Below are 144,179 nucleotides of genomic sequence, written 5' to 3'. Positions count from 1 at the left end.
CCTGCTTTCTTGTGCATTTGCACCATGTCTTTTAGAGTTGGGAAATCTTAGGAATTCAAAATAGTTCCAGCACAATGACGAAAATATATTAAGTGGAGTCAGCAAAAGTTCAACAGAACCCATTTAATTATAGACTTAAACCAATTATTTTCACCTTATCCTGCTTTCAATTATTCAGATAGACAGGGAGAGTGTATCAAGATGCCTGCTTGATTTAGATGCTCCTTCCCCTCCCCCCAAATAGCATCTTTTTTTGCATTCCCAGTTGAAGGGATAGTCCGAGGAAACTGGCATTGTGCTGGCCACTGTGCTGTCTTCACAGTCCAGTGAAGGACAGTGAGTAGGAGCTCAAGGCCTAGGGGCATGTGACACCGAATGCCAAGCCATATGCGTCATAGCAGCTGCCTTTCTACGCTCAAGTTCATTAAGCTTTCTGGAACACAGGTGTGTCATTTGTGAGAGAAAGATAAGAGTAAGTATTACCCATCGGGCTTTCGTGAGGAGGACTTAGCGCAAGTGAATATTAAGATATGTTGAAGACGGCGCGAGATGATGACACAAGCCTCTTGTTCAGGAAAGGCGGTAACTCACAGTAGTACTACAGCAATAGTAATAGTTGTGGTGAAAAGGTAATTTTCAAGAAACAAGTGTTCAGACCCGCCTCTCATGACTAGATATAAAAAGATGCGTGTATGACTTGCTCATGACGTGACTACATTAGGGAGCAAAATAGTTGCACTGCTGACTCAAAGACAACATCAGAGCCACATTCACCGGCTTGCGACACTAAAAGAGAAATGTGAAAATATAGAGGCAAGGTTCTCTTCCATCACAGAAGAAGAACCATCCCTGGGAGAGACTTCTGTGCCCTATCGACAAGGCATGGCTATAACTGTACTGCTATTGGTTATCTATGACTTGGAGAGTTGTGACATAGCTTCCATAGAATCAATATTTAAAAATGGGTGCAGAGAGTGCTACAGGCATTGTGCCTTTTCCCACTGATGTGCAATTTCCATATATATATATATATATATATATATATATATATATATATGCATGCATACACACACACATATAGTGGTGCTAGATTATTTCTGGGACACAAAAAATGTGTGACATTAACATCCTAACAAGACCTTAAATTGTAAGACACTTGATCAAGAACACAGTGTGTATATAACTCGATGGGTGCAACTGGAAATACATTGTCCAACCTGGATTCCAGCTCCACTGTTTATCAGAGGGCTGACCTTGCAGAGGCACGAAGCCTCTCTCTCTATTTTGTCATCCTTATCTATTCAACTAGGCCCTGGATAAACGCCTCCCCAAAGTTAGTTCCTCTCAGTCCCATCTGGAGATGGGCCCCGACAACTGTCAATATGAATTTTAATGTAATGTCTCCCATGGATAATCTACCCCTGGATAATTGAGGTGGGGTTACAAATGAGCGGTGTGATTTGAGTTACTGCCTTAACCAATCTCGGCAAATGACGAGTCATTAGGGCCTCGGAAGCGTCACGGCTTTCCTGTGTGTGCCTAATGAAATGCTAATGTAATTTCACTAAACATGCAGCGCTCGTCATTACGTGTGATGGATGGGAGACATGAGTTTTCAGTGGTGGTAACCTGTCAGAGAAATAGTGATTAAGCATGACAATTACGGGAACACCTACCTTTTATATCAGAGGAGTTCGGGCACGCTCAGGGTAGTATGGCCGTAGATTACCTTTGCTATTAAACAGTTAAAATGGAAGCAGGCTGGAAATGCAAGCCAAAGGGTTATGTGTTGACAGCTTGGCTTAAGAACATTTGTGTTGTAGGAAGTTTTTCCCTAGGGAGATGTAAACACACATCTAGTGTTTTATAAGGGCCAACATCAAACCAAAATATGATTGCACCAAAATCTATTCAGGGAACTAGTGATCTTATTGGGCTGACTTACGCATTGTGGGTCAAAGGGTTACTTATAGCAGCTTGGATGACGCCAGAATGACTGTATCACCAGAAAGTCTAGCAGCGGTCCGGGTGACAGCTTCCCATAGTTGATATACTGAAGAGCGTCCGGGGACCATGAGAAGTCATGTGCAACGAGGGCAATGTCACAGGCAGATGACATCTATGGGAGAATGTCCATAGTCAACAAGTCTGATCTCAGGGACCCTTTGCTCTGACGGAAAATAGAATATGGCTATTGCACAGATTTCTTCTATTCTGGGTCCTAACTGTGATACCTGAATGTAAGTGGTTTCCCTCTGTGTAATAATTACATTTTTATTACATTTATTTACTTATTCGCTGTGTGTGGTTGGGTGGGTATGCGTATGTGCGCATGTGCCATGGTACATGTGTGATGGCCAGAGGACAGCTGATGGGCATCAGTTCTCTCCCATCACATGGCTCTTGAGGGTGGAAGCGAGGTCCTAAGAACCGTTACCTTCTGAGCTATCCTGCTGGTCCATAAAATAAGCACATTAGTATAAAATCGAAAAAATGGCTATCGAATAGGTAAAGCGCGGTGCTTAACAGTCTGTTATAATAACCTGTCATTCAGATGAAACCACAAATTTTCCATGGTTTTCAAGAAGTCCCGCGGGTGTTCTGTTCAGCCATCTTTTCCTTAAAGAAGCCACTGCCCTGAGTTTGCTCCCCATTTACTCAGTTCGCCACAAGCTTACAGACTTATCACAAGCTGTGCAACTCTACACAGTACAAATTTAGTTTGGACGGCTGGTTTTTAAAGATTCGTTTTATTTTCAATTACTTGCACCTCTCTCTCTCTCTCTCTCTCTCTCTCTCTCTCTCTTTCTCTCTCTCGTGTGTGTGTATGTGCTATTTATTTTATTTTCAATTACTTGTGCATGTGTTTCTCTGTGTGTGTGTTGCGTGTGTGTATCTGCATGTGTGAATACAGGCATCCACAGAGGCTAGAAGAAAGCATTGGAGTCCTTGGAGCTGGAGTTACACATGCTGAGGTACCTGATGTAGGTGCTGCGAATTCCGATCCTCTGCAAGCCCAGCCTATGCTCTTAACTGCTGGACCATCTCTCCAGCCTCTAGACTGCTCCTTAGAGCATCTAAATATTCCTCCTCGTTTCCACTCTCTTTGATAGCAGTTTGTGCTGTTAAATTTATTCCTAGAATAATGTGTCATTGAGTTGCAGAGGAATTTAATAACCTAAACCGTCCCTCTCTTGGCACTTGATTAGCTCAATTGCTCTCCGTGGAGGGTGGGATTAAAATGAGTGCTGATGTGCTCCCCAACAGGAAACGGAGACTGCCTTATTACCTCCATTTTGTTATATGTATTTATTTATTTATTTATTTATTTATTTATTTATTTATTTGAGGTGCTGGCCAGCAGTGATGCCACTAAGATTCATTAGTCTCTTGGAGTTGTTTAGGGCTCAATATTGTAGGGAAAGGCAATGAAAATGCATATATAAATCACTAATCTGTTGGAATCATGTGCCATTATCGTTATATTATCGATGGTTGGGAATATTTGTTATTTTTCCAACATTAACTGATTTAGTTTAACATTATAAATGTCACTTCACCTAATAATTCTGTAGTGACTCTATTACCTGGGTAAGATGGAGAGTGCTCAATTCAAAGCTGCTGAAAATGTCTCTGGGTGTGGTAATATACTCTATCTGATACAGAAGACTGAGGCAGGAGGATCACAAATTACAGGGTGGTCTTGGCTACATAGCTCTTCACCAGCCTGGGCTATAACTATAATGATGTGATATGAAAAACAAAACCAAACAAAATGATCTCCTGTGTTTGAGATGGTTGTGAACATTCACAGTCATCAAAACAAAATCCTTCCAATGTATCAAATGATGGAAATTAATTTTGGACCAAATTCTGTAATAGAAACTTAAAATCAAATCTTTTATAATAGTGTATATTATTTACTTTTGAGCACTTAATTTGTATAAGTAGAAGAACAGCACCAACTATGCTAATATCCTTGAGAATCTTCCCAGTGCCGTCATTCTATAGTATAAAATGTAAATCTTAGAAAAACATGCTCACATTGAGCCTTTTCAACAGGCTTTTGTTGACTCTGATCTAATTCAGTGGCAGATCGTATTTAAGCCAAATTCACTGAGAAAAACGTGAATTGCTTCTGTCATGTTCACATCTGAAGGCGCATGCTGTGTGGAACTGTGGTTCTTTTAGACTCTGAGATAGCATGGCTTTAAGACAGAGGATGTCTCAGTTTTGGCATTGCTGGTCACTCAAGCCGAACGACTTTGTTCTGAGGGTGTCTCACGTACTAGAGAGCATTAGCTTCATTCTTTGCTTCTACTCCTAGATGACGGTTGTTCCTTCCCCTTATGTTAAAATGTATCACTAAATGTTGCCAAATATTCCCCAGGGGTAGAAAGTCCATGCTTATAGCACAGGCAAGCTTAGAGCAAAGAAAGAATGTGCTTACAGTTTGAACACAAAATTCCCAATACTTCTTTAAAATTCAGCGTGGTTTCCTTCTATAAGATGGCAGGAGAAAATGGACTTAGCTATGTGTACATTGCTATATCTTTATAGATACTTAATGCTAATAAATTCTTGTAAAATTTAATTTTCAATACTTGGTTTATTGCTTATACCAAATGTATTTGTTATATACAATGGAACTTAAGTGAGCTAAAATTATCTGTATTTCTGACCTATGAACTTATCTTAATTTAAAATGATGTACATTCTGAGATTTTTAATCTTTGTGTATTTTTAGTGGTGTTAACTGTAGAGCCATTACATAAACATTCAGACAGTATCAAAAATGCCTGGGGTTGTTTCGAACATTGTGCAATGCTTGTGGCTATAGTTCTTGAGTTTTTTTCCCCTAACTACCTCTTCTTCCTTCTTAAACCATATTTTTTCCTTGATTTTTTAAAATTCAAATTAAATTAAAAATTTCACAGCATGGTGAGGGGTGCTTCTAAAGCCAGAACTCTTGGTTTGTAAGCCATGATGATTGTTCCAATTTCACGACCAGCCTGGGATATATAGCTGACTCAGAGCAGCTTGGGTACATAGAGACCCTGTCTCAGAAAACAAGAGCCAAAAATCTCCATACTAAATTGATTTTTTTATCTGATACATAATATATTAGTCAGGGTTAACAGTCCTTAGACAGAACTTATTAATAGAAGTTATAGAATTAATCTCTCTCTAGATGTATAGAAAGGTTTTTTTTTATCATCAGAAAAGGGATTTATTACAGGGTATGGTCCTGCTAAGACAACAATGGCTGGCTATCAATGGAAAGTTCAAGAATCTATCTTCAGTATACACTAGAATCCCAAAGAAGTAGGCTCTGATACCAGTGAAGGAATAAACTTGCTAGAGAAGTGAGATCAGGCAGGCAAAGAGAGAACACGTCCTTCTTCCATGTCCTTATATAAGTTTTCCCCCAGAAGGCATGGGTCAAATTTGAGGTGGATTTTCCCAACTGAGAAGATGTGGATTTAAGATGTGTCTTCCTATCTCAAAGACCAGATAAGAAATAGATCTTCCCACTTCAAGTTAAGTAAAATTCCCTCGTAGGTGTGTTCCTTTATTTTTGATTTCTGTTAATTCCATATGAAATCATGTTGACTACCAAGAATAGCTATCACATATAACATTAAACTGAAGCTTACTATGGTGAGAAATGCATATAGTCAAAAGTGCTGAAGAAGCTATGTAAAGATGATACCTTGAGCCCAATAATTTGAAGATATCCAATCAAAATAGAAAGACCTTGTCTTAAAAATAAATAAAATTATATACATATAAATGGGGCCACTATTCTATCTATCTATCTATCTATCTTTCTTTCTTTCTATCTATCTATCATCTACATATATATATATATGTGTGTGTGTGTGTGTGTGTGTGTCCATATATATGGCTATATATGTGTGTATGTATATGTAAGGTTTAAAACAGGTTAAACATGTTTATCTCATCAAATATTTCTCATTTATGATGAAAGCATTCAAAGTCTCTCCTTCTATACTTTTGAGGCACATAGAGTATTATTATATATATTATAAGTAAAACCCAAAATTGCCATGAATTTACTCATAAATTGTTTCCACATAGTTATAAAATCAGACTATAATAATTATCCATAATATTTTTATCTCATATAATGATTAATAACTTTCTTACAATGATCAGATATAAAATTGCTGTTGAAGGCAAATTACAATTTAGATTTGGTTGATGAATGAAAACATTTCAAATCTCAGGTTTTGGAGTGCCTCTGTTTTACCCACAAAGGGAAGTCATCAGCTATAGAAATTTCATTCAAAGATTCTGGTTTCTGGTAGGGCAGCATCTTTCACAGTCTAAAACTCCCACACTTACTTTCTGAACAAAATAAGGTAGAATACTTTTTCATGTGTTTGTTCTGGGCTTTTCGATTCTCTGGGAAGCCCCCTGGTGGCCAGATGAACTTTGCATGCTTTCCTGGGTTACTTGTGAAAAGTGTGTGTGTGTGTGTGTGTGTGTGTGTGTGTGTGTGTGTGTGTGTATGTGTGCATTAAGGAGAGAGAGGAGACAGGAGACTCCTAGACCTTGTGTGTGTGTGTGTGTGTGTGTGCGTGTGTGTGTGCACTAAGGAGAGAGAGGAGACAGGAGACTCCTAGACCGTGTGTGTGTGTGTGTGTGTGTGTGTGTGTGTGTACGCACACTAAGGAGATAAAGGAGACAGGAGATTTATAGACCATCGACTGTGTGTGTGTGTGTGTGTGTGTGTGTGTGTGTGTGCACTAAGAAGACAGGAGAGACCTTGAGGGTGTTGGAAGTGAATGGTAATGTTTTCCTTTCCCCAAAGATAGAAGAATTGCTTGGTCCACTTAAAGTTGTTAGATTTAGTGATAGTCTCCAGTATAATGAAGGCAGAGAAGTTGACTACATGAAAGCCAGTACATATGACCATGGCTTGAAAGTTGTAGGAGTCTGGCTTACCTCACTCAGGATAGTGTTTTCTATTTCCGTCCATTTGCATGCAAAATTCAAGATGTCATTGTTCTTTACTGCTGAGTACTTTCTTCATCCATTGAAGGGCATCTAGGTTGTTTCCAGGTTCTGGCTATTACAAACAATGCTGCTATGAACATAGTTGAGCATATACTTTTGTTGTATGATAGGGCATCTCTTGGGTATATTCCCAAGAGTGGTATTGCCGGGTCCAGGGGTAGGTTGATCCCAAATTTCCTGAGAAACCGCCACACTGCTTTCCAAAGTGGTTGCACAAATTTGCATTCACACCAGCAATGACCCAAAAAGAGGAACATGGGATGTACTCACTCATATTTGGTTTCTAGCAATAAATAAAGGACATTGAGCCTATAATTCGTGATTCTAGAGAAGCTAAATAAGAAGGTAAACCCAAAGAAAAACATATAGGCATCCTCCTGAATATTAACCTGCATCAGGCGAGGAAAGGAGACAGAGACAGAGACCCACATTGGAGCACCGGACAGAAATCTCAAGGTCCAAATCAAAAGCAGAAAGAGAGAGAGCACGAGCAAGGAACTCAGGACCGTGAGGGGTACACCCACACACTGAGACAATGGGGATGTTCTATGGGGAACTCACCAAGGCCAGCTGGCCTGGGTCTGAAAAAGCCTGGGATAAAACCAGACTAGCTGAACATAGCAGACAATGAGGACTACTGAGAACTCAAGAACAATGGCAATGGGTTTTTGATCCTACTGCACATACTGGCTTTGTGGGAGCCTAGGCAGTTTGGATGCTCACCTTACTAGACCTGGATGGAGGTGGGTGGTCCTTGGACTTCCCACAGGGCAGGGAACCCTGATTGCTCTTTGGGCTGACGAGGGAGGGGGACTTGATTGGGGGAGGGGGGGAATGGGAGGCGGTGGCGGGGAGGAGGCAGAAATCATAAATAAATAAATAAATAAATAAATAAATAAATAGAAAGAAAGTTGTAGGAGTCTACTCCCAGATCATCTTAGGTTTCTGTCTTCTAGATTTTGAAGTAAGAAATCATAATAAAGGAACTGTTCATCCCTTATAATCCTTCTGATTGTTACTGTTCTGCAAATGGAAGTATTCCTACCACTTGCTCCCCAAAGCAAATTCTACACAGTTATTCCAGTTAAGGAAGTCTGAACTTGGAATTCTTGAAGAGAAATGTAAGCATTATGTTGTCTTTTGAAGAAATACCTGTGGCATATTAAAAGTTTCTATAGGTATTTACTCAAATGTATTTACAGAGGGCCTTCCATAGACAGCCTATTCTTTTGAAGTTAGGATGAAGAGAAAATGGAAAAGTAGGTAATTTCTCTTGAGAAAGTCCTTACTGTAAGGATGGCAGGATTAGCAAAGTATGAGCAACTTTGACAAAAGTTTGAATAAAAAAAAAACTTAACAAATCACAAGGAAGGTATTAAGATATTACAGGAATGACCTCTACACAATAAATCAATCACATATGCTTTCCCCACAGTTACTTGTAGTCTGCATCTTCATCTCATGTGAGGATGAACTATAGTAAATGAGATGGATGCTTAGCTATACTGCCTCGTTCACACAGGTGATGCTGGGAGAGAATTGCCATTAACATCTTCACCTGGTATCTGGAGAAATGAAGGTAACAGAAGTCTGGGTGACGTGCTGAAAGGAAAACAGTGAATTCTCCATCTGGAATTCAAAGGACTGCATGCTTTAAGACATGCTATTCAGTCAGATGCAATGTTTACCCAGTAAGAAAATATTGATAATTTATCTCTATTGTGAACTGCTTTTAAATTTTGCGTTGAGTACTTGAAATTTTTTTTGAAGGAATGGCGATATTTTTAGTGCTCTGCTATTGTAATACCCTAGAACTTAAAGGATGAAAAATATTGAGGCAGCTAGGAGTGAATGCTAATGTTTGTCTTTCCCCAAAGACAAAAGTAATTAATGTTTGGTTTATTTAAAGTTGTTAGATTAGTAGTGAAAGTCTCAACTATAGCGAAGGCAGAGATGCTGACTGATTGCAGCCCAGTACTTTTTAGGGCATCGTAGAAGTAGAATCATGACATGCTTGCATGATGTTCTGAAGCTCCAGCCATTCTAAATATTGCAAAAGTTTCCTCTTTAAGGATGAAGCGACATGTGCTGGTACCTTCAGGTGTGTGTGCACCATATGGGTTTATCTCTTCATCCGTGGTGAATGTTTAGGTTTCCTCCGCCTATTGGCCTGTGTGAATACTCTTTGCTGGACAGGAGGCTACAAGTATCAGTCGGAGATCTTGTTTTCAGCTTAGATGGGTAATACCCGGAAGCAGAATTTCTAGATCACGTGTCAGTTCTGTTTGCCATATCAGAGGATGGCTCCCTACCACTGTGCATGACTACTCTACCCCATCCCGTTCCCACTGTCAGAATCCTTCTCTCCCTTCAGCAACACTTTTTGTTGCCTTTAAAAAAAAAATGATTGCCCCCCCCTATCATGCAAGACACGATAAGGTTTTATATTACTGTGGTTTTTTTACTTGTATTTTTCTGATCTCGAGCTAATTTGCATATAGCTGCTGGTCATTTGCATACCCTTTTGGGGAAAAAAGGATTATTTTGTCCTTTGAATGAAATTTCACTGTTCTCCATAGGGGGAAAATGATGAAATTTCATTCGTTGCCATGATCACATCTGGAGCTTTCATTGTGAAGACACAACTGGCCGGCAGGATGTCCATTTCCCATTCCTGAAAACCAGTTTGCACTAACAAAGGAAAGTCCATGATGTATACGTAAAGCCCGCAATATGAATGTATGGCAATCATGAAACCTGTCACAACAAGGAGGCAGTGGGAAAGGAAATACTGTTTGTCAATCAAAGAAGAATCTGATTGAAAGAGGACTATGAGAGGAGAAACTTGAGACCCGGAGAAGGGTGGCTCTCAAGAGCAGTGTCAGGCTGATCAACATTTGCAATGGATGGAGGGGGGGAAAAATCCATCATCTTTCTGACTCGAACATTTATACCCTCTGCTTGGGGAATTGAGAAAAGCTTAGCGAAACTAGACTTTGGAGCCGCACTTTAAGAGTGGATTAGTGTTAGGGAGAAAATAGTCTCTCCATCTCTCATTGATTTGTCTGCTGCCTGGGCTGTGCTTTAAGAGTAAAGTGATACAACTCATGATACGGGGGGATACAAAGGGGGAAAAGGAGGGGGAGGGGAAGTCCCTGAATGAGATGAAGAGCTAAGGGCTCCATTCATCCCAGGGGCAGTCACAGAAGCCTACTCCTGTTAGAGGCACGTATCCAATTAATCAGTTAGGCATGATTCTTTCTCTGATTGCTCTGACCTGTTCCCATTTTCCAGGTTCCTTAGATCCCTACTTTCACCTAGAATAACTGGCCTGAAGTGAGCCTCTTGTAACCACTAATTTTTTTCCCCTACATGTCTTTGTCTTGTGCTTGCTACAGTTTCCTAATTCTCTAAAGCAAACAAGAGTACATTGGTTCTGAGAGTCGCTCCAGGCTGCAGAAATACTAGATAAATAAGGAATATGAATCATTTATAGACAAGGAGCTTAACCTCACCAAGGAAGCAAGAGATAAGGCATACAATAGGACTGGAGAGTTCTGGGGACATGGCTCTTGCCTGAAGGTCATGTGTTAGGGACAGGTTCTGTGGCAGCTGAGTGCTCACTTCTACCTGGAGTTGCTAAGAGATAGGCATGTCTCATTAACTAACCATGGAACTTTGTAGTTTTATAATATCCCCATTCAATAATTCTTAGCAAACATTGAATACTTAGCAGAGCATTATAGGCATTAGCATGAGGTTGCAGCTTCTCCAGTTCCGTTCACAAGGGCCAGGAGCCCAGGGATATGCTGGGACCATAATGGTACCTTAATTTGCGGGGTCTTCTATCTTCCAGAGAAGTCTCACCAAGGACCAGCTCTTCAACTGGGGGGGGGGGGGGGGGCGGGGAGCCAAATCAATGGCTTTGTTAAAACAGAAACTTCACAGAAATTAAATTCAGCAGAGTTTATTTGAGCCAAACCCAATATATGTTTTGAACAGCACTCAAAAGTTTAGAGCTGTCCAGCCAGCGGTGTGAGCTGGTCAAGTCATCATTTATAGACAGAGAAGCAGGTTAAAGAAGTCACCTGATTGGCTTTTACCTAAATAGTTGCCTTATTTGGGCATGGTATGTCATATTGATTGCCTGTGATTGACAGAAAGCCAGCTCAGTGTGACTGGTTAAAACTTCTTTCTGTCTGAGGAATGCATCCTCCCAAGTTAGGTTGCAGCTTTTACACAGGAACTCACGCTAGCCATAAGCCTGATGAGTCTGAGTCTTTTCTTTAGAACTGCAAATATCTTAACACATGGGCTTTGTAAGTAGTAGGTGAAACTTGGTGAATATCATTATTACTTAGCCTTTCATCTTTTGGAGTTTTTGTTTTTTAATTTTATTGATTTTTTTTTTTATTGAGCTCTACATTTTTCTCTGCTCCCCTCCCTGCCTCTCCCTTCCCCTTCAACCCTCTCCCCAGGTCTCCATGCTCCGAATTTACTCAGGAGATCTTGTCTTTTTCTACTTCCCATGTAGATTAGATCTATGTATGTCTCTCTTAGGGTCCTCATTGTTGGCTAGATTCTCTTGGATTATGATTTGTAGGCTGGTTTTCTTTGCTTTATGCTTAAAAACCACTTATGTGTGAGTACCTGTGATAATTGTCTTTCTGGGTCTGGGTTAGCATTTTGTGGTTTTAGTGACCGGCATTTCTCTTTTCCATAAGGGATGAGAGCAATGACAATTTTCTTTAGTTTAGGTCTTTAGTGACATATCTATGGAAGAATAGCGATAAGTCAATGCAATTAGGCAATATTTCAATACACATGGTAAAACTGGGATTAATAGTAATAATAATGTGTAATAGTCTACACAGCTGTGAAGAAAATATATGAGAAGAAAATGTTAATGTGTTCGAGAAAATGTTCTTGAAAATCTTACTGTGACTAAATAGCTGAACTGAATTTGAGATTAGATGGTTGAGATGATTAAATGCAAGACAAATCAAAGAGGAGGATGCTACCAAAACAGGATTTGGTTGTGGGTGGGGGGCAATCTCAGGGAAGAGTTATGGTAAGCTGGCAATGGCAAAATGGACTTCACTTCAGGAAGAAATGATTTCTAGAAAATGGCACTTCCAAAGAGCCAGTTAAAAGAAAAAAAAAAAAACAAAAAACAAAAAACAAGAGGAAATCAGGGAAAGGATCCCATGAGGTGATTCTGTGGTCACAGGAACCTGCCACCAATCACAAAGGCCTCAGCTTCATATTCTCAGACTCGCAAGACAGAGAGACCCCACTTTGACAAGGCCTCTTGACCTCTGTGTATGCTCTAGGGCACACCTGCGCACACCCAGTTCCCACAGACACTAAGAAATAAATGGAAAATCAAAGGCAATTGAGGTAGAGTGTAGACAAAATGGAGAACCGAGCCTGTGATAGGGTTTCCCTGAAAGCTTCAATGGGAGGGGCGGCAGACAGCTGCCATAGACTGACTCTACTGGCTCCTGATGCCCAATGGTCCTGCAATGGGTTTGTCTCTCTGCTTTCTTACCCTGACATACAAAATAATTTTGGAATGAAAGAACTTTTTTTTTAAGGAAAATTTTAAAACAGACTTTTTAAAATCATGGAGCTTGTCTTGATTGCACTATTTTTTTTGGTATTTACATAAAAGCAAAAATCAAAACATCTTGTAAGATCTAATAAATGTCAGAATAAAGAATCTAGATTTTATTAGGCCTGGAGATGAGGATAGGTTTGAACCAAAGAATAACATAAGTAGGGTTATGTGGGTATTTGTGAGCCAAAAACGTTTGTGTTGGGTTAGAAAACATATTTTGCATAGGATGGCCCTAGATTGTGCCAGCTATCAAAGTATAATTCATAGTTTCTTATTTAATGATAGGTTTATAGAAGTTTAGATGAAAATTATTATTCATTGCTATACTTAGGGTCTTAAATGTATACAAGAGTTCAGAGTGACAATATTGGGAGTTGATGGTATCTTAAAGAGGTCTAGGTGGGACCTACTTAGGGTTTAGGTGGGACCTAGGTGGGGTCTATGTGGAGCCTAAGTGGGGTTTAGGTCGACATAGATGGGGTCTAGGTGAGTCATAGGTGGGGTCTAGACTGTGTTTAGGTGGGGCCTAGGTGAATTTAAGTGGAACCTAAGTGGGGTTTAAATAAGGTAGAGGTGGGGCCTAGGTGGGGTTTAGGTGGGGCCTATTTGGGGCCTATATGTGGCCTAGGTGGTTCTAGGTGGGGTTTAGGTGTAGTTTATTCAGGTCTAGGTTGCATCTTGGTGGTACCTAGTTTGGGCCTGGTTGGTGTTTTAGTGGGGCCTAGATTGGGTCTAGGTAGGGACGAGGTGTGGTCTCAGTGGGGTTTAGGTGGGGTCTACATTAGCTGTGCCTTAAATGCTGTCTAGATGGGTCTTGGTGAGGCCTGGGTGGGGGTCTAGATGGAGTCTAGTTGGGGTCTAGGTTGGTAGGTTGGGCCTTGTGAGTTCTAGGTGGGATTCAGGTGGTGTCTAGGTGGGCCCTAAGTGGGGTTTAAGTCAGCTTTTGTGACACCCAGGTGAGGTTTAGGCAGTGTCTATGCAGGTTTAGGCGGAGCCTAATTAGGGTCTAGGTGGGTTCTTTAGGTTATTGAAAGGCTGCCTTCACCTCACATAGTTTTGAATTTTTCTTTTCTGGCTATGGCATAAGTGATTTTTCATTTTCCTTTATCTATCTATCTATCTATCTATCTATCTATCATCTATTGCTTATAATAATATAGCTCAAATACTAGAAAAGTTACCATTTTCAACTGTGCCAGTCAATGCTTGTTAGGGTAAACTCTACAAGATTCAATTTAGAAATATCTACATCACCTCCCCAGAGAATCATTGTGCTACTTCTCAGTGACATGAGGGTGTTCTTCTGCCACAGGCTCCACCTACTTTCTCACCTCAGGCCCGCTGCTCATAGGACGGACAGGTCTTGGAGGTGGACCTCTAAAACCATGAGCCCAAATAAATTTTTATCTCTTGATAAGTTGATTTTTGCATGTATTTATTGTGACAGAAGAAAGCTGATTGCCTATCACCTTGTTCATATTAATAACTAAGGCAAATTTGGATCTGAATTTAAATGAGGATTATGGACAATAGGTTCCAGAGAACCAAGAATAAAGAAAAATGGCAGAAATGATGAAACTCTCGGTCTCAATTGTCCTTTTCACATAAAAAGAGTTCTTCGGGTGCTTAGGTGCTAGAAGTTAAACTTTCGGGATTTATTTGTTGCTTGAGAAATTTCTAAGACGATAAAGCAATTCTGAATTGAGTGTGCTCTTAGCGACATGTGGACTTTATTAACTACAAGACATTTGGAGGGGCATAAATACATATTTGAATAATACGGTAGTTTCCTGTCTGAAGTTCATGCATGCCCTCATTGCAGATTGTGAGAATCCCAGTCCTCCCTCATAACAAGGAATAAATAACCTGGGAAAGCAGAGCTATTGATTTATAGGTGCACCTCAAGCCTCTGGCTTGACAGTCAATATGTTCTAACCGTCTTCATGGAGGCTAAGAGGAAATCTGTATATTAGAGTTTGAAAAATTCATCCAAACATGGCTGATAACCTACTGTAATGATAAGTCATAGGGCGTATGATTGTTGAGGGTGAGGAACAGAGACACAAGGACAGCATGCGTGTGTGCATATGAAGAGATGCAGTATAGATCAAGTAGATGTGGCTTTTGGCTCCTATAGGATTTCGTTTCAAGAAAAGAAATATCTGCACTTATGTAGCTTCTGCAATGAGCATCCCTGTGATGCATGCATGCTATGACATAGTGTGGAATCCATGGATAGATATGACCGAAAGAAGACGACAGAGCTCCAGTTCAGAACTGTGACTTTACAGGGGACCAGTTGTAAGAATATTAGTGGTTCTTCTTCTTTTGGGCTTTCACTTCTTCGTGTACAAAACGGGACTACGGATGCTAATTTTCAGGGTCTCACAAGAGCTAGAGGCAGTGCAGTGTGTAAAATGGTCTAAAACTCAAACATAAGCATGGAGCAGAGTCGCTGAGGAGGTGGGCAACACAGGTGGGACCCAGTCGCCAGAGTTTTCCTCTCCAAGGAATTTGTAGCGCACTCCGGGAAGCTTTTGTTGTACTTCCTTCAGGGACTACCTGTTGAAAGCCAGTTCTTACAGCCAATGCCTTGGTGAAGTTAAAAAGGATAACTCCCCTCTGCCTATAAGATCATTTTTGTGTGAGGCTGAACATTTGAAAATCAAAGACATAGACAAATGAGAAATGAAGAAAATCAGGCAAGCGACTATTTTACTAGCAAAAGGAAGACTTGGCTATGAGAAGGATGTAATAAAGTTGCTATGAAGTCAGCCATTAGCTTCACACAAACTAAAGCCAAGAATTATATTTCAAGCTTAATTTCAACTATATAATGATTTTTTTAATTGCTGGATGAGGTCGGACGTGAAGACACAGCAGTGTGAAATTAGTACTGACAACGCAGGGCTGGCCTGGGCTCTGCAGATTAACCAGCATTTTACCCCATCAATAAAGGAACGAGGAAATAAAATTAAAAACTGATAGTGAATGGAATTACTTATTGGAAGCCAGTGATTATGTCAAGCTGTCACTCCCACCGATGGATTAAGCACAGAAAGACAACCAGATACATTACAAACCACGCTCCCAAGCCTCTATCCAACTAGTCCACACGCTTGGTAACAATGGAAATCTGAAATCGACTTGGTCATGGCAGATTTGGGCGGCATGTTTAGCATTTCATAGCCGGAGCATCTTGAAGAAGAGAAATCAAAAGGACCTTGAAGGTCATGTGAGATTAGATTTCACTTTCTGAGGCATTATGTTGAATTATTCAATCAGAAGAGGCTTTCTTCCCTCTTTCTAAATAAAAGTCATTACAGGCAATTGAGAGGAAAAGGTATGTTAAATAGTATACTTGACTCATATGGAAGATAAAAATTACCTTAGAGAATACAAGGTAGTTTGTGTGTGTGTGTGGTTTTCAATAGGCAGAGTTTAATTTACAGTTTTGTTTTCTTTTTGTTATTATTATTTATTTATTTATTTTTGTTTGTTTGGTTTTTCTTAACCTACTTTCCTTTCCTTCTTTACTCCTTGCCACTATTCTTTAGAATCTAGACTTGGAAGTTACCTAGAAATTTTCTTAAAGAACAAGGATGCTACAAGAAGTCTTGGTTGTAGGAAAAATAGTGTGAAAGCCTTCTCACACAGGAGTCAGGGAATCATGGACTATCAAAGTTCATCTGAACTTCTTTTTTCTTCCTATTTCAGAGATAGGCTCTTACAATGTAACCCAACCCAGATTTGAAGTCACCATCTTCCTGCCTCAGCTTCCTAAGTGCTGGAATTACTGACATATATGACTATACCCAGCTAAGCTCTCCTACTTCTTGACCAAATTGTGGCCGAGCCTAAGTCTCTTGTCATTCCTCCATTGTATTTTCATTACCAAAAAGACATGCCCTTTGAATTAACTCAGCATGGAGGCCAGCCATGTGGCAGCAGGTAGCTGCATGGTGAGGAAGGGAGCTTTGCAGAAAGAGTGACGCCCTAAGCACTAGGGAAAGCACGCTTAGAAAAAAAGAGGGAAATAAAAGAATAGCTGTGTGTTTCTGAAATATCCAGAAAGGTAGGCTGACTCAGGATGCTCATTGCACAGCTGACTCTGGAAGCGAATGAGCAAGAGAGAACAAGGATTCTGGGAAGGGTAAGTGTTGTTGTCTTGAGGGGAGCCCACCTACCTTCCTGAGGGGTGGTCCCTCAGCCTCTGGAGCCCTGGGCTTATCTAGGCACATGCCACCACGCCTGGCAGGAAAGAGTTACTGTATATGGAGACCTCTTCCTCCTTTACTCTTTCTTTGTGGGATATTTAACTCATTATTAGCTATGATGATTTTTAATAGTCTCAAAATTGTCTTAAAGAAGTAGTAAGCACCGTGTTGGGGAATGCAATGGAACCTAGGACAAAGAGCACTCAGATCAAACAAACCACATGGTAAATGTTTAGAAAACGTGAACAGCAATTTTCATTCAGATCCAAACGAATTCGGATGATAACAGTAGGCCCTTGAAGGTATTCCTTAAGATTCAATTAATAAATATTTACATGTTCAAGGGTGCATTATGTTTTTTTTTAAGTTAAACAATAATCACGGGGAGATGTAGGTAGTCCATTCTTATGTCTTCAAGGAAGAGCCCCAAATGAGAGAAAAATAAGAAGTGTATCAAGTGTGTGAATTAGCCCAATGGAGGAAATATTGTGTACAACATTAAGTTTGATACAATCTAGTCTGTCTTCAGGCTGTGCTTTGGGAAATATTCTACATTGTCTATCCATGAAAATCTCCAGGACCAAAACGTAAAACCCATCAAAAAGGAGTTATGAAACAAAACCTCTGAGACATGAAGATAAAGCAGTATTTAATGTGGAACCCAAACCCACACACACCAACATACGGAACGGAAGTGTACCCACACCTTAACTGTGGGTTTAGTTGACTTTGCCATCCCTCTAGTGAGGAGGCAGTAAACTCAGCCGATGCTCGTGTTCTTGGCTCATCATAGTTAATTAAGCACTCGTGAGGAGTTACAGATTGATAGCCACCGTCACCTCTCGGTGCAAACACCCTACCAGATGCATTAAAGATAGATTTTTATATTAAATATTTTCCAGAGGGAATGGGAAAAAATTGAGAGCCTGCATCATGAAAATTGAGAAGACATCTGTCACAGTGACCAAACCTCTAGTAGGCTGAATAATGATTATGAATCTATTACTGTTGATATATTACACAAAGCTGTGGGAATAGAGGGCTTTGCAAATTACACAGAGAGTAATCAACAGCCCGCAGCAATCGCCGCGGGCTCCCGCACCTGCTGCATGCCTCCCACGGGATGGCCCACGTCCCCAAGCCTAGTGTCGCTGACAAGACAGAAGGAATTTTCTTTCACCTTCAGTTTGGCTTCCAAATGATAAAATAACCCATTGATTTAGCCAATCTCACAATGAGGTGATGGAAATCGTAGACAAAGCCCTGTTGTTCCAGCCATTCCCCTGCCTGTTTTCCTTGCGTTTATAGCCAGATAGGAAATATTGGACACTTGTTATCTCTCTCTCTTCTTAGTCATCCTCTGCCATGCAAGCTATGCCCGCTAAACACTTTCTGAGAACACACAGGATATCCAATTCACTTCAAATAAAAGAAAGAGCAGAGAAAGAAAACGAGTGTAGCTACCTGAGAGTTATCTGTTTGGAGACCATGGATACACGGAGATGCTCCCACGTGACTGATTGTTGTGGTCGCCTGAAGTCAGAAGATAGGAAAGACGCGCGAATGCCCACTGTTGTGAGGTTCCCCCACTCTGTCCTCTAGAAATTTAAGATCTGAATGGGGGAGAATATTGTTTCTTCTTTGTGCTTGGACTAGCAAACCAGAATGAAGGCTGTGAATGATCACAGCCACCAGAAAGTAGGGGGAGATGAGGAGGAACTCACCTGTGATGCAGAAGCCATCCTTTGCAGCTCCCAAGTGACTCCTTCCTCTTCCTCCAGGCCTGGCTGTTACCCCATTCTTGGTTGTCTGTGATGTCCCGAAAGCCTGTTAGTGTTTTTGTTTGTCCTGACTCTTTGTGTAATTGGGCATCACAAGCCAGTGATTCTGAACTTTTACCAATGCACTTGAACTTTTGACTCATTTGCTCAATCAATCACCGTTTCCACGTTCAAGTAATTCCAAATTCAGATGTGCTCAGGCCCAACCCTCAGGATCTGGTCACTAAAAGGAACGACGACCTCGCTGAGAACCTTCATGAACGAAATGAGTTAATATAAATAAAACCCAAGAGACAGGACCTGACACACCAAGAAAACATCAAGCATACTTGCATATATTATAAATATTTATTTATATCAACTTCATTAATTGCCATCTTTATAGGAGAAAAATCATATTTGGAAAACTCTGTTTTAGATGCACACCTCTTTCTGAAATGGAATTTTAATCAGCATTTCCAAACATTACAGCCACATACTCATTTATTAATCAAAGTACTGATTTTTTTCAAGAAACAAGTTAGTGAACGTTCCCTCTGCTCTTGCCTATTTCAGTGTGTATAAAGATTTAGCTACTATCTAAAACCAATTTAATTTATGCAGCTCAATTTAGGATTTTAATTAATAAGATGCTTCCTCTTGATTTTAAGTTTTCTTCATTAACATCCAAAAAATAACATAGTCTTTGAAGATAGTTCCCTCCTGTGCAGATATATGTTAATGTTCATGTAAGAAGGAAAGAGGGTACGAAGGTGAGTACATTTTAGGTTTTATGTAATTTACATAATTTATATAATTACATGGGTGATTGGATTATTAAGAAGATGGACTGAATCCCACTTGGATAGTTACAAGTACTGTCATCTTTATCTTTCTCGAAAAGGAGGCTTTGAGGCCCTTGCATATTTGTTCCAACTAGACCCCTGAGTATTTGAAGCTTATTCAAAGGTCACTGTTTTTGGGCAAGACTTCACTCGTCTGGCCCAGATGGGCTAAAATACAAAGGCCTGTAAGTAAACACTTCCAAGCTATAGCTGTGAGAGCTGGGGTTTCCAGATTTCCTTTCTCAGGCTTTGTTTTAGCTTTGGAGAGTTCTGTTTGGAAATGTGAGTAGTCCTTCAGAGGGCCCGAAGAGGAAGTGAAGCCACCGCTCTCGGCAACACAAGGTAAACATGGCACAGGCGAGCATTAGTGGACAACTTTCTAAAGGGTCCTTTTCAGCACCTTTGAGGGTATCATGGAACTCATGACCTACCCTCTGGCTTTAGTAAGAGAGCTAATATGGCTAAGCTCTTTAACGGAAGATAGGCTTTAGAATATTATATCAGCCACTTTTACCCTTCCGCCATATTATCCCATGCTTGGACATATTCTACAGTGAGAGCTACCAATATTCACTCTTCTATTTTCTACCCAGTTAGTTATGTCTTTCCATTTCCCTCTGGGGGGGGGGGTTAGCAGGTGTGGTGATTTGGAAGAAAATGACCCCCAATGGGAATGGCAGTTTGCCATTTAGTTTCTGGGGTGGGGTCACAGTTCTTGGTACTCTGTGGGTAGATGAACATCTACATATTCCCAGCTTCTAGCAGAGTCAATTATTTCCAGAGTTGATCACTGGCTCTTTCACCCTTGAGTAACTGGCAATGATTTCAGTAGAAACGGGGATAATGGAAGATAAGGCATCTTTTCCAGGAAAGGCTCGTCTCTCTTGCAGGATTCTTGGAGGAGTTTTGACGTCTTGATGCATCTTTATATGTTATGGAGGTGTCTAAAGAGGGCATAACTTTTAAATGGAGGCACAGATGTCTGCTGACAGTTTGTGTCTAAGCAGTTAAGAATTAGGATCAAAACCAATGAAGACTTTAATGGCTGGTATAAGTCCATTTGAAAAAGTGTTTATACTCTGATTTATTTATGATTATGATAAATCTTCCATCGTAGAGTTTAGATGATTGATCCAATATCTACACAGATAGTTATTGCAATAACTCTATGTTTATTTCAAATTCCATTCTGTTTCTTGTCTTGTGACAACACCTAGGATTCCTTGGTACCTGGAATGTAAAAGGAACCCATCAATTGCACTGAGTCCTGTGGCTTCAGCCTCCTGTCAACAACATTATACAATGACTTTTGCTACTAAAATTCAATTTTAGTCAAAGTCAGCTGGAGTCTTAGAAGGCCTTGGAGAGTTAGCTGTATCTGTTAGTTAACAAGATAGACCAGCAGCAGACTACTTAGGGGGTGAGCATCAATAGCTGGGCCAGCATGAGTGGATCTCCAAGCCTTGGCTTTCTCTGAAGTGATACTTCAGAAGTATCCCCTTTGTAACTGTGAGACTCTTCACATGCAACGTGCTGAGATGGTGCCCCCCTGTAGGACAGAGATTCCCTTAGGAGCCTCCTGGGTCCCAGGAATGCCCATCAGTCAATGACGGCCATAAATGATGTAAACTCTCTAGATGGCAATGAAGCTGACGTGTGCCCCATTGCCTGGTGACTGTGCAGCCACCGTAATGCTGTAATGCAATGAATTACCCACATGCTCATGGTGAAGCTGCCGTACACAAGCTAACTGTGCTGCCAGGCATACGGATGCCTAGCTCCCACGCTTGCATATACGATGTCCTACTTGAAAGTTTTATAACAATCATTACTGGCTCGGGTATTTAATATTATATAAGCTTTATCTTATTTTAGAGTGTTCTCATTCTCTTCCCCATAAAAACATAAAACAAACAAACTCAGACCCAGCTGTGGCACAGTGCCATTTTCTGCCTGTCGAGGCCTCAGGTGTCTTGAGATTACTCTAGCTCCCGATTGCCTTAAGACCACACTGAATGAGCCGGCCATGTCATTTAATTTTGTTTAAATTCATTTTCGATGTCTGCACACTGATAAATCTAGCACCTCTAGGAAGTGTCCCTGTCATTAGAGTGGCACGTGACAGAGCTAATAGTATCAGTCAGTCTCCCCAGTTTTTATGTTGGGAGAGATGGGAGGGGGATCCTGGATCAAAAGAGGAAAGAGTCTGGGTGGAGATTGTTTCAGACAAGTTTGCCACCGTGCTGATTCCACTGCCCTAGGATTGTGCAGCCTGGACCTACTTCCAATTTTTAGTTAACTAAAGAACGGAAGTATAAAACCATTTTATTCTCTCAAAACCCTTTTGTAGTTTCTATAGAGATGTTTCCTACAACTTAAGTCTAAGGGGGGCTGTCTGAGCCTATGAGAAGCAGCACCGACTAAAAGCAGTTTAAAAAACCGTGCTGATCTTAGATTCCCATGAGGGAGACATAGCTCTCAGCCCCAAGATCGTATCACCCCCGACTTCCCAAGCCCTAGTCACATCTCATCTGCTGTCCCAATGAATGACTATTCTAACACTCAGCATGAACTGGGACAGCTCGAGCCACGTAGGGTAGACAACAAAATATGAGCAACTTCAGATTTGAACGTTGTGAAAGCGGAGAGTTCGAAAAGAACGCATGCGCACTTGAAGGTGCAAAATTTTATGGATATTATTTGAGGAAATTGGTTACTTGTTGGTGGTTACAGAGCTACGTGAAATCCATACATCAAAATAAGTAGCGAGAATAGCTTCCTTTTAAACTTCAACCAAATCGGTTTAATTTGCATGCTCCCAAAAAGTCCTGAGGACCTTGTTTCAGGCAGCAGTGGTTCTGACCAACATCAAAGATGCCAGAGATCAAAACGGGATTGAGCTCTGAAGCAGCAATTCTCTCACTGCCCTTCCTAACAGCCGTGTTTGTCTCCTCTCTTGGCGCTGGTCAGTTCAAGGTGATATCAAAGTCTGTGGGTGCCGTTGATGTTTGAATGGTTCCATCCTCACCTTGCAAGAGGGGAACATGTGGGGTGGAAAGACAGCAGAGGGAAGGCGAATGGACACTGGACACTCGAAGTAGTGTGTAGAACAGTGGACGTCCATCCTGCCTTATCTTCTCTCTACCAAGGACTGCCATTGCTGCCACAGGACTGGATTTATGTGGCCATACTTATACTTCCCTTTCAACTTGTTTTTTGGCAAGCGATTAGCATGAAAATCTCAAAATGTCCTTGTTGAAACTGCCTGAAAAAGAAGGGAAGGAGGGAGGGAAGGAGGGAGGGAGGGAGGGAGAGAAGGAGAGAGGGAGGAAGAGAAGGAGAGAGGGAGGGAGAGAAGGAGAGAGGGAGGGAGGAAGGGAGGAAGGAAGGAAGGAAGGAAAAAAGGGAGGAAGGGAGGAAGAAAAAAAGGAAGGAAGGGCCAGCCTTTTTTGGGTTCTTCCTTTGCTGGGTGAGCTGGTTTGAGCCTCCTTGCTTTGTTTTCACAGAGGAGAAACCAGAGGCAATCAAGCAGTAAGCTTCTGGCTAGTTTAAAACCAGGTCTGGGTGGCTTAAGGCGCACTAACACTTTCAAAGATCATTTTTGTGCGTGTGACAATGACTGAAAGCAGCATAGAAAATAGCACAACGGGATTCAATTCACGTGACAAAAGGAAATTGTACAAAGTTTAATCCATTCCCATTACATTCTCAAGATTGTAATCTCCTCAGATGCTGAAGCCCAGGAGTGATTCTTTTCTTCCCCTCCCGACAATATGCCATCAAGTTGCTTTCCAAGTGGTGCTGTGGGCTGGAGGGAGGCGGCTCGAGTTATATAACATGCAATTTAAGATAATGGCCTTTGAAAAGGAGAAATTAATATAAACAGAGGAGGCCCACAAAGCCTCAGTCATCTAGAAGATGGTTTCAGTCACCACCGACATTAAACAATATCCCCCCCACGGAGCCCACGCGATGTTTGTTATCATTTAATTTCTCACCCAAATCGAGGCTTTCTTATCATGGTGTCGCAGGGATTGCAAGCTCTGCTATGACTACAATCGGTAGAGAAAAAAAAAAAAGCATTCATCTGAGTGAGTAACAAGATTCAGAGACGGAGCTCTCTAGCCTAACCTTTCGAGGCTTTTAAACATTCAACCAGAAGCATTAGTAAAAAAACAGGAGCGATAGCATTTCCGTAATTATCCCAGCACCGTCTTTGTTCTTGTAATGATAGAATCCATACTTTCAATTTGCAGTTGCTTAATAATAGCAGCTGTCTTGTCTGCTCGACTGTGGGGGTTTTTAGGGCTCCTGTAATTATTCATTTTCCCTCACTTGACAGTGGGTGTTTCCCTGAAATATTTCAGGCCACATCACAAGAAGGAATTTCGAAATCCTTTCAAGGGTTCTGCTATCCATAACAAACAATATTGAATTATGCATTACTGACACACAGTTAATTGACTCAGACGTGCAGAAGTCCTAATTAACAGTCTCGCCCACTACAGAGACCACTGGACACACAGAGGCGAGTGTATGACTCTGTCATTAATGCATGAGGGTCGGTTGTCTCTTAGGCCCTAAAACTACACAGTTTTGTTCTTTATCTGTTCCTCACTCTTTCCTCACCAAACCTTTCCTCTTGCTTTTCATTTTCTTCCCTTTCTTCTTTTTTTTTAAACAACACGTGTTGGAATAATTTAAAAAGATTTGCATACACACTGCAGTAATTCTGTTTTCCTCCTCCTTCCCCCTCATATTTCTTAATAAAATTTATTAATGAATAGCTAAAAAAGTAGTGGGGACCAAAACCAGAAATCTATCCACAGACAATTATCAAGGGCTCTCCATCTTTTTGATATGCATGGCACTAATTGCAATAATAAATAAAATATGAAGGTGTGGAATAAACAGGGTAAATCACTTTCCATTATTATTTTTCCAAATGGAAGGGTTGATTCACAGCGAGAGAATACAACCCCCCCCCCCACACGCTCGTGTGTCACCGCTGACAGCGACGGGCTTTTTAGTTTATGTGGGCAAATTGCATTTTTCTGACTGTGTTTATATGTGCCAAGAGAGTGGTTCTCAAGACAAGGAAGGTAGTTTTATGGACAAGTCTGGAGAGATGCCGCAGAAGGTAATTGAAAGAGAGAGGTTTTTATTACATAATCAGGGACTGGTGCACATGTGTGTTTGTGTGTGTGTGGAAGTAGGGAAAAAGGTGGGTGGGTGGGTGCCGTCAGACAGCTATAGGGTATGCACAGGGAATTTCTGCTAGAATCTCAGGACTCTTGGTTCTTTTATTAAAGGATTTGTCTCAATAGTAGGCTAGAGGAAAGTTGTCACATGTGAAATATATTCTCCACTTATTATAAATAATTTATTCCGATTTTAAACAAAACAGATTGTCTATTTTCCACCATTATAAAGTTAGCACACATTTTAATTTAATTAATTTATAATTAAAAACTCTTTAAATATGTGTATGTTCTTGCTACTTTTAAGTGGGTTTTGTAAATTCACAGAAGCAAGAAGAGACTTATACATATCTCGTTTATTGACAGCCACTGAACAGTTAAGTTAGTTCAGTTTATTTTCAATTTATTCATTTCTTTCTAAAGACTGCTGTTTAATTCTGTTAAATTTTGGGGTTTTTTTTGACTAAGTAAATTTAATTTTTTTTCCATCTAGTTTTGAAATTGGGGCTTAAACTAGCCAACAGATAATAACCATTTATTTTCCAAGCACTATAAAAATGACCTAGAAAATGTTCCTCACTCTGCATGACGCTGGAGTAGTTTCTGGAATGTATCCGAGACCACTTGAAAGGTGAATGTGTTTGGCCCTCCAAGTATCGCGTAGTTCCGTTTCTTCAAAGGCCGAGTGTGTGATGTTCTGGCGTCCCACCTGGAGAACTCTGGCTTGCTTGCTCCGTACCACTTCTCTTCACCCATCGCTTTGAGTTCGAGCCGCATCATTCCCTCTTTCGCCATTTCCATGTCTGTCTGTCTAAGCGATGGGGAGGCAGGGAAGCACAGCTGCATGCAACCCCAGCTTCAGGAGCAACATATTCTCAGGACGACGGACTGAATCAATGAGTTTATCCACGAAATGGGTCAGTGCCAAATGTGCCCAGCAAAGTTCAAGTGTCATGACAAGAGGAGGCTGGTGGGAACAAACCTTTCCAGGAATAAAGGTTGGTCAGGACGTGAACTGTCACGCTTGGGTATTGAGGTAACAAAGGTTACCTTGTGCCAGATCACTAGGGAAACTAGGAATATTAATCATTTAATCATGCAAGACTGTCTCCTCAAAGTATCCTCAAAATATGAAAAACTATTTTTTTCCCCAGAAAGCTGGGAATAGATATTGTTAATGACCTGGTGACCTTTCCCTATCTGTAGAGTAAGACTTCACCCAAATCCCCCAGAAGGTTCATCCCAGATTCTGCCTCTTTAGACTTCATCTTTAGCTCCTTGCCAATAGAACCCATCTTTAGGGGAGATGCCACATGTATTTAATGGTCTGCTGACTTCAATGCTATCTCGGTCAGAGACCGCAGTAGATCTAGACTTTTAAACAGTAGAACCTATCTTCAATGTCATGTATATTTTATAAAGGAGTTCCTACGTAGCCACACCTTAAGTTTTATTGGAATGATTGTTGAATGGAAACTATTTCCCAAATTACACTACTCTTGCAGGATTTCTGAGAGCCTTTGCCACAGGCGTTTACACTGCAGGTCTTAGGTGTTCAGAGTTCTTGATTAAATCCCTGGCCCATTCTCTTCCAAACATCTTTGGAAAGTGGGGACTCTTGGGTATTCAGTTCTTTCTCTTGACCCTGGAGAAGTTATTACAGTAGGTGATGGACTCTGGTGTAGGTGCCGATACAGGGTCTCTTGATGTGTTACCACCAGACTGTCCATGTCGTGTGACACACCCACACTGACACACCCCAGACTTTACTTTTTAAGTGAGCTCTTGAGATTGTCACTCATCCCCCTTTTGAGCCTCTGAGCAGTAGGCGAGGAGGCATCGCTCTTATCCTTGCTTTTGTTTCTTGTTCCTAAAGGAGGCTTTCCGGTAGGCACACACTGTGAAGAAAGACTGGAAAGTCCACTGTTTCAGAAGCTCACTGTATTTGGTAGGTACCAGCTGCCCCAGTACAGAATAAATGAATAAGTAAGCCCATTTATGTAAATAAATAAAGCCATATGAGGGCAGACAGCCTGCTCCTAGAGCCCTGTAACTCTTGACAGAAAATCAGTATATAATGGGTCCGGAAACAGAGACCGCCAAGCTAAACATTTGTTTACCTTCCGGATAACTTCGTTTCTGCTGTCCTGGGGATGGTGAAAAGAAGTATTCTCACCTCATAAACCCCTCCATGGGTCAAGACATCTATCTGCCATATGTTCACTCAAATGCAAAATTCTTCCCTGATGCATTTGACAGACCGAAGACAGCTAAGTGACAGGAAACGGTACGAATAAATTCCATGTATGATAATTGTTTATCCATCTTCAAAATGCATTCTATTTAGACCCATGCTGGAACAATGGCAAGGATGTGTTGAAAACTGATAATGTACACAGGACAAGAAGGAAGGGAACATCCCCTCAGCATGTGTGAGGGTTGTACAAAGACTTCCCTTTGTTTAAAGTTTAATCTGTGGTTTAAATATTTGTGATTTCTAGTCTCCCACTTCAGATTCAAGAAACCCTCTTTTAAATATTTCTTACCATCTTGGCTACTGTACTAAATCCTGTTCTTTGGTGTTTAAAATTCACATATTTATAAATTAAGATTATATGTTATTGTCACCCAAAAATCAATTACTTAATTTTAAAAATTAACCCAAGTTCCATTACAGTGGGATCTTCTTGTTCCCTTCAATTGTTTTGCATATGGCGATTTCACTTGTATCAAGCAAAGTGGTTTCTGTATGGTTATTGGAATACACCGATCGGGGATATATTCTGGATGGCATAAATACCGTTAGGAGGTATTTTATAATTCTCCTAAGGTACTTAAAACCTATCACCTCTTACGTCTAGAAGACCATCAAATAATGTACCCGTCTACCATCAATCCAGTCTTGGTTATGTAGATCCAACTGAGGAGTATATGCTAGAATCCTCTGGTGTTGACATTCTCTCTTAACAGTCAAGTCTAGACTACAAGTAGTTCCCTTCACAGCTTCATTTAGTGTACCTTCCAGGGCTGGCAAAGCTTGGAGGCATTTCTGTTTTTGTACTCATGGCCTCAAACACAGGGTTTGGCACATACCAATAAAACTCATATTTAATCGAATTACTTAAGTTTTCTTAAGTTTCATTTTTATTTATGATTATTTGTATGTGTCTGCAGGGGTGGGGTGTATGTGCACATGAATGCAGGGGTTCCCAAAGACCAGAGCTGCTGGATCCCCCTGGAGCTGGAGTTTACAGGCAGTCATGAAGTGCTCAGGCAGATGTTAGGATGGGAACTCAACTCCTCTGGGAGAGCAACAAGCACTTTTGACTGTCTTTTCAGTTCCTGATTTATTTAGTTTGGAGACAGAGTTTCATGCTGTATCTTGGCTGATCTCTCAACTCATAACAATCCCCCTTCTTCAGCCTCCCAAGTACTGGGATTACAGATTGCAATCTATTCATGCTTAGATTTTAGCTAAATAATATCACACACACACACACACACACACACACACACACACACACACCGTATTTTCTTGATTCATTTTTCTGTCAATGAGCAGCATCTGTGATTCTTTATCTTAGGCCCTATTATTCAATGCAGCATAGTCTTCCATAAAACCAGTGGTATATTTTAAAACTATTTTCTTTGGGTGGATATTTGAATTATTCTTTTTTAAAAAAATTTTATTGTTTTTATATTATTATTATTAAAAATTTCTACCTCCTCCCCTCCTCCCATTTCTCTCCCCCATCCCCCTACTTCCCCTCCCCCTCCCTCTTCAGTCCAAAGAGCAGTCAGGTTTCCCTGCCCTGTGTGAAGTCCAAGGTCCTCCCCCCTCCATCCAGGTCTAGAGTTATTCTTTTATAAACAATACAGAAGCAATTATTCTTGTGGCTAAAATTTTAGCATAAATATATCGCATTTATGTATGATCCCTTGAAATGGAATATCTGTCTTAAAAATTAAGAGTGTTTTAAGTGTTGAAAGATACTAGTGAAATTGAAGTTGAGCTTCATCTTTTGTGAAAGAATTATAGAACTATATGAAAATCTCGATGATAGTTTGCGTGCTATACTCTCAATGAATCACACAAACATCCTGTAGAATTTACATGGCAAGCATGCTAAGAACTCCTGCCTTTGACATTAACAGCCGAGGTTGGTCTTACCATGAATGGTCTCAGCTTCTGGTGGCAGTGTGACCTGCCAGCTGGTCTTCAGAAGACAGATGCTTTCTAAAAGGAAATTGCAGGTCTTGAGATATTATCTCTAATTTGTCTCACACAAATCCTGAGCTCAGCTTACCCTGTTTCAAGGGCAAATGCTTCTGGCTCAGTGTTGCAGGCTCAACCATGGCTCATTACGTCAGCATGGTTTTTCTAATCACCTTTGCTGCTCCAGACAAAACATCCAGGCCATGGAAGTCCACCCAGGCCATGGGAGTCCATATTGTTGGCCTCTTATTTGAGCATGTCAGCTTGAGTTAACCAAGGTTCCTTGTGAGGGTTGCAGTGAATTCTGACAAAGTACCCAAGCGAAAGCAAGCAGAGATAGGGAAGTGAAGGCTTGGTCAGCAGACATGTGGTACCTGACCCCCAATGACCAAGAGGAACTTCCACTAGCCCACCATAGGGGCAGAGGATGAAAACAATTACGACTTCTCCAGCTTCTGTCAGAAGAAACTAATATAGGCCTAGATGCCGACACCAGCACCTGGATCTCATACAATCCTTTCTCGTGGCTCACATTCTTCAGTGGGACAAAGGGGAAATACAGTTGCTTCTTTGGCCCATTTCCCAAGGAAGCAGAGCCCGAGTTAGACTGACTAGTGGTTTTAGCTGTTTCCGGGAAGATGGGAGACATTGCTTAAGGGGCTGAAGCTGATTTACAAGAGAATCTAGAGATCTTGGTTCCACCAAGATCAGCTAGAAATGAACGAGGTCTTGTTATTTCACATCTGACATAGGAGCATCTGGAGGAGGCAGAGAAGTGACTTCAGAGAGCAGTAAGTTCTGCTCATTGCCTCCATCACCCCGTGCTTCCAATGCACAGGGATCTTAAAGAAGCCATTAAGGCCAACACACACAATTGCTGGTCTTTATCAAAACAAATATGCCATTTTCCATTTGACCTTTTCATCCAGTTTCATTACTGTTTCACATTGGAGGCTCATTAGAGACTAATGTCTCTACTCATCTTTAGAATGGTTCAGAAATGTAGTGTTTACTATATGGAAAATATGGCTGTGATGGCTATTCTCGGTTGTCAGCTTGATTGTATCTGGGATGAACTGTAATCCAGAAATGGAGGGCACGCCTGTGATTTGGACCTTGAAGCAAGAGGACAACAAGCTTGTGATCCGGACCTCAAGACTGGAAGAGACATGTTGAAATAAGGGCAGTGGGGCTGCGTCCCCGGCACTCGGCCGCCCGACGGCTAGCTTTACCCGAATTAACAACACACAAACTGTATTCATTTAATCACTGCTTGGCCCATTTCTATCTAGCCTCTTCTAGGTTAATTCTCACATATTAATTTAGCCCATTTCTAATCATCTGTGTAGTGCCCCGTAGTGAGCTTACCGGGAAGATTCTAGCCTATGTCCATCCTGGGTTGGAGCTTCATTGCGTGCGTCTGCCTGGGAGCTCGGAGCATGGCGTCTCTCTGAGGCGTCTGCTCCCGAGAGGAGAGCTGTGGAGTCTGAGCTCACTTCCTCTTCCTCCCAGCATTCTGTTCTGTTTACTCCTCGCATCTATCTTCTAACCAATGAGGGCCAAGCAGTTTCTTTTTATTTAACCAATGACCTTCCTCCATCAGAGACACGCCCTTAATTTAGACCTTGAGGTGGAAGGCACATCTTTAATCTGGGTCACACCTGCTGTTGGAAGGACAAGGGAGAAGGAAGGAGGTATGTTTGTCCTTCTCCTGCTAGCCCTCACCTTGTCAGCAGGTCCATTCTTTCATTGGCATTGGAGCCTCCTTCTTCCAGCATATGTCTATATGGAAGACCAGCTGAGACACCTAACCTCATGGGACTGAGCAACAACTGGATTCTTGAATTTTTCCATTCACAGCTAGCCACTGTTGGACTGCAGTGATTCCAATAAATTCCCATGTATAGGTACTTATGTAGATATATACACATACATACTCACATATACTAATACAACTATTGTAGGTAAACTTGAGGTCTATACAAAATATTACTAGTAAAATGATACCAGATTTATTTGTGTGTGTGTGTGTGTGTGTGTGTGTGTGTGTGTGTGTAATATAGATGACCTCTGTCATTTCTAACTGCTTAGAACCCAGGACTGAGACTGCATAGATGGCGTATCTATATAGACTATCCTTCCTGGCAGACGAGGGACAAAACTACTCACTTAGGGCTTGAAAAGACTCTTAGTGTTTTTTTTCCCATGACAAGCAGCCTGCAAACGGCAGTGAAAAAAGAGATTATCAGTCTGCACTGTGTGTCTCTAAATACAATAAGCTATTGCTGACAGAAAGCCAGTCATCGAGAAGACGTGCACAGTGCATGATAGAAAGCTTTTCATTTAAAGCCGTTGAGTTGAAAGCCTTGGCACTTGATCTGCTAAGTTTCATGAACCCTATCCGAGAATGTACTTTTATGTGGGATTCTCATTTCCTGACATCCCTGGGTAGATACGGCGTAGCTGTGATAATGTTCATCTCTGGGTATTTTAATGAAGCTGCCATGGCAACTCTAGAAGTCACTAAAAATGTGCAATTTTGAAAAGTTCATTTCTTGGAAAAAGATTAACGCGGCTGTAACACACATAATGATCTAATGAGACTTGAAAAGAACACCCAGATTAAAAGGAAATATAAAGAGACTGCCCAGACTTCACAGTTACACTGTCTTCCCGAGAATGACATGGTTCACCCATGACTTCCCTAATCAATGAAGCCAGGGGACATTAGGTCGGAAACTTAATTAAATTTTGATATGTGTAACTCAGCAGTAGAGCTCATTCAGCCACTGCTTAGCTCAGGATGCAGGCTAAGTAAATCACAGGAAGACTTGTGCAGAAGGTTTTATGTCCTTGTCATTTTCATAATTTAAGGAACGAGGTCTAAGAAGTGTTCCCAACCTTGGTTATTTAGCATGGCTTGATGGTACCTTGAAGGTACCCTGTCACAGAATTGCAGACAAGGAAGGACTTACAAAAGATAACGGGGCACTGGGTACATCTCAAAGTTGAGCTCTTGATCTTCAGTCCTCGGTACCGCAGTGATAATAAAAAGGGGTAAACCAATGCCCCCAGCATCTTTGGGCTCCTCGTGTTGTTATGGAAAATATTTATTCTTCTTTTTATAATGAAGATTATAACTTAAAATATTTTTGAGGCTGAAACGCAAGTGGACTGATAAAGAAAGGTATGGGATGTTCTGGAAGCTCCTGTTGCTCCCCAGATACCACAGGCAATAGAAGCAAACATCCCTTGGGGAGCAACAGACAATGGAGTCACATGTACCATTGCCATTGAAACCTAGGCTTGATGTCATGGCTACACATTCGGATGAGTCCAAGTTATTGAGTATATAGCAGAAGGCTCGTTGTGTCTGTATCCTAACACATGAAAATACAGCAGAAGGTTCTTTGTGTGTGTACACTAATAAGTAAATGTATAGAAGAAGGCTCTTGATGCCTGTATACTAATAAGTCATGGTCAGTTGACATGCAGAACCCTATCTGGCTCAGAAAACTGTGTACCACAAGTCTGCACAGCTCCTGACCTCACAGTTGCCTCCTAAGGAAGCTGAGCTGCCTGGCCAAGATGTCTCTGTCTCTGCTTCATTTACTTCAATCACTCAGCGGTAGTATGTTATCAGTTCCATGATGTGGTTGAAGGAAGAAATAAACTCACCACAACAACTCCCTGTTTTCCTATTCCTGCTTCGCTCTCCATCCCTGTCTCGTGCAGTTGAGATAGTAGCGTGGATATGATGAGATAGAACAAAGTAAAACTTTCAATCATAGTTTTTTTTGACTTCAGATGATGTCAGCCTCACCATCAGAACTATGAGGCCTTCTAATGATTTGTAGACTAACCGGTGGCAGTGGAACCAGATAGAGGTCCTCAGATTTCCTGAAAAGGTTTTCCTGGGATGATTAGAGAATTAAATTGGGCTGGTCACCCTTGTGAATGGAATAACAGGCCTATTTAGTTACCAAAATGCTGAGAAATGGGTGCTCCGTCTCCTGACTTGAGAACAGCGACAGAGTTCATTCTATCCCTATGCAGGTTTAACATGGATCTTTCTTAAGCATCTTTGGGTCACCCATGGCTTCCCTAATTTGCATATTGAGTGTTTTTTTTTTTTTTAGCAGTTTGGAGGCAGGAGTCTGAGAACTTGGAGTCAGCAGTTGCTGTATTCTGATCAGAACTAGCTTGTTCTAGATTGTTGTGATTTGCACTGAGACCTCAGGATGAAGAAGATAGAATTTCTGGGTTGAAGAAATCCACAGCCACTGAGGGCAGGGCACTGTAACAGGAAGGCCGCTTGTTTATCCTGTTTGAAATCCAGCTAGTCAACACGGTCTGAAAGCATTTGGTAATCAGTGAGTGTCATTTCAGAGTCAACTAATATTTTTGCCTGCTAAGAAGTTTGCTACATTGTTTCAGTCATAACACACAACCATGCAAATCAATACACATGAAAAGGCTGTAATGGCCATTTGTATGTTAATATGACTAGACCTTGATACCCAGATACTTGATCAAATGCTAGTCTAGATCAGTAGTTCTCAACCTGTGGGTCATAACCCCTTTTTGGCGGTCCAATGACCACTGGAAACCACGGTGAAATGACCTAAGACTATTGGAAAGCACAGTGAAATAGCAACAAAAATAATTTTGTGGTTGTCATTGTGTGGGGCTCACCACAAAATGAGGAAATGTGTTAAAGGTTTACAACATAAGGAAGCTTGAGAACCATTGGTGTAGATAGATCCATGAAGTATTTTTTTTCAAATATGATCAATGTTTAAATCATTAGGTTTGAGATTTATTCATTGTTTTATCACATTTATTGCTTTAACATCCTGAAAGCAGTTTCCCTCTCCCCTAACCTCCCATTCTTGCTCCTCTCTTCTGCCCCGACCGTCACCCCCATTCTCTTCTCCTCTGTTTCTATTCGGAAAGGGGCAGGCTTCCCATGGATGTCAACAAAGCATGGAATTGTTAGGTTTTGCAAAGGCCAGATTGGCTTCCATAAAGTAGGTGGGTCTCATCTGTTCAGTAAAAGACTAAAGTCTGAAAAAGATGTTGACCTTTCTGGAGGAAGAGAAGATTCTGCTAGTAGATCGCCTCCGAATGTGAGGCCAATTTAAGACTTGACAGTCGGCCTCTAAAGCTATTGAACCAGGCACTTAACTTAAACCTTTTAATAACAGATATATGCTATTCCATTTTTCCTGACTAACATAACAACCAATGTGTCTCTTCTTGCCCGAAATATTTCGTTGGTTCTTTGTTTACACAGTAGCTTCTAAAATATGAATGACACACAAAACAAGCTAAATAGAAAAAACTGTGGACCTGAATTTGGTTAGGTTTGTTTATAAAGATGTATTCATGGCCCTGCAGTCCTGGCATCTCCCTGAGCTAAGTTCAAATCCTGTCTCCAGCAATTAGGTATACTTGACCGAGTCATTCACTTTTTTTGTTTCGAAGGGGCCCATGCTCCAACGTGTCGCAATTAGCATTGTGAGGAGGAAGTCACTGCAGCCATTGTAAGTGTTGACAACAGCTGCTGGTGGGAAGCAAGAGTTCACCACGCCCTCGCTGTCCTCTTGTGTAGCTTCCTCCATTTGCTTAACTGCTTCAGCTCGCTCACTTCCCCTTGCCAATCAATCCACTACTGAGAAAAATATGGATCTTGCTTGATTATCTTCAGCTCTCGCAAGCCGAAAATTGATGAAAATAATGATGTATCATTACTAGGAAATTCAACTGTTAGAATTTTTCGGGTTGTTTCTGCTGCTTGGTGTAGTGATCCCATGTGTGCATTCCCAGGGTGACTCTTTGGTAGCTATCATTGCTTATTACGTAAATAAACTGTTCACTTGGATTCTTGTATCTAAGAAATGCAGAAAGTTCAGATGTAGGGCTAAAAAAATGAAAGATATTTTCATTTACTTAAGCTATAATCAAGACAGAAGGCATTAATTAAGTAATTACTTAAGGAAATACAGTGTTGTTTTTGAGTTTACTATTCTTGCTTGCCAAGGCATTGCTAGAACTGTCTTTAGTTGCGACATATGCACATATGTACATAATTAGAGAAAACTCCGGGCTTTCTTACCACGGAAAGAAGACAGTGGCTTAAGAATTAGATCTCAAAATAAATTTTGATAGTGCTAAGTCATAGGATTGGTGGATGGGGAGCACTTAGTGGACTATTTTGCTAGTGTATGTGGTGTTTCAGTTCTTAATTTAAAGTAACACAATTAATTTGTATTTCTTAACATACTCTCTTCATATTTTAAGGATTTCAGAATTGTGTTTAAATGGAAGTGTGTGTGTGTGTGTGTGTGTGTGTGTGTGTGTGTTAGTAAGGGTTCTCTAGAGTAACAGAAGCAATAGAGTAAATTTATATTAGAAAGTAGATTTATATAGGATGACCCTCTCAGTCTGCGTAGTCCAACCATGGCCATCAGCTCGCTAGAGAGACTGACAACCTGGTAGCGATTGTAGGACCCAGCCATGACAAGCTCAACAGAGGCCCTGGTCTCAATAGTTTACCCTGGATCCAAGAAAGATATCAAACTGAGAGCACCCAGGAACAGACCATTCAAAGGAAATTCCTAACTTTTCACCCTTTGTAGATAGGATCACCTTCCAGCACACACACATCACTTTTCACCAGGACACCCCTAGACAAATGTCAGTCAATCAGGGCTACTGAACCTTAGAAATCCCTCGCCCCTACATTTGCTATTATAAAAACTCAACCCCAACTGAGCTCGGGACTCTCTGATCACACACAGAGTCCGAGTTCATGAGCTTGTCTAAGACTAAAGGTTCTTTGCTTTTACATATAGGACTCAGTCTCGAAGTTGGTTTTGGAGGGACGCTATGGTCTAGTCATCACAGTGATGAATTCATGAGGCTGGATGACTTAGTGGTCCTAATCTAATATTGAAGATCTGGACCATTCGGGAGAGCTGCAGTTTTTAACAGTGGTGAAAACACAAGGAAGCAGGCTAGGATGCCAGGGAAACATGGCAGGAAGCACAAACAACAGGACAGATGTCCTTGTTCGGAAGAGGTGAAGGTAGGCAAGTGAGCAGCGCTGGTTTTTACCCTTAGAACATTTTACCTCTTTTCTGTCACCAGAGAGTGTTGTCAACTCTAATGGAGGGTCTTCCTTTTCAGTAAATCCCCCCCCCCCTGAAATACTCTCATAAGCATATCTGTAGGCATGTCTCTTGGCTGATTCCTGATCCAATGAAACCTACAATCAAGATTAATCCTCACAGTGTGTTATGAGAATCTTATAAGACATTGCTTTGAAATTAAATTATTTTTCTTCCTCTAGATAAAGGACCACATCCACAAAGCACCTATGAGTGTTGAAAGAAAACACTCAATATTATTAATGATGGAAACTCTGCCTATATATCCTCAGTACTTCTCTCTTTGATCATCAACTTTGTTATCAAAGATGCATTAATGATGTAGAGAAAATAATCTTCATTCTTATCAGGGGCTGATGAATCAGGAAACAGATACACAGTTCAGTGAAATATATTCGAAATTACCAAAGAGACATGTAAGTATAAATAATAAACTGAGCATAAAGCTCTATCAGCCAAAGGGATCCATTTGCCTGGAACCGTTTAAATCATCATTCATCTTCCAATCAAGCTTCATTAAATCAATTCGGATTGATGAGTGTTAATCTCTTTCTTGTACATTTGAGGAAGAAAGATGCCTCATTTAAGTGGTAATCATTACCTATGTATATACGTATATGCATATATATTGTGCGCTATTTAAGAATATTCAAATTAGGTTTGAACTTGATTTGCTCTCCTGTTGAGTGTTTCTTTCTTTTTGCACTTTTTTCTTCCAGAACATCTCAAAACAGTCCCATGAAACAAGTATTGTTATACCAATTTTACAACATAAGAAAGGAAGAAAAAAAATCAAGTCTTGCTAATGTTATACAGAAACTCAACAGAATATTCTTTTCTATGAGGGGGCACTAATTCAATTCTGGGGCCTTTTTTATTCATCTCATATTTATAAGTCTAAATAATTTCTTAAGATTTCCAATTGGCATAGTTTTTCAAATTTTATCTTTCCCACCAAGAATGAAGTCTTGAGTGTTTAATAAAATCTGATTATAATAATACTCTCTGAGGCCAATATGGTAAGGATAGTTTAAATTTGATCCCGTTTTGTTCCTATGTATATCTATATGTGCCGGCATGGTTTGAAATCTTGGATCTGGATGCTTCGTAGCCTTCTTGGCTAACATAGACATGTTGGGGACCTTCCCAATAGTTCAGGAAACAAACCCAAACCCAGGATATACAGAAGCTGAGTCTACTGCATCCCGAGGTTGTTGTGTATCTGTTGTCCACGCTAAAACCTGCTCAGCTGCTCTCCAGACCCTACAAAAATGAGAGACATTCCCAGAATGTTCTACCAAGCCCTTATTAAAAGATTCTCATTTCACCCTTAACCATAATTTCTTCCCACTAGTGTCCTTGCATTTTATCCCTACCCCACCACTGACCCAATTTTTGTCTCCTCTGACCTGATATGAACATGCCTAGGTGTCCAAAGTGACAGAATTTTGGCAAAGCCCCTTCTCTGGGACAGTTAATCAGAAACCTTTTTCTAACCTTTGCCTCTCATCAGGACTTCCACTCCTGGCTCTTCTGCTCTGGTTTTTCCTTCAGTGCTGAGGAGACTCTTCCCTAATATGACAGGTACTTGTCCCCAATGCCATCTTTGTCTGAAAGTGCTCTGATGTGGAGCCTAACACACACATTTCCATATACAAACACAGCCCTCATCTGTTGAGTTGACTGGAATCCGTGCCTCTGTGAAATAAAACACTTCAGCACCCAGGCTTGGGCTGCTCATGTGCTGAGACATTTGTGTCTCCTTTAAATACATCAGGATTTCCCAGGTTCACCTCCAACCACATTTTAACAGAGAGCCTGCTGCCAAAACCCAATCCCATGCTTTCCAAATCTTCTTGACAGCATTATTGATGACAGATGGTGAGTCTCTCCATTTCATCAACTGTAGGACAGTATTAGAACCAGAACTGATTACGCAGTAGGTCACAATGTGTATTTCCCGTTCTTTTCTTGACCCCAGTAAGAACATAAATATTTAGAAGCATTCCAAGGTATCCTAAGGGCTATAATTGCACACGGTTTTATGTGAACTGTTTACTTGCTGGTACCCAGAGTTGAAGGGGGAACTGTTTGCTTTTCTTTCCATAAGAATTGCAAGCATCATTTTGCTATATTTATGTCCATCCTCAGAGGTTACTAAAGAAAGGCATCTATTTTTCCATGAGTAAAATTGCTCTGAAAATAGATGTAGTCAGGGCCCCAAAATGTGATTTCTCAGACTTTGATATTGTTTCCAGTTAGCATTTAAAAAACAAAATTGACATTAAATGATTTTTTCCTAATTAGCACCTTATTCTTTTTGTCTGCCAATTCTTGGCATATACATTTCAAAAAAGTGTATTTAGTATTTACTGTATAAAGTGTGTTATTAATGTAGTCGCTTATGTAAAGAAAATTAAAGCCATGGCTCAATTCTAAATGTGAAAAGAGTTTCTTGGGCACCAAGTTGTCATTACAAATAGCTTACTACAAATGCTTGGAATGATTAGTTGGCTCTAAATTTCCAAGTCTATCCAAATATGTTTCTCTTAGATTATTAAACCCTTGCAGGCAGGGACTCCCTCTATTCTATTCATTTTTGAAAAGAAATAACAATAATAGCAAAACTGTTTCATTGACCCACGAATTCTCTACCCCGTTGTCACAACAGATGCCTGAGTCGATGGTCTGGCTCATAAGTAGGTAGATTAACAACCTAGAATGGAAGCTGCTTATGACTTTCATCTTTTTTTTTTAAAAAAAAGAATAATGTAGTAAGAGTTGATATATTACATGAGTAAAAGCAAGGATTTTATTTTTGGTTATTTATTAGTTTAGCAAAAGAAGACCTGTTATTATTTTTAACATGTGTGACTTAATATTTCCTCTTTTTAAAGATAACAATGATAATAATAAGAAAAAAGCAATTCTATAACATAAACAATATATGGACAGTATAATGATGGTACTGAGCACACTGACTTTCTGGTATTTGAATTTATGGTTTACCAGTTAAGCCTTGAGGCCTGGTCTAAAGATTTTGTGATAACTTTGAATCCCATAAACCACTTAAAATAGCACTTGGGGACTAGGAAGCACTCAAATGTCATTTGCTTTGACTATACAATGTTTCCTTTCTTGAACAAATGAGTTTTTTTTTTTCTGGTGGTTTCTTTTTCATTGGGACTGGTTTCAAAGATAAAAATCGGTACCTGTAACTGCAGAGCAGCGTAGTATGAATTCTATGGTCAGACAACACGTATGTGATAAAGGGGCTCTTGGAGTATGAGAGATAATAGGAAAGTACCCCAGGGTATAACAAAGATTTTTCTGGCTAGAAAGCTGAGTTCCTTTCTTCTGCCCATTTTATTAATTCATTTGCTCAACACATATGAAACCTCAACTATGTATTAGCCGTCAGTCTCATGGTAGTAAACAGAGGCTGTAGTGAGAAAATCCAGAAAGCACAGCCTTCCATGGCAGGGGGGGGGAGAGGGAGGGGGAGAGGGAGGGCAGAGGGGGGAGGGGAAGAGGGAGAGTGGGAGAGGGAGAGAGACAGAGAGAGAGAGACAGAGAGAGAGAGAGAGAGAGAGAGAGAGAGAGAGAGAGAGAGAGAAGCAGTGGCTAAAATAACGTTAGTGAACATACAAACATACAGTAGATGGCATCTACGCAAGCCATTTGTTCAGAGGGGACCGTTAACATTTGGAGCCTCCATTTCCCCAAAGGCGAGAGAAGCATCCGCATTCATGCAATGACCTTAGAACCCAGGTCAAACAGATGGAAGAGTGAACTATGTCAGCCTTCTGGAAAGTTCAGCCAGGTAGAGTGAGGGACAGTGGACAAGACCACTAAGGAACACAGCCCAGCACATCCCCATGACTTAAAAGGGGATATCCTTTTCCAAAGCAAATTGGGCAAATGGGAGGAAGGTTGGAGGCGGAGTCAGTGAGCAAGGTGGGCCTGGCTACTTCATGCAAGGTCCCATAGGCAAGCGGGATGATTTCAGCTCTCATTACTATTGAGATGAGGAGAACAGGACCAACATTTTGAAAGAATTATTTTGGTGACTCTCTCGAAAAGGCCCAGCAGGGAGGATTAAGGTGGGAAGACTCAGGGAGCTTTTGTCAGAGAGTAACAGGTTATACTCTCTGTCATCTTGAATATATAAGTTTATTCATAACATTCCATTCTCCAGACATAATAAAAATATTTATGTTTATTAGAGATACAAGATACAGTAATTTAATCTCAACATTCCTCAAATTTCCAATCCATACAGGATCTAGTGTAAATTTGAAGATTAGTTTTTTGTTGTTGTTTTTCGAGACAGGGCTTCTCTGTAGCCTGTCCTAGAACTAGCTCTTGTAGACCACGGTGGTCTCGAACTCACAAAGATCCACCAGCCTCTGTCTCCTGAGTGCTGGGATTAAAGGTGTGCGCCACCACTGCCCAGCTGAAATTTAGTTTTAAGAGGTTGTGGCTATGGCTTAGTGGATAAATCACCAGCTGTAACAGCCTGAGAACCAGCGTTTAGTTTTCCAGCTCCCTCAAATGCCAGGTAGAACGCGTGCTCTAAGAGCGATCTGACTATCTAGACTAGTCCTATCAACTCAGAGATGCTCTGTTCTAGTTTGCTTTCTGTTCCTGTACAAACACCACGATCAAAAATAGCCCGTGAAGGTTTTATTGTAGCTTACAGATTTCAGTCCACCGTTGAGGGAAGTCAGGGCAAGAGCTTTAGTGGAAACTGAAGCAGAAGTCTTGAGGAAATGCTGCTTACTGACTTGCTTTCTCTCTTATCCCCCAACTAAAGATCAGCCAGTCTTACTATACATCCCACCCCTCTTGCCTAGGGATGGTAACACCCAAAGTGGTCTGAGTCCTCGTGTACCCAACCACAGTCAGGCGAGCTTCTCACAAGCATACCCACAGGTCAGTGTGATAGAAATGATTCCTTAAGGGAGTGTTTCTCTTCTGAGGTAATTCTAGTTTGTGTCAAGCTGACAAGAAAACATCTCACCAGTGTACTGTGCTTGACAAATAAGATGCAGTGCTATGGAGGAAGACATCCTACATCATCCTCCAGGCTCCGCATGCACACACATATATGTGCACTCATGCATACACATCATCTCTCTCTGTCTCTCTCTCTCTCTCTCTCTCTCTCTCTCACACCACAACTCTCCCATCTAAATATCATCATTTTCAAAGTCTACAAACTTCCTTCTAAGTATTAGGTATGACTGAGACTGAAAGTAGGATCTGTCCAAATGAAAAACTGTTTTTTTTTTCCCCCTGTGGAAAATGAATCACTTCCAATTATTATGGTGAGAGATTTCTGTGGTAGACAGCAACCTCTGAGGAGGGATAAAATGGAAGGACTAACTGGTCTACCAGTTATAAGTCCAGCAGGGCAAATTCCAGTGTTTTTCATGGTCTGGGAGGTGCCCTCTGTGTCCTGAGCTCTGTGTTCTGGCTCCGTTGGCCCCATAGCCTGTGCTTCACCATCTGTGGTGGCTTTACTGGGCCCAGCTTCTGCTTCTCCACTTCTTGCTTTGGCGTCCATTCTCCTTTGCTATTTCATTACATGTTTTGCAGTTGGGCAATGGTCCAGAGATTGGACTCACACCCAAGAGTAGATGGGCACAAGTTGGACTTGTGGGTTGTTTAAAAAAAAGGATGCAAAGTTGGAGGGTAGGGGAGGTAGGAGATCTAGTTGAATAAAAGTATTTTTTAAAGTAATGAAAACTGCAGCCTTGCTATTAGAATACCATCTTCTCTTCCATTATCCTTATTAGAAATACAATTATCTTATACAAAATACATGATTGCACGTTGATTCTTTCTGGCAAGCAAGGCAGTGGAATATAGTCTCTATTAGCATTGGCTACCAGCTCACATTGACAACATGAATATAATTATTGCTCTTTGACCAGACAGTACATTTCTATTGTTTAAAATTCAGGATATAGCATTTCTATAAAGATAATCATTGCAGCGACATTTTCACAGTAAATTACAACCCTTGTTTTCTGATGCATCTCAATCAGCATGTATTGTCATGACATTGTCATATATATGCAGGATGTGCTTCCATCATACACCTCAACTTTAACCCTTCTTTATCCCCCTCTCTCCCTGGTGGCCAGCCCTCTCCTCCTCCAAACAGCCCCCCCTTCTATCAGATTTCTCTTTCCTTCTTTTCACTTTGTTAAAAGACAGTATTTGTCTTTTTGATTCTGTTTTATTTTGCTTAAGATCTAATCTCCAGTTCTGTTTATTTTCCTGCAAATGATATACTTGTGTTCTCTGTGACTGAATACCAATCTTCTGTGTGTGTGATACGCATATCTGTTCAGCAGTTGATGGGTATGTAGGCCAATTCTCTGACTCTAGTGAAGAGTACTCCAATGACCACTGGTTTGCAGGTATCTCCAAGATACACTGGCTTTTATTTCTTAGTGTGTGTGTGTATATGTATATGTGTGTATACATAAATGTATATATGTACATACATATATACATATACACACATACACACACGTATAGTTATATAATGTGCCCCCCCCAAGGAATGACAGAGCAGGTTGCTTTTTAGGAGCCCCTATACTTATTGTGGTTTTTGTATATGTTTTGAAAACATATTTTGACTTGATTTTTTGTGAAGATAAGTAACCCTGATTTTTTTTTTCTTCCTGAAACAACTTCTAGATGTTTCGCCACTTCTGAATTAAAAGGTAGAAAAGCTCTAGCACCAATCCCATGCTTTTTCATTGACATTCTGGTCAACCCACTCATTAAATGTTTTCACTTTGAAGACCAACAATTTCATTAGGCTATACCTTGGTGTTGAGTGGGGTCAGTTTTTATTGGCACACATTCCATATGTAGAGTTGCATCTTCGTTTAGTTAGAACTTCTAAGATTTTTAATTGGTTAATTTTATTAGTTGACAAATTAATATATATATTATAAAATGTATTTTGATTAACTTCCCTCTCTTAATGTATTCTCTTATCCTCTTCACTTCCTTGTCAACCCTCATACCAACCAATTCCTCTACATATTCCTAATTCTGGTTTTGTATGCTCCATTTAGTCTGTTTCGAATAGTTTGAAGTGATCCGTTGGAGGCTAATGGGATCATCCGTGGATACACAACCGAAGGCAATGATTTCTTCTCTCCCAAATTTGTTACTAGCAAACTTCATCAGTGAGAAGTACGGCCACCTGAGCCCCACCTCCACCAATGATTGATTGTTGACAGGGCCTATCCTTGCGTAGACTCAGAGCAGGCATCCAAAGCTGCTGTGAGTTCATTGTTGCAATATATTCTTTCTGCACCCTTATCCGCGTGGCCCTGAGCCCTAGACAGGATGCTATAAAAGGGTGTGGGAAGTCCTTCTGTCTGTGTGTTCCTTTTATTAGTTAATGAGAGGCTGCTTTTGGCCAATGATTAAGAGTAAAGCCAGGCTGAAAGAGATATATAGAGACAGTAGACGGAGTCAGAGAGAAGCCATGAAGCTTCCCACAGGAAACAGATACCTCTGCTGGAGCCCACCAGAGCCTTGCCGGTAAGCCAAAGCCACATGGCAATACACAGATTAATATAAAAGGATTCATTTAAGATATAAGAGTTGGCCAGATATATGCTTAAGCTATTGGCCAAACAGTATGGCAAATAATATAGTTTCTGAGTGTTTATTGCAGGACCGGGTGGGACAGAAACCTCTGTCAACAATAAATGACTTAGTTAGGGCTGAGAACTCACAGATAATTTAAAAGTCTTTTACAAATATTTGTTATTCCCTATTGGTTTTATTTCCTAGAACTATTAATTACAGAAGTAGTAATTTTTCTCTATCTTCTTTTGTTTTTTCTGTATCTTTTTGATATATATATATACATATATATATATATATATTTAAATTTATCATTGTGTGTGTACATGTGAATGTGAGTGCAGGTTCCCATAAAGGCCAGTAGGGGGCATCTGATCCTTTGGAGCTGGATCTACAGGCAGTTGTGAGCTACCCTGTATGGGTACAGGGCTCTGAACCCTGTTCCTCTGCAAAAGCAGCACATAACCTCAAGTTCCAAGCCGCCTCTTTAGCCACACCTCTCTCTTTTCTTGTCTTACCCCTTTCTTATTTCACCAGGTGCTTGACACAATTCATCCCTCTTGTGCATCTTGAAGCCTATTTATTTATTATTATTTAGAGTCAAGGTCTTTCTACATAGCCCTGACTGTCCTGGAACTCACTATGTAGACTAGGCTGGCCTCAGACTTCCAAGCATCCTTTTGCCTCTGTTTCCTGAGTGCTGGGATTAAAGGTGTGCACCACCACGCCTGGTGAACTTTATTCTTTATTACTAAAATCATTTGACTTCTTCCCATGGTTTTGACTTAGCTGTTTATCTTTTCCATTTCCCATCGCTGTTGCTTCTGTGCTGTAATAATGATCACAGTCTTGGTCTTCTGCCTTGTAGTCTTCCTCCGCAGCTGCAAGTCACTTACGGTTGTTTCTCAAATCCTGTCTGATTCTCTGATTACAATTTCCAGCTGCCACGCAGTAAGAGAATTCCAGTAAATATCTCAGTCCTGCTGGAATTTCCCCTGTGTTATTTTAATGGCTACTTTTTGTGTTTTTTCTTTTGACCTTTCCCTTTCCTTGGTTCCTCAAATGTAAATGAGAACAGCATATTTATCCATGTGAGAGATCCTGGGTATGGATAGGGTAAGACTCACCTCACAGTCGTAGTTCAGATGGGAACGCCCCAGATGAAGGCGGAGTTAAGACATTCTTTAGTCAGCCATCAGCGACGTCAGAAACCCAATAAAGTCATTCAGGACTTGCTCTCTGCTGAATGTCAGTCTGTGTTCAGATTCCTTCTTTGTGGTCATGTCATTTCCACACGGACACCCTGACTTGGCTCTTTAGAAGCTGACTCTGCTCTGGGCAGCCTCCTCTCTGTATGCCTGCCCACAGTTGGCTACTGCTATTAAGGGATATACATTTTGCATAGTGATCCAGTTATTTTTCAGAAAGCAGATTTTTATTAGTACACAAAATATTTATCTCTTTGAGCTTGTCTGGGTAGCTGTTCTGCCTTTCTTCTTCTGCCCCAAGCACTCATTTGTAATTGTTACTTAGCCCTGTTCACAGTACTGCATCCTCGGTTTGGGACCCTTGCATTTCCGAAAGAGCTGTTTCTTTGAAGGAAGACTCCTTTTATCTACACATTTACCCCACTCCCCTTCCCCTACTTCTGCCTCCTGGATGATTTTCGGACCAGTTGTGGATGCTCTCAGCTGCCCACATCCTGTCTTAGCTTATTTCTCTGCTGCTAACTAGGGGAAGAAAGGGTTTATTTGGCTTGCAAGTTACAGTCCATCATGGAGGCCAGGCAAGGATTCAAGCAGGGCAGGAACCTGGAGGGAGAAACTGAAGCAGAGATTATGAAAGATCACTGCTACTAGCTAGCTGTCTCTGGTTTTCTCAACCACTTTGTATCACATAGCCCAGGCCCACCTGCCTAGGAATGGTACCACCCACAGTAGCCTGGACACTCCTACCAAGAAAATGGTCAGCAACCAAGAAAATGTCTCACAGACGTGCCTAAAGGCCAGTCAGATGAAGGCAAGTTCTAAATTAAAAATTTTCCCCGGGTAACTTGGTTCTGTGTTAAGTTGGAAGACATACTACAACACACACACACACACACACACACACACACACACACACACACATTCACAATTTAAAGTTGTGCGTTTCCTCTGTATTCTTTTGAAGTTGAAAATAGTTCATAGTTTTTTTTTGTTTTTTTTTTTTTTTTTGCTGTTTTTCTTTTGTTATCTTATTACTTATTCCTAGGGAAGCAACAAGATTTAGGATTCAGCTGCCACTAAGTTCTCCTGGAATCACCATCAATGTGATTATTATTATTATGTGCTTGGCTGTAGTAAAATCTGAAGTATATTCCCCCTCCATTCAGGTAAACAAAGAGTCGACATTTCATATGGAAATGGGAGAGTCTCTCAGAGATGGGTCCCAGGAGCAGAATCTATTCCCCACTGGTGAGTCTAAAGATGCGCTTTGCCCATAATTGAGAGCCGGCAGCTTGGTAAGCTTGTTAGATAAGCAAATCTATGCAGGGAGTCTGTCACTCCTGGAGAAATGAAAACTGAGTAGGGAGAAAGAGTCGGATTTACATGCTACGGAAGAAGAAAAAAAAGCTCTTCTTTATTTTAATCGACACAATTGGATTAGACTCCGGCACCAGCATGCACTTCCCACTGTTTGCTTTTGATATTAACTGCAGGAGACTCATTAGAATTTCATGGATGTAATTGTTTCTGGGTTACATCCTCAATTAATGACTATAATTGAAAGATGGGCTAGGACTGTGATGACGTGACTGTAATTTAAGTGTGAGTTGTCTGGGCCCTCTATTTGCCATGCATTTATTATTGTTATATTTTCTTTTCCCTGCTGCGGAGGAGTATTTACGAGAGGCAGAAATAAATGCATTTCAAACAGCCATGTCTCAATCAAAACAATGAGCATATTGTGCACTGGGTGTTGTTTTTCCTGGGCTGTTGGGTGACTCCAGAGCCCCTCAGCCCGCTATGTATGCCCAGGAAGAGAGTGTGCTCAGATCTTTTGGGAGGACCTGGAGGAGGAGACCGCGCTTCAACAATGGGGAGGCAGGAGAGAGGCTATCTCTGCCCCCTCGTTATGTGCTGTCTTACAACGGTTTAAATCCCAGCAGCTCAGCCTGCACTTGTTAAGGGTTTCCTAATCAGTTTTGGATTATGTCATGGAGGGAGACAAGAGACGTTCTCTCAATCCGCGTCATTATGGGCTCGCTTCTGCCTGTCTCTTCTTGCACAGCCCCGTCTTCAAACAGGCAGACATTAACCTCATTAGCTTTGTGAACAGTGCACTCACTGCCCATCAGCCTTGAGGGGAGCTGGAAGCAGCAGCTGAGCAATTGTCTAGGTTATCAGGTTTTGTCCAGACCCTGAGGAGAAAGCTCGCAGAACGGGGATCCTGATTCAGGGCAGTAGATCCAGGGTCAGAAGCCGACTTAGAAGTTCACGATGAGCAGTTTTCAATGGGGATGATTTTGCTTTCTATGAATCTACTGACATGGATTGGATCAGGGAGGCCTAGATCTGGAGTGTGGAGCTGCTGGTTCAGAGGTGCCTCAGTGACGACTGATCCCATTTCCCACGACCCTCTGGGATTCCCAAACACTGGCGTTTAAGAATCGCCGGGCTAAAGGCTTGGAGGGGTAGAAGTAACAAAAGTATAATGAAAATCAAGAGACTTAGATGGCGGTAGAGATGATTAAGTCAATGGAATTCCGGTGCAAAGGGTTTATCCTCTGCGTAGCAGCAATGAGGCTGAGAAGCAGAGGCCCTACCTAGTTTTCTGTCAGCTGTGCATCTGCTGGGGCACAGCCATGGTTTCTACTGAGGGCTTTTCCATCTTCCTCTCCATTCCTCCCTCCTCTTCCTCCTAAGGTCCTAATTCAATAGGAAAAGGTAAGTGCTGAAATTTGGATGGCGGTTATAGGAGAATGGCCTTATGGCCTGAGATCCTGGCTTTGTGTCACTTGTATGTCAAGAAGGCAACATCTTTTGAAAAAATTGCATGGAAAGCTGAATGCGTTACATGATTTTTTGATTCACCTTCTATACTCATCTTTTATTTGCCCCTTTTGTGGATTTATTTGGGGGGCATTATTGTATATTATTGGCAAGATTTTACAGTCAGCTTTTCTGTGAAATTGATATTTTTTTAATATTTAGCGTCATCAAAACCTATAATACCAAATCATTTTGATGTATTTTTTTTCTAGCGTATGCAGAACGTGTTCAACTACAAATTCTTTTAGAGTTTATTTCCATACTACGGACAATCGCCCAAACAGTGATAACCTAAATTTGACTTTGGACAAAGTGCTTTTTTTCAGCTTTCATTTTGTGCTCCAAACTGATGATTTTCTATCATCTCCTGGCCATCACTGTCTAGGTTCTCTCCGTGTTATCAAAAACCCTCATGCTTGTTTGATTATCCTGCGCAGCGTTCCTTCTTAATGGCACAGCCCCCCTTTCTTGCATATGCTCTCTCTTTCTTGTTCTCTCTCTCTCTCTCTCTCTCTCTCTCTCTCCTCCCTCCCCCTCTCTCTTTCTCTCTCATTCTGTAGCATAGCACTCTCTTTCTCAAGTACCTGTATTTATCCCTCTCACCACATCCATTTCTGAATGAATTTTACCCACAGTTTAAGCATTTGAGCCCACAGTCATTTTTAACAACCCCTCTTCTTCATCTGTAGAACACAGCTTCTTATGAAGGGCCCCACCCCTCCATTGCAGCGCCCCCTATGGACCCACTGTCAGTGAATATTTAATTGTTAGTAACACATTACTGCTTTCAGAATACTGCCTAATATACGTTAAAAAGGTCTATCAATGCTCAACTGAAAGTTATTATTCAATTGACATGTTAATATGAACATCAGATTGTGATTTCTTGTACGGAAAAACAAATAAATAATAAAGTATAGGAGATAGGCAGGCCAGACGTTGTTTTACTCTGTGCAGCATGGAGAAGGAAGATCTCTGCTTTGGGAGAAGGGGATCAAGAACAGTAGTCAACAATGAGATGAATCAGGGTAAATGCATTGAAAGCAAGATAGGATGAACTTATAGGCTCCTAAGGAAGAGAAAAAAACAAGCAAGCAAGACAAACAACCCCCCAACAAGGAAGGTCAGGAGGAAGAGAGCTTAGAATGGCAGATCAGAGCAAGATCATCCAGGTCCTATGGCTCAAGGTAACGACTCTAAGAAAATGAAGCCAGCAGAGGGATTCTGAAGGGCATGGTCTAACCTCCCATGGAAGTTTCTGGAGACACAAAACTAACTGTAGAGATTCCCATACCCACTGTGTCTTTATTAGTTTTCATGTGTCATATTCTCCCGCCTGGACTGCTGTTCCCAGCTCTACTGGGTTTTAAACATATTTTCAACCTGGCCTGTTTCATTTGACTCAAGATACTTACTGTAAAGAATGCATGACTGTTCATTCCACATTGTGTGTGTGTGTGTGTGTGTGTGTATGTGTATATGTGCACATGTTCAGGTTTCTGTGTGTGTGTGCACAGGCATGCAGAGGCTAGAGGATGATCTCAGATGTCATTCCTTTGGTTCATCTATTGCCTTTGAGACAGAGTCTCTCATTGGCCTGGAATTGGCCAAATTGGTTACCCTATGGAATTTTCCAGTCTCTGCCTCCCTAGAGCTGAGATTCTAAGCGTGTGCTATCCTGGCCAGTTTTTACTATTTATTGCTTTTGCATGTGTTCTGTAGTTTGAACGATTCTTGACAGGCAAGTGTTTTACTGACAGAGATGTGTTCCCAGCTCCTCATTCCACGTTTCTTCAAAATTTATTTGGCCATACTATTTTAAAATGTGGAATATTGATCATAGTATTTAGGAACAGCATTCTGGATGATAGGGCCCTATAGACTCTCCAGTGTTCTTACTTGAAAGAGGCATTGTGTTTTTTTGTTTGTTTGTTTTTTGTTTTTGTTTTTTTTTTTTGTGGTGTGACCATCTAAGGAAACAGAAGAAGAGCATGTTATGAAACAAGCTGCTCTGGGAGTAGAAAGAGGATGGATTCATTTTTGCTAAAAATAAATAAATAAATAAAATAAAAGTGGAAGTTCGCACACAACAGCCTGGGAGGTTATGTAACAGAACATCAACAGTTCTCCATGCTGTGATTAAATATTCCTTTGTTTGCTGTTCTGCAGCTCTTTGAAACACAATGTTTTTCCTTTAGATGAAACACATGAAAGATGCTGAAGAGAAAAACAGCTATCCAAGGGTGACAGTTAGGAATTCAGTGTCTCAGCCAGGTGTCCAGAAGCCAAGATCTAAAGCCATATGAGATGCAGCCAGAATGACGGTGGCCAAGCACGGGGGTGGAGCACCCTTCTCCCTCTTTCCTGCTGGAACCTTGCTTATCCAGCTGTTTCCCTGAATGTGATGCCCCTTGTAATTGCGTTTAATGAGACTCAGAATATTAACTGGCACAATAGCAAAATGATGTGACTTTCAATTTGAATTGCTGCAGAATCTAACTTGCCACACCAGAAAGTCCATGTCAAAGCACTCTGCAACAGCCACAAACCCCTTCTGATAACATCTTTGAAGGCCGCTGTTGCTCACCTGCCTCCATTCTCCATTTTCAATGCAAATGCAGCTTTCGATCATAAGGGATTTATTTTATTTTATTATATTATATTTTTTTGTCTTACAAAGAAACCAAAGTAAATGTGTGGTAAATACCATGTCCTGACTTGGTGCTAGTTTGTCGTCTTCAATGAACCGTGTAGAGTTGTAATGGGTTAACCAAATCCAACCTCGAGATAAACCCATGAAGTAGAACCATGCCCCCCTTTTAATAAAAGGACCTTGGTGTATTACCGAACGGAAAGTGAGGACTGCTGAGGACAATTCATTCAAACGATGCTGAGTAAACCTGTTTCTTGCTTTTTTTATTTAACAGATAAACAACATCAACAGGAAAAAAGGAGGGTGGGCTCCTTGTTTGAAATCAGCAACAGGGGTAGGGGATGCTTAAGACCCAGCACTTTTCAAGTGTGCAGAAACCTTTCCCCCATTATACTGTAGAACTTGCAGGAATGGCTGCAAGTTCTGGGAGACCTGCACCCCCAAATCCAACAGATTGCATCCCTGCCACCTGCCCAGTATGTGAGGTTGCTTTTTATAACAAGTTAACATTACAATCCATGTCGCAACATTTTCTCTGCACCAAAATGGAAGAGTACAAAAAATCATGTTAACACTTTGACATACTTTTTAAAGAAATTATTTTAAAAAGAACGCTGTGTCACAAAGACCAGGAAGATTTTAAAGGCCCCTAAAATCACTTGATTAATGGGGATCTTTAATGAAAGAAATATTTAGTCTCAGATGATTTATTACTAACAAATATCTTTAAAGATTTTGGACTTCTGAGTTCATATGCTCCTCCCTACGGGTGTGTCTGTGTGGGTGGGTGGCTGTCTTTGTCTCTCTGTGTATATGTGTGTGGTGATGGGGTTGTCTCTTTGTGTATATGTGTGTGGGGGGGGGGTTGTCTCTTTCTCTCTGTGTGTATGTGTGTGGGGTGGGGTTCTCTCTCTATGTATATGGATGTGGGTATATGGTGCATGAACATATGACTGTGCATCTTTGTACTGAGAGACCACATGAGGTCTGTTATTCTCTGCTTTCTCTCTTTAAGACAGGATCTATCTTTGAAAATGGCAGCAAGACAGGCTGCTCAACAAGCTAGCAATCCTCCTGTCTCTACCTCCTACAGCTCCTGGACTGTTAGCAAGGGCGCAGCCATGATGCAACATGTGTACAGCTGTACACAGCTTTTTATGGGGGTGAACTCATGTTATTTTATCTGTGCAGCAATTGCTCCTTCTCTAGCTCCAACTTTTTGCTTCCCTGGGGGCCAAATCTGTCATCATTTTCTGTGTTCTAATCCTTTCCTTCACTGCAATTCAGGCTTGAAACAACAAGTGACTGAAATTCCGTGACCGACCACCTAGAAATTAACCTTCTATGCTCCATGAAGATAATTTGAGTCATTAACATCCAAGTACTGGTTTAGGGAATGCAAATTATGTGTTCATATATATGACTTACATGATTTGGGGGCCGACTTCAACAAAAAGAGAAGTTTGTTTCTCTGTCAGTTTTCCAAGTTTAGCCTAAATGTTAGAGCTCTTAGGCCTGGAAACATTAAACTCACTTAGGAGGACTTTGGGGATGGGTCAAGTAATGAAGGGAATGTAATTCTTTTGGGAAGAAAAAGGATTTAGATTTTGATTGCTTTATCCACATACTCTTTCTGTTCCCCAGAGCCACCTGGAAAGCCTTATTGAGAAATCCACTGGCCATAAGAACACCCCACCCTCTTACTTCCCTGTCTCGACAAAGCGCTGTCCCTACATCAGCTGAGAACCCTAAACTGCGTGCTTCCTTTGCTCTTCCCTTGAATGGCCATGAACAGCCAAGAACAGCAAATGGGTGCAGCCTAACAATGCATTGTAGGCTCTCATATTCTTACAGGATGAAAAGAAAACTAGCCATTCTTCACTTGATCATTTTGTAAGAAATGAAAAGAGAAGAAAGAAGGGCTGGGGAGATGACTCAGGGGGTGAAGTGCTTTCTGTTCATTCATGAAGGCCTGTATCCCGGGTCTTTAGCACCCACATAAAAGCTATGTGCCGGTTTTCCCATCTTTTACTCCATCACTGGGGGTAGTAATCGAGGCAGATGCAGAGACTGACTGGCCAGCTGAGATGATGAGGCGTAGGTAAAGGAAATACCTTGTTTCAAAACAAAACAAACCAACCAACCAAAATAGGGGGTGGTAGAGAAAAATATCCAAAGTTAACTTCTAACTTCCACATGTGTGTACATAAGCAAGTGTTTTTGCACACACTCCCTGCATGTGTGCAGACACATATGTATACCCAAAATGAATTTTTAAAAGATAGGAGCAGAAGCGATCCATTTTCCAAGTGCAAATAACGAGAAACATCTTTGCTCAAGACCACCCATGGTCGCTTTAGGGAAATGATTGACAGAAAACATAGGCAATGGTTTTCTTTTCAATTAATTCTTACCAGTTGTGTGGCAGAGTGGCACTGTCTTCATATTTCTCCACAGAAGTTTTATATTTTGTCTAAATTTCTTCTCAGCTCGTGAGTGTAAAATGCAACTAGTTCCAATTATAACCAGATTTGGACATATGAATCATGACGTGTTCAGTACAAGGTCTAGAAACTAGTCTTGTGTGGCCATACAGTTGCTGATGTCATGAGCGAATTTCTATATCTCTCATGACCAACCCATATATGCGAACCGGGAGGATCATCAGCCACTTAGGAAAACAAAGAGTTCAACTGCCACGTCTCTAGGAGGTGACATCATGAAGAGTACACTTTAATTTCCAGCCATGAACTGTGACACTTAGCAATGAGGTCAACCAGAGGAATTGGAAATGCATGTCACCTGCCGTGATTAGGTAATCTCAGTTGTCCTTTGATGGAATTTAGAGCCACGGGTGCAAGTCTCTGGGCACAGCTGTGCAGAATTTTCTGGAGTAGGTTAAGTAACATGGAATGTGTTACTTTCTGTATGGGCACCATCCCATGGACTGGGGGTCCAGACTGAACTCGGAGAATGGATGCCGCGCACGAACGTTCACTTCTCTCTGCCTTGCAATTGTGGAAAGATAACCGTGTGACCAGCTGCTTTACTTTCCTATGGCCACGTCTTGCCTGCCAGGTTCGACTCTATCCCTGGAATTGTAAGCCCCTCCTTCAGCGACTTCCTTTGGAATGTTTTGTTCCAGTAATGCACGAAGGGGCTGATACTCAAATGCTGCTCTTTAGGTGCCAGAAAATTCCCACACCTTCCAGAAGTGGTCCCCTACTTCGGTGTTGAATTTTAATCATGTGTGCAAGACTTATTACTTTTACTGCTTTCAGATTTTTTCCCACTGCGATTTGTTAGTAGAGAAGCAAATAAAGATATTTCCAAAAGCTCCTGTAATTCCTGGAGGCAGGCTGGGCACGCCGTTGCCTGCCTTCTGCTTCTTCAAAGTATCCACACCGTCTTCAATTTCTGGTTTTCTTACTGATTTTCTCTTCCTTCAGGCACAGAGTCAGCCACCATTCTTCTCATGGGAAATCACTCATTCAGTGAGACTAGCATGAATCCCTTCTGTGGTTAATGGCTCTTTGACCTAATTATCTTCCGTTAGGTTTTGTCTTAAAGGTTCAAATACTTTAACGCTACTAAACTTCTAGCTTCTAGCTGTGTCAAACTTTGAGGGAAATAATAATAGGAGAGAATAGGGAGGTGAGGAAAATGGACACACTATGTCAGGTTAAAGGAATGGAGAGGAGACTTGATAGAAGTGTACTGATGGGGCTCCCACATAAGATGGAACGAGGGCATGGGGCGTATCTCAGGCTTTGATGCTGCAGCGTGGAAGGAGCTGGGGTGCCTGGTGATGATGTTTTCCAGGAAGAAGGTTGAAATTCATGCAGATGAATAATGCAGGTGCAACTTATCAGCAAACTGGAAGCTTACAATTATTCAAATTACAGAATGCCATCAAATCTGTGAAATTCAAACCAGAAAGTGCCATTAATTCCTGGTCTATCCCTCAGCCTTCTAGGGGGTGTTTACCTCTGTGGGAATGAGAAGACACTTCCACTCTGAAATCGAACAGAGAATATGGTATGGCAGTTCCATCACACAATGGCCTTTTAATTGTTTGTAAAGGAGATCTAGACAAATGCATAGAACTGAGTGCATCCATTTTTTACATATGCTACCATTCTACTTGTTTCTTGCATGACGGATTCAGAATTTCAGATAATTGTACTTAACCGAAAATATCTCTCTTTTGTTATTCTTTTTTTTTTTTCCTAACAGGGTTTCTCTGTAGCTTTGAAGCCTATTCTGGAACTAGCCCTTGTAGACCAGTCTGGCCTCAAACTCACAGAGATCCGCCTGCTTCTGCCTCCCGAGTGCTGGGATTAAAGGCTTGCGCCACCCGACCTTAACAAAAAAAATATCTTAGGATCACTCTAATTACGGTTTTTAAGGACTAAAGATATTTCATCTGTGGACTGGAGAGATAGTTCAATGAACAAAGTCCTTGTCATACAAGTGTGAGGACTCACGTTTGAATTGCTAGAACTCATGTCAAGGATAAAACCCACACAAGAGACAAGAACAGGATGTGAAATAAAATTCTGGAGTGGCTGGCTTCAATGACTGGTATGACAATTAGCGACCACCTCATAGAATTTCTCCCGAAGTGGATTCATATGCCGAGTATAAACACGTAGCACAAACAGTTGAAAACAGATTCTAGCTTTGGCACCTGGATACAATAACAGTGATGGCAAAACTTTCAAAGCAATCTTTTCGTTTGTTTGTTTTTTGTTTTCCCAAGGCAGGTGTTCTCTACATAATGGAACTGTCTGTCCTGGAACTAGCTCTATAAACCAGACTGGCCTCGAACTCATGGAGATCCAGCTGTCTCTGCCTCCCAGCTACTTTTATTAAGCCTTTTCCAAAATCTTTCTTCTCTTCCTTCAGTACTAATGAGTCAGGAGTAAGATCCATCTAACAAGTATCTATCCATGTAACCAAACCCTTCTTATTGTTCCCTTGTTGTTTCGTGAATGAATATGTTGTATCTAGGTTTTTGACTGCTTTAGGCACTGAGAGAGTCAATGAGAAAGTATGGTCTTGACTAGAAGCCAGTGTGGATTCTTACCTTTTCAATTGGACATCTACTGCATGATGAGTAAGAAACAGAGTAGAGCTGCAGAAATATGTGATAAGTTGGCAGAAATAGAGAGAGGGAATGTTCTTATGAATTAGTTACAGGGCTTGGATGAAGAAGAGAATCAAACTTATGCCCATCAAAAAAATAAAACCCTGTAGTGTGATAGATGGTATAATAGAAAGGACACTTTCAATTCATTGTGATAAATAAAAAAAAGAACAAAAATGAAAAACAAAAGACAAAGCACAAAACAAAAACAGAACTTTACAGAAGAAAGTTTTCTCAAAACTGGTTGAGATGTACTTTACATGGTAGATATTTATTATTGACTTTTCATCTCAAAGGCTGTCAGACTTATGAGAAATACTGGCTCAGTAGAGATACACCTATATGCCTACCTGTGGTGTTTTGATGAGGCTCTTGATTTGTATCACCTGAAATATGATGGCTCCCTATTATGTTACTTGGGAATGTCTTGACAGGTGAGGGAGTGTTGGGTGTAGGAATGTGTGATTGCCCCTGGTTAGCTTTCTCTGGTTCTAGGAGATCAGTGAGGTACAGATTGAGGCAATGGGGTACAGTTCCTGAGAAGAATTCAATAATCCAGTATGCAGATACATGGCTCCTCCAAGACCAATCTCTCTAGCTAATGTGTGCTAAAAACCCCCATGTCTGTCCTGTGCCAGCAAATTTCTCCGAAAAATGGTTCTCCCAGAGAGAGCAGTGGTCAGAGTGGAACCTGCATGTGATTGTAAACTTCAAATCACAGTCCCAGGCAAAGCCCCATCTATATCACCCTATAGCAACAGCTATCAGCAGTACAGACTTCGTAATTGAATTTTTCTATGGTTAAAAGTCTAAGACAAAAGTATACTAGCTTGTGATGGTTAGCATGATTGTAAATGCAACACAACCTAAAGTAACTTGGGAATAATCCCAGTGAGAGGGTCTTTACATTGGCTAAGGATATGGGCATGCCTGTGGAAGGTTTAGGTTATTGATGTCGGGGAAATTTAGCCCATTGTGGTATTATTCCCGATTCAGGAGCTCTCGAACTGCATAAGAGTGGATAAATTGAGATGAGCATTAGCAAGCAAGCAAGCAAGAGAACAAGTGAGCGTGTATATACTCACTTTTCCTTCTGTTTTACTGTAGACATAATGTGAATAGATATTTTAAGTTCCTGATACCTTCACTTCCCTGCTATGGCCTGGGATTATGAGGTGAAATAAAATCTTTCTTCAGGGCCATTTGTCATCAACAGAAATGAAAGTAGGGCATTACTATCACCAACTCACCTGCAAGTTTTCCATAATATGGACATAATTAAGAAGATATTGCCTGTGATAACTTCATGTGGCATTTCTTATGTTGGAAGCATAGTTTGACCTTGATCTGTTATGGAGTTGCTGCCTGGCTGCTCATCTGAACCTGATTCATTCATTGTCTTTCTTGAGGGATTTTTTTTTTCAGTAACATCTCCACCAGCGCTGTCAGGCGATTAGTGTTCTAGCTAATAGGGTTTTATACCCTCCACTCTCCTTCACAATGAACAATTCCGACAGATGTTTTTGATAATTTTTTATTTGGAAGGAGAAGAAGGTTGTGATAATACCTCAAGGACAATGTGCAAAATCTTTTGAACACATCGTGTCCCCTGGAAATCTGCCTCAAATACAAACAAGGAACATCATTTCTTTAAAATTTTATTGATTTTTATCGAGCTCTACTGAGCATCCTTTGGATATATACTCAAAAGTGGTATTACTGGGTCTCGAGGAAGGTTGTTTCCTAATTTTTGTAGAAATCGCCACACTGATATCCAAAGCGGCTGTACCAGCTTGCACTCCCACTAGCAATGCAGAAGTGTTCCCTTTACCCCACAACCTCTCCAGCATAAGTTGTCATCAGTGTTTTTGATCTTGGCCATTCTGACAAGATGGAATCTTAGAGTTGTTTTGATTTGCATTTCTCTGATGACAAAGGATACTGAGCATTTTCTTATGTGTCTTTCAGCCATTTTAGATACATCTGTTTAGGTCTGTACCCCATTCTTTTATTTTAATCTCAAATTTCTTGAGGGTTTTTTGTTTTTGATATCATCCTTCTTTCTGATGTGGGGTTGGTGAAGATCTTTTCCCATTCTGTAGATTGCTGTTTTGTCCTGTTAACCGTGTCCTTTGCTTTACAGAAGCTTCTCAATTTCAACAGGTCTCATTTATCGTTACTCTCAGTGTCTGTGTGAGGTTATATTTAGGAAGTGGTCTCCTCTGTCATTGTGGTAAAGTATACTTCCCACTTTCTCTTTTATGAAGTTCAGTGTGGCTGGCTTTATGTTGAGGTCTTTGATCCATTTGGACTTGAGTTATGTGCATGGTGATAAAGATGGATCTATTTTCATTCTTCTACATTTTGATATCCAGTTATACTAGCACCATTTATTGAATATACCTTGTTTTTTCCATTTCATATTTCTAGCTTCTTTGTCAAAATCAGGTATTCATAGTTGTGTGGATTGATATCTGGGTCTTTGATTCAATTCCAATGGTTGTTCTGTCTGATTTTTTTTGTTTTTTGTTTTTTGCCAGTACCAGGCTGTTTTCATTACTGTAGCTCTGTAGTAGAGTTTGAATTCAGGGATTGTGATGCCTCCAGACACTTTTTTTTTTATTGTACAGGATCATTTTGGCTATCCTGGGTTTTTGTTTTTCCATATGAAGTTGAGTATTATTGTTTTTAGGTCTGTGAAGAATTTTGATGGTATTTTGATGGGCATTGTATTGAATCTGTACATGCTTTTGGTAAGATTTCCATTTTTACAATGTTAATTCTACCCACCCAAAGCATGGAATATTTTCCATTTTCTGGTATCTTCCTCAGTTTCTTTTTTCAAATACTTAAATTTCTTGTCATGCAGGTTTTTCACTTGTTTGATTAGAGTACCCCAAGAGATTTTATGTTATTTTTGGCTATTGTGAACGTAGATATTTCTCTGATTTCTTTCTCAGCCCGTTTATCATCTGTATAAAGGAAGAATAGTGATTTTTTTTTGAGTTAACCTTCTATCCTGATACATTACAGAAGATAATTATGAGAAGTTGGAGTTCCCTGGTAGAATTCTTGGGGTTACTTAAAAATACTATAATGAACAAATAAAGTTTAATGTCTTCTTTTCTGATCTATATCCTCCTGATCTCCTTTGGTTGTCTTATTGCTCTAGTTAAAACTTCAAGAGCAAAGAAGTCGGGACCACGAGGGGAGCACCCACCCACTGAGACAGTGGAGCTGATCTATTGGGAGCTCACCAAGGCCAGCTGGACTGTGACTGAAAAAGCATGGGATAAAACTGGACTCTCTGAGCATGGCGAACAATGAGGGCTGATGAGAACCCAAGGACAATGGCACGGGGTTTTGAACCTACGTAATGTGCTGGCTTTGTGGGAGCCTAGCCAGTTTGGATGTTCACCTTCCTAGAAATGCACGGAGGGGGGAGGACCTAGGACTTACCACAGGGCAGGGAAATCTGACTGCTCTTTGGGCTGGAGAGGGAGGGGGAGAGGAGTGGGGGGAGGGGAAGAAGGGTGGGAGGAGGGGGAGGGAAATGGGAGGCTGGGAGGAGGAGGAAATTTGTTTTTTTTTTCTCTTTTCTCAATAAAAAAAAGTTAAAAAAAATAAATAAATAAAAAAAACTTCAAGTACTGTATTGAATAGATATGGAGACAGTGGACAATCTTGTTTTGTTTCTGATTTCATTGAGATTGCTTTGAGTTTCTCTCCATTTAATTTGATATTGGCTGTTGGCTTGCTGTATATTGCCTTTCTTATGTTTAGACATGTGAAGAACACTATTTTTGATAGGGAATCATATATCACTATTCATTTGCCTCTATCAGATTGTGAAATAAAACTTTAAATCCTTGTTTTGGAATTTAAGTGTGCTTTTCTGTAAACATAAAACTTTTAAGTAATGCATTCAGCATAAACATTGGTGAAACCAAGCTGTAAAGAAATGACTTAGGGAAAAAGAGATAAAATTTGGCCAGAGTTAATTAGTTACAGTAGGATAAACAGAGATTAGTTCATTGACTTGAGTCCCAAATAAATATACCATTCATATCAATCTACCATCTGTCTTCTACTATCTATAGTCTACTTCTCTATCTCTAATGTAATCTCAGAATTAATTTGTACAACCCGATGTGTACCATTTTAGCTCATAAACTGTCCAGAGACATTCTCAAGAGCTAATGGTGTTTGAAAGCACTCGTCAGTTTTATATATAGGCACTTAGTCCTTATTTGGGTGAAAAATAGCATGTTTAGGATCTCAGGTCTTAAGCCCTTATCTGACTATACAAAGCCACTGTGCTTTCATTGACAAGGACAAAAGTAACATTCTTTATAGAATTTTCTTGAAGGTTTATTGAAAAAGGATATTAATACTTAACAGTTTTCCGTTGCAAGGACTAAACTCATTTTAAAAATTTCTGCTTTCCGTTTCAATTTCCTAAAATCTATTGTCAATTTTTATCAGATAGCCCCAAAATCATGTAATTTAATACATATAATAGACATTATATGAACCTTAACAGATTATTTTTTATATCCTTACAAATATATCAGCAATTAAAGAAAAAAGATCAGAGGTCACAAATTTAACCAAGCAAGCAAGAGGTGGAGAAGGGTACATGGGACGGACTGAAGAGAAGAAGGGGAAAAGGAAAATGAGACAATTATTTTTTAATTTTTTAAAAATTAATTCATTTTAAGGACAGTGTCACTTACTTATCAGATACTAAACCCTGCTGCTCTGGGAGTTTTGGAACATCATACAGCAACTAGTTAATAGAAGGAAGAACTTCCTAGCCTCAACTAGTAATTGGTTCTCACAGTCCAGAGCAGTCCAGACTGAAGTCTAGAAATACACTATATGTGTCATAAGTCTCAGTGAGCACAGCAGGATGAAAGCCATATGTGATATGAGAAAACATGACAGTCTACTCTGAGACATCCCCGAGACTGAGAGGGAAAGAATTTCCATAATGGCATACATTTAAATTTAAATTTTAGAATGTTTTTATGAACACTCAAGACAACAGTTCAGCATCAGGTTTCTGGAGTGTTAGAACAGGATATAACCAATTAAAATAACTACGTTCTTCAGAGCAATGATTTGATATTGGCTTTTGACCTTATCATATAGTAAAAGGGATCAACATCCCTGAGAAACAACACCACAAATATCAGATGTTCATCTCTTCCCTGCCTGTTGACTTCCCATGTGATATGGCCTTACGATGCTAGGTTAGAGCAGCAAGCCTTAGCTCCTAGTAGATCATGAGAACCCCAGTTTTAACAGTAAACCCTAATGCACAGTGTGACTTTCAGTATGTCCTTCTATAGGCTAAGGGAATCCAACGTCTTTTTGACTTAGCCTATTTTGAAATTACAATGGGTTTCTCAGAATCTCCTCACCACGGAGAAGTATTTGAGTGGATGCTGCAACATACCAAATGCAAGCATCACCCACCTTGTCCATCTGCTCAATCATGAAGACTGGTACAAATGGTGGGAATGACAGAATGGAAGCAGGCAGGAGGTCGTTCCAAACTGATAACCAAATAGTGGTGAATTCCATTAAAAATAAGGAAGTCACTCTAGTCTTCTCCTCATCTGCTTTCCCAATAAACAAGCTCCTAGACATGGCGTAATGTCTAATCTATTTCTGAAAGGAATGGTATTGAAATATTTTGATGGAAGAAAGCGACCACAGAACAAAATGCTTATGATTCATTTGTCATCTGGTAAATCCCTGAAGAAATGCGGATATGTACGCTGCTGCATTCTCTCATGAAATGCAATAGGTGAGAGGAATTGTCTATGAAACAAAACATCAGTGCTATACACGAGTTTCATATTCATGGAAATGGATGGAGACTAACCACAATGCATTTTGTGTGAGTATATGTATTAGAGAACATGTCTATATAAGTTATTATATATAATGATCATGTATAATAGCATTATTTGAGAGAAACTATAGCAATTGTCCCCAATTAAAATTTTTCTGGCATGATTCACTTTCAAATAATATAATATTCCTCAGTTCTGGGAAATCTTGTAAATCATAATTAGACATAAGTCCAATCCTTGTAACTGTATCACAGATCAATTTATCGTATTTTGCATATGTTATCCATTTCCTCTGTATAGATATTGAATTTTGCTTCGAATTACTCATTACAAATAAATTACCAAGGGACGCATTTGAAATCCTGCTGTGTTCTGGTGTTGGAGGGCATTACACATCACTCTTTATTCTTTGTGTCATCTGTACTAGTTCTAATGCTTACATAGATCAGCACTTCCTTGCTTATGCCATAAGACACTAACAAAAGATAGTGAAAAAGTTTAGCTCACGTGGAGGGGATATTCTGGCATGAGAGTACTCAGGAGTGAAAAACCATTATTTAAAATGCAGAGTTCCTCAAAGAAAAATGACATATCTTTTTTACATGAAGTTAGTAAATATGGTTGTACTGCAGTCCTGGGTATCAAATCAAGGGCTTGGCTCATACCAAGCTGCCACTCTACCACTGAGCTATATCCCTGACCCCAAGAATTCTTTTTTTAAAAATTGAGCTCTACATTTTTTTCTGCTCTCCTCCCTTCCTCTCCCCTCCCCTTCAGTCCTCTCCCATGATCCCCATGCCCCAAATTTACTCAGGAGATCTTGCCTTTTTGTACTTGCCATGTAGGTTAGATCCATATATGTCTCTCATAGGGTCCTCATTGTTGTCCAGGTTCTCTGGGATTGTGATTTGTAGGCTGGTTTTCTTTGTTTTATGTTTAAAAACTAATTATATGTGAGTACATATGATAATTGTGTTTCTGGGTCTGGGTTACCTCACTCAAAATGATGTTTTCTAGCTCCATCCATTTGCCTGCAAATTTCAAGATGTCGTTATTTTTTCTGCTCTGTAGTACTCCATTGTGTAAATGTACCATTTTCTTTATCCATTCTTCGGTTAAGGGTCCTTTAGGTTGTTTCCAGGTTCTGGCTATAACAAATAATGCTGCTATGAGCATAGCTGAGCACATGTCCTTGTGGTACAACTGAGCATCCTTTGAATATATACCCCAAAGTGGTATTGCTGGGTCTTGAGGAAGGTTGTTTCCTAATTTTCTGAGAAATCACCATACTGATATCTAAAGGGACTGTACCATCTTACACTCCCACCAGAAATGCAGGAGTGTTCCTTGTACATATATATGGGCAGATAATATGGGAAATATTTTTTGCCCCATTTTTTACCCCACAAACTCTCCAGCATAAGTTGTCATCAGTGTTTTTGATCTTGGCCATTCCTACAGGTATAAGATGGAATCTTAGAATTGTTTTGATTTGCATTTCTCTGATGACTAAGAATGTTGAACATTTCCTTAAGTGTCTTTCAGCCATTTTAGATTCCTCTGTTGAGAATTCTCTGTTTATGTCTATACTCCATTTTTTATTGGATAATTTGTTCTTTTGATGACCAATTTTTTGTGTTCTTTGTACATTTTGGAAATGTGGGTTTAGTGAAGATCCTTTCCCATTCTGTAGGTTGTCATTTTGTCTTGTTCATTGTATCCTTTGCCTTACAGAAGCTTTTCAGTTTCAGGAGGTCCTATTTATTGTTTCTCTCAGTGTCTATGCTACTGGGGTTATATTTAAGAAGTGGTCTCCTGTGCCAATGCATTCAAGTGTACTTCCCACTTTCTCTTCTATGAGGTTCAGTGTGGCTGGCTTTATGTTGAGGTGTTTGATCCATTTGGACTTGAGTTTTGTGCATGGTGACAGATATGGATCTATTTTCATTCTTCTACATGCTGATATCCACTTATGCCAGCATCATTTATTAAATATGCTTTTTTCCATTTTATATTTTTTGCTTCTTCGTCAAAAAAATCATGTGTTTGTATGCCCCAAGAATTCTTAATAAGTGTTTTCTTCCTTATATTTGCCCTTATTACCTGCCCACATCTATGTACATGGAGCTACTTATAGCTACTTATTTTGTGAAACAAGAAAACAAGTTATTTTGGGGTACTAGAGAGGAAAATAAAGTAAAGGTGAAATTTTGGTCTCTGGGGACCTCTGTTTGTCAAGTTTTTGATCAGTGTCAGAAGTGCCATTTTGACGACAAACATTAGAAATTTGGAATGTGGAGACAAAAATTAGCCAATAATTTGAAGAGAGGATTTATCAGCATTTATATTCAGAATCTTGTGCCTTTGGCAGCCCAGCAAGGTAGCCCTCTGAGTATACTTGTTATGGGGGAGTGGGGAGTGGAGGGCTGGTCAGCAATTACCAACTCTCCTGGCAGCAGGCTTGCATCATCCTTCAAAGGAGAACAGGGAAGACACAAAGCATGTTGGTACTCCAAGCAGGTGCACTCAAACTGGTAGCTTGGCTGAAAACAGACCTGAAGCAGTTCTGGAGAGACTTCAAGGAAAACACAGGGCTCATAGAGTCTAGTGGTTCTGCATATACAAATAGCAAGTAGAATAGAGACATAGTTTGTGGATTTCAATGTGAGTCTATACTCATCAGATGTTAGGTCCTAATAGTTAAAGCCTGCATCAGTTTTTCCCATATGGCTCTGGACATAGGTGGGATAAAGTTTTCAGTGGTTAACCTGTGTGTCATGACCTCTTTTGTGGGCTAAATGGCCCTTTCACAGGGGGCACCATAGATCATTAGAAAACAGATGATTATTGCCATTTATGACAGTAACAAAATTACAGTTATTAAGAAACAATGGAAATAATTTTATGGTTGTAGGGTCACTACAACGTGAGGAACTGTGCAGCACACAAATGCCTGTCTGTGCTATATGCGCTACCATACAGTTCGTGAGCTTCAGGCAAGAGGCTGGAGGTTGAAACACACAAGACACACAGACAGACAGAGAGATAGAGACACAGACCTCTAGTCACTAGTAAGAAGCCCTCTATTCAGTAGCACCCTGGAGGCTTATATACCCAACAGTCAAGTGGGCCAACAGGTGAAAACCTCATCCTCTGATCCTCAAGGCCAAGGCAACACGTGCTCGTGAAGCAGAGCTGGTAAACAACTTTGACACAGCCTTTAGTAACTCATATTAGAAGGACAGTAAAGATCTCTAGCAGGAAGAGCAGCTGGAGGCCAGGACTCCAAATGGTCCCAACAGAATTGTATTAAGGCATCGCAGCATTGGGAAGTTTGAGAACCACTGGCTTAGCTCATAAATATTCTTGGGTTAGGATACTCTGTGTTTGCTGTCTGATGACATGGTACATTGGTTCTCTCACAGGTGAAGCATGAACAGTCTGCCAATCTGAGTGCCTTTTAGCTTTGCTCCTGTTTGCTATCCTACTGTCCTTATTATATTAACACATGCCTTAGCTATGTATGCTACTTCGTCCAGACAGCAACCCAACTGTTTCTTTCTAAAGGCTCAGTCAGGTAGTGGGCAATACAGAGAAAAGCATTGGAGAGTTTAGTGAATCCTTAATATTTTGATGCTACAGCTGGACCTTTAAAATTGAAAAAGGGATACCCATAAAGCAATGAAAATCACCTGCTCCAAAGCTAGAGCATCAGAGGCTTTATTTTTGGACTATATTATGCAAATTTCATTTGAGGATTGATCTCAGGTTCTTTGCCAAACTGAAACAAGCAAACAGAAACTTTGTTTGTCAGCCTCCGTCCCAGATGGCCCTTCTATTGACCTCCCTTCCCAGGGCCGGTCGATTGGCCATCTCCTTGGAGGTACTCAGCCATTTTTCACAATACAGTATGCACTGCATGAATTAACTGAAATTATTCGTGCTATTCAATAAACAGATTGACTGCAGAGCTTGATTTCATCTAGTTACACTGGAAGTGCAGACAAGCTTTTTGCCCTTTGTCAAACATGCTTTTTTTTTTTCAGCAAAAAATATGCTTTCGTTAAGAATACAAAATCTGTATTAAATACAGTTAATCCATCTTTTTACCATGAGAACACGGTGGTTACTGTTCAATGCCTCCTAACAAAATCATCAGACAGTTACTACACCAAGGAAGTGGATCAGTATTGACAGTAAAACTGTCCCACCAGCCTTTAACAATGCGCCACACCCTGTTTCCACTTCCATAATGAAATAATAATGATGTAATTCATTAATTAAGCACTACTAAGTTTACCGAATAGACATAGTTAAGAAAAAATGGATGGAAAACCCAGAAGAAAGGAAGAAAAAAAAGAACAATTAAAAATCGCATTCACAAAAACACAAGAACAAAGAAGGGACATAAAGAAGGGAGGAAAACAGAAAAAAGGATTAAAAGGAGAATTTACTGTAAATCTTTTGAAGACTTTCTAGATATTTCTTTAGTATGTCATTCTTCAGTTGTTGGCTGCATTGATCTTCTTTGGGATGTTTTATAGATATCAAAACACTGTTAGCTTTAGTCAATTAAGTGAAATAATTAGACTTAATATTTGCCATCATGATGCAAAAATAAGCAAAATGTTATTATAGCTTAACTTTGCTCTATTAAGTTCTCTTAGTAACAATGGCATATGACCTTGACACCATTAACGTGAAGAGTTAAGATAGGTGGCTAGTGAGAGTATTAAGTAGTCATTTGTTTCTTATTTACCTTATATTGGTTAAACAAACTCAAAATTCATATTTACTATGAATAATTTTGGTATCATGAAGGCATTTAAAAAGGAGTCTTGTTGGGATCTGATGGAGGAAGGTCATTGGTTAAATAAAAAGAAACTGCTTGGCCCTCATTGGTTAGAAGATAGGTGGGAGGAGAAAACAGAACAGAACACTGGGAGGAAGAGGAAGTGAGCTCAGACTCCACAGCTCTCCTCTCGGGAGCAGACGCCTCAGAGAGATGCCATGCTCCCAGCTCCCAGGCAGACGCACACAATGAAGCTCCGACCCAGGATGGACATAGGCTAGAATCTTCCCGGTAAGCGCACCTAGGGGCGCTACACAGATGATTAGAAATGGGCTAAATTAATATGTGAGAATTAGCCTAGAAGAGGCTATATAGAAATGGGCCAAGCAGTGATTAAATGAATACAGTTTGTGTGTTGTTATTTCGGACATAAGCTAGCCAGGCAGCCGGGGTGCTGGGGACGCAGCCCCACCGCCCTTATTACTACAGGGATCCATCTTAATGTGGTACTTGGTGTCTAAGAAGACTTAAAATTAGTCTGGAGGAGGTGGAGGGAAAACCACAATTATACATTGGTAGTGGGAATGAATGTAAATTAGTTCAATCACTATAGAAATCAGTATGGGAACTCCTCACAAATATGAAAGCAGAATTGCACAGTCTCCAATTGTACTGCCCCTAGAATATACACGATTGCTGGTCTGTGCACTACACAGATAGTAACACATCTATGCTTATTATAGCCATATTCACAAGAGTTGTTACAAAATCATTCTAAATGCCCATCAGTGGATGAATGAGTCAAAAAATGTATAGCATATGCACAGTTGAGTTTTATTTGGCCAGAACAAAGAATGAAATTAAGTCATTTGGAGGAAAAGAGGAAAGTGAGTGGAGGTGGGAATCATCATATTATGTAAAATAGATCAAATTCAGAGATACAAAGAACAAGCTTACCCACACATGTAAACCTACATATCTATCTATCTATCTATCTATCTATCTATCTATCTATCTATCTATCCATCTATCAATACTATATAAAATTAGAACAGTGACTATTCGAGAAAATGAAGAAGGCGAGTAGGTGCTAGAAAAGGAGAGAGAGGAAGGTAAAGGAGTTGAGTATGATTAACATACAATGCAAATATGTCTACTTAATAAAATTTATCATTGTTTTACAATGAACGTATTCTAATAGAAAATAGGAAATAAAGTTAATTTGAGATTTGACATAAATTCTGCATTCTGCTTTTCTACTCAGCTTGTTCTTTACTTTGCTTTCCCTTCTTCCTTTATTTAGACCTTTACCTGAAATAGTGTGGTTGGTACCACTATTTTTATAACAATACAAATTTCCCATCAATATGTGCAAGGGTCTGAATAATTCTCCAATACTCTACTTGCCTGCTTTGATGTTTCTGAGTCTTTCTTTAGATACGATATCTTGTGTTATTTTCTTTTCCATGATCAAAGAAATGTCACAAAGCTCAGGGATTTCATATCTTTGTATAAAGAAAACTCAAGGTTATAGAGGTCAGAAAACTTGAAAGGAAACATCCAAGTAGCATGCCTTTGTGGAACCCCATGACTTTTGCAGCTTTACATTATACAGAGATGATGTGAGAGGCTGAGTCTGAAATCACAGCATATTCTTTTGTTGTTGTTGTATAAAATGAACAAATTACCTAGCATCTACATGGATCAGATTGTGATATATTTAGAGCAACCTTGAAGGAAGTCTACATAGTCTAATGATTATTCTATCAACAACACAAACAGAGTTAAAATTTAAAATTTGAGGGTTCTGGCAGAGGCAACATGATCAGAAAGCATCTAATCTCATATATATTGAACACAGCATGTTCAAATTTATAGAGGTAGAAAGAGAAAAGAAATGGTGCAGTTACATTTTGTTCCCAATTCAGTCATGGCCCAATGGCAGGGTCTGGGGTGCATCACTTGACATATTGGTTCGTGCGACATTTGATGATTCGTGGAGACTCAGGAAGCCCGGAATCTGCAGGTTCATGGAGTGGTGAAAGGGATAGGTAGGGAACTCCTCCGCAGTGTCAGGCATACAAATGATATCTACGCATTATAGCTACAATTAAACCACCAGCCGCCACAGCACTAACACAATTTGTTCTCTGTGACTAGTCTCTCCAGAAGCAATTATAATATATAATGATAATAACGATAAGGATAATAAGGCCTTTTCTGGGTGTGAGAATCTATTTCTATGTTTCTATCAAAGGGGCCTTGGTGTCTCTCTAGAGATAAAGCCATGCATCAACTGGGACTTAGTGGCTGATATTGTTACACCCAGTCTCATGGGGTCTCCATGTTGGGGGAAGACACGGCACAACACTAGGACCTTCTTAGAGACAGAACACTCATTCCTGAGATGATAGCATTTCTTGTCAGTGAAGAGAGGAATGCTTCCCTAGCTGCTAGCCTAATGGTTGGTTAACATCAGGCTCCAGAAGGCAGATATTTTCATGGTACATTAATATTTTCTTGCCTTTGCTGTTACTGACAGGAATTACATAATTGGCCTTGCCTCACTCATGAAGCTTTTCATTTGCAACATTTTTCACTTCAATAATAAGACGTGTGATTGATAATGACCATTATTAGGTTTTAGAGGATGCTTATCTCATTGCTGGTCATCCATGATGCAGAATCTGCCAGTATTCTATAGAAACATATGATGGCACCTTCTGAATGAAGCCAAACCAAGAAAAATAATAGTAAGTAATGTTAACTACTGCAATGGAGATGGGATCCTATAGTTGATGGGCTATTTGTTTTGTGACGTTCCCAAGGGTTATTTTATTGAGAGTATTGCCATTAAGTGGTCTAATTGTGTCAGTGGATGGGGGCCTTTTTAATTTGCATAATTTCCTCAAGGGACCTCAGCTGCTAATTTGGTGATTAATTATCCATATTACACATTGTTTATTTGACCATGCCTGGATTAATTTCTTTTTTTCCCAGCAAATCACATTTAGATATGAATTTGCATATCTTGATTACATTTTAATGTCCTGGCTATCATTGTCTCTTCCCTGGACGCCACATGAACTCATATAAGAGTGATCAAGCAGAGAATGATGGAATGTCTTAAATGACATCCCACATCAGTGGACAGAAAATGCGCATGACTTATTTTTAATGAAGAATGTGTTCTCTAATAATCAAGTGAATTACAGTATTTGATGTATGATATATTTTGTGCTTCTACTATTTCCATTTTATCATTGCCAAACAGTGTTAAGGTCTTAACTAGTTTAATATTACTATCAATTTAAATATATCTGTATACACATATACACACATCATACTAAAATGTCATTGTATTTATCCACAGTATGGCAAATTCTATCAAACTTTGTAATCATTTCAGGTTTGAGAATGACTAGAATTCTGGTTGCCCTGTACTAGAAGCTCCTTAGAGTCATAGAGAAAGTCTTGAGTTATTTTTATTTCATTTCTCAGCAATGAATCTTTGCTGTTGTCATTTTACATAGACAAATAATAATTAATATGCCTAGGTATACTTTGTTGAGTACTATCTCAATTTCAGAACATATGTACTCATCTTAATTCATTATTAAACTGTCTTCTGAGAAAAAAACGCTATTTTGCTTGTCTTAAAAAGAGATGCTAAATTTTAGAGTTGGACAGAAAAGAATTTGTGATAAAGTAACCAGGCAGTGAAGGCATCAAAATTAGTATCCCCGGAAAGCAAGCCTGTGTTGCTCCCCGGCTGTACCACCGAGAAATGACCTTAGCTAGCAACAAATACGCCTAAATCTCTGAGGCCAGCTCCTGCAGCCACAGATCTACCCAGCTGCTGACAGTGAGCCTTCCATGCCTCACACCTTTCCCTCCAGTAATCACAGAAATGCAGCCGTCAGCAGATTCTAACTCTCTTCCCCATTCAAGCACCTATGGTGTTTGGCGGTTGCTGTCTTTTACCTGCAGGTATCAAGACCACACAGTTGGAAAGATGCAATATTTTATTCAGGATTCTTAAATAACCATTTTCTGAGTTCCATCTGGAGGGCTTAGGGAGAACTAACAATGCCTTTGCCCCACCCCTACAGCCTGAAAACAGTCTGCTCATTGTGTCAAAGCTGCCCAGATCACTTCCAGGAAGCCTTGAACCTGACCCTCTCTGTCTTTCACTGCACTTTGGGTAGACAGTCGACATGAATTCTTTATTTGGTTGTATCATTGGTGCTGGAAACAACCACGCTACCATCCATTCTCCCTGTGATTCCTGCATTAATCCACTCATTTAATCTTCTGTGGGCATCAAGTTGATGAAGCGCATTTCTTCCCAGCTAGTAGAAAACACCAATTCATTCGTTCTATTTCGGTTGTAGACAAAAGATCAAGGGTAGGTGGACATTTCCAGATGCAAACTGTGAAACTTTTGATCTTAAATGAAAGTTCCAATGGCATCTAAGTAAACATCAAATTTTGTGCTTTGAGAGAGTTCTAGCTTTCAGTTTTGCAAAATAGACTTTGTCTGCCTTTAACTCTCATGTATCTGTATAGGAAACAATTCTGTAATAATGCTGGAATCTGTGACAGGTTTTTTAAGAATCTTGTCAGTAAAATGAGATTTTTCAACTGTCTTCTCTGGGCATACTGGAGAGTTGCATTAGGCTGGTGATGGAGTGGAAGCAACAGCTCATCTCATAACCGTCTAGCAAGGGAGAAAAGCAGGTTTAGAGTCACAAGGTGGATTTATTAGTATCATAAAGGAATTTCTCAAGGTTTACTGACTTATTAAATGTAGACAAAGGGTAATTAGTTGAGAATAAGGAAATATGTAAGATTTCTTTCTCTCTCTCCCTCTCTCGCTCTTCTCCCTCCCTCCTTCTCTCCCTTCCTCCCTCTTCTTCCTATCTTTCCTTTTTTCCCTCTCTCATTCCTTCCTTCCCTTCCTCTCTACTTCCTTTGTTTAACTTTTTTTGGACAGGAGTTTTTCAGTGTAGACTAGGGTAGCTTGATTAAGGGCTGGGTATCCTGACATACACTTTCATACATGTCCACGGGATTTTAGAATAAAGCAGTATTGTGTCTTATGTTTTTACCTTTCCCTCAGTGCCTGTCTGTTTCTGAGTTTCTGAATTTGCTGTTCTGCACAGAAGGCCATGAAACACTCATGCCTGATAGTTTCTCCCAGAGGATGTATTCTGATGATGCAAACATAGAAGTGCCTCATAGGATACTGGGATTGGTTGTTGTATGCTGTGTAATGGGTTTCATCACATATTACAAGGGAATGAATGATTAACCAAGGTCCAGACAGCACTTTGATCCTACATTGCCATTATAAGGATTTAGCTTAGATAAATCAAACTCCGTTTACCCAGTTTCTTAACTGGCAAAACAGTAGAAGAGAGTGCCTTCTTTGATTATTACAAGGCAAAAATACTACTATGTGAAGATGTTTTGAAATGTCTAAAGTCTACATAAAACTAAAGGCAAAACAGAAAAATGCATGCAGCAACTATACCAAATGGATTAGACGTGTGCGTGCCGGGAAAGCTTTTGAGTTGATACACTCTAATTGGATCTTGTCTCGACTTTGCCTAAGGATATTTGAAAAAGGTTAGCTTCACTTCTTTGAGCCCAAGGCTGTGTTAATTTTCCCAGTTAAATGAGAAGAGTCTTGTGGAAACTAGACCAAAACGGACTTGAAAACAAAAGGTGCGCTGGGCAGAATGTCACCAAATATTTCCTCTCCTCCATTTCCTTCCGTCCCTCCCTCCTTCTTTTCTTCTTCTATCTACCCTCCTTTTACCCCTCCCTCCTCACCTCCTCCCTCCTCCCTCCTTTATCTCTACTCTCTTACTTGAAGTCCATTCTCCCATCTCTTTAAGAAAGGTATGGCTATGAATCACAACACATTTCTCACGATCCGTAGTCTCTTACTTAGTATCTGTCCCCAGGATTTATTAGATGATTCTGTACAGAGGTTGGTGTTCTTTCTTTTGTCATCGGTCTCAGGCTCCACCTTGTTAGTCAGTCACTCCAGTTTTCCCAACACTGAGTACAGATTTCATTCTCCATATGGACTTCAGACTTCTCTGCATCAACTCTCTGGGTCCCTGCTCTCTGATGTCCAGGACCAGCTAGCACAGCTTGAAGGAATTAAGAGTATGTTTTACTGTCTATATTTCCATTGCTTTTTAACTTCACTGAACTCTCATAATTACTAAACACTTTTATTTTGAAATGCCACCTCCCCCCGAGCTGCAAAAATCCCATGTTACCTTCTAATGATCTCCCAGTGTATTTTGTTCCATGAGGTGTCTGTGTGTACTTTTTGATTGTTTAGCCTAGAGACCAGTCAGTATGTGCTAATGAAATTTCGCCTTCCCCCAGCTTCTACTTATTTACTTAACAAACGTTTATTGGAGGAATTCTATGGGTTCGACATATTGTAAGCACAGTGAATTCAGCAGTGCCCCTATGGGCATTGCTCTTGCTTTCCTGGAACTCGTGTTCCATTAAGATACTGACGTGACACAGGTGTGCCTATCATGGAGACAGAAGAGATAGTAACTAAGTTACTTGCTCATTCAACACAGTGGCTTCTACTTTAAAAAAAGTGGAAAAGTTGCTGCTTTCAGAGCTGATTTAGGAATGACGTAGATAGATTGCGCTGTGCTTGTGTCAACTAGAAGCCTGCTACCATCGGTGACAACACATACGCAAAGCATGCCTAGTTTGGATGTCGCTGGAACATGATTCTACACACAACGTAGACCTGAACTGGCTGCATCAGTTATCCTCACCCAATCTCCTTGGTTTTATCTAGAAAATGAAGGACTTGATCTGGAATTCGAAGGACTCCTCATATTCCTTACTACTTGGTTTGTCTTTATGATGTACAGTGTGGCCGCCTCTTCTGTGTACTCCAAAGGCTCCATCAGAGTAGGCAGGAGAGTTGAGGAGAAAGAAACTGTCTCCTGGGGAGAATTTTCTTTTAATAACTATTAGGGCAACAGGAACATTGTGGGTTTTTTTTTTATTAAATTTGTCTGTTCCTCAGTGCTGATAGCATCTCCTGAATATAAATTGCACAATATAATATAATAAAGCACAATTTCGAATTGTTTTCATAATAGTACATGCCATCATATGAGGCCATAAAATGAGAATTGAAAGTACATCTTGTTCTGTAAGCTCACGATTTTCAGCTGTCTGAAAACTGAGTGGAAAAAAAATAAAATTATAAGACAAAAGCATTTCACAGCATGAACATGAAGCATTTAAAACATCACAAACCTCATTGGTTTGGAATTTAATAACCTAAAATACATATTTTTAAGCTTTGTTTTTATAAATACTGATTATTGTAGTGTTTATTTATTTACCAACTGATTTTTCGAAACCTAACTTTAGTATTTGTTTAGCTTTTACTCTTCACTCTTTATATATATAGCAGATGAAGAGATTCATTGTGTTTTGAAAGAAAAGATAGGCCCTGAAGCTTGGACGATATGAGATATTCAATAAGGACAAACAAGGAGCTGCTTAAGCCAACTAAGATGCCTTTGAGTTTTGCCAACCAGTAGAATTAGTTTGAAAGCCATTTGCTTTATTAGTTTTTCTCAGTAACTTTTAGAGGAACATTACTTTTCAAGACCGTGTGAGAGCGCGGAGGACTAAGCTGGATGGACTCATCAGCTTTCCTTGTTGTTGAGACTAAAACCATAGAGATGACTTTTGGAACTGTAGGTAATATAGCAAATATATATCCAACTATGCCATGAGCTTCATGCTATCATTAGATAGCCACAATGACACTTTGCCGGAGGCCCACACAGCAATGCCATTGGGTCATTGGGGGTTAGGATGGGGACAATGGCTTTTGCCATCAAGAAGTATGGCAGCGCAGAGGAAGGATACGCAGCCTGGCCTTTGAGGAGTTAAGTGGGAAACTTACTGCATTGTGTATATTGACTGCCTAGGATACTTTAAGGGAGAAATTTGAAGTGGTAAGTAGATAAGAGAAGGAGGACAGGAATAGGAAGTTCTGGCCCCAAGTTCACGTAGAAATTTGACACTCAAAACCAAAGCCCTCACTCTGTTTGCTAAAACCAAGATCGCAGCTCTTGTCCCCTTCTTAGATGTTGCCAAGGGTCATGAGAAAATGGTTTGTAGTTACTTTTGCGTTACTTTGATGTAGGGATTATTCTCTGTTGGGAAAGGTATTTGCTCTATTTCTATAGTTTAAAGACACCCCTCAAGTTGATATTAAAGTTCCTGTATCCTAAAGGTGGTTCTTTTACCAGTGAAGCCTGGTTTCCTCTCTTCTCAAACTTTCCACTGCTTTAATGGTTTCATCTACTCTCACCATTAAGATGAAATTTCCTACGGGGTGTGTGTGTGTGTGTGTGTGTGTGTGTGTGTGTGTGTAAGATGGAATTTTCTACAGAGAGAGTGTGTGTGGTATTTATTATATGTGGGAGGACTCACATGAACATGTAGATATACATGTATGTGTATGCATGTGGAAGACACGGGCTGTCCCTAAATTTATCCCTCAACTGCTCCATCTTGTTTTGTTGAGAGAGAATCTCTCAATGAATCTAGAGCTCAATGACTTAGCTTGAGTAAGAGGCCAGCAATCCCCAGGGATCCTGCTGTTTGGGCGTCTCCAGCACTGAGATTGCAGTACCATCCTCAGCCTTTTCATGGGCAATGAGGATGACACACTGGTCCTCACGATTGCATGGTGAGTTCGGTATCTCTTGATGCATCTCCCCTGCTCTATGCACTCATACTTTTTAATGTCACTTGTATCCTCACCATTTGTCTCTCCATCTCAGACCTTTACTTTGAGCCTCCGATGCATATGCCTAACAGCTTGCAAATATCTTCACCTAAATGTCAAGATGTATTTTCAATTTAACATGGTGCCAACTGAAGTAATAATCTCACTGTGGTCCAATCTGGCCTGTCCTTTTAACATTTCCCAATAGAAAATTAATAGAACATGGATTATGGAGTGGATGTGACCATTAACCTTTGTGTAACCTTTGATCCGTTTCTCTCAAGTGCTCTTGCAGTGTATTTGTCTGACTATCCTTTCCAAACGTGTCCCCTCTTCCATGACAGTACTGTCTTCAATGCCACCATCACCTCACTGAAGCCTCCTGCGCACTATCTTTGTTTTTGTCTTTTCCTTTTGGAAAACATAACAAGTTTCCTTTTGGAAAACATAACACTTGAACATAACAAGGAACGCCATCCTCATAACATGTGTAGGTCACACCATCCTTCTCTCTCAACTTTCAAATGGTATCTTATCTCCCTTAGAATTAAAGCCAAGCTCCTAGCCGTGAGCTACCTGGTGCTCACCATTCCTTGCATGTCATTTCTCCCTTCTCACCCCTCTGATCTTTAGTGTGATTTTTCCAACTAACATTTGTTCTGCTCCCAGATGGGCCAGGCTCATCCCTTTGGGGCCATGCTGCACCTGCAGTCTCCTCTGAGTAGGTGTCCTTCCTCCAGTTGTTCCACCCCTTGTGTCTAGACCCTTCACTTCATCCTTTTCTACCTTATAGGTCATATATATATATATATATATATATATATATATATAAATTTTTGAGTTGTTATGGGATTCTTGGGAGTGTGGATGTGTGTGTCTCTGCATCTATATGCATTTCTTGTGCTTTTTCTTTGGCATTTCTTCTTGTTTTGCCATATTCAAATTTGTTTGTGTTTTTTATTATTACTAATCCTTAGATGCCTACTTGCTTTCTAATGAGAAGAAAGGGGGTGGATTTGGATGGGCAGGGAGGTAGGGAGGAATTGGGACGAGTAAGAGGAGAGAAAAGAATCATACTCCCAGAATATATAGTATGTAAAAAAATTCATTTCAATAAAGGAAAAAAGTATGCATGTAATTATGGTGGAAAATCTGATGTGTTGCTGTATATGAGCGTTGTGAAAGGATTGAATCTAATTTAACCTATCCATCACTTCAGACACTAGAATAGTGTTGACACTTTGAAAATGTTGACTTTCATCCCTAAAGACTCTATTTACACCACACCAACATTTTATGTTTGTTTCCTTATACCATGAGCACGGCAGGTGCAAAAATTCCCTTTCATATTTGTTTGCTTCTTATCACAATGCAAAAACTTGTCAAACATAGCTGTGTATTTTTTTTCTGCAGTAATGTTTTGTTGTTACTTTTTTCATCCATGGTAACCCATAGTTTCTGTCATTTGACTTCTTGTACTATAAAAGAAATAAACATTTGAAAATCATAGTGTAATTAATTAGACAAGTCGATGTGATATGTAAATATCTCATAGTTCGAATAACATTCTTTCTCAAGAGACATGATTGTCCAAAGACACATTACTTGGATTATATTGATATTTTGATACTGTAAAGTTATATACATTATATTGTTTTACTTTGAGACACGGTCTGACTATGTAGCCCAGGCTGGTCAAGAATTTGTTATATAAATCAAGATGTCTCAGATCATGGCAACCCTCTGCTTCAGTCTTCTGAGTACTAGAATTTTAAGTGTGTGCCGCCACGCCAAGCTCTGAAAACTCCTTTCCATTTTAATACATTGCTAGGCTTCTCTCCTAGCATTAACAAAATAAATTTTATTAGAATATTTGCCTACCATAGCTCTATCTATAGACAACATGTGTGCTTTATAGTAAGCAACTTCAAAGCCTGTGTTAATAGAATCATCCAGGCTCTTGAGAATTGGTGGACTCTTCTTGTAAATTGATAGCGTGTCCTTTTATCTCTCGAAATCTTCTGATGTGGAGAGCAGATAAAATTTCGGAAGCATTTTCAAAGGATCACTTAAAATTTCATCTATGCAGATTGTAGATACTATTTATATGTCTTCCACTCAAACGTCTTTTGTATTTGATTAGTCCCAACCTCATTGCCTGTGCATCCTACTCCATTAGTTTACCACATGGTGATACTGAACAAACATGTAGCTACCAGTGAAGTAGATCTGCTTCTCAACTCATCAGACCAATTGAGAGGAGATAACTAAGGAGAAGAGAAGGTCAGAAGTTGCCCATCTCCTAAGGGTCTACTAAGGAGTCCCCAAAGAAGAATGACAGACTTCATCCTGGAACAACTTAAGCAATGGTGCTAACAATGGGTATACCCCCAGATATTTTACATGACGGTCTATGCACCACAGTTTGAAATAAGAAAACCAAGCCATAAGTGGGCTAAAATCCTTTCTCTCTCTCCTCTGTTTGCTAACCACTATGGGTTATATGCAGAATTCTGATCCAGCATACTCCCTCCTTCATGATTTTTTTCAGCACCAAAAGGCAAGAAAGACCATAGAGCAGAGCCTCCAAAACTGTGAGACAAAATACAGTCTCTCGGGTTTCTTGTCAAAGCAAAAAAAGTCAATGAAAACAGAAGAGCAACTAGAAGGTCAATGAGAAGACCAGAGCATCAAACTCCTATATAATCAAGACTTAGGCAAGTTCTATGGATCTAGATAATGAGGGGATGAGAATCAATGCGCGTCAGTTGACAATTTTACCTGTGTTTACGTTGGACAACCCAAGATTACAAATCTTAAAATGGAGACTCTAATTAAGGTGTAGGAAGTTAAGATGACTATGTGCTATGTAGGGGAGTCAATTATTTCAATCAGTGAAACAAAGATGAGTGCATGAGTAGAGGGAGTAAGGAAGTATGAATCAGAAGATGCCTCGCACATCCCTTACACGAGAAATGAGTGATTCCTAGCAATGACACAATTATTTTTATTTTAAATTTGTATCAATTTTGGTATATTAAAATTTGATATTAAAACATAATGTACAAAGAAAGTTAATAAAGCATACTGACTAGACAATATGTTTTTAGCCAGTTTTAGCCACACTGGGAATAACTGTTTCGTAATTCTACTTTTCCTCTGACTAGCTATATTGGTTGGGGGGGGGTCCATATTATCTTTCTAGATATCAAGTATTATGTGTGTTTCAAATGAAGACATTAAGCAAAGATCTCAGGGGCTAACTGCAACCTAAGAATGACCCCAGACCCCTTTTACTTTTTCAGTTCTACCTCAAACCGAACAGGTCAGTTGGTTGATAGTTTCAGGCAGAAGAAGCTGGATGTGTTTTCCTTGATTAACTCATCTGGTTACAATTAACAACAACAAAAAGAAGAAGTTCCATAATTATTCTCGGCAAGTATCCAAAAATATGCCTCTCTACCCAGTTCCAATTAACAATGTGTGACTTGTTAAAGACAGATTTTGTTCACTTGAAGGTTTTAACAGCACCCGGTTTCAACTTAGTTCTCTTGGGAAAATATTTGGTGTGAGTTTAACTAGCTTGACACATTCAACTAATTAATTTATCTAAAGGAAGATATTATATGAATCATAAACAAAGAACTGAAAATTGAAATCGTGCCAGAATTCAAGCTCATAGTCTACACTTAATTAGCCTTTGTTGTTTTGCTGCTTTTGTTTATTATTTTGGTGCTTATTTCTTTCCAATATGATTCTCAGAATAGTAGTATAGCACTTCTAGAATAAAAACTGAAAATTTATATGCACATATATGCATGCGCATAAGCATATATATGTTCACATGTAAAAAATGAGCTCTTTATGTTTCTTCAGAGATTGACAGAACTTACAGAAATCTGAGTTTCAGAAGTGTGTGTTTAAATAGTAGAGATCAAATTGACAAGGCGGCCAACAAAAACGGAGACACTACTTTTGCCATGCCAAACCTGGAAAGGCAAAGATGTGGAAGAAACGTTGATGTAGCCTCACTTGAACATTTGCACAGAAATTTTTTTTTTTACAAAGCAAATAAATTTAACTTTTGGCGTGGAGATGTGTTAAACATTGGTTTGATATTTTTTACCCTTTGGTGTGGCTATGTATTTAGTATTGCAGACTTCTTGGGGAATAGAAGTTGCTTGTGTTCTAACATGAAAGAATAAGACTTCCTCAAAGCTCAAGAGAACCAAACATGATGTGTGAGGGAAATGTAGGATGAGAAGCTTTTTAAAATTACAACACCCCTCTTTTCCACAGCTCTCATTGGTATTGCCATGGATAGAAAAATGATTGACCAACCAGTAATTATTAGAAGTCAGCAAACAGAAATGTGATTTTTCAGTCCAAATGTAAGGCAGGGAATACCCTAGCATATCACAGATACCTTCATGTTTTTCCATAGCTGGACTTATTATAAAGACTGTTACTACTGTGTACTCAATTCAAGCCTACCATCAGCATGCATTAGTAGACCTTTGATTTTAGTAGCAGGATATATATGTTCTCTTTGTTAGGGACATAGGAGCATCCTGCAAGCCAGCATGACCTTAAAGTCTTCACTCAATGAGAATGCTTGCATCTCCTTCAGCATGTGAAACAAACACTGCCACCCAGTGCCGTTTCTTTCTCATGTAGCGTGATCAAGATGAAGGCATGGAGATAGCATACTATCTTGAAGATGTGAAGGGTAACTCACATGGTTTCCAGTCCCTTCCAACTCTGTTGTGGTGAGACTATACACGTGTTGTTTATGCTGAGAAGACAAGCTACTTCTGGTCATGATTCTGGTCCCGGATCCCCCAATTGTATAAGAAATGAATTTATTCACTAAATAAGTGGTTATGAACTATGTCCTGAGACTATTGATTTCTTCCAAAAAATTTCATGAAAGATTTTATAACAACTCTAGCACCATATTTATGGGAGGGACAAGACTTTTGAATTAAGAGAAGGCATTCAAGAGTCTTTAACCCAGTGTTATTTTTTAAGAATGGCATTAATTCTTCTCTTGCCAAGACACAATTTTGTTTGTACTTATTATTTTCCCAGGTTGTGGGGGTAGTGAGAATTTATAGTTCTCCTTAATTATTCTGATAGCCCCTAAAAAAACCCAAAAACTATAGACAGAGGAACTAATAAAACAGTTCTGTGGCTGAGTAAATATCATTGTTTCTAAGTATTCCTTTATCTCAGTGGATAAGTACAGAGCTCAAGAGGCCGACTGTAAGCTGAATCTAGATGAGAAACTATGAGCTGGCTCCATATTTCCTCATTCCAACAGTGAGTTTTCTGGTAAGCGTCTAATTCATTTTATGTCCTATGGGAACTCAATAATTTTAAGTGTTGAAGACATATTAATAAACTAAATTATCGTACCCTCTGTCTTTTTTAATCAACCATTCATATATATGTATTTATATGTATATATACATATATAGGCATTACATGTATATAATAGATATGTACCAATTGTGTTAGTTAATTTTCTCATCTCTATATTCAGATTTCTGGCAAAAATCAGCATAATGGAGAAAAGGTTGATTTTAGTCCACAGTGTGAGGCTATACTCTATCATACCAGAAAAAGCACTATTGGAGTGACAGCTATGAGTATTGTGGCCGGAGGATGAGGCTGCATGTTCACATTTTGGTAGGACCAGAAAGCAGAAAGAGGTGGGCGCAAGGGCTCTACTCTTTTTCTCCTGATTCTTCTTATTCTATCCATATTCTCAGCCCATAAATTGTGGATTTAGGGCAATTTTTCTCCCATCAGTTACTCCTCTCTGTCAACATCCTCACAGACACACCTAGAAACATGTCTCCTGTATGATTCTAAGTCTACCCAGCTTAATGATAAAGGTTATAGTCGACCCAATATAGAGCTCTTTTTCTAGTCTCTCTTTTGTTGCATTAACTTCGTTACCTAGCTTCCCATCAATAGTATTGTTGTCATTGAATAAGAATGGCCACCATAGGCTCATCTATCCGAATGCTTTGTCATGAAAATGTCACACTATTTGAGAAGGATTAAGAGGTGTGGCCTTATTCCTGGTCTTAGGTCATGAATCCAGCCTTCATGATTAAAAATATTAGCTGTGATTAATAACAGGCCTTCTGTACCATGTTGAATAAACAGATTTTATTTCCAGAATGCTCAGAACTTTAATCTTAAAAATAGAGACTGGTTTTGGATCTGTGTCTAGTGCCTTTTCTCTGTGTAATGAGATTTTAAAATTTTGTTGATATAGTTAATAGAATAGCCAACATTAACTTTTTTCAGGTCTTAGGTTACTGCTTCTAAACTGAGATAAACTCTTAGGCTGTTCTGCATTACTCATTAATTAACTTTCTGGTTATTCAATCTCTTTATATTTTACTAAGAGCTTGTCTTAATTAGGGTTTCTATTTCTGGGATAACTATCATGACAACAAGCAATTTGAGGAGGAAAGGGTTAATTTCATCTTACAGTTCACAGGTTATCATTGAAGGAAGTCAAAGTAGGAACCCAGAGGCAGGACCTGAAGCAGAGATCATCGAGGAGTGCAGTTTATTGGCCTGATTCTCCTAGCCTACTCAATTTGTTTCATTATATATGCTGGGGTTATTACCCACGGGTAGAACCTTGGGCTTGTGCCTCCCACATCAACTGTCAATCCAGAAAATGCCCAAAGAGTTTCCTACAGGCTGGTGTTTTAATGGCATTTTCCCAATTGTAGCAGCCTTCTTTCAGATAGCTCTAGTTTGTATCAAATTGACAAAAAGAAAAAGAAAGGAAGGAAGGAAGGAAGAAAGAAAAAGCGAAGCCAGCTCAGAACTTTTAAACCTTTGTTCATGAGAGATACTATGTTTCCTTTTAAAATGTTCCATTTTCTTGAATTTGATATTAGACTAGTAGTAGCTTCATCAGACTTGTGAGAAGTTTTCTTCTTCCAAAATATTCTCGTATAATTTGCAGAAAAATATATATTATTTTTTCTTACATGTTCAATAGGCTCATCAAATAGAGTTATATGGACGTGAGATGTTCTTTCCTTAATAAATACATGATTACTCATATTATTTGAAAAGTTTGAATTATGCTATCATACTCCCTAATGGATGCACTGACGTTTGAAGACAACTGGCAAAAGGAACTCAGTAAGATGAGAGATGTTTGGTAGAAGAAAGAGAAAGGCAAGACGAATAGAGCAAGATCATGCAACAAGCATTTTTTTTTTTATTTACTCCTGAATTGTGACGGTGGAAGCAGTGCGCCTAAGGTTTTTTTTTTTTTTAATTTTCTTTCTTTTTTTTTTTGATTTTTCGAGACAGGGTTTCTCTGTGGCTTTGGAGCCTGTCCTGGAATTAGCTCTGTAGACCAGGCTGGTCTCGAACTCACAGAGATTCGCCTGCCTCTGCCTCCCGAGAGCTGGGATTAAAGGCGTGCGCCACCTATGTACAATATAGGTTTTTAATCAAAGTATTCATTACAGTTATCACATAAACGTTGCGAAGTTAAAGACACGAAGGTTAGTGAAATAAATATTTCATATTAGTACTGGTATATTCAAGAGGATATAAATTTTTAAAAATTAAATAGGCATTCGTTCACAAACTCATTTATAAACTCATGAAATTGGTTTCTTCCCATGTTCAAGGACTTAAGTTACTCTCAAAGCCCATTTGCTCAAAGTATTTCATGGACAAGAACCTACTGAAAGCCTTGGAAATTTAGCACTGAAATAGAAAGAGGAAGAAAACAAGTAGGTGACTATCAAAATATCTACAAGTTCTCTTTTGTCTTAAAGTGTAATAAACAGGGGGCCAGACGATATGAAGGCTAATCTCTGGATACCTTAGGCTAGGAGCTCAGGAATGTGTTAACATGGGATTCAAGTAGAAATGGTACTGAGCGAATGGAACTTTACACAGGCAGATTCACAGGGAAAATTTTATGTAAAAAGAACAACTTGGGAATAACATAGCTTGATGGGACAAACAGCCTGAGGAGCTCTGAAGCCAGGGAGACTGGAGCAGACGGAGGGAGCACAGCCTGAAGAAAAGGAAAGCAGGATGATCAACACAGAAGGCATGGTAGTGATGGTATACGGCTTCTTCACTTAAGACTACACTCAGATGCAGAATCCAGCTACCCTGGAAGGAGGTGATTGGGCTCATCCTGTTGTTTTGTATTAGGATGACAGTAACAGATGGCTACACTCGGAACACAGGCAGGCACAAGGTTGGGTGTGACACGCACAGGAGGAATGTATCTCTGGGCACTGGGATGGTGTTAAACATTGTTGTTTTTAAAAAGCCTCTCGAGATCGTTGCCAGCGTTTTTCTAATATATATTTGTCAACACCGCTGTTGTCCATTTTTCTTGTAAAGATGTTAGCATGCTGGGGTCCGGACAATTTGGCTTGAAGTTAGCAGATATTGAACCCTGTTGCTGCTTGAATTGCCTGAAGCAAAGGACAGTCACCCTCACAGCCAGCTGGATCGTCTCAATGCCAGCACCACCCATCTTCAACACTGTGTGTCCCTTGAGACAGCTCCGCAGAGACTGTAGCTGATTGCCCTGGTTCCCGGAAGCATAACACAGCCAGGCCTGCTTGAAACAGTTTATAGCAGATGTCTGTCTCGCCGTCACAAGCCAGGATGAACGCTGGGTGATCTTGCAACTTGAGCGGGGAGGGCACTTCCACCTCTGTAAGAGGTGCTAAGAGGCAAGGCTTTTATTAGCTCAAGCAAGTGGCTGTGATTGGTCCAAACACCTGATCCACCTGAGCAGTATGTTTGGGCTGACCCATGCCGCCTACCTGTGCTTGCTCTCTCTGTTGTCCCTCCAGCTATCTTTCTTGCTTGCTTTTGGAAGTGCAGCCGAGCTGGTTGCAAAAAATGAAGCAGCAGAGGTAAGAGATGTGGTGGCTGAGGAGGTGACAGCTAAACAAGACCTAGAAGCTTCAGGGGGCTGCCAGAGGCTCCTGCCTATCTACAATATCCTCTGTTAGGCTTCTCAACAGCCTAGCTTGCGCCTGGAACTCAGCTTTCCAACTTCGTTTTTTCTTCCAAGCATAGAGCATGATCAGTTGATAATATTTGGTGGAGGATCATGTGTAACACGACTGTCTACCACGCTGAGCTCCCATTAGAAAATGCCTGAGTGATCCTGAGTATGTTTAGTCCCCATTTCTCAACTGTCCACCGGAGGCTCTGGATCTCAAGGGTGGCGATCCTCACACCCAAACTCATTTGTAGCAGAAGTAGGCCAGTCAGTTGCGGAAAGGGTTAAACAGACAGTAGCCTGACAACCAAAGAAGTCGCCAAGCAGGTCAAGAATGGCCACCGAGAAGGGAGAAAGGCAGCAAGAACGTGGTAGCTGGAAGAGAGGACCATACAGAGCTTGTTCACCAGGAGAGTTCCAGAGAGCTCTCAAGGTGCCAACAGTCTCAGATCCCAGGCTGAAAACTGAAACATCAGTCAACTTTCAAGAACGAAAGGTCCCCATACCCGAGACTTGCTAAGGGACACTAGAGGGGGATACTTCTCTAGTGTCCTCTAGAGAGGCATCTTCTGACAGCTGACTGCCACTGCTCATGGCTATTAAATGCGAGTGGTTAGACACCATCAGTTGAAGGACTCCTTGTCTACCTGTGATTGCTTTGCAGGCAGAGCAGAAGAACCCTCAGCCAGCTCACTGGTGACAGACTGATTGTGGGGCTGGGAACAGCTCCCTATAGTAGTGTCAAACCGTTTTTTGGCAGCAGCAATGGTGTGTAATCATGTGGTCATTCCATAAGAGAGAGAGAGAAAAAAAAAAAGACCAAATCAGAAGGTTCATGGGAAAGAAAACTAAAACATCTTATGGAAGTTATAGATTCCAGTAGAAATAGTAAATGTGCCTCTGTCTATGTAAACCCGGAGTAGGGGGGGGGGGTCATTCACTAACTCACCTATTTATTTTAAAACCTGTAAAAACCTCTTACATGATAGGTAACCGTGTTGGTAATGGAGTTACAGATGTAAAGGAAATCTAAGATTGTTTCTCAGTTCAACATTGCTCTCATACATGCATATAAACAAAGCTTCATCATACTCACCCCTCCCTGCCCTCCTTTGTTTCTGCCTCCCTCCTCCTCCTCCTCCTCCTCCTTCTTCTTCCTTTTTCTGAATAATTCTGCATCTGCTTTCATGCCTTTTCTTTCCTAGAGTCTAGACTATCTCTAAAATATGCTAAGAGAAAGCCTGTGATATTTACCTTTGTGAGTCTGGCTTAGTTCACTTTAGCATAATGATTTATCTCCAGTTCCATTCACTCTTCTGCAAATGTCTCAGCTTTGTTCTTCTTTATGGGTGATAAAACCCATTATTTTGTACAATTAATATACACTAATAAACATCATGTGTGTTTTATACTGGTAAGATATAAAAATAAAGGCATAATTACTTGAATGTGCAGTAAACACCAGCAGCAGTAAAAGGAAGAAATCGTTTTAAATATCAGATGGTGGCATGTTCATTTCTCTGAAGGGACTTCAAAAAGGGAACAAAATGACATTTTCAGAGTTGCTAAAAAATTTGCGGTTGGTAGCGTTTCATCTCTAGTAAGAATAGGATGATGCCAAGTTACTGGAGTAAGATTGTGGAAATAATCCTGTAAGGAGCATGAGATCTTTGACATCTAAATTTCCTGTCTTCAGGAGGGAAGTCCCTACAGGGGATGAACTCCCAATACAGACAGAAAAAAAATGAAAAGAGTTGATGGGTCGCTGAGAGTAGACATATCTCATACTTTGCGTTGTTTTTCTGATAAATTTTATCATCTTTTGGGGAATAACATAATCCAATGAGCAAGTCAATGGACATCAATTTCCTCTCCATTGTAGTAAGGAGGCTGCTTGGTCATTCCTGGCTGCTTGACTATCTTAGACCCAAAATAATCACACAGAAATTAAATCACTGTTTGGCCCATTTGCTCTAGACTCATATTGGCTGGCCCTTATATTAATTTAACCCATTTCTATTAATCTGTATACCGCCAGATTACTGTGGCTTACCTGGTAAAGTTCTCAGCATCTGTCTCCAGTGGCTCCACGGCTTCTCTCTGGACTCCACCCTTTTTTCTCCCAGCATTCAGTTTAGTTTTCCCTGCCTATAGCTCTGCTATAGACCAGAAGCAGTTTCTTTATTCATTCACTGCTAATCAGAGCATACAGAGGGAAATCCCACAGCACTCCATCTCTTTTAATATTAACTAAGTGGGATAGGCTTTTCTAAGGTATGTTGGAAAACAGCAAGAGGTGCTCATATCTTCTAGGTCGTTTCTTGGCAACAAAATACATATCAACTCTTATTTTCAAATGTTTGCTGCTGTTATTACAGACTCTACTTAATTAAGAACTTTGTTGACTTCTTGTCCTAAGTCTTTCTTTATTTCCTCACATGGAACTTTGGAACCAGCAGAAAAACCGCTTGACACCAGAAGTTTAATTGTTTCTTGTGACCTTCTGGAAAGTATGAAATGGGACGGGGAGTGGGGGAGAGAATGAGTGATTGGATAGATAATCTCCCAATCACACTGGTTATTTGCTCTCAGTACAGAATTAACAATGAGACTATTGAGCAGGCAGGAGTGTGTGCTGCCAGATTCTCTCTCTCTCTCTCTCTCTCTCTCTCTCTCTCTCTCTCTCTCTCCATTCCTATTTGAGTATATGGATGTGTATGTGTTTACCATGGAGAACATGTGGAGCTCAAAGGACAGGCTCAGGTGTCATTTGTCCCCCTTCACCTTGTTTAAGACAGGGTATCTTGTTCCCTGCTGCACACTCCAGGCCTGTGCATTTTCATGGATGCCCTTCTGTGTGCATGCATGCGTGCATGTGTGCGTGTGCGTGTGTGTGTGTGTGTACTGTTCACCTTGTGTATTGAGACATAGTGTCTCCTTGAATCCATGCTCACCAAACCGGTTGGATTAGTTGGCCAGTAAAACCCAGAGCTCACCTGTCTCTGCCTCCTGAAAATAGAGATTATAAATTCAGGCTTCAATACATAGTTTTACATCATTTCTGAGGATTGAACTCAGGTCCCCCTCCTTGTGTGGCAAGTACATTGCTGACTGAGCCATCTACCCAGCCCTCAATTCTCTTCTTATTACATCTTCCTTGGGACTGGGGGTTGTTCTTGTGAACATATTAGTCCTTCCCACACTAAGATGATAACGTTTAGGAGCACCCTCCTTTCCATCCCTTCTTGTTCTTGGTTTTTGCAGTGGTGATCTTTCAAGTTTTGATGGGAGCCCTCTCTTTTGGCATCAGCTCCTACAAATTTGGTATCAGTGAGGTGCTGGCCTACAGCTTCATTCTTCCATTTGGAATATTATATCATTTGAGATTACCAGGCTACTTTCTTTATAAAAATATGTCATTTCAATATCAATTTTAAAATAGCTTAATGGGTCTTGGTTATACTTCTACTCCTTGGGCTGACATTTATTAAAATATGAGTGTACTGAGGAAAATTTGCGAAATTAGCTATAATCCAGTGGTAGTTACTTTCACCCTCCAAAATATGGAATTTCTTATGTGTGTGTGTGTGTATATATATGTATATATATATATATATATGTATATGTATTTGTATGTGCAGGTGCATCTGTATGCACATGGAAACCAAGGGTGGATATTGAGTGGCTTCCCCAATTATTTCCCCACCTTATTTGGTGAGACAACATCTCTCACTGACCTATATATAGCTCACTGAGTGGGCTACACTGATGGCCATTAAGATATGAGGGTCTCTTGTCTCTACCTCTCCAGCACTGAGATTACACACATGTGTCTCTGCACCTGGCTTTTTCTTTGGCTTCTGGGGATCAGGTCCAGGTCCTCATGCTTGCACAGTGAATCATTAAAGACTGAACCATCTCCTCAGTCCTCAAGTGCATGGATTTCAAAGCTCAGTGTGGCAAGTTCTGTGCTATTTCTATCACATGGGTCTCCACTCTGTAGTCTCATAGGGCACACATACAGACACACTTATGTGTGTTCCACTTTTACAGATACAGTGGATTTCTTTGTTGCTCTTTGTCTCCATCCTGTACTGCGGAGAGACTGCAATTCTCTTTGCCTCTGATGGAAATGTGCTCCTGTGTGCGGGGAAGCACTTCACTGTCTGATAAGCAAGCGCTTCGGTGATAGCACCCTCAGAGTTGTCAGGGAGAAAGAGAAGAGATTGGCTTCTGGAAATGGAATCAATGGTAAGTGAAGTGATGCCTTCAAAACCATCTTCTCCTGCTTGACATTGATCCTTCCTCCACATGCCAGCTCATTATCTTGTGGGCAGAGGAGAATTGTGTCGATATGATTCGTGGCAGTTTTACAAGAGGGAGTGGGAAGGTGAGGCTATTTAGTATAAGGCTTTGAGTGGCAGAGGTCTGTAGCCTGTAATGATATGAGATACTCAGAGAAAAAGAGAAGTATTTATGGGCTAAAAGTACATCTAAATGTCAGGGATATTATCCTAAAAAATGCAAAGAAGACTACAGTGTGTGATTCTAGGCCAGGCTAGTATTTAAAAGAACAGGCATTGAGAACATGGTATTTCTCAGCTCCTCCTATGGTCTACCCTGCAATGTGAAGATAATTTAATTCCCTTTTGGGTCTTTGGAGTGCTTTGGTGCATTTCCAGGGGCAGATTAAAGACAATTGTTGGGCTGTGGAATGCATCACAGTTACTCAAGTCAGAGCCCAGTAATTGGTATAAATGAAGGAATGCATTTACTCTAAGAAGGTCCCAAGATCAAAAAGGTCTAATGAAATTGTCTTAAAAGGATTCATCACATCATTTCTAAAGTATCTGTAACCCTGTCAGCTCACACTGACAGTTTCCTTCAGCTTTCTAGAGAGATAAGTACAGACACTTATTTTTGTTAAAACCCAGTAGTCTCTGCCCTCTACCATACAGGTTTGTGTGTGTCCCAGTGGCTGTTCCTTTCAGACTTTCTGCATTGATGCTTCAGATACTATAGTATGAATAGAGCAAGAAGCTAGGTGTGATGTGGTATTTCCCCTCTGAATGCTGTGAATATGTTTTATTACCCTTGGTTAATAATGCAGCTGCTTTGACCTATGGCAGGGCAAAATATAAATAGGTTAAAAAAAAAACTAAATTGAATGCAGAGAAAGAAGGCAGAACCAGGGAGATGCCATGTAGCTGCCAAAGGAGAAAGATGCCAGGATCTTACTGGTAAGCCATAGCCTCGTGGCAATACACAGGTTACTAGAAATGGGTTAATTTAAGATATAAGAGCTAGCTAGGAATACACCTGAGCTGTTGGCCAAACAGTGTTGTAATTAATATAGTTTCTGTGTGATTATTCAGGTCTGAGTGGCCAGAAAATGAAAGTGCAGTCTCCATTTATATAGGTGGCATATGGAACAAAGAATTTTCTCTACTAAGGAGAGCATGCTAAGTAGTCCAAAAAAACTCTCTGCAGTACAGCACATTCTAATAGCAATGAAAAAAAAATTCTCCCTTACCCATTATATCTCTCATCTTTTCTATAATTTCCTTCATTCTCTGATTTGTATTCCCCAGGTCTATGATCTCACTCTCAGCAAACATTTATGTTTACTCTCTTAATGGGGCTTTCTTGAAGAATAAATGCAACACTTCCTCATCACTGAGTGTTCTCTACCTACTGCGACCTACATCTTGCAATGTTCTACTGAAAGGGGTTATCAGTGAAATCAGCAATGAGTTGATCTCAAAGTTGAATTTTGAAAGACAGGCTATGTGAGGAAAATGTCCTTCAACTTCTGTTCCCCTTTCCTCCACTTCCCAAATACTGAGGTTACAGCATTTGATGCCACACTGAGTTTTCAAAGATGCTAGAGATCCAACTAAGGATTTCATGCATGCTAAGTGAACACCCTGCACTCAGGCCCTAGGCCACAGCATGCACACTGATCCAGTATTCTCTAACTCAAGATACTGAATCCCAAGAACATATGATATACTTCATTATTCCTTTCTCTTCTATATCCTTTGAATCCAACTTTCTATTATTTAGACATTTCTTTTTCATCCTTATATTAGGCATTCTATTTCTGTTTACTCTGGACTTCATTTATCATTTGGGGTACAAGTGAAGTAGGACCTGTTCTTGTCTGGAAGTATCCTCAGATGCTCGCAGATAAGCAGTACCTGGATATTTGAATGTCCTCTCCTCTCCCTTCTTTTAAGTCTGGTGAAACCCTATGTTGCCACTCCCTCAAGAATAAAAATTTTAATTCCGCAGCATCATATGTCAATGTTACTAATATTTTAACTGCAGTTTAAAAAATGATGGCAAGGTGGGGCACTAAGCAATGTCTCTAATGGGTTGTTTTCCCTCTTATTTTAGGACATTTTTTTCATAATGGTAATGTTTGTAAACAAACATAAAACATTGTCAAAACAAGGCATTTTAAAAATGACTAAAAAGACATTGCTACAAAAATCTTAGGGATACAAAGCTCCAGAATGGTGGGAAATTGTACCGTAGTGAGATTTCAACTTTGAATCATTATTACTTTTTAAGATATTAGTTCTTTTGGGAACTTTGTACAATGTGTTTTGATCATGGTACCTCACACAACCCTTCCCAGATCCATGCCTCATTCCCTGTTTACCCACCTTCATGTCCTTCTAAAAGAAATCAAGACTAATGTGTTTTTCCAGATATTATTGGATGGGTGGCTTTTTATCAGAGCACAGTTGACTTACCAGGGGCTTCACTTTTAGAGAGAACTGACAGACTTCCTTCTAGAAGTTAATAATGGCCAGTGGCTTGAAGGCTAGGGGAGGAATTTTGTACCCAGTTTTCTTCTCTGTGCTAGAAATTGGCCAGGCTTGGGCTTGAACAGGTCATGGGGTGATGTGGGAGTCCCATCTGTGTGCTGTGAATCAAGAAACCATTAATGAATAAAGAAACTGCTCTGGACCTATAGCAAGGCAGAACTTAGGTAGGCAGGGAAAGCTAAGTGGAATGCTGGAAGAAAAGGAGGCAGAGTCGGAAAGATGCTATGGACCCACAGTCAGAGTCAGACATACCAAAACTTTTCCGGTAAGGCACTGCCACATGGCAATACATAAATCAATGGAGATGGGTTAAATTAATATGTAAGAGTTACCTACGAAGAAGCTAGAGCTAATGGGACAAGCAATGATTTAATTAATAGTTTCTATATGATTATTTTGGGTCTGGTTAGCTGGGCAGCCTGGAAAAACAAGCACTCCTTCTCCAACAATGTGCATGCTATCACAGCTGACCCAAATTCATATGCACAGCCAACTTGCTATATCCTGAACACACTGTTTTCTTATAACCACCCACTGCCTCTGTACTCTTTACTCACCCTCTTTTGCAATGATACCTGGTCCCTTGAAGGGCATGGTACAGTGCTCTTGTTCTATTCCTTGATGAAATTTTGCCGTCTCTTTCTTTCTTTCTTTCTTTCTTTCTTTCTTTCTTTCCTTCTTTCCTTCTTTCTTTCTTTTTTGCATCTTAGCCAGTTGTGAGTGTCTGTATTAATCACAATTCACTACTAAAAAATGGAAGCTTCTCTGGGAAGCATTGAGAGATGTATTAATCTATGACTATTGCAAGTCATTTGGAGTTGGTTTAATATTAGTAAAATAATAGTAATAGGTTCTTCCCTAGGGTCCATGACTTGTTTATCCATCTGTTCTTTGTCCAAATCAGGAGGCCGAGTTATGAATTCATCTTATGAAGAGAAACTTTAATCCAATCAGAAAGCAGTTGGTTACTCTCATGATGCTTGTGCCACTCTTGTGCCAGGGGTCAGGGTCTTCTCATTAAAGCTGGCAGGGCTCACAACTGGGTGAGGCTGATAATTGCTTGCCTCCCTCAGTAGCATGCATAGCACCTGCAGGCACTTTGAAAGCTCTTCAGCGGGGATGACGCTTCCAGATCCATATTAGAATGATTCTTTGTGCTCTGTTACTAAATTATGTGATGTCTTTAACAATAGACTCTTAGCTTCAAGTGCTAGGAACTAACAAAGAGTACCTACAATATTTGGAGGTATACGATACATCAATAGCCAATTACTTTAAAAGAAGTAACCTGTTCCCAGCATGGGCCTTCTTATTTGTTAGTCTCTGATGTCCAGTGGGGACATTGTTGACTCACTGTAGAGTAACACTATTATACTCATAGTATATATTAATTAAAATGTATAACATATACAATGATTTAAAAATATGTAATGTTTCTTTTCAGGAAGTTTAAAATGCACCATATTTTCCTATCACCTTTAAAAAGAGGTCTTTACATAGAGGAGGCACTATTGGGAGGGATAAATAACCTTCAATTCTTTTTTTTTGTCATTTTAATACTTTTTTAATTGCCCAATTCAGTCATGCTGAAAATATTCACACTGATGTACAACAAATCTCCAAAACTTTTCATCAAACCTAAAATTCTATATACATGAAATTAACAGGATTTACACAGCAACATAGCACAACTAACACACATGACATGACTTGACACAAGCTCCCCATTTCCCCCTTCTCCTCTGGCCCTGGTGGGCAACCACTTTATTACTCTGTCCTGATTCTACCACAAGAAGTTTGTCCAGTTAGCATAGCAAGCAAAAAGTTTTGTATCTGAACGTTTCCTTCAATGGTTTTGATGTTCTATGTGATATTTCAAGAATTTAAACTTTATGTGAAGGTAATTATGATTTGACGGAATGTAGTCTGTAGATAGTGTCTCCTGATTAATATAGTCAGCAGAGGTGCAAGCTCGGGCACTCTAATGCTTTCTTTACACAATCAAGACAAGGAAGACAGTGATCTTAAAGTCCATTCGGTGGGTATGGGGATAAATCTCTGCCTTGCAGTTAAATTTGTGTGACTTTCAGGCCACAAACATACCACTTTACACCGTTTTCTCATCTGGAAAGTGAAGGTGACATTAAACATGGCAACACACACCCTTGTAAAGAGTACATTATATGCTCAGAGGGCTCTTGAAATGAAATATTAATGTTAAAATTCAGCTATATTGCTGGTGATCTGGCACACACACATTGCTTCATTGTTCTCACAGAACAAAATCATAGACTTGTATTGTAGAACTGAATTAACCATTGTACTGCATTACTATTCTAAATCACTTGATGCGATCATCCCGTCGATCTTCGGTGGGATTTGTTTCCTCCCGGATTTCTACCAGCTTGGATACTTCTACCCCCTTCTCTCTACTCAATGAGCAAAGAAGTGCCTACGTATTCTTTGTTACTATTGACAGAAGGGACTGGAACCTCTGTCTCTCCATTCAAAGATTTATTTCACTGAATAACTCTGTGGTTAAAAGATGTTTGGAATCAGTGAGTATTTAGACATTCATTGTTTATTGAATAGACTGCTAGCTGTGTTGAAGAAAGAGTAATCCCATTAAAATATCTTCAAAACATGATAGTCACTTACCCGTGGCTAGAAATAGTCTTTGGCCCTTATAAAATTTGCCCCCGACTGTTTCAGGGTGGTTTATTTTGGAAGGCTCCTTCATAGAACCCACGGAATCTTTTAAAACGAAGCTCACAGGGCCTGTTTACCAGTAAAACCACCACATACGTTCAACTAGCAAATGTTGGTGAATGCGGAGCCAGAAGGCTCTCTGCAGGTATGGCTTTCAGCAGGCTATAAAATACTTAAACAGATGGGACATTGTTATTAACACGGGCAATATATTTTCATTGTATTAGGGTTGAAAGCGATTTTCCAGATAATGGCTTAGACAAATGTTTGGGGGAGTCTGTCCAGTTAATCTACAAAAAAATATGGCCAGGCTTTCAGGAGAATTCCACTTTTATTGAATGTTTTTTGATTAAATATTTAAGTCCTGTGAACTTCTTGCCACAGCACTGAAGAACCCCTGTTAATTTTCAGACTTCCAGCTATCACGTTATTTAGCTCCATAGTGACCACCAGAAATCTATTTTAAGCCAAATAGTCACACATCTTATTATATGCTAGGTGATTCATTAAAAAGAAGTAATGAGGTCTTTTTACATTTCCATAGGCCTCATGAAGGGAAGGCCAAAGGGTTATTTGAGAATTATTAGATGGCATATTTGTAGCGGAAACCCAACCATCAGGTGGATTATCCACCCCTCAAAGGTACAAAATAGTACAAAATAGTAATGTCATCTATTTATTCCACTGGAAAATTGTCTCTTATATAGCAGTAATTGTGCTAGACGCTGGGCATACACACGCGTGCATACACACACACACACGCACACACGCATGCACACACACACACACAAGAAAAGAAAAAAGAAGAGAGAAGTCACAAAGACAAGAAAATAACTGAAATTTTAAAAGTGCATTTTAAATTGCTCTACTAGGGCCATTGTAAGGCTATAATATCTAACAGCTGTGTGGCCTGAGTAAGTCAGTTTTTCCATCGCAGCTACAATTCAGAAAAAAGCTATTAATAAGCCACACCTCCAGAGTTGCTGGGAGAGTTAAATGAGATATGGCTGCTGGATTCAAATAGAATTTCTGGATAGGGAAAAGAGCAAACAACTGAATAAACCAAGAAACAAGAAAAATATGATCTGGAAAAATTGTGAGTTCACAGGCTCTAAGGCACCCTTCTGCAATTTCCTCAGCTGATAACTACCTTAGGTACTATTGTTTGACACTGATTTTATTATTTCCCATGTTCCTTGAGCCCTTAAAGTTGCCCCATTTCTGTCTGCTGAAGACAGGTAGCCCTCTAGGCATCAGGCTTGGCAAAGAGACCCCAGTTGAGCTGCAGGCCTTATTGGTCTTCAGAGTCACTCTCATGAATAGGGCATGTCGCCTTTAGTGACAGCAACTGGAAGGTAGCTACTGTACTCAATGAGGAATTCTCCAAGAGGCAACATGCAAATACAGAATTAAAAGCGAGTTAAAACACTGAGAAAACATTGATAAAAACCTGATGACGGCTCAGGAGCTAAAGATGCTCTGTATAGATTATTTATGTTTCTACTTTTGCCTTGCATGAGCATTCACAGGATGAGGATAATGTGTGGACCTGTTGACATGCGGACTCTAACATCCTTAAATTCAGTCTCCTTGGACTGAGATCTCATACAAATCATATCACAGGGAAAGGATTAGCTTTTGGTGTTACCAGCTACGAGGTATTTCACTACAGTGTTTGCAGCAGTTTGGGGAGTGAGAGACATACAAATCACTTAGTTTAGGTATTTGGCATTTAATAGCACGAATTCCTATACTAAATATTTGTTTCATTTAAAATAGATACCTATCTGCAATAGTTAAGATATATTCTTGGTGTGTATGAAGCAAAACATCTCAAATTTACATTTTCTATGTTTGTAATGATTTAGTGGTTTTCTGACTAAGTACTGCTTAAACACATGACTTCTATTTTTACTTCTAAAGATGTAAAAGGAAGTAAAAACTGAGAGAGAGAGAGAGAGAGAGAGAGAGAGAGAGACTCAGGAGAAGATACCATGAGATTCCTATGTCTGCCATTTGTGGTAAATGGAAGGTGGCTTGATTTGTTAATAGACTTAGAATTACAAGTTTTCTAACTGGAGAGAAAAGCAAGAAGTGTAGCTGAATCTCTTTCCAGGACTCTAGATGCTCTCTTGAAGAGAGTTACCTCCCAAAGCAGGAAAAGAGGTGGTAGTATCTTTCTAGAGACAGGTAAGATATTGGGTACCAACCCTGAGCAAGCAGTTCCAGTCACTGTAAGTTTATCAGAGGACTACAGTGTATTCTTAATCAGAATAAGAGGCTATGGGTTTAAGGGCAGACTATAGAGCATAAAAGTCTCAAATTGAACACAGAGCATATCTTGGTTAGATTTCTATTGCTGTGACAAAACACTATGACCAAGGCAACTTATCAAAGAAAACATTTAATTGGCTCACGGTATCAGAGGGTTAGAGTCTATGATGGTAGAGCAAAGACATGGTAGCAGAAATAGCTGAGAGTTTATTTCTTGAGCCAAGAAAGAGCATACTCTTGAAACGTGAAAACCCTCCTCCAGTGTCCACAGTGGAAGGCCACAATCCTTCCCAAATAGCTCCACCAATTGGGGACTAAGTATTCAAACATGTGAGCCTATGGGGATCATTCTCATTCAAACCCCCTTAGAGGATTAAAGCAAAACTACCCTCTGCAAACTGTATAGCTGCTAGCTCCTTGATACTCTTTGACAAAATGGGGGATTGATGACTTTCTCTAAGGGGAAGAAAACATCTTGGATGTGAGATATTTGATTCTCAAATAACAGATAAAAGACATCTCTTGACTGCAAACCTCAATCTGCCTTTAAAATTTCCATTTTTAAAATTAGTGACCATCCACTATCCTTGCCCTGAGGAAAACTTCTTCTCATGAACCATACCCCCTGAATATCAAAGAAAAGAATTTAAAAAGGAATTCACAAAACAGAGAATAAAAAGAACGGATGAATCCTAAGTTAAAACTGTGATTTAGATTCTCTAATCGTTATCAGGCAATAATTCTCAGCCATGACATCCAATAAGGGCATATTAAAGAGGAACTGTCTGTTCAGTCATATATAGCTGTTAAAAATCAAAATAGCATATGTATCAGAAGAGCTGAATAATAAACCTCAAGCAGACTCAGAAATCACAAGACAAAAACTAGGCCAGGTTTCAAAAGGCGAGCATATCGGAATATCAGCCCAGGAGGTCCAGACACTGACGAAAAATATTTCTAAATGGTAGGAGGAGACAACTAAAACAAGGGGAAATAGAATACAAATAAACAAGAAAAAAAATTCAAAACTGAAGCAGCTAGCTTTAGATTAAAACTATTACCAGATACCTAGCACAACTGGTCTTAAAAGGTCTCAGGATAAAACCCATTTGCTATAAGACTTTAAATCTCTGATAGTAGTAAACCCAACTATTATATAACAAAAAAATAACTCAAAGATGAAGGACAAAATTTAGAAATACATTGAGTTTCTCAAAAGAAATAATCTTACTCAGAACATAAGGAATCTTTTTTTTTTTACAGTGAAAAGTTTATTAGAAGGGCGCTTATAAGAAGAGGGGACATGGCTCTTTAACATTGGGGTACAATGCTGTAAGATACAAAAGTTAGAAAAATCTAAAACACTATAAATGCTGGTGTGGACTCTCATGTGGGGATGCCTGGAGGCTGAGATCACTGTCACTATTCAGCCATCCGGGCCTTTAGTATCTTCATAAGGAATCTTTTATGATGAAAAACTGAACCCTGAAAAGTCAGAAAAAAAATGTTATAAGGGAGGAAGATAAAGGAAGACCTTGAAATGAACAGTAATATCATTCATGAGCACAGCTACAAAAACCTTAAACAAAATATTAGCAAGTCAAATTCAACAGTACATAAAAACAATTGTCTAACTCAGTCAGGCAGGATATTATGAAATATTTAAGACTAGTTCAATGTTATAAAATTATTTTAAGTAACCCACCACATAAAAAGATAAGGAGGTAAAACAACATACCATCTTATCATTGCATTAAGGAAAAGTCCTTTTAGAATATGTAATATCCATTGCTAATTCTCTCTAAAAAAAAACAAAATTTGCAGTTAGACAGAGAGAAAAACTTTGCCAACTTGATATAGAACATTAACACAAAACATATACTTTATGATATATTGAACTATAAGAAACTAAGTGCTTCCCTCCAGTGGAAGGATGTGCCTCTTCCACTCATTGAAAATCATAGTAAAAGTACCAGTGTATGCAATAAGACAAGAAAAAGAGTTAAAAGCATACGGATCAATTCAGCCATAAAGAATGAAATTGTGTCATTTGCAAAGAAGTGAGTGAAACTGGAGGTCATCAATTTCAGTGAAATAAATCAGACTAAGGAAGACACCTACTGTTTATTTTCTCTCATTTGTAGACTATAGATCTTAAAATGTGAAATTAACACAGACACTATTGAGAATAAGAAAGTGTTATCCAGAGACATAATGCAAAGAAGAGAGGATAATGGGGGTAAATATATCATAATACATCTATGTATAAAATGATAATGAGGCCAATTGTTTTGTAAACTTAATCTACGCTAGTAGAAGGAACATATAAACCTTTCTTTCTGTGCAGGTCTTATAATTATACATAGACCATCCCCAAAGAATTAACAACAGTAAAGAAAATGCTGAGACCAGTTGGTGGTGAGGAAGAACTCTAAATTATGACTAGTAGAAACAGAAAATTGTATACACTAGAAGACAAATTGAGCATGGGGACCTTGGGAGAGCTGGAGGGGGGAGAAGAGAGGTAGGGAGGGGAGCAGTGAAAAATGTAGAGATCAATAAAAATCAATAAAAAAGACAAATTGATAACTTGTTTACAGTTAAATGTAGTCTTTTCAAATCCTACTCTAGCAATTATGCTGCTATAGGGTATGGTCTTTTGTGGCTCATTTCTTTCATAGTCTCTGCTTCAGGTTCTGCCTCCAGGTTCCTGCCTTAAGATCTGTTTTTTCTTCTTTTGTTGATGAACTGTAACCTGTAAGCCAAATAAGACATTTTCTCATCCACACTGTGTTTGGACAAGGTATTCATTCCAACCAGAGAAACTAAACAGTAACATATAACTATGCACTTACATTTTGTTCATGTCTTTCTGTGTTATGCCTATTTTCGTTGTTGCAGGATAATTTTTTATATCACTGTGCTATAGTTTATCAGTTTATAATTTGAGTGGCTGTTGAAATAAGAGCGGCGGGCTGCGTCCCGGGCACCCGGCCGCCCACATGGCTAGCTCTAGCTAATGCCCCGAAATAATTACACGAAAACTGTATTCTTTAAAACACTGCCTGACCCATTAGTTTCAGTTTCTTATTGGCTAGCTCTTACATATTGATCTAACCTATTTCTATTAATCTGTGTAGCCCACGAGCTGGCTTACTAGGAAAGATCTTAACCTGCGTCTGTCTGGAGTGGGAGAACTATGGCTACTCACTGACTCAGCTTCTTTCTCCCAGTCTTCTGTTCTGTTTACTCCACCCACCTAAGGGTGGGCCTATCAAATGGGCCTTGCAGTTTCTTTATTGCTTAACCAATGAAATCAACAGATTGATATATGACACTCCCACATCAAGTGGTATCTTGATTGTTTCCAGTAGTTTGGAAATTATGATTTGAAGACCCTCTAAGCATTCATTCATAGATTTATGTAAATTTTTTTATGTAAAGAACATTCTTTAATTCATCTTGGTTAACATTAGCTGAATGATTGACAGTTGTTCCACAGGCAGACTTAATTTTCCCTTTCTTAACATCCTCAAAATTCATATCCCTTAAGAAGCTAGGTTCATGCTTTCTGAATTTTTTATTATTTAAATTTGTTTGAAGCAGAATCATTAAAAAGAGGTTTTTCAGTAGGGGAACTGGCCCTGTCCCTGGCTCAGGGGGTGAACTAGCCAGAGCAATGCTGGACAGCTCACCCTAGTGGTGAAGACGGGGGAGAGTCAGCAGGCTGACCAACGCTGTAAATTCCAAAGCCCAGAACCAGGGTTATGTGTTGGCTCACCTTAACATCTAACCCTGTAGTCAGAAACCTTTCTGTGTCCTACCTGGTCCCTCAGCTGCTTATAAAATAATCACTCAGAGGCTTACTAATAACTTTCATTGTTTGATCAATGGCTCAGGCTTATTACTGGCTAGCTTTTGCACTTTAATTAACCCATTTCTCTTAGTTTATATTTTACCATGAGTGTCATGGTTTGTTACTTCATGCCTTGCTTCTCTACTGGCTGTTGGCTTCTCTCTTGACTTTACCTTCTTTTCCCCTGTTTCTCTGCTTGGATTTCCAGCCTAACTATATTCTGCCCTGTCATAGGACAAAGTAGCTTTATTCATCAACCAAAAAAAGCAACACATATTTGCAACATACAGAAGGGCATCCCACATCACAATCCATCTGTGATCTGTTGAACATGAGGTGAAAGGTGAGGGCTGGTCCTGTGGGCCCAAGACTGCAGAATCTCCTTGACAGAAGGAAGCAATAGGATGTCCACAAGGAGTCCCAGTGAGGGCCCAGCTTCAGTGGTGTAGTAGAGAACAGGGACCTTGAACCAGACCAGTGATTCTTTGCAATGAACGCCTGCATGTAAAAAAAAAAAAAATGTATGCATAAAAGGGTTTACACCATGAGTCACTGTGTCATACTGCAGCTTCCATGATGAAATTTTCCTGTTCTCCTTCCCCCCTCTTTCCTTTAAATTTTATTTTGTTTTATTATGGGTCAGCTCAGGAGCCATGTTGTAAAAGATACAAAGAAAAGAAAGAAAGTTAAAGGAAGAAGAGGTTTCTCAGAAGAAAATTTCTTAGTTGCTCGTTTGAGAATGACCTGGCTTGATTTGAAGGCTTGTAAGCAAGGAACAAATTAGTTGACCACTGCTTATTCTACGCAGAACACCCACCAACTGTGACTCATACCATAGGCAAATAAGCAATAAGAACAACTATAAAATCCAACCAAATGCCTGTTTTTAGTTCTTGTTTGGGTTTCTTTCCCATTTTCTGAAATCACCTTTCCATACATCTTTGGTGAGTCCTTCTCCTTATGAGCTGTGCTGTCTGTTCACAGCTGAGTGGCTTCCTAGGTCTCTTCCTGCTCATAAACTCTGGGAAGTCAGACAGACATCTCTTTTTTTCTACGTAAAGAATTTCTGCTGAAACTAATTGAAGCTAGAGAACCTTCGACAGTTGCGATTACTTTAAATGCTTTCTGAGTTTCTTACAAATTCCTATTGTTGTTGGTTTTGCTAAAGACTCACTCTTGCAACATTCTTTGGGAGACTCTGCATACAGATTTGGGTAGAGCAGGAAGGTCCTCTGGGCTGTGCCTTTAAGACTCTTAGAGCCCTTTATCTGGGTAAGAAGGTCCTGAGACAGTATCTTTACCTCTCTCTAAAGCCACACGATGTGATCTTTCTCCTCAAGCTGGATTTTACTGGAAAGTGTCCTAGCTTTGATCTCTGCTCTGACACTGTGTGCTTTTATAATTGCTTGCCCCAAAGCCTGAGATGATAAACTTAATTTTCAACCCATAAACATGCCATTCCTTTGTTTTTCTTATAAATTCTGCCTTTAAATGGAACAGTTCCTTTTTAAACTCTCATGTTGCTCTTCACAGATATTATCTTAAACAGCTAAACTCAGATGGTTTTTGCAGCATTCCGCATCCTTAGCTTGCTCTGTTTCAGTCCCTGTGAATGGCAGTTCCAGTACTGATTCTATGGTACACACTCCACATTTTCCCATCTGTATTCCCAACAGAAAGTTTTCCAGCCCCCGTGCAGCTTCTGTCCTGATCTGGATGGTGAAAACATGAAGGCAGAACACCTAATTCCCAAACACACCAGTGTCACTTTGATTCCAGCTACACTTGGCTTTGAGGTTGTCTCATGGTTTTGTTTCTTGCCCTGCTCAGAGTCATGTCCCTGGCCAGATCCTTTTCATTTCCTTGTGGATAGCTTGCTCCTTCCCAGGGTAAGGCCTTTGCTTTAGCCACTGCTTCGCTGTGGCAGGTTCTTCTTTCCATGTCCCACATAGCTGAGCCTTGTGACTCAACCCTCAGTCTCAAAAGCAAGTCCTCTCTAGGAATACTTTCTCCTGCTCATCAGGTGTACTTCTGCCTCCTTCACCACAGAAAATTAAGCATCCTCTCATTCATTCTTGTGTCGTTTCTATTTGCTTCCTTTTGCTAAAACTGTACAGTCAACATAACAGGCTGTTGATTTAGTTCCTGATGGTTACCCAGCTCCTAATCATGGGTCTGTTTTATGGTAGGCCATAGATTCCTGTGAAGAAGCCAATAGCTGAGCATCACAACTAGACTAGCAGGGCATTGGTGCACTATTATTTTGGCTGCTGAATTAAAAGCAATTGCAATGGAAATTATTTAGGGAGAAATCCGAACTCTCTCTCTCTCTCTCTCAGTAGATAGCTCCTGTAGGCCTCTGTGGCCACCTCAGCACAGGGAAGGGAAGACACATTCTAATGGTTTTTCTCCGGGTTTCTCTCAGCCGATACCTGTATGAGACTTTCATATTAGTAACACAAGATATCCCTCGTCACAACTACATACATTTTTAAAATAAGACTGTTAAATAATAGTAATAAAAAAACATGCATCCAGGTAGATCTTGACAGAAGAGGCATCTGTGGAAGGGAGGCTTCCTTATGGAAGGAGACAGGCAAAAGACCTCCAATCCATCTTGGACTGAAGCTTTGCCTTATCCTTCATTGTTACGTCAGTAGCCAAGTGCTGGAGCCAGAAGCCTGTGTGTAGAAGGCATTTTTTTTTTTCATCATTAGACTTGCTGGCACGCTACTGTTTATTTACACAGTGATCTTCACCATGGAGTAAGCAATACTGACAACTAATAAGGAAAGATTTTCTATGGGAAAATTTTACTTCCAGAAGGAATGCGGAATCCACTATTGGGAACAATAGCCTGGTTGCCTGCAGGTTCAACTACATCACTGGCACACATTCTTGTTAACAGAAGGGGCATGCACGCGTGTTGGAATTATGTCGAGTCTGTCCTTCCTCCATCCACACATCCATTTTCATGGGAATCAATGCCTCCATGTGTCCTCTTTCTACATCGCTGGGCCAGGCTCTTTATATAACTTGCAGTCCTACAACAATGCCTTTTTCCTACAACGTGCCGCAGAGAACTATTTCAGGCAGCTGGAGCCATACGGCTGCTATCTGCAGTTGTAACGCGAAAGCAGCAAAAAGGCAGACAGAGATAGTATGCAAACAAATGGGCATGGCTGTGGTCCAATAAAACTTTATTTATCAACTATGAAATTTAAATTTTATGCAGTTTTACATGTCATAAAACATTATTCTTCCTTGAATTAAGAGAAAAACCACCATTTAGAGATATAAAAATCGTTCGTAGCTTAGAAGCTCTACTGAAGCAGGTGGCGGTCTACGGACTGCAGTCTGTCCAGCCTTGCAGGAAATCAAAGAGGACACAGAAGGTTTCCCAAGGCGTAGTCCTGGAAATCAAGAGTTAGGAGATGCTTTAACTCTTATGGTACACTGCTCAATGCATCATTTTCAAATTGTCGTAAACTCTGCTTTAACCAAAGCAGGATTTCAGATCTCTTTCATTAAGCACAGAAACTTAATTATTACACACTATTAATTATTTCAATGGCAAAGATATTTCTATTTTAATTCATAACTTTACCTGAGGATGTGTGAGTGTATACTCCCATATGAAATTATAGAGTTTTCCATCTACAAACTCTTAAGAAAATGTGTTATAATCTCAGATGAGGACTGATTTGTCCCGCAAGGCAGGCAAACACGTTTTTCAGAAAAAAAAAATTCGCTTTATCTTGTGATGTATCTGTGCCATCCACACGGTGACCCTGCAGCACAGCGTCTCGGATAGGAATAGAGGAAGGTTAGCTCATCCGCGGTTCAGGAGAAGCCAATCTTCTCCATGATTCAAAATGATCCCAAGCGCTGCTAGAAGCCTTGCTTGCTTCCTGTTGTAACTATAACTGCACGGCTGAATGAGCATCTGGGACAGGTCAGGGGACATACTGGCTTTCTCTGTCTTTAAAAAAAAAAAAAAGCAAACAAGGAATTGTCTGTACAAATGCTGACGTTTCTCCCTCAGGTTTCCTGCATTTTCATCACCCTCCCCTCCCAGTGTATTTCATTTCTTGTGAAGATAGGAGCCCAATATGTTGAGCCCCATTTATCATCTTAAATTCTAAATCCAAGTCAAGGGTAATGTTCCAAATTGCTCATTATATTCCATAAGGACAAAATAATCCAGGCTGTCCGAGGCCTCCAGACATGGGTAATTTATTGCTTTGAAATATTGGATTGAGTGTGTTCCCCGGGATAAGCATTCTTCAAAACCAAATATCAGACGCCAATACGCAGGAATCAGACTGTAAACGATTGAAAACATGACGGATCAGTGGTCACTTATTCCATCTGTCTGGAATCATTATGCTTGGGAGAGAAGTTAAGAAGCCAGGAAAGGAAACCCTTTGAGGTCAATTCTCTGTAAAAAGAAAGGACATGATGATGATGATGGTGATGATGATGATGTTCCCAGGCCCTCCTTTGACAACCTTACAGACAATGTACTTATATATCCAGAGAGAGAAACACGCACAAACACAGCCACTTAGTTTTTCAAATAGCCCTGGGCTAAGGGTTAAGGATTACATAGGGAAATTTAAAAAACACAAGCCTGCGCAGCGACTTGAAACAGGGCTGGGAAAAGTCAGGTCCGATGAGCGTTGTTTAATCCTAACTTGCACTCCTTCATGGTGCACATGAAGACATAGGGAAGAATCATTTGTTTGCTCGCTGCTGTGGCTCGAAGCCTGGGAAAATAAATGTATTCAAGCAGAGCAGCCTGCCTGCACAGCCTCCCGTTTCACCTTTTATGAACAGCCCGAACAAAGAGGAGTCTCTTTGCTTCTATCAAGGAAGAGGTTTCAATCAAGCTGATGAACAAAAACCCAGCTGCCAGAAATGATCCATGACAGGGTAAAGTTCAGATGCCCAACTGCCCATTTTTCTATTAAAATATGTCATTAGTGTTGGCCTGGGCTAATAGAGCAGGTGACGCACTGTAAATTGCTTCCCAGTTTTAAAGGCTCTATTCCAAAAAGGGTGATAGAGGGCAAAACGAAGAACTCCAGCCTCGCTAAATAGCCACTGTGGGGTGAGACAAAGGTGTGATCTTGTGCACCAGATAGAGGCTTCAGGCACGTACAGTCCGGGGAATCAGTGGCTAGCCCTCATTCCCTGGCATCAGTCTTCAACAAATGATGTTTCTGGAAGCTTCACATCGTTATTCTGAATTAAACAAGCCACAAGACTGAAGCGTTTCTTTCCAAAGAAGCAACCTTCATATTGCTTCTCATTTATTTTTTGAAGTCGTCCTGAAACTTTGTGAAGGTCCAGTGATGCTAGACAGTGCGTTTCACACCTCCTCACATGACCACCAAGAGCCCAAAGATAGAGGAATGTTTGACTCCTGAAACCATATGGTTAGAAGTGGCGAAAGACATAGCTAGTTCTATTCTAAACGTGAACTCATTGTGCTCCAGTTCTCCCCTTCGTACACAAGAAGGTAGCTTCTGAGCGGTGTTTCCATGAAGAGTCTACTGAAATTTTGATCCTAATGGGCAACAAATAAAACCACAACCATACAATGATCTCCTGCACAGAAAAGAATACTCTTCAAGCATTGTTGTTCTGCATCCCGTCAAGTCCCGTCAAGTGTGTCTGTGCTGTACTTAAATGACACACGCTCCAACTTTGGTCGTCTAGTTCCAGGCTTCCTTTGTTCCTCAGCATGTCACTGCGTCAGAAACATAGCAAGCCAAGGTGTGGTGGTGAGCGCTTGAAATCTCAGCAGAAGGCAAGCTGGGGCTCGAGGAATAGGAGGTTGAGGCCAGCTTGTGCCACAGACCGAGATTCCGCCAGAGAAACTCTGAAAGAATAAAATGGCAAAGAAAAGAAACCGAAGAGCAGCAAAATACTGAGTCAGTTTAAACGTTTAAATACTGAGTTAGTCTGGATGATCATTCAATTAAAGTAAAAAAGCAGGTTGCATTTCCCAACACATTTGTGCCCGAATGTCACTGAACTTTTACCTGTCATCAGACTAACAACCCTAGGCCTTTATCCTAGACAAATGTTTATTGCTCATTTTTCAAAGAGTGTTATCTAGGCTGTCTACTGGTACATCGTTATCTCTGCACTGGTGAGGGGTTTAAAACAGTAAGTGTTCATTGTTTCATAGTTTCTTTGTGTAAACAATATGGTTGCGTCTTAACTGGGTCACCCTACCTCGGCATCTCTTCCAAGATTATTGTCAGGATGTCGCTGGAGCTGTCACCATCTGTGCTGTCTTGTCTGGACCTGCACGATCTCTTCCAAGAACAGTTATATGGCCCTGGTAGTTGGCAGGAACTTTCAGTTTCTTCCCGCACGGATTGCTTGGCTTTCCTTACAAGAGAGTGGCTACCCTCCTCCAGATTAATCAAATGCACACTAGAGAAGCAGGTTTCTCAGTCTCTTTAATAACCTAGCTTGTCACTTGAATGCTTATAATTGCTCTTAGAGTTCTGAATTAAGTATCCCAAATCACAGAAACTCCTTTGCTCCCATGTTTATCATAAAAACAAAGAAGAGACCTAAAGGAATCCAAAGACCCTTTTCCGCACTTAGTGTGGAAGATCACTAATCTATCCCTTGTGCATGTCCCCATTGACGGACTCCATGAACAGGCGAAGACTATAAGCTGAGGAGCATATAGGGTCATCCTGGTGGCTTACGGCAGCTTTATTTTATTGTGTTAAATTTATTGTGTCTGTGTTGGGGATATTTGGTTGGCTGCCTTATGGGCTGTTCTGTCCAAATCATCTCATTTTTGATGTTTTACAACCGCGATCCCTATCTAAAACATTATTTTTCATTACTGTTACATGATAATAGTGATGAATGTAATGCTATATAATTTATAAATATTTTCACAGACCACACCTTGCTTAATCCTATGCAATGTTTGTATCTTTAAAATATTTTAGTGAGTTTAGCTTTGAATCAAAATTATAGCCAGGCAGTGGTGGGGCACACCTTTAATTCCAGTACTCAGGAGGCAGAAGATGGTGGATCTTTGTGAATTTGAGGCCGGCTTGATTTATAGGGCTACACAGAAAAACCCTGTCTTGAAAAACAAACAAAAAACTAAAAAAAAAAAAAAAAAAGAGTTGCAAAGATAGTAAACTCACAATTTTCTCCCTCTTGGTATCGTTTCATCGTGATAGTCCCATGTCTGATCATAGCACAGTCATAAAAAATGAAAATACATACTTTACAATGAGCTAAACTACAGACCTTATTAAGATCTCTTGGGTTTCTCTTCCCATGTTTTTATCAGTTTCAGATTCCAGACAAAAATACTGCTTTGCTTCAGTCACTCATATGCCAGTGACTTTCTCTCTGCCTTCTCTTCAATTCTCTTATTTCATGAAGAGCCTGGTCAGATATTTTGCAGCATATCCATCAATTTCATTTATGTGAAAATTTCACATGATGCGAATGGACTGGTGGATGCTGGGGAAGAATGCCAAAGACGCAGTTCTCCCTCCTCATCGGACGAATACCCCTGGCTGCTTCTCTCCTAACTCGATGAAGACATCATTTACCAGGTCTCTTCACCGGGAAGCTTCTATTTGTCCGCTTTCAAATCCTGTTCCTTAAGAGGAACCATTTAAAAGAGTCCCACGCAGATGGTGAATTAAACTCTGTCTTTCAGAAGGAGAAATTATAGGTTTGCCTACAGAGCCGAAACTGTCAGTAATTAACCCACATTTGGGGAAAGTTCATAGGTGTAGGCTTCCCCACTGCTTTTGGTATCCACCCTTGGATCCTGTATTGTTCTAGTATTGCCTCCTAGGACTTAATCACGCCTTGCTGGCTCACTGGAATTTCTTAAGATCTCTCTGCTCCCCAATTAATGACACACTGGGATGATTACATATCTCAACGCGGACATAGGAATATTCAGTTTTGCATTTTGGCTTTGGATTAGAATTTTTATCACTGTGGCAAAATTCATGACACAGACCGCTTAAGACATGAAGGAGGCTTTTTCTGGCCCATGGTTAGCAAGCCACAGGCCCCTTGGCTCCACGGGTTTTGGGTCCCTAATGGAGTAGATCCTCAGGCAACAGAAGTACACAGCAAAGGCTGCTCACCCACAGTGACAGGAAGCAGAGGATGCCTGGACTGTATTTGATCTGGGGAAGCAGTCTGAGAAGGTGTCATCCATGGCTCACATTCGGCATTGGTCCTCTTCCTTTGATAAATCCCTCCTGGGAACTCCTTTATAGATGGATGCAGTAGTACAGTTCAGTGAGGTCCTAGGCACTTAGGCTATCCTAGCTGACAATCCCATATAACCACAGCGCTACTAAAGAACTGTCATCATTTACTTTCAGGTTCAAATGGTTCCAGGTTTGGTAGTTGGAAAGGCTTGGAGTTAGTTCACTGTCTTTGTTTCTTTGGTAATAAACCTTCCCTTTGTTCTTTCCCTCCCCACCTTTTGATTGGCTTTGTCTATTCATTTATTCAAACCATTTCTGATACACAGTAAAAATGATCAGAAGGTGCAGAGATTTTGGGGGGAATCCCCTGACCCCACATAGTCACAACCCCCTCTATGAACACCATCCTCCAGCACATGGTCCATTTGTTAGCATTTCCTTGCTTTCTGGTAAAATATGTACTAGATTTGTGTGGATTTTCGCCTGTTTTAGTCCTGAAAGATTCTTTTCTTCCTTCAGTGAGCCCTCTTGTTTTTATTAGAGAGCAGCATTTGAAAGCCAGGAGCTGAACATTTGTTTTGCTTATTGGTGCTGGGGCACGGGCTTCTGGGTCTTGTCTGCAGGCAGAGAGGCAGTGCAGCTTCCATTACAGGGAGCCTACTACATGCCACACACAATATAGGCACCGTATATCATTTCATCTTCTCATGGCAGTTTGACAGAGGTAGGGTTTATTAGAGTCATTTTACAGAGCAAGTAAGAGACTCCCAGAGAACAGGGAACAAAAGGAGCCCCTGATAGGAAACAGGTCAGTGGCCAGCAGACCACTTTCATTTTCCCTCAAGTCAGTATGAATAGTCAGTCACCTTTGAGCTATTTCCTCTTCTGTGTCTTTTTTCCTCTGTTTGTTTTTTTCTTATTTTTCTTTGACATTATCTATTCACCCTAATATGTCATACAGATTATTGAATGTTGGCTAAATTTATTTTTAGAGCCGCCATTATCTCTGAAGTTTTTTTTCAGTTCAAGCTTTTATTTTGTCACACTGTGATATTTGGGGACAAACACACTAAGACATTTCCTTCACCAGTAAAAAGCATTATAATTCTTCATCCCTCATTTTCGTCAGTATTCATCAAGATACAGTGCCAGCCTCAGTTGTAGATACCGTGTATAGTAATTAGAAAAATCAGAAAACGTCCTATTTTCACAGAGCTTATTATCTAGTTTGGAACATAAATGAGCTATAATAAGCAAATTTTGCAGTTTATTTGAAACAATATGATAAGATCAAGCAAAGAAGGAGCAGAGAACTGGGGAGATTATGTTTTCAATGAATTGGTAAGGATCAATGTCACTAATATGGTGACAGCTTATGAGAGACATATAGGAGACTTTATAGGACCTCTATAAATTAATGGAGGAGCACCCCTCGCGGTCCTGAGTTCCTTGTTCGTGCTCTCTCTCCTTCTGCTCCTGCTTTGGACCTTGGGGTTTCAGTCCGGTGCTCCAATGTGGGACTCTGTCTCTGTGTCCTTTCATCACCTGATGAAGGTTAATATCCAGGAGGATGACTATATGTTTTTCTTTGGGTTCACCTTCTTATTTAGCTTCTCTAGGATCACGAATTATAGTCTCAATGTCCTTTATTTATGGCTAGAAACCAATTATGAGTGAGTACATCCCATTTTCTTCTTTTTGGGTCTGGTTTACCTCACTCAGGATAGTGTTTTCTATTTCTGTCCATTTGCATGCAAAATTCAAGAAGTCATTGTTTTTTAGTGCTGAGTAGTACTCTAACTCAGGACCGCGAGAGGTGCATCCACACACTGAGACAATGGGGATGTTCTATCGGGAACTCACCAAGGCCAGCTGGACTGGGTCTGAAAAAGCATGGGATAAAACCAGACTTGCTGAACATAGCGGACAATGAGAACTCAAGAACAATGGCAATGGGTTTTGATCCTACTGCACGTACTGGCTTTGTGGGAGCCTAGGCTGTTTGGATGCTCACCTTACTAGACCTGGAAAAAGGTGGGAGGTCCTTGGACTTCCCACAGGGCAGGGAACCCTGACTGCTCTTCGGCCTGATGAGGGAGGGGGAGTTGATTAGTTGATTGGGGGACGGGAGGGAAATGGGAGGCGGTGGTGGGGAGGAGACAGAAATCTTTAATAAGTAATTAATTAATTAAAAAATAAATTAATGGAGGAGCATTTTATACAGAGGGAAAAATTGAGCCAGGGCTGTTTGTGTTCTGTTGGGAGTGCAGAGAGAAAGAAGGTCAGGGAATAAAATCTGGGAGCAGAAACAAAACAGATAGGAGCATAGCACACATGGAACTTTTAAAGTCATTATCAGGGATGTGGATTTTCCTATTAATATCACGGATGGTTCTTAGAATGCTTCAGCAAAGATGTGACATAATATTCCAAAAGTAACCATTCGGGATACTGTATGGAGAAAATCGGGAAAGATGGAGGCCGGGAGAATGGTGAAGGTGGAGCTTGATCTGATCCAATGATAGCTTGGAACTACATCGTATATGGAGAGTTGGGGAGAGGTCTTCATGCTTCACAGATACAAGTTGAGTCAAGAAGGTTTTCCTTTTCATCGGGAGTCAGAATTTCTAACCACCCAATGTGTGAGCAGCTGCAAAGAGGAAGTTAGCAATGTTTTAGAAAGTGTTTAGAAAGTAGAAACTGAGTTCAGTTTTGTACATGGCTGGCAAGACATCCACATGTGACATACATGAATAGCCTTAAAGGAAATTTGTGCACATAAGAGAGTCTGCTACTCATACATGTATTTGTTGGCCTTCAGTTTGGCATATAACCTCAGTGTATCAAAGCAAGGTTGAGTCTTGGTGTGGTGACGAGCCAACCGTGGGACATCTAGGCTGTCTAGAATAGCAGCAAATATCAAAATGACAGAATTAGAGGCTGGAAGATTGCTTAGCAGTTAAAACGCTTGCCACTCGTGAGTGGGGATTGGTGTTTGGTCCCCAGAATCCCTGTAAATGCCCAGTGTAAATGCTCGGTGTAATTTGTAGCCCTTCTGAAATTCTAGAGTGGAAACATGGAGACGGGAAGTGCTCCAAAGCTAGGTAACAAGACTAGTCATATTAGGGTCTGAATGAGAAAGATTGCCTAACTGGACAAGGTAGGTAGAGAACTGACTCAGGGCAATCCCTTCATCTCAGGTGTCTACATACACACATGTGCACACATGCGCACACACATACACCAGTGACACACATAAAAATATAAGAAAACAAGCAAACACACACACACACAAAAAAAATAAAAATAAAAAAACAGATGAGGGAACACCTCCAGTATTTGAAAACCTACCTGGAATCACCCAACTGTACATGTGTTTGCATGCTAAAACTGTACTTTTTATTTTCTCCCATTACGGTGAATTGGGGCCAACACAAATCAAACTCAATGACATTTTTGAAGGTTGTTTATTTTCCTTTACCTTACAGGTCTTTCCTGTGTATATTATGGTTTCTGAGCTTGCGTTTTGATGGGAACGCTCTGTGTACAGATGTGTGTTTCTGCGTCTGTAAGCATTCTCCATACCTTCTCCTTGGCTCTTTTCCTTTTGTTTGTGTGTTTGTTTTTTTCCTATTCTGGTATTTTATTTGTTTTGATTTTATCTTTTGCTTCGCTTTTACTTAATTTTAGTAATTAATTTTTTAGACGCCCGTTTTCTAACGAGAGGGGAATAAAGAGGGTATAGATTTGAGTAGGAGGGGAGGGAGGGAAGATCTGGGAGGAGCTGAAGAAGCAGAAACCATAATCAGGATATATTGTATGAAAAAAATCAATTTTCAATAAATAAAGCAGAGAAGGAGATCTGCTTTGTTTTTCTCAACAACAGGATTTGATGATAATTTTGCCTTTCTCCTAAGCCTGCCTTGTGTGCTAATGAGCGTTTGTGTTTTCTGACTTCTTGGGTCTCGAGTTTCATTACTCCATTTTCTAGGATCAGCTCTCACTGAAAAGGCTTTCTTTCGGGAGGTCTCCATACGGTCAGATCAACAGCTAATTAAAGGAGCAATTGCAAGGTAAGGTGGAACCTCATGCACAACCACCAACAATGGGCTGAAAAAGGAGCAAATCTTGATGCGGAGAAAGAAAGGATCTCATTTCTTCTGGAAGGCGTTGACTGCTTGCTAGCTTTAAAGGAGCAATGACTTAGGATGGTGAGCACAAAAGGAGGGGCCATTTCTATGAGTCCTTAGTCTGGGCGCGTGAAAAATCTTCAAATGCATGTTCTCTTTTTAAAGCCTTTTTAAAAGATTTGTTCTATGTGTATTGGTGTTTTCCTTTCACGTATGAACGCTTTTCCACACCAAGAAAATGGGGGATAATACAACTATGTGCCTAGAAGGGTTTGGAAGTCCCACCAAATGTTTCCAAAATGACCATGACAAATGGGGTCTTTCTTTTTCTCGAACTTAATCAGAACTGGACTATTATGAAATCAAGACACTGCCAGCCTTGGATGTCAGAAGAAACCTTTATTACTTAAACCTGGGCTCGTTAAAATGGAAAACTGCGAAAACTGCACTGTTGTGAAAGAGAACCTCAATGAAAGCTATGACTTAGGTAATGTCTTTTCAGGTACCTTGGCCCATGTATATACCTGGCCCCTACAGAGATGAGAAGAGCAGAGCAGATCTTGTAACTGAAGTCACAGATGGCTAACAACCACTATGTGGATGGTGGGAATCAAACCCAGGTCCTCAGCCAAGAAAGCAAGTGCCCTTTACATAACCAAGCTGCTTCTCCAGCCCCTTACATTTATATTCTTAAAAGACATAAAAGACAGCTGTAGCTTTTCTCATTCCCTTCTGATTTCTGTTGTTAAAACCCAGAAAGCTTCCAGGAGGCTAATCCCTCTTAATTCTCACGTGGTTTAAATTAAATCTAGCCAAGACATAAGCTGTGAAGACTTTTATAGACCAGGAGCTTGAAGGGTAGATACAATTTTAAGTTGAACTTTTTAATTTGTTTCCTGGCAATGCTTTTTTTTTCCCCTGGGCCTGAGAAATTTTATAGTTCCAAGAGTTGTGAATCATTCCAGATCTCAACCAACAACCAACCAGACAACTGGGTTATGGGAAACAAATGGCTCTGGGAACCAAAAAAAAAAAAAAAAAAAAAAAAGATGGCGGTCAGGAATTGGTTTTCTGAAATGACTTTTTAGGTATCTGTATCAAGAAGTTGAGAAGGTTGAAAAATATAAAGTCGTGATTTTTTTTTTTAAAAAGGATTAATTTGAAAGCAGTAAAAACAAGGAATACAATATGTTTAAATGCCTTCTCTACAGAAATATAAAGCAGGAGGCTGAGGACAGACTGCGTACCATCCCTAGGAGAGGGGTAGACTCGTGGCAACAGGAGCTCGCTGAGCACATTGCAGTGGAATCATTGTGACTCAGACTGGCTCATGTTCATCCTGCAATCTGAAAAAAGATCAACTCTATTTCTCTCTTTGGGGGAGTATTTTCAGATGGCTCTTAAAAGGGTTTTTTTTTTTTTTTCTTCTTCTTCTCTTTCTTTCTTTCTTTCTTTCTTTCTCCTTCAGCTGCTGGAGAGCAACTAGAAACAAATCTGTGCCTTTGAATAAAGGTTCTGTCCATATGTTATTTTTCACGGGAAGCGGTGGGGGTGTGAAGTCCTCTATTCGGCTGGCAGTCTTGCCTGCCCAACCCCCACCCTGCCATATGTAACACATCCTGGGGGGAGACAGAGTGGCTCCTTTATCGTTGGAGTGTGCTGTTTGTGTGTTGGTTTCTAAACCGCCAGAGGAGATGGCCGACTCAGCTAGGATGAAGAGCATCCCAAAGAAGCGAAGGAGCCTGGAAACAGAAAGGAAAAAGGCGATGGTTGTGAACACAAACCACAGCCCCCTTATCTTTATTCAGTGGGAGACAGACATGCTAAGGACTTTGGGGAAAGAGAGCTCTGCATCCATTCATGGTACCTACCACCCATCTTTGTAAGTGAAGCTGTTCCTTTGCTGCAGTCTGAATTCTCCTCGGATTAAAGAGGAACACAGCATCCCAGTGTTAAGGGATGAATTTAACGCAACCACTCAAATAAACTGATGGGAGCATGATAGGTGTTTAGCATGTATTAATTCTCTTTTTCTCAGTTTTCCATGAGTAAAAAAAAAAAAAAAGGTTTACATCAATCATTTATTGATTCTCAATGAATAGACCCAGTGCATGTTCAACAGTAAAAGCTTTACAGAAAGTTTCTTCCCTGCAAGAAAGCCAGTTATGTTGACTGCTCTTGGCAAAACTTCCATGCAGCTTGAAAACTTGGGAGTTTGAGTACAGACCGGTATTTTAGGAAATTTTAACCCCAGGCCAAATGTTTTACGCTGAGAAAACAGCCTTTGATGTTTGAAAGAGCCTGCGTGTGATGCCCAGGGCCAAATGTGTGGGATAGGCCCCCCTTGAGAATTGAAACATCAAAAAAGATTTGCATTAATTTCCTGAAAACCAAATATGTAGAGTTGCATGCAGCCCTAATTGAAATGTAATAACTGTTTACAGACTCAACTGTACCATCTCCACAGAGTAATTGCTTTTCCACACTGTGCAAATGGGGGGATCCTGTAAATGTGCCTGGAAGGGTTAGGAAGTCCCATCAAGTGTTTCTAAAATGACCGTTATGAATGGTGTCTTTTCTTTCGTGAACTCAATCAGAATGGGACAGTTATGAAATCAAGACAGTTCCGGCTTTGGACATCAGCAGTTGAGTTCTTCAAGATCTGTGGCATCTGCAGGCCCTCCCAATGATACTGATGTAGCCTTTGCTTTCGGATGATTTCTGTGGAATGTATGCTTCATCGTGATATTCAGAAACATTTTGCTCAAATCCATAAACTTATATATTGAGACTGGCACCTGAAAGTTTTCAGTTATCTCGTCAGCTGGGGTAGTACTAGAATTAAAAGGTCTCCTAGTTTATGGACTCAGTGTTTTCTAAACCCTACTCTTTCTCTTTGTAAGTGTTTTGAGCAAATGTGCTCTTCAAAATCCTATCCTCCATTGGCCTGAGACAAGACCAAGTCTTGTAGAGCTGTAAAAGCCATTTGTTCCGTCTAAGGTTCTTATTGAGCTGCACTTATTATTGGTAAGGAGGAAATTCTTTTAAAATTATTTTTATATGTGTGTCTATGAGTGTGTTTGGTATATGAACATATGTGTATGAAATTCTGTGTGTGTGTATGTGTGTATGTACTAGAGGCCATTGGGATTCTTCATCATTCTTTACTTCTGTGAGATGGAGTCCATCAAGGAACTCATTGTTTCTGCTCATTTGACTGGCCATCAGCATCATAGAGATCCATCATCCCAGTCCCTGACTCCACTGCTGGGGTTAGAGACACAACACGGCCACATCAAGTGTGGTGGTGATGTGAGCTCCGATCCTTGTGGTTGCACAGCAAACACTTTGCACCCCAATCCATCCCCCTTCCTTACGTTCTTCATCTTATTAGACTTTTCGCAGTCCTAAGTCATTGCCTATGCTGGAGCTATGGCCAGTTACTCGGTGAAACAAAATGATGACGATCACTGTATTGAGAGAAGAGGCTGGAATAAGGAGGAAAACAGAGGAGATAGCAATGGTTGACGTGACATTCTAGCTGCTTCCTTTCCTCCAGGCTGCCGGTTATGACTGCTTTCTATAATTAATCTATGAGCAAGATGAGGACAGAATTCATTTCCTTCATTCACCCTCACATATTGAACTCTTAGTATATTCTACTTGTTAAATGAATGAGCAGTTGTAATGTCCTTCTATAAAGTGTACTGGGCTGTCTAAGCTTAGATCTAGTAATTGTGTATTAGCTATGCACACATCGGGAGCTAATTGCCTTCTCTTCCTGCCTTCCTACAGTTCAGAACATGAGGCTAAAAACAAGTTTAGTCATCTGGAGAGATGATTTAATGGTTAACAATACTCGCCGCTCTTGCAGAGGACCCTTTTTGGTTTCCAGCTCTGACGTGGTGGCTTCCAACCGTCTGTAACTCCAGTTCTGGAGGCTCCTTTGTCCTCTGTTGCCTTCCTGGTACTCCATGCATGTGGTACGCAGACATGGACACAGAGAAGACACCATGCAGTTAAATTGAAAATAAATCTAATAACAATTAAAAATTAGGAGTTACATTATGAGGTCATCTTATGGATGAAATACACTTATAATTTTAAAATGCTCAGACTTGCTTATGTAGGGAGACGAAATTTTACGTTTATCCTCAAGGTTCTGGGGTAAACCTATAAATAGGATTGATATGGACCGAGTAACAGAAGTAGATGCGTATTTGTTTAAGTGTCACTTGTCACTGGTGCCTCTGAGGAAGGGAAGACCTAAAAATGCTGGGAGAGTTGAATGTTTATATGTAGAATTGAACAAAAACTAGGAAGTTGTGGACACATGACACAAGGGAGTGAATTGTTGAGAAGGAGACATGAGAATCAAGCCAGTTTACCAGGGTTTTGTCTATACACATTTCTTTCGACCCTGACTCCCAGTTCTCGCGATAACAGAGGACACCTCTTTAAATATTTGATTTATTTGTTTTATGGTTTTGAGAGCTCTATCTGCATATATGACTCTATGCCAGAAGAGAGCGTCAGATCCCACTATAGACGGTTGTGAGTCAGCATACAGTTACTGGGAATTGAACTCAGGACCTTTGGAAGAGCAGCCAGTGCTCTTACCTGCTGAGCCATCTCCAGCCTGAGGCTATCTCTTTCACAGGATTTTATCTCCTTATGGAAGAAACTAAGTCCTTCTTGCACCTAATATTTTCCAAATATTCTTAGCTCAAAATAATCCTTCTACCCAAACGGAACGTTTTAAGAGAGTATATTATGCTGTCCCTCAGTCAGTCCATTATGAGTTCTGAAAAAAAAACAAAAAAACAAAAACAAAAACAAAAAACCCACGCGCTTTCAGCAGTGGTTCCCAGCAAAGGTTAATTATGTCCCGTGGAAGGTAGGAGGTGGACGGTGGGTCATGTGTCAACACTGAAGACCTTTGTGCTTGTCATAACGTGGGGAATGCCGCTTGGCTTACAGAGCAGAATCTAGGGGTACTGCTAAACATATTGAGATACAAAAGACAACCGCACAACTTGGCCCAAAATGCCCATTAGGCTCAAGTCAAAAAAGCATTTATTTTTCTGCTATTGTTCACGTCTGTTTATTTGCATAGGAAGATTAACCAAGTTTTTCTCAGATAAATTTAAGAGCTAGTGGAATAAAGAAAATTTAATGAATGTCTGCTATATTAATATAAAAAAACGCTTCCTATGGATAATATGTTTATTGAAGTAAGCTTCAAGTTAGGATGGGAAAGAGTTAACGTTGCTAAGCAGCTCAAGAGAATTTAATCTTAGGGATTAAAACCAAGTGTACTTTTCAAGGTCCAGTTTGACAGTACCATTCCAAAAGATCCAGGAACCTGGATCATTGGCTTAATGGAAGCATTCAGGATCACTACCTGCACGATTAAGGTTGTTGACTTGATTACACAAAACTCTAAAATGGTAAAGTTTTTGGTATCAGTGATATTCTCAATGAGTGTTTGCATGACAACTTGTCTAATTGTTGACTGGCTCAGGGGATGAAAATAGGAAGATAAAGGAAGGCCTGAGAGAAGAAATTGAATTCAACTTCCCTGTAATCTCTCACTCTCTTTGGGATTAATTAGAGCTGAGGATTTCGTTTGAAAGCTACTTTTTTTAAAAAAAAAATTGTCTGTCTCAGTTAATTAATTCTGAAGACAATCCCTCACTTTTAATTTTTGGTGCACACGGTTGCTCATTGAACTGGTCTGAGAGGTGGAGAAGGGAAAGAGATGTACACACTTACAAACGTGCACACAAATGCCATTTCTGCGTACTTCACTCCTGGACACTATCCATTCCATTAAGGGGAATGTATAAGAAACAACTCCCAGTTTTTAGTGTTTTATTTTATTGTTTTTATTATTAGTATTGTGGGGAGTTAGTGGAACTCATAGTGTGTGTGCCTGGCTCACATGCTGTTAACAGACAACCCTGCGAAGTCGAATCTCTCAGTCTACCTCTCCAAGGGTTCTCAGAACCAAACAAAGGGCACCAGGTTTACACACTCAGTGCCTTCACCCATTGGACCATTTTGCTAGCTCCTAATTTAGGAAATCAAACATGCATTCTAGTTATAAGTTAAATTTGAGCCAAGAGGCATTTACTATGTAGTTTCAACATACGTGGTAAAGATGCTAACTTTTTATGTTAAAAATGTTAAATCCTGGTAACTTGTCATCAGGAGAAATAATGATATGGGCAGTCTTTAATGTGACCAGATAATCTCCAGAGATATTTTAAATATGCAAAAGTCGAAAGTTTAGCTTATTCTAATACAAACTTCTCAAAAATCATTCTGCGCTTCTGATTACATTACTAAAATTTTTACTGTCAAGCCTTCACCTACCCCATCCTCTATCCAGTCTCTGTGAAAAAGTTCTATATTGTTTACAGTGTTAAACAGCCCAGAGAAACTGTGGTTGCCTGTAAATTGCTAAGTTCTGCGAACATTTTTTGGGAATTGAATGTTTTTTGTTTTTGTTTTTTGTTTTGGTTTTGGCAACACTAAAATCCTTTTTCAAACGTGCTGACTGTCTCTCCAGTGTAATTCTTCAGGATGCTTTCTAGGTGCAGCCAGAACCTGCACAAACAAAGGACTTCGAGGATAATCCACCCGCTTTTGTTCCTCCTCCCAGTGACCTGAGACCAGCGTCTCTCCATGTGCAGGGAACTCTTTAGACATAGCCCAAACCCAGTCCTTATGGCCTCCTTTCTCTTCATCATTTTGGCTTTGTCTTTGGATGGCTGTGACTTGGCGACTCTGATTAACATATTACCCTAGTCCATTTTTCTAACTCCTAACTCCTACATCCTAGCCCTCCTCCATCGGCTGCCCGTGAAAATCGATGTAGACATTTTTGCTGTTTTACACAGTATTGGTAGAGTCACACTACAGGATTGGGTCCTCCAGGGCAAAGCTTTCTGTGACTCCCATGGTGGTACACCTGTCCTGAAGAACGTTGGTGTGTGTGGTACTCACTCTGGTGTATTTTGTCTGAATGAGTGTTGCTATACGGCAAATTCCTAGAACATAATATAATATAATATAATCACACAATTTTCCCCCTCCCCTTCCCCCTCTAAACCCTCCCATATATCTCCCCCCCCCCTTGATCACTTTCAAATCATGGCCTTTTTCATTAATAATTGTTACATATACATATGCATCTGTAAGTTAATCTATACCTATATAAATGTGACCTTTTCGATCTGTATAATGTTACTTTTATATGTATATGTTTTTAGGGCTGACCATTTGGAATTGGATAGCCAGTTGGTGTGTTCTTCCCCAGGGAAGACAATTTCTTCGGCTCTCAGCACTTCTTGGATGTCTGTGGGTCTTTGGGTAGAGCTGAGGTCTCGGGTTCTTTCTCTTGGTCGCTTTAGCATATCTGCTGCTGTGCTTCTTGTTCTGCTCATACTTAGATAGTCAAGTTGGTGATAATTTGTGGCTGCAGCTTTTGACGGTTCTAGGAAACAAAATCTCACTACAAACTCCTCGATCTTCTGGTTCTTTGTCCCCTCTATTCTGCGACGAACCCTGAGCCTGAGGTTCAGAAATTGTGTTTTAGCGATATCATTTGGGATCGGGTTCTACAACTCTGAATTTTGATCTGTTGTGACTTTCTGTATTGGTTTTGGTTTGTCGCAAAACAGAAATTTCCTTGATGCAGGCGGAGGACAGCCCTTATCTGTAGGCAAAAGGACAAATATTTAGAACACAGTTAGGGGTGGTACTGGTTTAGTAAAGTTCTTCTCCAAGATCCTTGCCCTTACTAGCTCTGGGTAGTTGGCTGGGTTTCCAGGGCCGGGCATGATTTCCCTATTGTTGAATAGGTCTTAAGTCCAATTAGCGCTGTGCAGTACCACCAAGTTATGCCTGCCACGGCTGTGCCCTGAATACTGTCATGAGAAGTGACTCAGCCACTAAAGGTTTGGCTCACAACCAAAATGTCATTTTTTAAAGAAAAAAAAAAGACATTTAAAGACAATTAAAATGCTTTAAGTTTTTCTTTCATGGCTTTGTGGGAAAGAAACCCAGCCAGAATGACTGTGTCTTCTCCGCTGAGGATCTCATCAAGATGAAGTCAAGGTATCTGCTAAGAGATACACCTTTTTAGAGCTTAGGATCCAATTTCAAAATCACAGGATTTTGGCAGACGTCAGCTCCATGTGGCAATGGAACTGAGACTCACGCTGTGGGTGACTGCAGACTGGGGGTTTGCCATGTGGCCACCTCCACAGTAGGTCTTCGCATTCTCCACTTCTGTTTTCTAGCTGTGATCCCCTAATTAGATCGGGCCCAGCAGCACTCAATGGGGGATGGTAATTACACAGGAGCAAACACCACCTGAGATAGGGGTGGGGGAGAGCCTCTCAGAGGTTGGCTTAGAATTTGGGCAGCTGTACACTCAATAAGTTCTAGGTTTATAAAGTATTGTCGTTCTGTCTCACTTTGTAGAAGCTGAAAAGTACGAAGACAAGAATCAACTGAATTGGCTGGGCAGTGATAGCTCACACTCCCACTCCGGAGGCAAAGGCAGTTGGATCTCTGAGTTTGAGGCCAGCCTGGTCTACAGAGTGAGTTCCAGGACAGCCAGAGCGCTACACAAAGTAACCCTGTCACACACACCATACCACACACACACACACACACACACACCTAAAACAAAAAACCCACAAATATTAGCTCATTTAAAACCCAGTTTCTGTCCTGTTTCATTTTATTTTACTGGGCCTGATAATATATCCCTATAATCCCTGAATTTAGGGGGCTAAGAAGGGTAGAACACAAATTCTCAGCTCAGGCAAAATATTAAGACCTTTTCTTAAAACAGCAACACAATCATTTGAGCAAGCTAAAAGAACTCTTTGCTCCCATTTTTCAGATTTTATCATTTATTTGTTTTTAGCGGTGTGTATGGGCATGTATTTGTGTGTGTGTGTGTGTGTGTGTGTGTGTGTGTGTGTGCCCATGAGTGCTGGTGCCTGAAGGGGCCAGAGTATCAGATGAGGTTGGAAGTTACCATACGTGGGTGCTGGGAACTTACCTTGGGTCCTCTGTAACAGCTGTCTGTGCTCTTACTCATCAAACCATTGTCTGCCTCCTCTCTACCCACCTGATTTTCAATCTTTGGCTTGAATCTGATACCAGCATGCCCCAAATTTTTAGATGAAACTGTTAAGATCATGAATATGTCTAAATAGATGTGCAATTTGTTCATAACCAACTAACCTTCAGATCGTAAACATTCTGCACTTGGTCTTTTCAAACTCCTCTCTTGGGTTTCAAGCAGTGGTTCCCGACCTTCCTAATGCTTGAGGCCCTTTAATACAGCTCTTCAGGTTGTGATGACCCCAAACCATTAGGTTATTTTGGCTGCAACTGTAACTTTGCTTCTGTTAGGAATTGTAATGTAAACATCTGATGTGCAGGATATCTGTTGTGCATCTCCTGTGCAGGGGCCGTTTGACCCCTGAAGGGGTCGTGATCCACAGGTTGAGAATCGTGGGTTTAATGCATTATTTTCTTACCAGCATTTTATTTTTCTCTCCAAAGTAAAAATCCAGCTGGAAGAAAATAGCTTTATTTCTAGTGTTGATCACAATTAAAACATTATAATGACAAATCTTAAGCTAGAAAGATCTGGGTTTAAGCAAGAAATATCTTATCCACCCCTTTAGAAGTTTTATTCTACTGTTTGTTTTAATTTATATGACTACTTCAGCTACTCTGTTAATAAAATATGATGATCATATTGTACTAAAGAGATTCTTATAAATAATAAAGAAATTCCCTTTTAGAGTGGACAATATCAGAATTCAGTGAAGGTGAGATTTCTCTTCCCTGATGGAAAATTATTTAGTTTGATTCTGGGTGACGTTTCCCTAGGGAAGGTCCAAGGACACCAGTTATAAAGGCAGATTGCTAAGTCTCTTTCCAGAACAGCCAGATCAGAAACTTCAGAACGTGCTCACGGAATGGATGTTGGAAACAGACAACCCAATTGGTTCGAAAACCTAATGTTTCAGAACCAATGGTAGAAGGACACAAATCATTTGTTAGATAGAAACAAGATGTGTCATACTGGAAAATATTTTTCATAACTTTAAGAGAAATGTCACTGCAAAAAATCATTTATATTCCCTGTTTGTTGAATTATGCAGGCCACCTGTGCATGGCATTAATTTAAGAATGATATGTTTGCATCTTCATTCACTGTGACGTAGACTAAAATACTTATCTCTTTCATTGCCCGCTATCTAAAAGTCCTGCCTTTATTTCAAAGAACAGTATCCAAGAAGACAAATACCATTCAGAATCTCATCTCGTGCCTGAATTTCGCATGATAAAGATAAGCTTGCTTCTATTTATTTGTGTTTTGTCTTTGGATTAGCAACAGAAGACTAAGTACCTCTTTATTTTTAGAAATAGGTATACTATTATGTGAACATATTTTCTGAATAAAAAAATCAAGCTGTAGCCAAAGCAGATGAAGATAATTAGAAGGAATATTTGATTATTTAAAATCAGCCATATTTTGCAGTCAACCAAAATCCGTAGTGTTACCAATCATCTTCATGCCTGACAGTACTACTACAACAAGAACAAGGAAATAACCTTATATTTCTTCTTTTTGGACCCTACCTTTTCAACCATTACCAACTAAGTTCAGAAAGATGTGTCTTCTTTTCGGTGAGCCCTGGCCCCCTCCCTGACATTGAACTGTCCTGAACTCTTATTTTGACAAGAGCCCTGTGCTGCAATATTCTCTGCTAATCTGGAAGCTGGTCATCGCCCTGCAGCTTCCCCAAGGCTCGTAAAAAGCTTTATTGCCGTGGCCCTTGGAAACGGGGAGAGAGTGTGGCCCATCGCCCACTGTGGCCCATCAGCCCTGCAAATTATATCTTTCCCCTTCGTGAGGAGCTGCAAGACGCCCAGATGCGTTTTCTAAAGCACAATTTGAAAATAATGAGACAAATGCTGGACCCAACATGCTCTTGACAGAGACCGCTGAGCGGAAGTGTGTGGAAGATTTAATTTGGCCAGATGCTGCGCCACTAATGCTCGGCCTCCCTCGCTTCGGCGATTGTCAAGTCTCTGCGATTTAGGAGCTAGCCCGCGCAGAGCAAAAGAGGATTCCAAGAAGAATGTGGATAATCTGGAATTGCCTGTAGCGTTTGGCCTTATTCTTGCATGGCAGTAAAACTGAAGGCTACATACTTACATGAAAGTTTAGATTTAAATTACTGTTGCCATCTCAAAAGAGACAACTTTTCCGTTTTAAACAATCAAAAGACTTCTGATTCTATTTTAGCTACATGATTTAACATTTTGGTATGATTTTAATATCTTGCTTAATAATAGATACAAAGAGGCTGTATAAACAGCTCATATAAATACAAAAACCATAGAAGCTAAATGACATGGGAGAGAGTAGTATGTATAATTAATTTGCTATTTTGGAGTTGGGGGGGTCTCTAGTAAGACTTCAAAACAGAATCCTACTCTGAAAAATTACCTGGTATGGAACTTTAGAAAAATATCTTAAAAATTTGGAACCTCCATTTCTCATCTGAATAATGAATATAAATGAACCACTTATTGGCATTGTGAAGAATAAACACTTGTCTAGTGCTTAGAACAGTGTTCAGAAACCTCTAAGTACTTTGTAAATAACTATTATCATCAATGCTAATGATATTAACAATATAGTCACTAGCAATGACTAGTATTATTAGTGGTGTTAGTATAGCTAATTATTATTGGCAATAGTGCCCTTGTTAACTTTTGTCATTAGTAATAGCATAAGGACTTAAGGTAATGATGAGTAGTGAGGACTCCAGATGCCTGTCATTACTCCTTAAATTTCAAATTTCAGAAGTATTTAAACCCTGGTTTTTGTTTCCCCTTTCTAAAGATACCTTATGAGCCTCAAAGATGTCTCAGCCATTAAAGGCTAGGCTTACCACCAAAAATATGGAGAGTCTTAAACATAAAATCCTACAAACCAGTAAAGAAATAAATTGCTTAAGATTGTAGACCTGTAATAACTTGTCTTTCTCACTCAAAGTGTGAGGCATTGCAAATCTTGGTTAAGTAAATACGTCGTAAGCAATTGCAAGAGCACAATTACTATTTATTAATTTCCAATAAAATAAGTGCATTTGCTTAATAAAATTAAAGTGCAACTATTCCCAAGCTCTGTGCCTTTATTAGGAAACACAAAAGCTTGGAAACACCCAAGATTTTGTTTTCAAAAAATAATTTTCTTTAGTTCAATTTTATGTGCATTGATGTTTTACCTGTGCAAGGATGTCTGGGGCCCCTGGAACTGGTATTACAGACAGTTGGGAGCTGCCATATAGGAGCTGGGAATTGAACCCGGGTCCTCTGGAAGACCAGTCAGTGCTCTTAACTGCTGAGCCACCTCTCCAGCCCCCCAAGAATTTCCTAAGTAAAAAGATAAATAAATATTGGTATATCAACTTGATAGACTGCTAGTGGTAAGATAAACAAGACAAAACCATAAACTTCGATAAGGAGCCATTAAATCATGAAAGTCATAGGACAATTTAGATGCATTTTACCCAGGAAAGAAGGCAATATAAGCACACCTGGTTTATATTTCCAACTCTGCAACATTCTGAAAAGTGTAAACCTGTGGAGACAGTAAGCATCAGTCGGTGTGAAGGGTTGATGGGAGGTATAGACTATGTGTTGAGACTACCCTGTGGGATGCTGTAAAGTTGGATAGCTGTCACCCTTAGACATTTGTCACATCAGTAGAGTATATATGAAAACAGAATCCAAAATGCAAACTATGAGCTTGGGGTGATTGTGATGCCAAGGAAGGCTCATCAATGATACCAAATGTACTGTTTGGATAAAGAATACTGATTATTGAGGAGACTTGCAGCAAAGTCAGAGGCATATGGAAATCTTCTGTACATTCTATTCAATTATGTTGTGAACCTACAATTCTTAAAATGATAAAGCTTCAGAATGTGTGGAAAGCAAGTACAGCTTATTGGTTTCCTTATATGCTACACTAGAGTCCCTTTCTTGTTGGAGATGCTGTTTCTCTATCAGGATATCTGGAAAAAGATCTCCAGCAGATTGTTTCAATAGTATGAAAGGATATTTAGAAAGTATGACATTTAGAAACATGCTTAGCAAGTATTTCGTGAGCATTTCAGAACACTGAAAATGGTTAAGTCAGGTAAAATTTAAGCAATATCCAAAGGCAAAGATCTGCTAAATCCACCCATTCATTAACACAGCCAACCATCTACCTGTTCATTCGTTTGCCATCAAGCTGGCTGCCTGCTTATTATCACACAGTGTTCCAGGAACAGTGGCCACAGAAAAAGACAGCAGTAGCGCCCCATTTTCACGGGTCTTGCAACTGAATAAGAAAACAGGCAATCACTAAGCAATAAACGCACAATTATTGTCTGTTAGTATAAGGGAGAGTAAGTGGTGGCTGTTTTATATCCAGTGATGAACACTGAGCTTAATATATTCATGAAAGGTAGAGAAGCAGCTATAGAAAGGCTAGAGAAAATGCATTCTGAGAAGGGAGAAGAAGATTTTATTTTATTTTTTTAAAAAAATAGTTAGATAATATGAGTAGAACTTAGAATTTTTTGAAGAATTACACATGACGATGGGGGTATGGGTACTAGGGAAAAGGAGGATGGTGTGAAATAAATTTAGATTAGTAGTTGTGGGGAGATTAAATAGTATGATGGCCAGTTTTAGTACACTACAGCTAAACATTACTATTAAAGATTTGGGAAGATATTCAGAGGAAGGGAATGAAACCATCTAGCTGACTTCCTGAGTTGGTTAGCAATCCCAGTGTCCAGTAAAAGAGAGAATATAAATAGAAAAGAAGAAATAAAAAGATTAGCAAATAAATGGTTATGAGCCCCCCCCCCCCCATAGTATTGTGGATGCAATTGAGATTAGGTTGGGCTAAAAAAAAATATAGTAAAATGGAAGCAGATGATCAGATGTAGTGTTGAACTTGTGGAGTTGGGATGATGTCTTTGCCAAAGCATTTTATGTAGACATTTCAGAAAATGGAGTCAAAGATGATCGTAGCATCCAATGGACATTAATAGGAGTCTACAATAATGTGTCTGTTCACTCCATTGATGAAGTTAGAAGCAAAAACAAAGAATCCAAGCAAGTACATCTTGGTGAACCGATGAGTTTATTAGGTTTAGTCAAAGGGCCACATAGCTTAGAAGTTATGTTGAGGAGCATGGGTGACTGAAAGGCAATTGCTTCAATTTAAAGTCCCACTAGCAACATGAGTGATAAAGCTTATACAACATCTGAAGAACCACAGAAAAGTCCCATCTCCAGTCAATACTTTCACCTTCTATAATTAAACCACCCCCTAAACTGCATGCAGCTGTGGCAGAAGGGAGGCAAGGCTGGCATCCCAGGCTGGGGTCTGGTGATGCTCTCATTTTCCCACAAGGTAACAGTAATGTGTGAGTGTTAGACTTAGCTATCATTGTGTTCTTTTGCTTATTTGATGGCTATGATTGTCAGTTAAGGGAGTCCCTAGTTTACTGTAAGATCCCTGCTTCATAGTGGTTAACGGTCATGGCAAGTCCAAAGGAAATAGTTCTGTTGTTACTATTAGATGTCAGTGTGAAGGTCAGCCGAAATGGGTTCTGACCTCACATACTCTGTGCTTACTGGGAATCCTAGGCATTTCCTCCTATCAATATGCTGAGGTGTGGGGATGAGGGTGTTAACTTCTCTGAGGTTCACGTGGCCTGTTCTAGTTCCTATCTCCTTATTCCAGGCTCCACTGGACTGTCAATCCCCATGTCAACTCTCCATCATCTCTACTTTCCTATAGACATCTCCCTAGTCTTAGAAGAGGCAGCCTCTTCTTCAAAGTGTATTCGCTTATCTCGTCCACTGAGGAATTTTATCTGTCTGTCTGTCCATCTATCCATCCATCCATCCATCCATGTATGTATGTATCTATCTATCTATCTATCTATCTATCTATCTATCTATCTATCTATCTATCCCTCACAACTAGATGTAAGCTTTCTAAAACAGAAACACCTTAAAACGCATTCCTTTTTCCTTCTGTGCAATTACCTCTATGTCATCAAGTGACTTTTTAAAATTGAAAGCATATATTTTTCACACAATATATTCTGATTGCTGTTTCCCCTCCTTCAACTTCTCCTCAATTGTAAATGTATTGCTATCTGCATAGAGGGAAGAGCCGTGAGGTATTATTCCATGAGTCTACACAAAATGTATGGCAACTCACAGCTCAAAATCATTGGGGCTTGGGGTACAGCATGGTGCTAGACCATTAGACTAAGCTGTTAGTTCTTATTGTTTAATGACTTTCATCTTTTTCTTTGTCCCTTGTGGTCCCCTATTTTCCCCTGGCTCAATTACTGAAATTTGAATGAATAAACTTTAAGCTCATTTGTAGATCCATAATAACAACCATTCCATGTCCAATTCTGGACAGAAATAAATCATGTTCTGGCCAATATCTCTCAGAAGTTGAAGAAAAAGTAGAATGGGCAGGAGACTTTGTTAATTTATTGTCATCACTTAGATTCCAAGATAAAAAAAAAAAGAGGACAAGCAAAAATACTAAAATTCTATTTGAGCTACATGCCCTTTAGAAGAGAATTCTTTTTATGAGTTTGCTGTGTGTGTTGGCAACTAGGATACTCTGAAAGCAGTAGGCTCTTGTGAGAAATGCAGTTTGTTAATATTGTTAGCTTTCTTAGAGTAATAAAAGCATTAGCTGAGATTGGTGGGCAATCAGGCAGGGAAGGAATTAGGAGATAGTGAAGCAGAGGAAAGAGAACAGAGAAGGAGAAAAATACAATAGAAGATGCACACAGTCTACTTATTCCCATTGAAAATATGACACACATTGAGAAGTCTCAGAAGTAAGTTCTGCATGTGGTGAGCCTCAAACTTAAAATTATTCCTTTGCTACTTCATAATTGTAATTTTGATACTATTATGAATCATAATGTAAGTATTTTTGAAGACAGAGGTTTGTAAAGGTGTCATGACCCCTAGGTTGAGAACCTCTGGTCCAGATAATTACTGTGAATATTTCTCCATCCTTAAAACAGTGTTATAAAACTCCAATTCTCAAGTATACTATTTTTTGGTGGCCAAGTGTAGATTTAATTTAGAGATAAAACATATTTGTTGTGCATCTTGATTATTACTGGACATAAGTTGTCAAGTTGGAGGATGTTGATACAATTGCCCCAGGTGTCCAATATGCTGTACATATCACTGACTATCTAAAGAACTAATATATATGTCTGAGCTAAAAGAGTTTGCAATGTAGCAACTCGGATGTATATAAAAATGAGTAACCAAAGAACTGTGGATGTGTACAACAGAGAAATGAGAAGAAAAGCAACATCAATTTCCCTCTGATACAATTGTTAGGTACCAATTGATAACAACTAAAGTGTCAAGAAGTTTGAAGGACTCTCATCCTATTACTACTTTGTACCCCATAATAATGAAGAGGGAAATGTCTCATTGGATTTATGTGTATTGGCTTTGTGGTTGTCTTTACATTCCTGTGATTTCATCGATATCCTCCCTGTTTCATGCTATAGAATATGATAAGCATAATTGTTGGTTCATGAAATTCGTGTGCTTGCCTGTGATATGCTTATGGAAACCACGTGTTTATCTGTGATATGCATATGGAAATCATGTGTTCAACAGTGATGTTCAACAGTGATGTAATATGGGAATCATGTGTTTATCGGTGATGTTCATACAGAAATCATGTATCTGCTTGTGAGTGCATATGGTTGCTGAAAATAGACTTTTATAGGGCTACACACCAATGAAACACTCCTAAAATTTCAGGAGAACAGTCTGTTAGGGAAAATAAATTTTATTTAAATAAGTGGTTAGTTCTATAATTAGTGGAATCTAAAAGTTTGCAAACTCTCTAAATGCTGATACTCCTAAAACTCTGGGAATGATATGAATAAAACAAATTTTAGACTGAGTTTGTTTTAAAATGTATTTCAACTAAAACCATGAAATAAAACATACATTATTCAGATAGAGAGAAAGGGGAAGAGAGCATATAAACTTCACAGAATGAGACGAGAGAGAGAGAGAGAGAGAGAGAGAGAGAGAGAGAAAGGATATATAAACTTCACAGAATGAGACACCTAAAATTGAAGGCACACTCAAAATCTAGCTCTTTTGGATGTAGGCATAATTGCTATGTGATCTGACATGAGCTTCCATACCTATGATAATGCAAATTCTTATTTATACCCCAAAGTAATTGTGAGTTAATTGATATTTTTTGATGCACAGCATGTGGCCAGGTCATGCTAATATTTATATTTTATAGGCTGAGAATTCATGATTAAAAATAACAATTAATGGAAGCAGAATTTTTGGGTCAAAGACTGTGTAATTATTGAGTTTAAGGCAAACGTGTACAACTGAAATGTACATTCGTACTGGATATTCTCTGGGAGAGACTAACACTGCTGTCTGGAGTGATGATTGACAGTTCACTGGGAAGTAGTAGGGAACTGAGAGTTCTGTCCCCCACACAGGGACAAGTTAGCACGTCTCAGTGCTGTGTTCTTTCTCAGTTCCGCTACACTCACAGGTTTCTCTGATTAGTTTCCCAGGCTATACCTCAACCCTAATTAAATGGGAATAAGCTTTTCTTTGTCAAAACCTCATTTCTTTACATCAGACACTTGGCAATAAGACAGGGCCATCCATTAACAACACCCTCAACTATTTTCTGATTTTTTCACTTGTTAAGCTGAGAAGGACTTCTGACCGAATGCTTGATTGATGGATGCAGGTGCCTGATCGCTGGCTCCTCTATGTGTCCATTGCTTCTACTTCTGTCTCCGGATCTCAAAAGCACAGTTCCTTCCCCTAGACATTGAATATGTTCCATTAGCATCTACATTTTCATGCCAGAAGGCTATAGCATCTGTAGACTCTTTACATGAGATAATGGAGTTCCCCCAAGTGAAAAATCTCTTTGCACAGTAACCCATATGTTGCTGAAGCTGATCATACATGCTGATATTTGACTATTTTTCCCTGAAGAACTTACATCCTTATGTTCTTTCCTGGGACTCCACACACTTATTGCCTATTTTTTTTAATGAAAGAATATGTGTATTACAGAGAAACAAAAAGAAAATTGGCATTCAAAATTTCCAGAACAAGTAAAGGAATTGACTAGGGGAGCTTTTATAACAAAATATGGAGATACTTGTCACAATAATCTGGGAGGAGAGCCACTCCTATTCTGATGGACAGACAGGAAGACTAAGATATTGCTAGCTTAAAATCCCAAAGTCCGTGGTAAATACAGAGTCAAGATTTGGCTCTTTGTTCCCTGACCTATCTGACAGGCATTTGGTAAATGTCAGTGTCTTGCTAATATGTTTAGTACAATCTCTTCTTCAGCGTGATTAACTGTGATAGGGCTGCTGCTGAGAAGGTGTGCTTAATGTATTGTAAAGGCTCACAGATGGGGAGAATTAAGGCCAAGATGCCCAGCTAGCTAGACTATGAAAGACATAATCCATATTTAATATCCTTTCTCATTAACGATAGCAGTCACATATAAGCGATTTCAGTTAAGAACTAATCTACAGCAGTAACCAAGTTAGATGGCATCCCTAATTACAGAAGGTAGGGCTCCATTAGCCCCACCCACTGTTGGCTGTTGTCCAATGTTGGTAGAAATCAATGTGTCTTACGAGAATAGTGTGGCAAAAGCTGATGTGTGATACATTTTTTTTTAAATAAGAAACAGAAGAGGATTAGTTTTATTCCACAATGGAAGCCCATTCCTTGTAGAAAAACATGATTAAAAATCATCTAAGACAAAATGCATTAAATGCAGCTTTTGCCTTGATTTCTAAAACTAGCAGCTGTTTCCAGGGCAACTTTATGCACTGTGAATGAAACTTCTTTCCAAACACGGCTTTGCATCAGCTGACCTTGCTTAGAGGGACTAATTGAATTGACTTTATTTCCATTTGCTAGACCCTTTTCGTTGCAGTAATCCATCATAAAAGTGACATAATGCATTTACTAATTCACAATCCGATAAATTAGCTCAAATTGAGGGTCTCCAGCTTGAAATTTTTTACTCTAAAAGAAAATAGTAAGGATAAGTTCTAAGGAACCCCTCGGGGTTTACAAGCTTCAACTCCCACTTCAGAGCCATTAGAAATTTTTCCATATGTGAGATTATTGGCTCACAGCCTTTTGTAAATGTAAACTAGAAATTATTTTGGAAACTTCACTCACAAGTCCTGTACTTTTTATCGTTTCTGCTCTGCTCCTCTCTCCCTCAACTTCTTCCCTTTCCCACCTCACTCCAAATATGGACCTGTTTTTCTTTAATTAGTATTGTTACACACACACACACACACACACACACACACACACACACTACATATGTATAAATACAACCTGCTGAGTCCATCTAGTGTTGCTTATATGTACATGTGTTTAGTACCGAGCACTTGGGATTGGGGAAAAAAACCTATCAGGAAGCTAGTCCCTGGAGAAGAGATACACACATACCCTCCCTCCCTCCCTCCCTCCCTCCCTCCCTCCCTCCCTTTCCTCTCTCTTTCTTTCTCTCTCTCCATCCATTATTTGCTTGTAGCTCTTCATGTAGGGATGGTCCTTGAGAGATTTTTCTTCCTCCACGTTGGCACAGTCAGCTGGTATTATAATTTTTCAAGTCCTGTTTAGGTGACCATATTGTTAAGATTTCATGGATACAATTCCCCTGTCATATGGAAGACACCTTCCCACAGTAGACATCTTGGTCCACTAGTTCTTCCATTCTTTCCATCCCGTCTTCCTCTAGGTTTCCTGAATGTTAGTGGGGTGGATTGCATTGCAGATGAATTGACCAGGGCTGGAAACCCCATGGTCAATTGCTCTCTCCATTGTAACCAGGTGTATATTTCTGTCTATTGGAAAAAGGAGCTTCGTCAACAAGGAGTATGAACTACACTTACCTGTTGATATAAGGGTATGTATTTAGGGTGACGTTGGAAATAATATTGGTATAGGAAAGTAGCAGCAATAGGTTTGCCTCTAGGGTTCGTGACCTCACTAACCATGAGTAGTTGGCTATGTTTGCAGTACCAGGCATGAACTCCCTCCTATCGAGCAAGCCTGAAGTTCAATTGAATAGCTATTGGTTACCTCCAAGCACCACTATTAGACCCTTGGAAATATAGTTCCAAGACAATTACTACGGTTCTTAGGCTTTATAGCTAGGGGAACTACTAGTTGCCTTTCTCCTTTGACAGCCTGCACAGCACTGCCAGATACTATGAGTTCTAGGAGTCAACCAAAGGCAACAGCAACAGCACATATTCTTTCTGTTGTTGTTTTTTTTTTGTTTTGTTGTTGTTGTTGTTGTTTTTGAGACAGGGTTTCTCTGTGTAACAGCCATGACTGTCCTGGAACTAATTCTTTTTTTTTTTTTTTTTTTTTTTTTGCTTTTTCAAGACAGGGTTTCTCTGTGGCTTTGGAGCCTGTCCTGGAACTAGCTCTGTAGACCAGGCTGGTCTCGAACTCACAGAGATCCACGTGCCTCTAACTCCCGAGTGCTGGGATTAAAGGCGTGCGCCACCATCGCTGGAACTAATTCTTATAGACCAGGCTAGCTTCAAACTCACTGAGATTCGCCTGCATCTGCCTCCCAGGTGCTGGGATTAAAGGCATAGTACATATTCTAGATAAATTTACTGTCCTCTCAGTAAACCAAATACATCCAGGTTTCTACTAAAAAAGGAGTACATAGTTATAGCTTGAGTAAGTTGCTTCTGAAAGAGACCTCCTAGAGAAAGGTCAGAGGTCAGAGGGCAAGTGAAGAAATCAAAGAGTGATATAGAAAAACTTAAATTATTTATCTATTTTATATCCCAATCATACTTTCCCCTCCCTCTTCTCCTCCTGGTCCCTTCCCTCACCTCTTTGCTTCTCTAGCCCCATCCATTTCTCCTCTGTTTCTGTTCAGAGAGGGGCAGTTCTCCCACGGGTACCAACAAAGTATGACATATAAAATATTAGTTGTATTGGGGAAGGCAATCCATTATAAGTAATAGGTTCTGAAGCATTAGAAACAACCCCTGCTCCCAATGTCCGTGTCCCACCAGAAGACCAAACTACACAATTTTCACATACATGGGGAAGGCCTAGGTTGGTCCCGTGCAGGCTCCCTGGATGTTGGTTCAGACTTTGCGAGTTTCTATAAGTCCAGGTTAGTTGTGACTGTGGCTTTTCTTGTGATGTTCCTATCTCCCTGTCTCTACAGCCCTTCCTTCCTCTCTTCTGCAGGATTCCCTGAGCTTTGCTTAGTGGAAAACTTTATATCGTAATGTCCTACATTTTCATATCTCCACGGAAAACAAAATGCTTAAATATCAAATCTGCCTTTAGCCCTCTACATGAATGTCTGGAATTCACTCATGTTTATTTAAAACGAAGCTACTGATATTTTTCTTCAGGGGTAACTGCACACAAGGAAGCCTAAGATAACACAACTCTAGGGATAGAGTCTTCCCAAAGCTGCAGTGTGAAAAGACTATAAACACTTGATTGCAAACACATGAATGGGCTTCATTGCTAGTGGAAAGCCAAGTAGAATAAGGAATGGAGATGTAAAAAGGTTTCCTTGAGGGAACAGGGGATTACACCCTGGATGCATTTTGTTTCCAGCCTCCTCTCTTGCACTTTCTAATGTCCAGTTAAGTTGTCGCCAAGCAACTGCACGACTGGGGTGTTGTTTTTATTCAGCATTCATCCATTGCATAAAGTTCTATAATGGCCCTAGGGAAAGCCATTTTAGCTAGCGGGAAGACAAGCTCTGCTTATTAAAAGTCTCATAGTAAGATGCCGAAAAGTTAAGAGCCAACCCCAGGTAGATTCAACTACACAAAATTAAATCTAAAGCCACAGGTCAACTCTAAGACCTTAAGAATCTAGGTGATGTGAATTCTATGCAAGTTAGTTGCTACTAGTCGAGCAGGGTGGTGTAGGTGGTAGTTATGGAGATTTTCAGAGCTCTGGCAATGTGGTATTGCTCAATTGGAAAAGCTCACTATGTGTTTTGTGCTTTCATTTTTCGCTGAAAGAACAAGAAAGAGGAAGGGGAGTGGAACGATGGGAAGAAATGATTAGAGGAAAGAGCTTATCTGTATTTTCTCAACTTTATCTAATTGATGATAAATTAGAACATCTAAGAAGCAGCTATTTCAATTTCAATGCATGCGAGCTATGCTGCTTTATCGTTATTCCTGTTTTGATGTATGAATCACATTTACATAAAAGATAAACTCTGAGATTTTAATTCAGTTCATCCCAAGCCAACAGAATTTCTGGAGGGCTCCCTCTTAAGAATGAATAAACATCAAGATGGTGCAGAGAGGAAAATAAGGACAACCCTTAAAGTTCAACATCTATGAGCAAGTCCTAAATAAAATATGACTGACAATCAAAAGCAAGGGCTGTGCCTTTTATGTCCCAGTAAATGAGAACTGAGAAGCCACAGGTACAGCCTAGATGTCTGATTCAGATGGCACAAGTGGCTCTTTGGGGAAGAGATAGGAAATTCATCTATGCATCTGGAAAAAAAATTGAAATTGGAAAACGTGTCCTGTGAGCCATGGGAAATCAAGAGATATTGACTGGTGGTTCGCTCCGTCTGTCTTTTCAGAATGCAGGATGTTCCGGGTACTGAGCCAGACAACAAGAATACATAGAGTAGTGGAAAACACACAGGAATCTCCGCCCCCAGGTAAGTTCTGCTCTAAAGGTGGTTGTGCAATACACAACTCTTATCGATGAATGCAGATCAGACTCAACATCTGATGAAGTTATATGATTCTGGCGAATAGCTGGGCTGTGCAACAAAGCATGCATGGATGTGTGTGTGTGTGTGTATGCATGCACATCCATGAGCATGCGCACATGCACATGCACACACTTAAGCTCTTTTGGAAAAAGAAGCAATTAGAAATGTTTTTACATGGTGCTCATCTTTCAAGTCAAGATCAAGAGGATCAAAAGAAATTAAGCAAGTAACTGAAGAGAGGGATTGCCAGGACAGCCAGTCAACAGAGGCTAGGTTTTCATAGTCTTTCTGAGTGGTGCTCAGACAGCAAGATGCATAGAGGATAAAGCCAGGGTGTGAAGGTTGGCATAACCACATGCTCCAAGTTGATGGAATCTCCTCATAGAATGGGCACATCATTGTCACTAAAATATGAGAGACATTAGAAGTAACCTCGGCTTAAAAAAACCAATGCTTTTAAAATATGGCCCTGTCTATAACAGAAATAATAAATAAGGCAAGGACAAAATGAGTATTCAAGGACCAATTAATACTGTGGCTTAGCATATCATAAAGTTCTCATGGAAGGTTGGGCTAGTCTGGCAAATGGGCATGGAAAGAATTAGGCAGATTTGGGAAATATTGTAGGAACTGATGATATCAGGCCCAAGAAAAAGCAGCATTAAAAACAATGGGTTGACCTTTCTTGTATTTTGTTCTGGATCTTAATTCAAAGAAAACTAGAGTTGACATATTTGCAAACTGTTAATGAATAGGCTCCTGTTCCCACTCACTATAAGGTCCCTGGCCTCAAGGATCTGTCCTAGCAACACAAAGTGGATGAAGATGCAAGCCTCAGTATTAGATAACTCTTTGTTGCATAAGGGGATTGAAAACTTTCCTAATGTCTGACCTGGAAGGTCCCTCTTGGTAGCTTATGCCTAATCATCTGAATTGAAAGGGAAAGGTGACCCTGACTCATTTTCATAGCAATAAGCCTTTGTCAAGAGGTAAATGAAGCTCGAGTCCTAAGAATCCTTAGAAGAACTCATCTAGCCTGGAGCTGGTCTTTGGGGATCCCTAAAGCAATGCATTCCTGGGATCTTCCCAGTTGTTCCTGCACAGAAAGAAATATTGCGTAATAATCCGCAATAGCAATTCTCTTTCTAGGCAAATTTGGAGGACATCATTTAGGACAATTTCAGATATGAAACCAACCCTTTAGTATATCTTGAATTTACTTGATTCACCCAAGGAAGGTAGGAGAATAATTATGATCGTAATTTTTCAGTCTCCAGGGGTGTAAAGCAAAACCTTTGCCAATGCATGTCCTTTGGACTTAGCAACCTATTCATACTTTTAGTGTTAGCTTCATATTTCAAAGAAAAGGTTTTGTCAATGCAACTAAAACATATCCTCACAAACATGTCAAAATGAACAAGACACAGGAGACAGCAAAAAACCGTTTCTTGTCGCAAGCTTTGCTTATGGTAGGAGATGGAACAGCATGGTGGTTGCCAGACACAGGTGACCCTGGGTTTGGGCTGTGATTGAGGAACTGTTGATGCTCTTTCTTCTGTGTGCAGGGGTCCAAGAGCCTTAAAATTGTCAAAGTCTTATTAAGTCTGCATAAACTCAGCACTCCTTTCCCAGGGCTCTGTTTTATCAAACCCATGTGAAATCAATAGAAGCCCTCAAGAAGCCTGTGCTTCTGTGCCCGCTCTGGAGCCATCGCAAAGTTCTTTAATCCCTGGTTTATTACTTCTCAATTGAAATCCACTACATTGCTCCTTAAATGCATTCTTTGTCCTTTCTTATTCCTGGATTTGAGAGCTTCTTTGGGGGTTGGAGGTTGTGAATATGTGTGTATGTTGAGAGTGAAGGTCTATGTGTTTGTGTGCCTAATAAAAGTGTTTTGGGGTAATTGCAACTGTTTGCTCAACCTAAAGTTAAAGTTAAAGCTAAAAAAAAAAAGGTGCTAAGTTTTAGGTTTGTGGAAGGTCTTAGAATGAAAGGTAAATATTTTCCAAGAGGAATTGCTTTTCTGGGACCATTTAAATCCATTAAACATACTAACTTGTTTAAACCTCATCAAGGCCTAGGAGATAGACGCTATTCTTATCTTCATTAGACTGATGAAGATGCAAGATTCAGGGGTGTCAAACCTCCCAGCAAAGGTCACTCCACGTAGACTATGCATGAAGCAAGGTAATCTGCTTCCAGAGTCTGTGTGCTTAGCCTCTGGGCATCTATTCCTGTTTTCTGTATCCATTGTCTTGGAAATTACTGGCCACCTTTGCACACGCTTTGCTCTGTTTGACAGCTCTCTCTCTCTCTTTCTCTGTGTGTGTGTATGTGTGTGCACACGCACACACGTGTGGATGCGTGTGCATGTGCGCGGTCGTGCGCACTTTCCCCCCAGGTTTATTCCATGTGCCCTCATCCTCTTCGTTCATGCTCTCTCTTCCATAAATGCTTTTCACAGTCTGCTAGGCAGCCTGAGAAACACCAGGGGAACAGCACAGGCACACTCTCTCTGCCTGTCGGGGCTCCAGCTGGGAACCGAGTGGGACAGACTATTTCTGATGACATTGCTTCGAATAATTTAGATTCCTTTTGTCCATCCCAAGGAAGGGGAATTACACTGAGAAATCCAGATTTCTGACATCAAACAATGCAAATCGGAAAGACAAGACCTTCAAAAGGAGCAGGGCTCAGCTGCACTTGCCCAGGGTTGAATCCGTGTTCAGATCTTACAACATGTCAGATAGTTTTAAATACAAGCTGTCAATTTCCAGTGGAAGGCTTTAGAACCTTTTCCCTTCCAATGAAACAATATAATCCTCATTATCACTACATCTTACGGTTCAAATGATTTACAAGTGCGGTAGTTTTTATGTCCAAAAAGCCAGGCATTTTGGAGGTGAATAAAATCGTACTCATGACTAGAAGTTTTGTTAACAAAAACCTCCCCAGCTCAGGAGCAGAAAATTCCATTGTTCATTTTGGTGACTCTAACCTCCTGGATGCTTCTCGGTCAGGGTGCATTTGCTCTTTCCTACATGCTATCTCTCTGTCTCAGAAATAAAAGGTATTTCAAATTGGGAAGTGTTTATTATGCAGTGCCATCTTTGGAATATCTATGAGGCAAACCTGATGGCGAATTAATCCTTTTAGTAAAGAGAAAGTTTGTTTAGTGTACTGCAAGGGGTAGCAAGTTGGTAATGATGAGAAAATCTCCTACATGCTGTTGAAGAAAATGGCAGCTGTTTGGAATTCTTTTCTCACTTCTTTCTGAGACCATTTTCTAAAATGTTAATTTTATGAATAAAGAAAAACAAAAGAAAGAGAATATAATTAATGATAGGATCACCAACCTTAGAAAATGTTCAGATAAGTTGTGGGTTTTTTTTTTTTTTTTAATGATTCCACATTATGGCTGCTTCCGAAGTGTCAAGTATGAATTTTCTTGGAACTAGCAAGAAACATTAGTCATTATCTGGGGTCACTGAATTGGGACAAAAGGTTTATATAATACTCAGCGAAGTCCTGTATTGAATGAAATATTCACAAGTATGACATTGTATCTTGCATTGCCTGCTCCAGATTCCACAGAGAAAATTCAGACATAAGAAACATGGAAAATTCATACTTAGTAAAATCTTATGATTTAAGTTGTACATTTACTGAATTTGTATAATAATGTTAAATAAATTAGGTGGCAAAATGGAAAGTTTAAAATATTACAGATGGATGGATGGGTGGATTCAACCCTCCTCTTCTACACGCATATGGTGGTTTCTGCTTATCATTTTCTAAACTCTTATTTCTTTCCCTGATACTTACTGTCAAATAGATGTCTCTCAAGAGGCTTGTCACCCACACTTTTCCCAAAACGTCTTGATTTCTCACCTAGTTCATCAGTTTTCTTCTGTTCTCAATGCCCTTTAAATCTACTTCTTTTTAGAGGTCTCCATCAGAGATCCTTATGCTGCTATTCGCTTAAAACGTGTTCCAGCTCAGAGGCTGACAGCCATCATATTCCTTTCATCAGCACCCTGTCTCTGAATCCAATCCTCCAGCAAATCCTGCCACCTCTCTCTCCAAAGTGTATCATAAATCTCAACACTTCTCATTGTTTGCATTTATTCAAATCCCTGGGCAATCGCTTCTGATTTGTTTCCCAGTGTCTGCTTCCCCTGTCTACAACCAGTTCTAAATCAGCAGAAAATAGGATCTCAGTTTGTGAAATCTATTATTTCCCTCACTGGAACCCTTTGGTGATTTCCTATTTCAATTAGAATAGAGTTCCGATTTCTCTCCTTAACGGCCTAAAAGGCCCGTTTAGTGGCTGATCTCTGCTTGCTTCTCCTGGGTTATCTCACTGTGCAATTCTCTGCTCATCCTGCTCCAGGTAGATCATCTTTCAGCACGCCAAGCTTTGTTCTTAGCCTTTTTATCAGCTGTTCTCTGGCCAGAAAGCTGTTTCCCCATCCCCCTTTTCTGGACATCACCTTTCCCATACATCTACTTCTAATGCAATGTCATCTTCTCCGAAAGCTCACCGTTACTCACTGGCTTTGTGTAGCTGTCCTCACACTCATATTCCATTTGTTTGTGCTCATCCCGTGCCGTTATCTGTAGGCATGCCATTGCTTATGTTTATCGGCTAAGTAGTTGTCTTCTCCCTACAGGATGAAAGCATCAAGAGATATGAAATGGTCCTTAGCTGTTTTTATTTACTTCTGTCCCCAGTGCCTGGTATGGAGATTGTGGTGAGATAGGAGCACTAGTTCCATCTGCCGAGTGCAGGAACCAAGAAGTTGTGTCAAATAACTTGGGTAACTACCTTCTGAGAGTGAGTATCATCACGGGAATTTCAAATTTACAAAACACGCTCCCCAAGCACACATGCGGCTAACCTCAGGATGCTGACAAGCAAGCATGATTCTGACAATACACTCACAAAACTTATTTTGAAAAGTAGATGGCTGGATTGACGTTGGATTAAATTCCATCTCTCAGGGCATTCCCAACCAGCCCTAAAAGGCTGTCAACTCCTTACTGCCTTTCAGATCAAACTCTGGTAGGACAAAGACTGGGAAGTCTACAGCTGCCAAAAACTGACAGCAGGCCAGGATCTGTCATTTCACTGGACCCAATTTTCATGAGCCCTTCTCTGGAGGGGAAAATACGTAAAGAGAAAATGAAAATAAGTATCTTTCTTGGTGCCTAGTACAGTTGTCAGCAGAGAGGCTTCCCCCAGTGGCTGATGGGAGCACATGCACAAACCTTAGGGGGAGCTCTGGAAACACAGCCGAAGTCACCTTAAACACCTTTGTGAAACTCTCTATGAAGTCTATGGATTAGTATCACTAACAGGCATTTATTTAAAACAATACTACAGTCAATCTTTATCAGAAAAAGCTGGGACCTTTAATGAATGTCTAGAGCTACTTCCGTGGCTATAAGAAGTCAAAGCCTCAGTGCTTTTCATAATAAAGAACTTTTATCTGGAAGTGTTAGTCGTGAGATGAAGTTGGGGATCCACAGAAGAGTGGGTGAGTTGGCATACTATAGGCAGCAAAGATAGTGATTCTTCCTGAATAACAGCAGTTAAATGACCTGAAGGTATCCTGATCACCACGATAAACAACAACCAACTGTGTCCCAACTTTACGGAATGGCTGAGGGTGCAATTAAGGATATTATATAGTCTGTCAAAAACATAGTAATTTCCAAAGGCAGATGTGATTTGTATGACTATCCCGTCATTTGTTTTTGCTGTGCAATGGCGCATCAATACCTGTGGGGGAATCTTCACTGGTGAAACGACATGTCCCCCTGCCTCTATCCTCAGGAATTACTTACCATTTCTTTTTTTTTTTAATTTATTTATTTATTAAGGATTTCTGCCTCGTCCCCACAACCGCTTCCCATTTCCCTCCCCCTCCCCCGATCAAGTCCCCCCCCCCCCCTCATCTGCTCGAAGAGCAATCAGGGTTCCCTGACCTGTGGGAAGCCCAAGGACTGCCCACCTCTATCCAGGTCTCGTAAGGTGAGCATTCAAACTGCCTAGGCTCCCACAAAGCCAGTACGTGCAGTAGGATCAAAAACCCACTGCAATTGTTCTTGAATTCTCAGTATTCCTCATTGTCCGCTATGTTCAGCTAGTCCGGATTTATCCCATGCTTTTTCAGACCTAGGCCAGCTGGCCTTGGTGAGATCCCAATAGAACATCCCCATTGTCTTAGTGTGTGGGTGCACCCCTCGTGGTCCTGAGTTCCTTGCTCGTGCTCCGTCTCCTTCTGCTCCTGATTTGGACCTTGAGATTTCTGTCCGGTGCTCCCGTGTGGGTCTCTGTCTCTCTCTCCTTTCATCGCCTGATGAAGGTTAATATTCCTGAGGATGCCTATGTGTTTGTCTTTGGATTCACCTTATTTAGCTTCTCTAGGAACATGAATACTTACCATTTCTTATTTCTAAAGGCTTGTTTTCCCCATAGATTGCGTCAGTCCACTGGGGTTGTTTCTCTTTCTCTTGACAGACTTGGTTTTTATTATTTATAGCTTAAATGTCCTGGGTTTTTGTTGAATTATCCAAAAATAAGAAGATTTGGAATTTAGGATTCAGAATGACAAAATGCATACTTTTTATCCACGGAGACCATTTTGAGTCTAGGAAACAAAGACGTAGTGCAGCACATGACTAGTGTCTACCCTTGTGTTGTTGTTGCTTTATTTTAGAGAAGGGATCGTTTACCAAGAAACTTGTCAAAATAAATAAACATTTATTGTATACTTGATACTGGAAGGAGAATTAAAAGTGAAAAAAATACAGTCTTTTTTTTTGGATAAGTAAAACCATCAAACTTATTTAAGAGCTGTAGGAAGCAGAAAAATTCTGCTTGCAAAATAAGCCAAAAGAAAATCAACAAAAATATGAATATGTATCTTCCCAAATCCATGAGGCAAAACTGACAGAGGAAGTAGTACTGAAAGCTACTATTGTAGAATTTGCTTTTCTTGATTAAACACAGGGCATTTTGTATTGCTCCAAAAGCTCAGCAGGCCTCAGGAGGAAGCTGGCAGCAGGGAGGCACCAGGTGGTTCTACTGCAGGACGTGTGTGGTCCAAAACAAGCATGGGAGTTGGCTAAACATGAGGAGAGATGTCCCATTTCCTTGAGTCCCCTATAAAAGAAGAAAGTGAGCCACTGGGCATTAGAACAAGGCAGGTACTGACAATTGCATCAGCAGCCCTCAGCTCAGCGGCTGTGGGAAGTTGAAGTATTCCTGACTGCAGACATGGGTGGAAAACTCTGCTCCCACACAACTGCTGCTAAGAATCATTCTTCATTCCTACATACATTTAACATGGTGGGGTAGCCAATGACCAGAGACCTTAAGGAAATGTGAAGCTCACACATTTATTACCACTACCAGGTGCTTTCTGTCCCCCTTAATGCAACTGGAATTCTTGTGCTTTTGACAGTGAAAAGACCTTCGTTCTACAACTCAGTCTTGAGAACTATTAGAGAGTGAACCCAAACATGTTTGCAGGCAAGGACTTGCAGAATTCTATTCACTGGCAACTATTTCTCAGTTTCTTTCCTGATGGAGGCTGGAAGACCTGTGTCTTAGTTACAACTGCTGACCTGACCACAATATTCCTCAAGACAGAATAGCACCTCTTGGCCCTGGTAGCCATGTCCCTGGTGAACCCTTCATATCTGCATACTTTAGGGTTCGAATAAATAATCTTTTAATTTAATGATTTGAGCTTATGGCATAACTTTTGAATCGTACAACAACATATTTTAAAAAACAAATATTTTAGAAAACAAATGATGTAGGAAGTCCTTCTGTATATGTGTTGCTTTTATTGGTTAATGAATAAAGAAGCTGTCTGAACAGGCTTAACAGAATAGAGCTAGGCGGGGAAAACTAAACTGAATGCTGCAAGAAAGAAGGCAGAGTGATGGAGATGCCAGGTAGCCCCACCAGACACAGACATCAGACAGAACCTTGCTGGTAAGCTACAGCCACGTGGTGATACACAGATTAATAGAGATGGGTTAAATTAAGATAAGTAAGAGTTAGCCAATAGGAAGCTAGAGCTAATAGGCCAAGGAGTGATCTAATTAATACAGATTCTGTGTGGTTATTTTGGGTCTGGGCAGCTGGGAACACACAAGCAGCCTCTTACAACACACAAACACAACGATACATTTATTCTGATCAAGTGAAGAGAATAAAAGCTATGTGTTATTTAGAATACTAAGATACAGAATTCTTCTTTTAGATTTAAAGAATTTGGGAACATTAAAAGGTATCTTAATATAACCTAATCACTATGTGTTGCTGCTAAAAAAAAATCAAGATATAATCAACCAAATTAGTTAAAATTTTCAGGTCACCTCATTCATTAGGATTTATATTGAATGAGAGAGAAAAAAAACTCACTTGAGTTAAAAAAAATTAAATGATAGACTTATTCCAAGATTCGGCAAATAATATACTGACACCCAAAGGGCTCATTTACTGGTACACCCTCACAATCATCGCCATCAGGATCTCACTTGTGTTTGTATTCCTATTTTAGCATTTATCAGAGGCTCTTGAATTTTATTCTGTATGCATTAGAACAGTGGTTCTTAACCTGTGTGTTGTGATCCCTTGGTGGTCAAACTACCCTTTCATGGCAGTTGCCCTAAGCCATTAGAAAACAATTCATAGCAGTAACAAGATCACAGTTATGAAGTAGCTGCGAAAGTAGTTTTATGATTGGGGGTCATCGCAACATGAGGAGCTGCATTAAAGGGTTGCAGCATTTAGGAAGGTTGAGAACCACTGCATTAGAGGGATAGGATACGCTCTTTTCAGTTGTTTTCTTGTTGTGTGAGGCTGCTTGTTCATTCCCAGCTGCTGAGACCCAAAATAACCACACAGAAATGGTATTAACTACAACACTGCTTGGCCTATTAGCTTATGCATATTTCTAGCACACTCTTACATCTTAAATTAATCCACTTTCCATTATTTTATATTTATCACGTGGTTTCTGGCCTACCAGCAAGGTTCTGGCTGGTGGCATGCATCTTTCTTGTCTGAGGGCTTTGCGGCCCCTCTCCAACTCTGCCTTCTTTTTCCCAGCATTCAGCTTAGTTCCCGTCCCCCCCCCC

The sequence above is a fragment of the Microtus oregoni genome, unplaced genomic scaffold, assembly GCF_018167655.1.
Source record: "Microtus oregoni isolate MIOR12 unplaced genomic scaffold, Mior012 000001F_ref0000356, whole genome shotgun sequence".
Taxonomy (NCBI): Eukaryota; Metazoa; Chordata; class Mammalia; order Rodentia; family Cricetidae; genus Microtus; species Microtus oregoni.
The sequence above is the reverse complement of the archived record's forward strand: the minus strand, read 5'-3'. Positions refer to the sequence as shown.